The sequence below is a fragment of the Aulonocara stuartgranti genome (assembly GCF_965226115.1).
Source record: "Aulonocara stuartgranti genome assembly, chromosome: 4".
NCBI lineage: Eukaryota > Metazoa > Chordata > Actinopteri > Cichliformes > Cichlidae > Aulonocara > Aulonocara stuartgranti.
In genome coordinates this window covers 13972834-14117012 of record NC_138942.1, presented here as the reverse complement: position 1 = coordinate 14117012, position 144179 = coordinate 13972834, and the positions used below count along the sequence as shown (strand labels likewise).

Below are 144179 nucleotides of genomic sequence, written 5' to 3'. Positions count from 1 at the left end.
TAAGAAACCTCATCACATCATCATCTGGTCCACCGCTCTCTAGAGCAACCAGCCAGTGATCCTCACCTACTCGTGGTATATTGTTTGTTTGCCACCTTTACTGATAATTACTTGGTGATGAAGCATGTGGGCAGGAGATGTGAAACAGAGCTGTTTATTTTCTGTGCTTGATTTGCGGTTGTTGATGGAAAATGAATCCATCAACTTATAAACTTTTTCATATGCAAACCTTTTGCTATAATTTCATTCATTCTCTTAATACCTGCAAGCTTTTAATGTTGTGCTGTGACAAGTGAAGCATTCTAACGGTGCCGGAACGACACTATTAGTAAAAGAAGAATACATCACTGGTCATTATTTTATTTTCTGCTTTTCTAAAGTTTCTATTTGTTCTCCACCCACGCTCTTTTGTTGTGTGTTGCCTTTGGACGCTCTCTCCCATTTTCTCTGCAACCAGCTTGGAACACATCTTGTATAAATTGGATGAACCCTGTCACATTTAGTTTTGCAGTGAGTCTCTCAGTCTTTATAAGAACATTTGAATCTCCTTCAGTAACATTCCTCAGGGACTTACATTTATGCTCATCCAGATGGGTTTTAATGAACTTGGAGTATTCAATTATAGGAGACAAAATGAAAGACTGTGGCTTCCAGCTATGCCCATGACAATCTATGCTGTTTGTTGGTATACGACAGCATAGCAATTACTTATGAACTCAAATGACAGGGAGCACTGAGACCGTACAACAGCAGGTTATTAAAAACGAAATACCAATCATGATGTCCCTGTGTCACTCATTCCTGTCTCTTGTGGTGCAAAACTGCTTAAGTCCCGCTCAGGTCACTGAAACATATCTAAATCTTTTCACCTTGCTATCTTCTTTTTACCGAGCGTAGCCGATATGCTTCTGCAGTTTTAAACCTTTGCATGATTTGCTCACAGTTGTTTCTGTATCTTTAACTCACATCCCCAGATTTTAATTGGCGTGTAACATTTTTATCAATCTTTCAATGCATTTTTGCCATTTTATTTCAAGCAACTAAAGGTTGTTCTAGAGAAATGGTTAGTGGGTTTGCAAAGTCCGCAATTAATCCTGAGTCAGTCACTTATTTCACCAAAACAGATGTGCACTTTTGGGTTGCTTAGATTAAAAGTCACAAGGATTTGTCATCTGTTGATGAATGCCTGCTTGGTTCCTAGCCACTTTGAGCTGAACAGTGCTGTTCAGACCAACTACCCAGCAAATTTCTGTGCTTGCTTTTCCTCCACAGGGTTGTGAAGGCTATAGAGACTACCGTAGGTACATCCCTCATAGACAGCCTATAAACAAATACTTCATGTTGTCTTTTCCAAGAATCTGCTTGAAAATAGAAACAAACGCACTCTACGCAGGAACACAACACATGCCTGTTTTTAAGTTAGTGAAAGATTTTGTGTGAGGTGCTGTTTTGTTGTTGTTGTTTTTTTTTTTATTCCTTCTCACTGACTGCAGCACCGGAGTGATTCAATGAACCAATTGAAGAGTTGAAAAATGAGGCCTGCAAAATGGACCAAGAATTGTGGGGTAATTCGACAGAAGCGACCTCACACAGCAACATCGCTCCCTTGTGTTTCCCCACTTTATTGTTGAAATCAATGAAACAAACAGAAGAAAAAAGAAAGGAATTAGACAGAGAAAGACAGATGGTGGTTTTGGCCAGTGGATACTTGGATCAATTGTCAGAGGAATGCAAAGGCTCAAGCTTACATCAGTTACAGCTTGTTAAAAATGAAGTGTTCCCTTCATTTGGGACTGTTCAGTTTAAATCATGACCCAACATGGAAACTATGTCTTAATATATACACCTAACCCCCTTTTCAAACACCCGCCACGACCTCACAGATTACCATATGCAATTAGAATAAGTGAAGGCACAAGGAGTCCCTGCAGCCTTCTCCATATCTAAGAGGTGTTCTAAGTTTTGCCTTCCAGACATTTCGCTCCTGTGGAGTGCACTTTGGTGATGTGAGAAATCACAGGCCATCGGTGTGTTTTGGCTGCACATGCAGAGGTGTGTGATTAGAGGCCCACACATCAACAGCACTATCTGCACGTCTTTATAATCCACCATCCGGTGCCCAAGCTGTGGCTTTTGATAAACCAGCAAATAAACAGTTACAACCGGCGACAGATGCAACAAATGTCTCCATAAATACTACCACTTTCAGCTGGAGTAACTTATAATAAGGACCATAATATCCCCAGACATGTCTAGATGTATGGTAGTATTGATTCCTTTTTTTTTTTTTTTCTAAATGACATCAGAAACAGCAGTATGCGACATTACGTGATGGCAGAGCTTCAGTTCATCCTTTGTCATTTTTTTTTTTTTTTTTTTTTTTTTTAAATAAATAGGACAGGGGGAATGAATGAGAGAAAGAGGGGGAGAGAAAGAAAGAAAACCAAAGGGGAGAAGAGACGGTGAGAAGGGGGGGAAGAGAGAGAAAAAAAAAAAGAACTCCTGGGTCACCTGTATGGAGAAAAAAAACAAACAAACAAAGAAAAACAAACAGAGGAGACAGCAAACAACAAAGAGCAACATAATAATAGAGAAAACAAAGCACCATCACAATAAACTAGCTAGTCATAGATATCAATATTTACTAAATAATAAACGATATTGTGCAGCACGCAAGATAGACAGCGCACAGTGTGCTTTGAGGCAGCAGCCAAGAAAGCTTTAGTCCGCGTCTGTGAATACCCATGTGTGCATACCTGTGTGGATCAGCATGCTTGCATTCCAAAGGTTTCTCCATGTAATGATCTGCTAGGGAGTGTGGGGGGGCCACAGCCCCGTCCTCCAGGGTGTGAAGCGGGTATGGAGGAGATCAAAACTCCAGACATCCAGAGGCCCCCAGAACACAAGAGACCATGGAAGACCAACAGAGGGGCAGCCGCGCCACTGTTCCAGTAAGAGCTGAGGAGAGTCCCAGATGAGGGCTTGCCCAGCAGCCGCGGAGCAGAAGTCAGGGGGAGTTGCAGTGACGCGCCCGTGAGCTCCGCCGGCCCCCAGCTGTGCCTGAGTGACCGAGCCCCAGGCCGAGAGGCCGGGGGCACCCCACCTCCAAAGGGGCCCGAGCAAGCCCCAGGCCCCAGGCCCCGACAAGCGGCCGCCAAGGAGTGAGCCGGTGTGTACCCGGACGCCCACCCCCAGACACAAAGAACCACCAACACACCGACACCTGAGGGAGTCCGCCACCGGCAGGGGAAGTGGTGGTGGGTGGAGATAGGCCTCCAAACCTTGGAGGGCCTGAGGTGTCCCCAGAGAGGTGGCGTCTGATACCCAACCTGACATATAGACACAGACATACAGGCACACACAGACACAAACATCCATTCCCACCCTCATGCTCTCATATGCACTCACTCCACACTCAACCAACGTGGAGACAGACATAAAGAGACGCTGTACACACAATCACACTCCCCAAGCGTACTCTACAAACCGGGTCTAGGTACCCTTGCCCCTGGAGGGGGGAATTGCACCCAGACCCAGGTGGTGTTATCCTTTTCCCTGCGGTGGGGAGAGGCAGACCACCCCGACTCCGCAGCAGCAGGGAGGCCCCACACCCCAGACCGCAGTCGGACGGCCAACTCCTCCTACTAGCCCTCCCGCTCCAGCAGGCCGCAGAGAATGGGGGTGGGAGAAGACTCCAAACCTCCCTCCACCCGCTCATTGTAGTGTTGATGCATATGTGTTCTAAGGTGCATTTAAAACCCAGGAGGGCTTGGAGCTACCTGCCAAGGAGCAGCAGGTAAGCGCATAGTCCCTCCTGCTAGCCCTCAATGACTAAGTGTATTTAAAATTGAGAGGTGGGCAACGACGTCAGGGGTGAGGTATACACCCTGATGGTAATTTGGACTCCGTGATTGTGCCCACCCCAAGATCCTATATGTATGTGTAATGAGAGTGTGAATAATGTGAATGTCTAAGTTGTGGGATAAAATTGAGGCAGAGGCAGCCAGAAGGGGACGGGGGGGGGGGGGGGGGGTAGCCTCCTCTGCACCCTGGTGACATACCCCCACTCCAAGGCCCTGCATGTGTGGGTGGTTGTGGAGGAGCGGGAAGAGGGAGGCAGCTGGAGATGGGGAGGGAAGGAAGGGAGGGGCAGGTAACCCCTCCCTGGGGCCAGCTCCCCCGCTGACCCCAGTAGGCACTCCCACCCTTCGCGACCCGCCAGGGAAGGGGGGCCCAGGCCCATCAGACCGGGGCCCAGTGCAGTAGCGCCCTCCGGCTCCACAGAGCCCTGGACAGTCCACCCAACCCCACCACAGAGAAAACTGCACCCACCCCACCATCCACACATCTTCCAGACTACATAAGACGGTAAACGCCCAGGCTGAGATCTTCCTCCACCTCTCCTGTATCTCCCCCTCCTGCAGAGAGTTCCTGAAGAGAAGAAAGCTCCTGCAAGATGTGACCATCCCCCCCACCAGTTGAAGAGCCCCCCAGGCGGCTCGACGCACCGGCGGCACCCTGCTCCAGGGCCGGGCCCCCATGCACCCACCCGCCCACAACCCCGGCAACACACCAACCAGGACCCAAGCCCCCGAGGCCCGGCCCGGGCCCCAGCCCAGAGACGGAGCGCCCCCAGAACCTCACGCCCATCCCGGACCCACCCAGGGGCAGCCAGGTTGCCAGGTCAGTAACCCACGTCCGTCAGCACAGACCCTCCCCTAGCCCCGCTGCACGCAGCCGCGAGGAAACAGTCACCTGAGAGCCAACAGAGCCCCTAACCGGACATGACCGCTACCCCGGGTTGAGCCCCCCAAGGAAGATGCCTCCGGGGAACCCCCCGACGCCCTAAGCCTGTCCCTACCCCCTCACCAATCACAACAGTGAAGGCGGGACCAAACTATGACCCCCCACCCCCACTAGGTGATGGAGCTGATAAAAGGGGCCCAGAGCAATTGATCTAATGTGGTGGCAGAGGCTGTATCAAGACTAATGTAATCTAATAGATAATTTCTATATTGGTTAGAATTAAGATTATTTTTATTTTTCCAGTTCATGAGGACTGTTTTCTTGGCTATGCATAGGGCAGTGAAGATCATATGGGCTATATTCTTTTCTGAAGTGACATTATCTAAGCTGCCCAGTAGACACACTAAGGGGGAAGTTGGAATGTTACATTTCAGACACTTTGATAAGTCTTCACATATCTCGTGCCAAAACTTTTGCACTGGTGGACAGAACCAAAGAGCGTGAATGTAATTGTCTGGTGTATTGCCTTGACAGTGTGAGCAGTTGTTGGAAGATGTAAAGCCCATCTTGAACATCCGATGACCTGTATAGTGCACTCTATGAAGTATTTTGTATTGTATTAATTGCAGACTGGGATTTTTAATTAATTTAAAAGTTTTTAAGCAAATCTGAGACCAGAAGTTTTGGTCTAGGTTGACTGATAAATCTGCTTCCCACTTTGCAGTAGGAAGGGATATTGATTCATCTAATTTAGAGAGTGTTCTGTATATTTTAGATAATAATTTGGGGGATTTAAGAGTAAGAAAATGTGCCGCACTTAGTGGTGTTTGTAATTCAACTTGACTGAGGTTAAATTTCTTTTTAACCTCAGTAGTATTGATTCCAAGAGCAAAAGATTTACAAGTAACACTTTTCAGTCCTTTTAGCAGGGTTATTTTTTTTCTGGCAGGCGACTCTTATAGATCTATACATCGCTCTAGGAGATTTGTTCCATCTGGGGCTCAGAACTCACAGCCTATTCTAAAAAGCTTTAGAAGACTAGAAGACTGTCTCTGCTTTTAAGCTCTGTTATCAGATCAGAGAAGAGTAGGGTTTCCTTGCAGGCCTAAATGGACGGCTGTGATCTCCTACCGAGCTGGTGAAACCCTTCGAATGCGAGATGATCTCTCGCCCTATCTTAGCCTGCGCTGGATTTTTGTCGAAAGGCTTGCTATGCACTAAAATGAGATTTAAGGTTCTCATATTTAGACAGTCTTCCCACATTGTTTTTGTTTTGTTACATTTTGTCTTTAAGCAGGAACTGAACAAATATGCAGCGACAAACTTGTAGAGCAATTTGGTGATTTAATCCTTGGCAAACGAGTATGCTGAGAAAAGGCACAGATGGCCTCTGGCGGTGGTGGTGCTGTTTTATCAGGCATCTTTGGAGTCAGTGCAGAGGTGGAGTGTGTTGCTGCAGAAGATGATGAGGTTAGAAAGAAAACTAGTAACTAACAGTAGCTGTGAGGTTTGTGTCATAATTTAAGACGGTTTTCATGTAAGTAAGAGCTTTAGAGATAGTGAAAAACATGTAAATATTAATGAACTCTTCACATCTCTCCTGTACCATGATGCAAGATGCTACAGGATGATAGGCTGAGCCGCAGATGACACATTCAGGAGTTATTTAGCACAGTACAAGAACAGAGTGTCTCTGATGTCACATCTGAAGAATGATTGATTTCACTGTCTGTGAAAGATGGAAACTCTAAAGAGAGATGACTGCATTGTGGGTGAAGGTCAACTCAGCACAGAGATTTAGTGATGAGCAAGTAAAAGGCCGTATTGTTGTGCTCTTAGTTTGTATCCACCTGCACTGGGAAATGTTTGAAAGTCACAACAATTCTGTACAGATGCTGTTTATTTTCCTATCCCACACGTACGCATATCCCAACTTACCAACAAGACTTATCATTTCAGTACAGGCACTCTTGCAAAATCTGTCTGAGTGTTTTGTGTAGACGACCGTTAGTCCCTGTCTACTGTGTAGTAATGCCACCTACTGGATTAACCGTGGCTGCACATTATTTTGTGATCAAAGACTAAACCTAACTTCCCAATTCGACCGTATATTTAGTCAAAATGTGGGTTGCTCCTATCCACAGAATTAAACATTTCTTTCTTGGCATAATTTTCAGCACATGCCCTTTTGCAGCTGTGTCTCGGTGCAGGTTTCACATAAACAGTCGCTGGATTCAGAAAAACTGGAATTCATTCATTGACGTGCAATGTTTTGACTGGACCCGATGAAGTGATTGTCTGCTGTTCCTAGCAGGTGTTGGGTGTCAGTGTCAAAGCCCTACACCTGCCTTGGATTCAAATGCCTAATCAATCCCCCCCCCATGGTAGTTCACCAGCATCTGTGCCCAGTCTGGGATATCCTGTGTTTTTAAGAATAACTAAACATCAGAGGAACAAAGGGCACACTGTGTCTGCTAGAGATATTTGTCATATGTGGTAACACTATGATGTAGTGGAGCTGGGATTACATGAGTTTAGGAATGTGAAGGGTGACAGCTTGGACAAGATGACTATTGTTGAGAGTAACACCTGAACTGGTAGTAGGAGTGAAAACTGATCAGGAGGAGATGGAAACTGGCTCATCTCTGGCCAAGGAACAACTCGTGTAAAAATTTGATCTTTCTTTATTGAACGGAAAGCGCAGGAGAAGTGCGTCAACGCTAAAAACATAGATGTGTATATATTTCATTGTAGCACTATAGCAGGCCGACATAAATTCTTTTTGCAGAATTTATGGCAAGAAAGATTAAGACAGGAGTAGTAAGGTGTGTGATAAAAGCAGTTTCTCTGCTTGCCTTATTTTTTTGGCTTTGTTTTTGCTTGTTTTTTTAGTTCAAAATTCAAAGACAACACTTTTTGTCTTGTGATGAAGACACACAAAGCACCCCTTTTAGACCATGCGATGATAAATCTTCACTAACTGTCAGTAGAACAAAGCTCGTATTGGAACAGCCAAGGTTTCAACATGCTCAAGAGTGCGAGTCCTCTGCAGAGCACCGGTGCAAAGATAACAGCATGTTCGCATTTTTCAAATAACAAACCTCAAAACCTCTCAAAGCCATATCCCACTAGAATCAGCTGTAATGGATCCAGGTGGGAACTTTATGAGCAGTGAATAGTATTACTTTATTTCCAGACCAGATGGGATGCATTAGGGAGTAGGCCTGGTTAAAAATACAAAACTTTAACCCCCTTACACCAAGTTTGTTCCCAAATGCATTAGGTGGCCAGCAGCTGGGTTTTAAATCTTTCACTTTAAAAACAATGTGGAATAACATTTGGTGGGCTGGGGATTTTTTTTTCACACATATGTAAGGTGTGTGTAATGCTGGGTGGTGAGTGGAAGTGTGTAGAGCAAGTGAGAGACTTAAACCGCTGTGCAGATGTGAAAAGGGAAGGCGTTATGTATGGTGATGTAGTGGTGGTGCCTGAGGTGGAACAGCATTTAGGGTTGCATACATGTGCACATACTGCCCAACTTTCAACAGAACAACACATTTTGTGTATTTATTTTCAGCGTTATGATGATTTTCTGTTCCTTCTGTCATTTAACAAGTTAAAGAGATAGACTTTTATTCTCAGGTATTAATTATTAATAAAAGTTTGTAAAGCTGTGCATTGAGTCTGTTCCATAAAGCATATAGTTAGGGCTCAATCAATTGACCCTGAATCCTCCCTTAGTTATGCTGCAACTCAGTTTGTGTTTATACACCACTTTGCATTTAAACATTAGTTATTATTAATCTCTGGCTCTCTTCCACAGTGTGCCTTTTGTCCTTTCGTCCTCCCATCACCTCCAGCTAGTTGCGCCATATGGCTTCCCATCCCTGGTACATGTTCTGCCAGAGGTTTATTCTCGCTAAGAGGGAGTTTTTCCTTTCCACTGTTGCCATGTGCTTGCTCATAGGGGGGCATGTGATAGTTGCGGTTTTCTCTGTATCATTTTAAGGTCTTTACCTTACAATATAAAGCACTGTGAGGCAACGTTGTTGTGAATTGGTGCTAAATGATTAAAACTGACTTAAATTTAGTTGGAATATCAAACAATAAAATCGTGTGTATGCCATTCTTGAGACACATAAATATTTTGTTTATGTAATATTGCATGTAGTTAAAACATTTTTCTGACTGAAATTCTTCCTGGTGCTGCCAATTTCATAAACCCAAAATCTCAGTTTGTTCCTTTTCTTATTTAGAAATATCAGTTCCAGCTCATTGTTGCTTAATGTCGACTTCGTTTTGTATGTTTTTTCGCATTTACACATACACATTTGCTGTAATGGTGATGAATGGGGAGCACAACACTGAGGAGGTTCTATTAAAAATGAATGTATACTCAGGAAAGACACTTTAGTCCCTTATATCATACAGTCCACCGATGAATGGTGACGCACGTGTTGGAAACATTGATACAATCTAATGTTTTGACCTGAGCATATATTTTACACCTCAGAACTTTTATAGATAAATGGAGAAAATGTCCTTTTGTGTTCAGAATCTGGCCAACTGCCTGATGTGATGTCACTTGAGCTAGTGGCAAACTTGGAAAAAAAAAAGAGCTCTGCTCTATTTTAAGACATTTTCAGTTTTTTTGTATGTTCCATTTCTACCAGGGTTTGTCTGTGTAGTCAAGTGAGTTCTGATATATCCAGATAGAGACATTTTCACTGAAAAATGTGAGATAACGAATAGTATGCATTTTCTAGATTGTGTAAACCTTTACAGTCAGCATATCTGACAGGCACGTATTTCTCTTTTATGGTGAAATAATGTTGAGATCGGCGGAAAGATTTTAAATTGGCTGGTGGCTTCTCACATGCCGATCTTTATGAAAATGTGCAGCACATGAAATCTTTTATATTGCCGTGAGCTTTATTGATGGCTTTTCCAATAAAGTCTGCTGTTATTGTAAATATGACAGGCCTACTCTGCACTTCTCAGAGATGTTTTTTAAAAGGGAGTGGCTCATACACACACACATGAACACACACACACACAAACCCTTTTCATTGTAAAGGCAGTGTCGGCTGTCCACATATAATAGATGAAATTCTATAAAGGTTTCTTGTGTGAGTGCGTGGGTGCATCGCCGTGTTGGGGTGTATCCATATTTTCGACAACAAGCAGTTGCTTGTTTGCGGCTCCACGGTGCATTGTACTTATTAAAGTCAGTAAGAAAGGAGTCTTTGTCACAGCCATCATCTAAACCCAGTCACACGGACCATCTTGTGCCAGAGAGCCCAACTCATTTTTACCACTGCATTCCTGGGCTGTTTGGTAAGCCCATGGGGGTCCTTTTCCCTTCTCTCCACCTCCCTCCCTACACCTCTCGTCTACATTCTTCATTCCATCTTCGTTTGAGTCCTAATGGGTACATTAGTTTTACAAACTTGCCTTCACCCTTTAAACTGCCCAGTTTAAAAGGTGGCCAGCAGCTTTCAACAGTTGTCCTGACTTCACTGCCAGCCCTAATCAGAGTGTTGGAGGCAGAAGGTGGCAAAGATCGTTTCTTTCATTTTCTCAAATGAGATCATCTTTGCTGTTTTCGCCACTTATTTACTTTTAAAGTCAGCAGAAGAAACATATTAAGTGAAACAGAACTTCAGCTAATGTAGTGCTTTAGTCATTTATTATTTTTTTTGTGTTGCTCCCCACATCGTTTTAATGGCAGACAAACAAACAATCCATTCACGGGATGCCCAGACTTCCCCAAGAAACTAGACTGTATGTTTATACATTCCTTCTATTTGCGAGGCTATTTGTGGTTGCGTTATTCCAATATTCCATGTTTCACTGTCTCCTGTTGTCTCTCTCAAACATTTTCCAGGTTTTCTCACTCCTAGTCTTCTCCTTCTCTTCCCTGCATCATGTCTGTCTCTTGCCTCAACACTGTTATTTTCTATAATATAAGATTGTTTAGTTAAGAAGTTAGAAGTTTTAATAGTCTTTTCATTACTGCCATCTGCAGCTTTTAGACTTGGAATAAATTCTTTTCTTTAAAGATACAGTCCCTGCTTTTTAGCTTTAAAATGTGGGGAAGTGAAATGCTTCCTTACAAATGAAGTAGACGAGCACTCACACCACAAAAAACAAAACAAAAACAAAAACAAGCACACAAAAGCAAACCAAAGTAGAGATGGGAATCGAAAAGAATTTAGGGATTCTAATTCCCTTATCGATTCTTGCTGGCTCCAGTTTGAGCGTTAGTATCATCGCTAAGCAGCATATCAAAGACATATTTGTGCAAATTAATTGTATACTGTGTGGTCAAATGTTTGTGCATATTGGAGGCATTTCTCCCCTCTCTTTGTTGTGCACACACACACAAATATTAGGGTCAAGAAGTCATACGTTTTTAATGGGCGCAACCCACACACTCAACCATGCTCCTCAACCCACAAATGCATTTTTCTTATAAACGTGGCAAAATGTAAAGGGAAATACACAGGCTCTCCAACAGTATAAGATTTATTGTCAAGAAGCATTTATACAACAAGGAACTAATCTCCCAAACATAAAAGTTTATGTGATTTAACTTAAAATGTATTATTACATTTCAAATTTTACATTGCGTTATTTGCTTTGATTGATCTGTATCATTCAGCCCTCTCGGTTTCCTGAAAGTTGGCCAAATAGTGACTCAGTTGTAGCCTGAGTCATAATACGTCTTTGTATACACACACCCTGCAAATTGCACTTTCTTGAGCTCACACCTTACCAGTAATAGATCTTCATATAATCACATAAGTAGTGTAGTACACCACAAGGCAACTATAGGTCATTTGGTATTTTTGTAGTTTGGGACTTGTGTTGTTATATTAACCAATTTCTGTGTATGTATAATAACAAATGCATCCATTGTGCAGGGACTAATGAGATGAATGCAGCTTTTAAACTGGATAACGTGCATCAGACACCACATATTCTGCAATTTAGCATAAAGAATAACTTCAGCATAAATTACAAAAGGACTATTCTCAATTTTAATCCAGGTTTTTAAGGCCATAATCCTCTCTGAAGTGATGATGAGCTCATTCTGCACTCAGACATGGTAGGATGGTGGCAGGGACACATATTGCTTGTAAAGCATCAGCCTTACACAAAAGGAACATTGTTTTATTTTTCACCCAGCTTTAGTCATTCATAGTCATAATATTTAGTATTTATAATGGCCAGATTTGGCCAAAGATTTAGATAAGTTGATCCTGTTTTTAAGATTACTATCCCAGTTCCTGGATTTCTCTATCATAGACTTTATTAGATTCATCTCCTTTACAGCCAAACCTAGTCATCGGGATTAACTCAATTCTTGAGGCCTAACTCCTGCCTCAGCATGCCAATCATTTGGTCAGGCCTGGACATATATGGCAAGAGGCTTTGTGACTCGATTCTCCCTTGTGTGTCTTGGCAGTGTGTTCTTCTTTGTATTATCTGTTATACCAACCGGCCTTTTCTTCTTTTGCAACTCATCAAAATTTAGGGGCGACCGTGGCTCAGGGGGTTGGGAAGCGCATCTGTAACCGGAAGGTCGCCGGTTCGATCCCTGGGTGATGGCCAGAGGGGCTGATGGCGCGATATGGCAGTCTGCCCCAGGGCAGCTGTGGCTACGACTGTAGCTTGCCTCCACCAGTGTGTGAGAGTGAATGAATAGTGGAATTGTAAAGCGCTATATAAATGCAATCCATCATCAAAATTAGACACCAGAAAAATGGATAAACATTGACTGGACTGATGAGTCTTGGTTTCTGCTGCAGCAGATCGTGTGATCAGAATTTGACATGAACAACATAAAAGGATGGCTCCATCTTTCCCTTTCAGGCAGGTGATGATGTGCAGTGGAGAGTTTTTGGGTCTCTTAATACAAATTTAGTGTAATCTGAATACCACAATCTCCCCGAGTTCTGCTGCTGACCAAGCCCATCTGTTTATGACCAATGAGTAGCACACGCACCATGCCATGAAGCTCAGATCATCTCAAACTGGTCTTTGAACATACTCAAAAAACCTACCGACCACATCACCTTAGGTTATATTATTTCCAGCACCTTGTTGAAATTTAGGGCACTTCTTGTCAGGCAACCTTCTAATGTGTTTTTCATGGCTGAAGATAAAGAAAAAGAAAACATGCCCATTTAATATTGCCATCGTTATTTAAAAAGTACTTACATTACTAAAGAACATATGACTATGTTTGACTTGCGCTCAACTGGGATTGTTGACTTACTGGCCTTTGGTGACGAACCAAATTTTGTTTTATTTGGATAGAAGTGGCATAAAAGTAAACGATATAATCTCAGTGAACTTTAAAGCCAACATCACTGCATCATAACAGCCTCTTTATTTGACAGTTACTATTGTGTTAGTTATCTATTGGCGTTTATTGATAATAAGGGTTTTTTTTTTAACTCAAGAGTCAACGTCCTTTGCCAGGTACATGTTACTATAAAATGTTAACGTTCGGGCTGATTTGTTAAAACAACATGTTTGATTTTCTTAGTTTCGCAGTTTACCTGAAGAAAGTCCCACCCCTTCTTTTCTCGTCACAAAACCTGTTTGCACAGACTACAGAGAAATCTTTCAGAGCTGAACACTCTTGGGATATTGCTTTCTTCGTTATTTTAATAAAGCATTTCAAAGCAGGCCTCCAAGACTGTGAATGCACATTCTGTACTGCAATAAGTGAGTTGTTGTGCTTCTTTGAGTTGCGGAAACACAGAGTCACTTGGTTCCCTTGACTCTGCAGGTGCTCTGAGTACATTTCATAAACACCTGCTGGGAGTGAGAGTGTATGAAACTCTGTGACCGGTCAGAGCTTGAAAGTGTTTGACTGGGTTAGGCCTAAAAAACAGGTTGTGCTGTCTATTAGCCACTTAGGTAACTTTGAGGCAAATAAGTTATATTTAAAACCATTTACCATGACCAGTGGAGCAGTCCTCTGTGGTCCTTGAGAGCCATAATTCTTTACAACACATTTGACATTTCCTTGACCGTATTAGTCAGGGGTGCTTGAAATGTTTCCGAGGACAGGCTAACTATCTGCTTGAGTTCCTGGATTGACTGCAATGACAGCACCAGCCCTAACCTCAGCATCAACCCTTCAACAGTTTACAGAGTGAGAGGAATGAGCGAGCTGACCCAAACTTCCCAGGATGAGAAAACTTTAAATCTAAATGTTATTCTTCTGGGTCCTCAAAGGATACATTGTGTAGGGATCCAGAAGGACATACCAGGCAGTGAAAGAGCCTCTTTCTTGTTTTCTGCCCATTGGCCCCCTCCCAGTCTCTCCGGGGCGGCCTGTCTCTCTCTGACAACAGCTGCTTGCTGCCTGTGGAGGCCGGGGGTGAGCGGCGCAGCTCCAGACATCTGTAGGCCCTGAGTTTGGGCCGCCTAGGTCTCTCTTTCTTTTTCACATACACATACATTGGAGCCCACAGTCTGCCCAGCACAAAGGACCACATTCATCCCTCTCATACAGTCTCTACTGGTGAAGAGGCTGTCTGAAGCTCCCAAGCTCTCACTCTTTTTTTTCTCCTCGCGTCTGTATCTCCTGTCATTTTCTCAGATATTTCACCATTTTCAAACTCTGTCTCCATTCCTTTATTGAGCTGAACTTTCTTCATTTTCTCTATGTGACTTACATAATCACTGAGCATTATGAGCTGTGAATGGCAATGGAGGCTACAGGTTGGCAAGTAGTAAGGCGTATTCTCCATTTTGGGAATTATAGCTACCTGTCTTTTGCTTTCAGTGATGTTAACGTGAGGTGTGTCCGAGAAATATGTTGTGGGAAAACATGCATATGTCTTTGTGCATCTATCTTTGTGAATTTTACCTCCAAGAATAGGCATTCCAGTCAGGAGGACTGCCGACTTAGTTCACAAAAGGATACTGAGAGAGGCCAGGCCGAACAGAGATCCTTTGTACAGAATGAATGTGGCCATGAAAAGTTTGGGAACAGCGTGGTTCGAGAAACATCTAAAAGTTGCTTTCAAAAAGCTCCACTGGTAGGAAACCATCTACGTTTAGGTTTTAGACGTCACGGTTGGCCACATATTGCCTTTGACAAAGTCCGTGACTCTATAAAACACACACATTGTGTTTCCCAGAACATAAATTTTAAAAAAAAGTACAGAATCATTATATAACGATCATAGCGAATCTATATATATATTTGGCAGTTCAACTGAGCACCAAACTAAATGTCAGATTTTAATGGTGTGTCACAATATACTGATATTATAAGATCATACTATGATGGTCATAACACATGTTTGTGTCCATGTTTGTAGTAATATATAAGTCAGCGTTCTCCCAGTACAATCCAAAGTATGTTTGCGGTGGCTCAGCAAATTGTCTGGCAGTGACAGCGATTAGATGACATATTGTTCAATGGCACACTCTGTTTAAACCTCGTGATTATCCCTGCGTCTGTCTTGCTAAGCTGCCCTCAAGCAACACAATGATTTCTGACCACTTCACTGCATACTGTCAGGTGGCTGACAGATTTTGGTTGCAAAATCTGTCAGCCACCTGAACAGGTTGCTTTCTAGGCAGTGTGTTTTGCAGCCTGTCCCAGTTTTGTTAATATATCCCTCTGGACCTAATAAATGAATTCCTTTCATAAAGTTATTTCTCCCGACTTTTCATTTGAACATTTTTTGAGGGTCTAAGCTATTGTATTTTCTGTGTTATTATTGGACTTGCGGAAACATAAAACTTGTTCTCAAAATTCCCGTTTTACTTCCTCATGTCCTCAGTTTTCATTTTTAACAAATGAACCATTGATCTCTTGGGAGCTGCTAATAATACCATGAAGCAAAGGGTAAACTCTGTTATAGTTTTACTATTAAATTATTTGTAAAGGAGACTGAAAGCTAATGTCTTTGTGCCATGTTCCCTCAAACCATTCCCATTAGGTTCAGATGATAAAATGACTTTGCAGTTGTTCTTTAGTTGACCTTTGGGTGGCAGATGATTATCTTTCCTCCAGTCCCTCACTATTGCTGTTTAGCGCTACCTATTTGCATTTGCATTTGATGACACCAGAAACCATCACTTGTTTACAAGTGCATGAGGCACTGACCTGCCTAGATTTCCCATCCTCTGTTTTTATCACTTCCTCACTGGCTAACTACGCATACAGTAAAGTACTTAAATGTGCCAAATGTAAATCTATATTTATGTTTCAGCCCGTGTCATTTTGAATAGAAATGATGATGACATGCAGAAGCCACACACAAATTTGTGAATAATTTGCTGACTGTGGTCGTAAAACACAACACTGACCAGAGTGCATGGTTTACATCAGCATGTTCTGATATCTCCATAAACTTTGTTTTTAACCTCAGTCATATCCCGCAGGTCCACAGTAAAATCCATCTAAGCTCTACACAGTCAACCACACATTCATGCTCGCACTCATACACACAGTTGGTGGAAAGCACAGCTTGTCTGCTCATCTGCTTTTGATTACTGATGACATGAGTAATGCCAAATGGGAGATATGGATCTCATTCGTCTGCAGACAAAGCCTTATTCATTGGCAGAAGGCTCAGATGTGGGAAGACAGTTTCTGTAACTTGGACTCAAGCCGGTCTTGTCCTTCAGGGTCTCATTTTATGTGAACAGCGGGGACGACCACATGTGTAAGAGTACATCAGACGCTATGTTGTATTCTTGTCTGAGGAGAGTAGAAAGTGGATTTGTTTTCCATTAGATAGTGCTGATAATGAAACCAGAGTTAATCTGGCATCTTATTGATCTAAGGGAATAATGTCAGATATTTTTAATCAAGCTGAAAATCAGGCACATTTTGTAAGTGAAAAAAGAAAGAAAGGAGATTCTTCAAAGGCACTGGCCCGTAGATCTTGGAGGCATTAAATAATTGTCTATATTATCTGCTGATGTACTTACAACCATTCTTTGCAGTTAGCGTGCAACAAGCGTGTGTGCTTTGGATCTCCTGCAGCATACCAGTAAGCTTTTTATCCATATTTTTTATCCATTCTTGTTTGCTAATGATCTGTTTGGCCAGCGAGATATGTTCTAACCAAATGTCAGTGCGTGGCTGCAGAGCTGGAAAGGTGATGGCACACCTTGAGAGGTCCGGCAACCTGCTGATGACAGCTTAACCCTTTTTTTTCTAACTGCTTTCTGTGTGACTAAAGAGGAAAAAAAATCAACGAGCGCCAGTGCTTGGATAAAACCTTAGGCTCCACCAACGATGACTAATAATTCAAACAGTCACAAAAAAAAAAAATCAAACATCAGAAGCACACTCCTGGGCACAAACGTACGCTCTTTACAGTTTAAAACAGCAGCTATCAGATCAGTAGAAGAGTTGTTGTAAAGCGCTTTACTGCAGTTATCTCTGGTTCATAGGTTCACATTTGAATTGTGGTACAGTAGCTAAATGATAAATGTTGGTTAATTAAATACAAGAAATGACCGAAGTCTAGCGCATTTTTCAATTTTACTTTTATTCCAAGTAGGGCTGAACGATATATCGCATTTGCGATAATATCGCGACATGATCAAGTGCAATTTTCTAACCGCAAAGGCTGCGATTATACTCTGGACATGTCCAAATTCATGGGCTGCATCCTCCTGAGGCCGCATTTGTAGACCGATTACGTCACAGCGACGCGCCGAAGGCTGTCCAAATTACTACCATATCCCAGAATTCATAGCGCGGCCCAGCCAAACTCCAGTTTCCAACAATGGCGGCCGCTACTAAGTTTTAAAATTACTCATACTAATCTTTCTGGGTCACAAAATAAACTTTTAACATATTTTCAGGCGAGAAAGTAGTTGTGTAAACATCAAATATCTGCTCGGTTTATCAAGATATCCCATATTTGCAAAAGTGCTTCGACGTTTTCAGAGGCGTCTGCTACCCACCAGCTCGACAGCTAGCCGGGAGCTCGAGGGTTACTGATGCGGCCGAGAACGGCACAACTCCCGGCACATCATTTTCAGATCACCGCGGAGTTTCGCTGCTCGGGTTAAACGTAATATATAAGTCACTTAGACAACCTAAAAATGTTATTGTTGGGCTTTTTTCAGTGTTTTGTTTGTTCGTGAGTAAATCGGTTTGGCTGAGATTAAAGTTATTAGATTAGATAAAATAAAACTTTATTAATCCCCCGGGTGGGTTCCTCCTTGGTTTTCACACAGCTGACTAAACGTCAAACAGAAAACTTATTAAACAGAAGTATGAGACAGTCGAGAATTTACGCCAGTGTCTGGTTATATTTTAGATAGCAAGAAGCAGACGGCCGAGTTTATTAAACTCCACCGAGACAGCGGTGACGCTAATCAGAACTAGCCTTCTGATTAGCTAATCAGAAGGCTAGACCGTCCAATTTCACGCCTTTAAACTTTAAAGGCGTGTTTGTGTGTGTGTTTATACAATTGCTATTATGTTTGCACTTTATGTGTAATGTTACTGACTGCAGAGATCAGTAAGATGTGTGTATTTTTTATTTATTAGTTTTATTTATTTAATATTATTTTTTAATTGAATGACTGTCTAGTAGTTCACAGATGTCGAAAAACTGAGTGTGGTAAAGCCACTGATTTTGTTTATGTATATTTCTGCAATCTGCACATTGTACTGACTTTCATTTTAATGTTTACACCAGGGTTCCTTGTCAGCACTTTATGCTCAGATGTTTGTAAGCTAAAAATAAACTATTGTGTATGTTCAAATATACTGTTGTGATTGAAGAAGTTAAATAAAAATGTCAGTCATCAATTCATGCATCACCTCATGTCATCATAACAGAGGTCTGTCTTCCAGGAAAGAACAGTTTAAAATTAATGTAATATAGTATTGGCCATACTATATGATGTATTGCTTGTCTTTGTTTAATAATACAGAAGACAAAGACCTTAAAAAATAATCGCATCGCAATTGCAATATTGGGGCAAAAAAATCGCAATTAGATTATTTTCCATAATCGTTCAGCCCTAATTCCAAGCATCAATTCTGTTTCAATTCTTTAATTTGAGATTGTTTTTACAGTGTGCATTTGTAGTGTAGTTTGCTAAGACTGGAGATGCAGTCATCATTTAGAGGTTGTTGACCTTTAGTCCAACTACAAGCTCATGAAACAAGGCACTCCTGTATGATTGTCCAGTGTCTTTTCACTATATAATCCCCACAGTTAAACTGCATTTGCGCTCTATATTTCTGTCTCTCTCACTATGGCTCCTTTCACCTCATTTCTGCTTTAACCCAGAAAACAGTCAGCTTGCCAGTACATATAATAAAATGTAATGGTGGCAGTTACGATATTACATGCACATTTGTTAGGCGATAAATGGACATTGGCACATTCATTTCAGACCTGTGAGGCATTATTGATTGTAATGTGTAACTCAAAGATATTCCATTCTTTCCCAGAAACATACAAAACAAATTTAAGTAACACATGACTCTGTTTTTACTGGCTTGATAGGTCCTGATCAACAAAGCCAACAAAAGCTATCAGGCGTACTTGTTTACATACAATAGGAAGGGCTTACTTAGTTTTTTCCACTGTAGTATGTTTTCTCATGCAATGCACCATGTCATATCCTTCTAAGGCGTAACAATTTCCGTCTCCCAAACAAAACATGCTAGCGCCTGCATTGTGAAGTAACGTGGGAGCAAGTGATCGTTTGTCTTTGTCACCATTGTAAATGAAAATCTGTTTGTTCTACTTGATGTCACTCAAGCATAATGCTTTCCCTGTGTCAAGCACACTTTGACATTTTGCTATTTAAACATAATGAAAGAGACTAAAGTAACCTTAGCTAGCGCAGTATAATTGCTAACTTCTAATTAAATGAGTTAGGTATCCCTGCAGCTACTTTAGTTTATGCTCCAGTAGCAAATTCAGTTATATAGTAGCCTTAGTTAATGTTAACTGCATCATACAGTTTTTAACTTGTTTTTATATTACACTTCACAATGCACCAGATTTCTATGACATCTAATGCTGATAGTAGGCCCACAGTTGTAAAGGCCTTGTGCTTGCAAATGTGTCTCATCCACAGTTCAGTTGCGAGTAAGACTTTTGCCCATTTCTACTTCTAGTCCTTTAATCACAGCAGATGTATTAGACTACATTCTTTTTCAAAATCGACCTGACTATAATACTTATCCACACAATCAGTTTGACAACAACTATGACAGATAGGCATGTAAAACAAGGATCGCATTGTGCGATGATGACACATTCTAAAACTGAAAGAGACTCGTGAGATGAAAACACCTCACTGTATATATGTGAAAGGTTTCTATTTGAAATATCAAATCTTTGAAAAAACGTGAGGAAGTAGATAAAAAATTATGAAAAAATATTTTGCACTCTTTGTTGCTGGAAAGTCTGTGACTTTCTCTCTTGGCATATATATATGTATATGTGGACTACTTCCACTCCTGTTTCCGTCTTAACCACATAAACCTGTAGTGCATCGATGCAAAAAAGATCGACTACCACGCCACCCGGTTTTTCTGTAATCTCCAAAAACAAGCAAATGTTTCGGGCTTTACTCTCCTGGGCGCTCCCCTCCTTCTGCACCGCATGGAGCAGGGTTCATTTGAAAGCCACTGTTTGTTAAGGCTTTAGCGGTTAGTAAGTGCTTCCTTTGTTTGGTGGGAGCATAGAGACGGGGGTTAATATCTCCCAGAGAGCACATACAAAGAAGGCCTTCAGCTTCCCTGGCCGGAGAGGGGTGGCTAGATGAATGAGGCATGGTCGTGGGGCAAAGGTGCCAGGGAGGGCACGGGAGGGTGGGGAAGTGCAGGGGGCAGGAGGCAGGCAGAGTCCAGCAGGTCACAGGGGTATTAGAACACTGCAGGGGGTCTGAGATGCTGCAGGCTGCTAGAGAATAAAAGGAGCGAAGTCTCAGTTTGGGCAGTGACTCTTGATTCAGACAAGACACTAGGCTGAGATTACCATCAGAGTCCGATTGGTCTAAAACAACCAGACCAGTCAGCAACTTTGTGATTATGACATTTTGACATTCTTCCTCTGTTTGTCTAGATTATAAAAGCTTTATGTACAGTAGTAAAAGTTTGATGACATTATGCATTAGCTCTATTTAAACTATGTTATTTGTGTGATTGCCCTGTCCAAATGCGAAAGGTGGTAGGGCAGTATCTGTGCAGTTGCATCAAAAATGCCTTTGATACCATTTGACTACACTCGGAACAGTGTGTAAGGGCCACATCCCTCTGAGAAACATAGATGTATATGTAAGAAGAGTTGCTAATGAGGAAACTAGGGATTATCACTATTTAGAGCAGGGGTGTGTAATTAATTTTTCCAAGGGGCCACATGAGAAAATGGGGCTGTTGTGGAGGGCCTCATCAATAAGCTTATGAAGTGATTCAATTAAAATTGCACAGAACTGAGTTTCTGGTGCAGCCCCCCACAACAGCCCACCCCTGCTTTAGAGGAAGACAGATAAACTAAAAATGTAAATAAATGCAGTTAAGCCATCATGTGACAACTTATTGAATTAGGAGTTATAATACTGTAATTAATATGTAAGCTTAAAACTTGTCAAGCTCTTGATTTACATGTTCTTGCAATGTTTCCTCTGCTGCCCAGCGCCCCCGCCCATCTTCCCAGAGCTAATCTAGAATCTGTATCCATATGTGTATTTTGGTGCTCCGTTCAACACGAGTGCAGTTTCCCAATAGAGTCTGATTGTGAAGGCTCAGTGTTGCATGATGGAGAACAATGGGATTTCTGTAGTAGTTTTGGATCAGATTCTATTTCATGGGAATTGGTGTGTACTTTGGATTGCTACATGTGTTGGCGTGGGTCATGATACAGATACAAATGGTGGGGGGGGACTTGGCTGTAGGGGATGAGAAGTATTTTGAACTAGGATTTGGCAGAAATAAACTTTTCCAGGTATTGATGTACGAGGAAACACAACTCTAATTATTTCTGTTGTTTGTTCAACAAGAACAGGAAGTCTATCAAATGTGCGTGTTAATAATTACATATAATGTATTCCAGAGTTCCTCAGAACAATCTTTCTTTTTTAGTTTCACTTCCTTGTTAGACGTGTTGCTAGGCTGCATATCTTGTGTTGGTTTGAAATTATGCTCACATTGTGTCAGTGAGGGCTGCTTGTGAGGATCTTTTTTGATGTCTCCTTCTCCTCTTCTCCGTCACAAACTCATTGAGAAGAGAGAGAGGGAGATCTGTCTCACTGAGCTGAGTATTCCCACGGAACTCCGACTGGATTCATGCTGCGTCTCAGCCAAACCAATGGTCCCTTTGTGCCTGTCCATCCTAGATTCTCTCTCCTCTACACACTGCCCTCTCTGTACCCTATAGTCCATGACCAACTATTGCCTCTCTTCCTGCTTCACACCCATAACCACTTCAGCAAATCTCAACAAGTTCACTACCCACCTTTGTCTGCAGGCTGGTTAATCTCAAGCTATGATTTTGAAGTATAGAGGTGTGCTTATTATACAATCAATATTATACTAACTAAAATACAGCTGCAAACACACACTCACTGGCCACTTCATTAAATACACCTTGCTAATACCAGGATGGACCACCTTTTGCCCTCATAATGGACTTAATTCTTAACTCTGATCCTATTAACGTTTTTACCTGTTTACCTGGGTCCCCCAAGAATAATTCAGAAGTAGTCATAAGAGCAGAATAATAACAATAGCAAAACACATTTCTTCTCAAAGTCTTATTAGTTATGTAATTGGTGTCATTTAAAGAAAGAAATTATTGTTGTTACAAGTAATTTGCATAATTTATTAAATAAAACAAAGTTTTCTTTCATATAACTTGCAACTTTTCAAACATGTGCTCCACATTATCACTGTTTAGCATACTTTATTCTGTTATCACTTTGTTTTTCAGTCAGTTCAAGTTAATATTATTTGTGCTGTATATATATATGATGAAGTTGCTAAGAGTCATTTTGATCACTCAATTTGATCCCATGATAAAGTAAGTGAAATAAACAACCTAGAGCTCTAAGGCAGACCAAATGACCGGGCATCTCAAAGGCAGAGCTCAGGCGCACTTTAGAGGAAGCTCATTTCTGTCGCTTGTATCTGTGATCTCACTCTTGTCTGTGACCTGGAGTGGGCACTCTACCCGGTGGATTGCCCACCTTGTTCTGGCTGAGAACTATAGCCTCAGATTAGGAGTTGCTGATTTCCATCACATTCATTTCACACACAGCTGCAAACCAGTGTAAACTGGGGGGGGGCTCAATTAAGCCATGGGACCAAATCTCTCCAAACAGCAGAGATGGGATCCTGAGACCATAGACACCACACTCGAAACTTTGGCTGTCCTTATTAATTCTGTTCATAGATAATAAGAACAAATTGATGAAAAGCACAAAACTATCTCTCCGATCAGAGTTCTTGCTGGCAGTGCAAACCAAGCTCTCACTAAAGCTGTACAGGGACCAGCAACAACTAAAACAAGTAAAGCAAGTCAGGTTTTTACAAGAAACAGAAGTAATTATACTGTAAGTGTACGTAATTTTAAGTGCTGCATTAAACTTTCCTTGTAATTTAGCAGAAAAACAAACAGTATTTCCACATCTTACATTATGGAACCATGCCATAACTTCCAGGGATTGTACAGTAAAGGAGACACAAACTGAGGTTGAGAGTCAACAACGTGCATTCCTCAGAGACCTTGGTCGGTACTGACATGACAGCATCACAGATTTTATGGAGAAACAATTTTGAGCTTTGCGACCTGCTGTGTTATTCTGCTGGACAGAGTTATCAGTACACTGTGGTTATAGAGGAACAGTACTCAGAAAGTCTGTGGTATTTTTAAGATTCTCCTTCTTACTTTGAAGTCTCTCCATATACATCTGATCTTCTGCACATCGCCACTCCCAGTGTACTCTGAGATTCTAGGGGTTGAGGGGTTGAGGTCATTTTTACCTAAAACTCAGCCCTTTCTAAAATGTCATACCTCAAAAATAGATACACTTATTGTGAAGAAAATAAAAGTATCCCATAACCATATAACACATGATGAGTCTGGATATGGAATGTTATGACAACTTCACTCATTGGCAAAGGCGAGGCAGTATTTCTGTTAATGAATTTCTTTTAATTAAAATAGCAGTCTGTAAATGGTCTTTTTGCATCATCAACATCCCTATTAACATAATCACTTTGCCATTTATGGAGTCAGTTGTCAACAAGTGTTCAACTTAAAGAGTGATTTCCACCAGGTGTGGTTACTTGTGTGTTTAGCACATCATGCTGTGTGACAGTATACAATCTAGGACAGCTAATGAGGTCTTAGCTGTAATTTTAAGGCTACCTGAAAAGTAACAAAAGTTGCAAATGGTCATTTAGCATGTTTCATAAGAAGATTTTCCTATTTTTATGTAGTTGCATTGGCTAAATATGCATTCATATTTAGGATCATTGTCCTGCTGAATGAGGAAATGTTTTCAGGGCATTTTTGTGAATTTGTGTACATAGAATATTCTTCAATTGCACTCATGCTATTTAAAAAGGTATGCATCTGGCCAACCATCAAACAAGCTTTCAGCCACAATGTGAAGACGATTGAAACCTGATATTACATTTCCTTATTTCCACAGAGGAATACACCCCAAAAAAGCAATCAGGATTGGAAATTGATCACAGAAACCTTAACTGGAATGCCTCCAAAAGCTATTATTTCATCTAAGAAAGGTAAACATGTTGACTTATGTTTTAATCCTCAGCCAGCTAGTTTTTTTCCTCTCTTTCTTGCTATTTCCTGTTACTGCTAGACATTTTTTCCCATTTTTTTTCCCGGGTCACTACAGCGGCATTTTCCCCCCAATGAGCTCATCCAGTCTTCACAGCTTTATGTGTGGTGTTGAGTTCTGATTCAAAGCAGGTCTGTGAAAGAATAATATTGCTCTGTTTAATCCCCTTCTCCACCTCTGCACATTCTCCATCCTACAGAACCATAGGAGTGTGCCAACAATAGCACCCCTCCCTTCTTCCTTCACTCCCCGCCACCTACTCTGCTCTCTCCCAGATAAAGTCAGCGGAATGGGTGGCAGGTGTTTGGGTAAAACACCATGTCCACGGGATAGGAAGTATGGGCATGACTTGGCTCAAAAGAATTCAAGTATTGTGGACCAAATGGGAATGTGTATGCAGACAGATACATTGCTGTCATCTGCAAATTACTTACTGTTAAGTTTCAATTCTAGAAACAACCATATTAAAATATATCACAAGTGTGAATATTCCATTAGAAAAAAAACGTGTTGAAAGGTATCACTGGGCTTTGACTGTTTTGCTTAGCTAAATTAATTTCCTCCAGGTGCGCTAGTGGAGCTCGGCAAGAGAAGCATGGAGTTCTTTGTTTTCAAAATCTGTTCAACTGCACTTTTACAGCAATAGCAGCACCGCTCCAGGTTCACTTAAGTTTGGCAAAGCCCTAAAAGATCGACTGTGACAAGAGAACAGACCATTTGTCACCTGTTGCTGCTCTAAGTCACGATCCAGTCTGCATCAGTGCTGAGCCCATTACACATGCCGTCTAACAACAGTTACCTGTTGTTTACTTTTGCTTTTAATAGAATGGCATTGAGAATAAGTGACATCTGTGCAACCTCGGTTTCAGATAAAACAATCGCATAAAGATGCTCTTTGGATTAAAAGGCTTTTACAGTTTCCCTTCATTCACATTGTTCGAATGTCCTGGCACTGTGAAACGGAACAGTTTGCTCTTCACTGTCATAGGGAAAACCCAGCATAGCTCGAGAATGAAGTGAACTGTTTTGAAAAAAACAGACTCACACGCTCTTTTCCCCTTTAGTTTGATGAATATTCTTTCTCAGGATCATTTTTCATCTGATACAAATACTCAGGTTTGTCAGAGACTCCAAGGTCTGTGATGTCATTGTTTTTGTGGTAAAGAAAAGAAAGGGGAAATGAGGAGAGTGAGTTCACTATGACCTGTGCTTGTCCTGGAGCCTAATACTTTGGTTGGGGGTTTGGGGCTGGGAGACAGGGAGAGGGGTCAGCCCTGGCAGCGTCATGATCTACTCAGCTCTTGGCTCTTTCATCACAGATTAGTCATGATCCATGTTACCTAAAAGAAGAACTCTTGATGCCTTTCGGTTTTTTCTCCTTACTTCACTTCCAAGTCTGTGCTTTCCCACTTGCGGAGCTTGATCTCTTGATCCATGTTTGCCATTTCAACTACTTTACTACTTTACCCTCCGTCAGATTTGAAGGTGTTGTTTATAAAAAAAAAATAAAAAAAAAAGAACAAAACAGGGCCTTTAAGTTGTGTTTTAAGCCATGCAGTGCTGGTTTCAGTGTGACGCTTGAAGAATCTTACATTTAATATTTTTTCAAGATGTACAGTTAAGTCCATTATTTGTCAGACAAAGACAAAATCTTTGTAATTTTCCCTCTGTTCACCACCCAGTGGATTTTAAATCAAACAGTCTGATTAAGACGCAGACTTTCAGCTTTAATTCAAGGGGTTCAACAGAAGTAATAGATTAACTCTTTAGGAATTACAGACATGTTTATATATACATTTACACATTTTTTAGACACTCAAAATTAATTGGAAAAACTAAAAACAAAAGCTAAATATAAGGACGGGTTTCAACAGTTGTTTAAAAATCCTCTGCTGTCAATGACTTACTGAAGTCTAGAACCAATGAGTGTCACCAGATGCTGTGTTTTCTACTCTGCCAGAGCTTTACTGCATCCGCCTTCTTTTTCAGCTGGTTTGTGGGTCTCTCTTCTTTCAGTTTTGTCTTCACTATCTGAAAAGGATCTTTTATTGGGTTGAGATTATGTGACTGACTTGGCCATTGAATAGTATTCCATTTTTTTGCCTTGAGAAATTCATGAGAGTATTTTTTCATTGTAGATTGTGACAATATTACACCTACCTCCCTGAGAGTGTTTGTGATTTGGTTAGGTATTAACAATGGAAATGATTCTGTCATCATGCACTTTTGTTGTCTTCTGTGGTGTTTCAGTCTGAGCCGTTTTTCCTCGCTCTCTCTGATGTGTTCATTTTGTTTGGAGAGGAAAATATCCCCCCTTTACCAGCCTGTGCATGCAGTCACACAAAATGGGATGAAAATTAAAGGAAGCATGAATGAAAAAAAAAAAAAAAAAAAAAAAGATTTGAAGGTGTTGTGAGAATATGGAGATTGACCACAGCTGGAGAAGTAGGCTAAGGTTTTGGGAGATAACAAGAGTATGTGGACATTAGCTGGATTTACAGAGAGGAAATTTAAGGAGGGCATGGCCTTTTGTCCAGTGATTATATTCATCGTGTTTGTACAACTGTCAGGAATGTTTATGAGGATTCCACTAATCTGCTAAATCTCTTTTAGTATTGTACTCTTACTGATGCACACCCAGGCACAAACACTCACAGAGTCACACACCTTTTACTCATACCTGCTACCATCAACAACATAACAGCCGTTACCTTTTGTTTTACCCCCCATCCCTCCTGTCTTTCCCTTCTCACCCTATTGCTTTCCTTTGCTTTCCTCTGCTCTCTGCCTTTCCGTGACTTGCTGTCATTAATCTTCCCTCACTAGGGGCAGAAACTTGACTGTGTGCCAGGAAGCGTTCATACAAAGCCAAGACAGCAATCCAAAAACAGAGCCGCTTTTCTTGTTTCCAGAGCACCACGAAGCTCACACTCATGCTGCCGCGGCCCTCGGGGCAGCACTTCTCCACACAGCAGCTGTAAGTGCCCTTAAACATTCACACCGAGCTTAACAATATTTCTGTATACACATGCAGGTTGCCACGTATGAGGTGCATACCTTTTTGTCACAGTCACTCATGATTCTTTTAATCCATGTCCATTGTGATGAGTATGATTTTGGTTCTATGCATTTCTCAGTCAAATATTTCAGCAGACTTTGTCCACTGATGCACTTCGATCTATGTCCTTTTTTTTGCTACAATAATAATTAAGCTTTATTCAACATCTCATGTTTAACGCTTGATCCCTGCATATTCGATTGTTTGCATTTATATTTAAGATTAAAATGAGTATGCCTTATTTGTGTTCTGTATTTTTCAGCCAGTGATGACCAGTCTGGGAGGTGAGCCAGAGTTCACCTGGCTGACTGGGGTTTAGTAGGTAAACCAATCCTTGACATCATCCTCAGTGTGTTGGCAGCAGACTCTGGACTTTGTGTCACAGGTGGTAATTGTGCATTGCAATGCTTGGGAGAAGAATGAGTTGTAATTTCAATGTTTGCCCCTAATAAAAATGCAGATCCTTCACCATCATAAAGAGCTACTGTGAGGTTTATAGTCCATTGTAAGCACTATAAATGCCAGCCAGTAGAAAGAGGTGAGACACCCAATGTTTGTTCTGCGTGTGTGTGTCTAATATATATTGTATATCAGTGGCTTACTCTCGCTTATGTATACATCATCCCTTTCTTTATTAATTTATTACAACCCAAACCTCTAAACCTACACCCACTGATTCCTAAATTATTGTGAGTGATGATACTGTGACCTCCACATTGTTGCAGTATCTCATCTTTCAAAAGTAGTGCCCCATTCAGCCCCTATAAACCACACACACACCAAAACACACGCATACTTTACTTCTTAGAATATATCATCCAACCTTTACAACCCACCACCACATACTACTTAACTTGCCCACTTCTCTTTACCCTTAGATCTGTTTTCCCCTCAAACCCACATTATCTCGCAATATGGTTGCGCAGTTAAGTGCTGAGGGTGTATTTCAGATTGTGGGAAATATATACAATGCTGCCACAGATAGGGTTTAGTTGTGCTTTGGCCCTGGTGTTATGTTTCTCTTAAAGTGTCTTTTTCTCTAACACTTTGATAGCTATCTGAAAGACAGGATTTTATAAGTTTAGAGTTCATAAAAACAAAGACGCATTCATTTTATATGCAGATGCACAACATCGCTAAGGTTGATGTAGACAGGGTCTGTTATCTTATGAGTCAGAAGTGTCGCTTTGTTCTTTTGTTGTATTTAAATTTGACGTGCATCGGTGGATTAATTCATTCTTTTTAAACTCTCTCCGGACTTTGAATGTGCTAAAAAACACTTATTTCAAGAACGACTACAGCATAAAATCAATTTCAAGCACGTTGAAAGCTGCCGTGGACTCTTTCTCTGTTGGGGTTCTGAATATAGATTTAAGGGGCATACGTGTTAGAGGCACATAATGGTTTAAACAGAAATCAGGGGACACTGTATCTACCCAGGGGGAGGGAGAGTATGCTTTTACTCGTGGACTGTGATGATCCTCATGTGTGCACTGAGTCGTATACAGTAAGCGTGATATATCACACAAATTATTGCTACTTGACTTCTTAAATGCAAAGATAACACAAACCCTATGTAATTATTTCTTGAAAGGTGGGCTTGCAAATGAAAACCTTCAAATTGTTCAAACAGAACTTCCTTCTCTCTGTGTTTCATCTCTTCTGCCTAAAGCCAACAGTCAGTCACTCATATTTCCCTGTATTTGCCTGCAGGGAGAACACATTAACCTGCCTCTGCTGTCACGCTAGCTTACAGTTGTGTGAGTCAGCGTCAGCAAGTGAAATTGGACCTCGGCATACCATTCTCACACATCAAAGGCGCATGCTAAAGTGACTCCATACGCTGAGCCTCCGTGGCATGGTGTACACAGGACTCAAAAGAACCAGTCGGGAAAGAAAACAAAATGTTCTGAGGTCATTCAGTTTGCGGGAACCAAAAGGGGACAAGGGTGACAAAATAAGAGCTAAAGCTAATTATACTGATACAGTAAATCATAGTAAATGTTTACTTTTATTTTGAAGTGGTTGTTAAGATATATTTACGATTCAGAGCAAGAGGCCATGTTCCTTTTAAATCAGTAATGCGAAATATAGTATGAGAAAGTGGTGATTATGTCATAACAAAAATGAAATATGGCTTTCTAATTTTTGGTAGTTGGAAATCAACTCTTTTTAGGGGTTTTTTTTCTGAAAATATGCACCAATGATGACAATCACAACACACTTTTTGCTTTTTATTGTTGATTATTTTTTTGTATTCAGAGGTGCTTTGCCAATGTGCTTCTTTTCTTCTGCTGGAGCGTGCCAGAAAGCAGTCATTATCGTCCAACACAACCCTGTTATTAGATGACTGGCTTGTGGGGAAGACTGTTTGCAAACAGCTGCCTGACGTGACCAGAGAGAAAGTGACACAGACAAACAAGACAGCAACAGAACACCCTGAAATGTGCCTTTGTGACAGCTTTCTCTATTAATAAAACATTGGAAAAAGTAGAAGTGCAGCACTCACCAAATTTAACAAAAAAAGAGAGAACTTTGATAGCAGCTTTCATTTGCGTGACTTTCTGTCAAAATTGCATTAGCCTTCTAACTTCTCAAAAAAGCACAGTTTGTATTATTGGCTAATTTTATGGATACATACTGAAATATTTCCCACATGATGCGGGTAATGAAAGGGAACAATGGTTCCTTGAGGTGCCATGTGGTACACATTTACAGAGAAAACTTGTTTCACTGTTTAGTTACCACTTTGTTGGTCTCCCTCCAAGCACACCTTGGGGTGTGAAGAAGGACAATACAGCCCTTTCACAGCTCTGATCCAACCATCACACCTATCCAGGACGGGGACAAAAGCAATTGTTCGCAATGAAAGCAGAGAGAGAGACAGAAATGAACTCAATATGAAACAATGGACTCAGATGGCAAAAAATATTACACAGTTTAAGTTACAGGAAAGGTGGTGGATTGTAAAAATGTGTGGGAAATTGAGAATTTCTGATATTTTCCTTTAGAGTGTTTGTGCCGTATTCAGTGGTCCAGTGACAAGCAGCTGTGGCTGTAAGAAATATCTATTTAGTCCCCTGCACCAATTGCTTCATATCCCCTATCAAACAACCCCTTTGTGTCACTGTTTCGTCCAAGCACAGTGAAACAGTGAGCTGCATTGACGAGATGCAGACAGATTATCTTGTTTGAATGGCTTTTCCAGAGCAGCAGAAAGGCCAGAACAACAATAGGTAACTTGTTGTAGGCACAACAAATCTAATATTCATTTAACATAGCTTTGTTGTACGCTACCCGTGGGGGCTGCTCAAGCTGGTACAGTAACTGTTTGTATTTGCATAATACACTTCACCTCTGCAGGGCTACTAATTGGGCTGGTTGGAGGGAGCCAAAAGCCCCTGATGAAAGAGAGCAGCAGGCACAGTGATCACAGGAGACAACAATGAAGGGATTGAAATAATTTATTTTGTGGCTGTATGGGACTGTCTTTTCCTCTCTGACAGTCTGACTTTCCCAAATACAAAAAAGAGCAGACAGGGGTTGCCTCACAGCATGAAGGTCCCGGGATCAAATTCACCTGTTGGCTGCGGCTGTTCTGTGTGAAGCTTGTGGGTTCTTCCTGGATATGTTTGCCTCCTCCCAAAGCCGTAGCCATGCATGGGGTTGTTTAACTGGTCATTCTAAATTGAGCGTAGGTGTCAGTGTGATTGGTTGTGTGGTCCAGGGTGCACCCCACCTTTTACTGCTATGACAGCAGTAAAATGCTGCGATGCTGAATTGGATCAGGAGAAAAAAAACTGATAGATGGAGGCAGGACTCATGTATTACATTTATTTATCAATTAATCTGAGAGAATCCTGAATCTTTGTTCATATATGATCTAAGCATACTGGAGAACAGCGATGTGTATATGCAGTTGTCTCTCATGTGTGAACTTTGCAAGCACTTTTGGGTTTGTTACTACGCAGCATGTGAGTATGTGTACAGACATGCACGTTTGTGTGGGTTTCGCATTGTGTGTGTGTGTGTGTGTGTGTGTGTGTCCTTGACATGATAAAACGATTCTCCTTTTCTCTTGCATTCATTTTCAGTGATTTCAGCTCTATTTGATGCTGCTAACATTGGCACAGAGGTTTTGGTTTTCCCCTGCTTAGCCATGACGGTCATTAATCATCGATCTTCGTGTATCGGAACCTGACAGGACTTTTCATTGCTTCACAGTTTGTGGTGAAGTGCAGCTCAAAGGAAGTGCGTGACTGAGGTTGGCAGTAGTACTAGAGCTTGAGTCTGCAGACCAGATTTCGACTTGTTTTATTACCTTCCCCAGGAGTTTAAGTTTAAGTGTTGGATCATAATCATTCACGCACACACCAATAAATATTTTGGAAGTTATTCACACATATTTTTGTATGTCAGTAAAAGCTGTACCAAAACTATGTACAACACCTGAAACAGAAAATTGAAGGTTACACAAGTTGAAAGCGGTTAAAACAGTATAATCTCTTTCTGATTTAAATCAGTGAGAAATCCTTTTTTTCCCCCCTTTTCTCACATTTTGGATTGTCAAATCATATCACGATGGTGGTGCTCAGTAGCATTGCCACCTCACAGAAAGCAGGCTCTGGGCTGTGTTTTCATTTTCCCCTCACTGACCGTACACACTTTTTAAGTTAATCTAAACTGTCAGTAGATGTGGTTTTCTGTCTCTCTTTTATCCCTATGATGGGCTGGAAACGTATCCAGGGTGTACCCCCACCAATGAAGATTATTTTCTAGTGTGCCAAAGGTAATTTTGTTGGTATCGATATTACCAGAAGTGACAGCAGAGCTGGCATGTTCTCATCTTATGAGTCTGTGACAAAATGCGGTTCTTGGAGCACCGACTATCGTGGAAACTAGCAGAAAGGCAGTTTTGCGTAACCTGGCTGGCAAGCTTTAGCATATGGTGCCAACTCTAAGGGATGCAGTCATGGGATGTGACATGCATGTAGTTGGCAATGAAATATTAAATATTAAGTGCTTGTATATTACTATCTAACCTTAGATAAATTCTTGAAAGCTGCAGGCAGAACCATCTAAGAGCCTAGACTACTCTCAGGAGGATCTTGGGGTTTTGTGTCTTGCCCAAGTAAACTTCAACACACCAACCCCGTGTTTATCGGTCTCCGGTATCTGAGACTTTGTTGTGGCCAGTGTGATTCCAGGAGGAATTCTAGTTTTGATTCTGGCAACATTAACTTGAATTAAAAAAGCAAATTTACTGAAATAAGTCTTGTTGGTTTTGTCCATAACTTTGAATTGAATTGAATCTTAATTTTGAACATGTTAAAAAGAAATACAAGCACATAGAAATAAAAAAGAGACAAACTTCATGTAATGTAACACAATATTGCAGGACAAACTGGTTAAAAAAACAAATACAACAAACAGGAAGGAACAACACAGACAAAGGAGACGAACGTTCAGTAACAAAAAACGTGTGTGTAAAGTGTTTGTGAAACTGAATGTTCAGAGTCAATCAGATATTCAACCAGTTTCTCGAGCAACAGAAGGAAACTTCATGTCCTCTATAGGAAACAGGTGCTGAGTCAGTAAGGAGAGGAATTTCAGAAGAATGGGGAGGGAAAGGTAGCGTGTCAGAGGGTGCATGAGCGAGAGACTGAGAATGAGAGGTGTGTGGTAAGTGTGTGTAAAAGAGAGTGTGAGTAAGCCTTGGAGCTGAGGAAAGAACAAGGGGAGGAGACTCTCCAGGGATTGCGTGCGGACATCAAATGTTTACCTGTAACAAAGAGAAAGGGGAAGGTGTAGAAGGCAAAAAAGGAGAGGAAAAAAAGGCCGTGGTTTACAGGGGTGGGCGGGGACCCAAAGCCTAAAGCATGAGCTTCGCACGCAACTTAACAATACTACCTTTATGAAGACTGTATTTCATTAGTCAGTGAGCACACACACACTCACATGAGATAGCGTTGGTGTTATACATGCCCACAAGCACACACCGACACAAGTCGAGGAATTTAACAGGAATAGATAAGTGGTGGCATTTACACTGCAGCTCTCCTTGTCACACAATGGAAAAGGTTAAGGAAGATCAAAGGCACTTAGATTATTTTAAGGCAAACATGGGCTTTTTTTAACAACAAATGGGACAAAATAACTGATGCCATCTGTGGAACAGCTGGAGTTTCTGTTTGGCAGAGATATTTACTTGCGACTGTCCAAGCTCAACCCAGAACTTCTCAAAGCAGATGTTTAGCATTCCCACACATTCCAGACCCTCCCCATAGTTACCCTGTTCATTTCTTTCCCTCTATAATTGCCCAACAAATCACAACAAAATGAGAGACAGCTTTTGTTGCTGAAAGTACAGAGAGTGTCAGTAATTCACCAATAGGCGACCCCCCTTTTACTTTCTTTGGGGGTCTCTCTCAATCTGCAATCTACAGTATCTGCATGACTCTCTGTGTCAAAATTGCCTTATCTGCAACGAGAATAAAAAGGCTGGAAAAACATGGGTTGGCATAGAACTGATAATAGATTACTATCAACAGTCACGTCATGTATTTACATTGTGTGCTCTCAATTATAGACCCTTAAAGTGACACCTCTGAATAATCTCTCTACGAATAACCTTCACACCTATTAAGACATGTTTTTTTTCTTTTTTTTTTTACCATTTATATTATTATGACAGTGTGTTTTATATTCCCCTTCATAATACTGCACATACAAAATATCCTCAACACAATTAGAACTTTTACAAAATCCAACATTTCAACTTTTTGGATATAATAATATCAGGGGACTTCTCATAATATCAGGGGACTTCAATCATGCCTCACTGGACTCCACACTGCCCACCTTCACCCAGTATGTGACCTGCCCAACCAGAGTCAATAAAACACTGGACTTACTGTATGCCAATGCAGAAGAGGCATACAGTTCATCACCTCTCCCTCCCCTGGGCAGATCTGATCACAACCTGGTGCACCTTGTCCCTGTGTATGAGCCCTTAGTGCGCAGGGAGCCACCAGCCACCCGCACAGTACAGAGATGGTCAGAGGAGAGCGAGGAGGCTCTTAAGGATTGTTTTGAGTCGATTGTGTGGGAGGTGATTTGTGATGACCACGGTGAGGACATCGACAGCCTTACTACATGCATTACTGACTATATAAACTTCTGTGTGGATAACACTGTACCTACCAGGACTGTACGGTGTTTCTCCAACAACAAACCTTGGATTACCCCAGAAATTAAAACCGTCCTCAAGCAGAAGAGGAGGGCCTTCAAATCCAGAGACAAAGAGGAGTTGAAAAGGGTGCAGAGAGAGCGGAGGGGACTGATAAGGAATGGGAAGGAGAGCTACAGGCAGAAGATGGAGAACCAGCTTCAACAAAACAACGTTGGTGAAGTCTGGAGAGGCCTCAGAACCATCTCGGGCCACAAACAGCAGAACTCTCTGCCTGGGAGGGATGTGAGATGGGCAAATGAACTGAATCATTTCTTCAACAGATTTGACTCAGCCATGAGGCAGTCTGCAACATCGGCTGCAGACTCACCCACCCCCACTGCTGCTGTTCCACCTCAGACACTTCACACCTCCTCTATTCACCCTGCTCACTCCCCCCCACCCCCAACAACAGCATCCAATACACACTCAACACAAGGCTCCAGCCTGTCTCTCTCAACCACCCAGGTTAGGAGGGAACTGAGGAGGATTAATGGCAAGAAGGCAGCGGGTCCAGATGGCATCAGCTCGAGGGTCGTCAGGTCCTGCGCGGACCAACTGTGTGGGGTGATGGAGCACCTCTTCAACCTGAGCCTGAGGTTGGGAAGAGTTCCACAGCTCTGGAAAACCTCCTGTGTTGTACCAGTGCCAAAGACTTCACGCCCCAAGGACCTCAACAGCTACAGGCCGGTGGCTCTGACATCCCACCTGATGAAGACCCTGGAGCGGTTGGTCCTGGCTCAGCTTCGGCGCCTAATAAGCTCATCACTGGACCCACTTCAGTTTGCCTACCAGCCTGGCATTGGAGCGGATGATGCCGTCATTCACCTCCTACATCGTTCCCTCGCTCACCTGGAGACCGCTGGAAGCACTGTGAGAATCATGTTCTTTGATTTCTCCAGTGCCTTCAACACCATTCTTCCCTCGGTTCTAAAGGACAAGCTGGTGAACTCTGGAGTGGACCATCACCTCACTACCTGGATCCTGGACTACCTCACCGACCGACCACAGTATGTGAGGACTCAGGGCTGTGTGTCGGACAGGGTCGTCTGCAGTACGGGGGCCCCACAGGGAACGGTTCTGGCTCCGTTCCTCTTCACCATCTACACTGCAGACTTCTCCCACAATTCCACCCAGTGCTTCCTGCAGAAGTTCTCTGATGACTCTGCAATAGTCGGCCTCATCACTGATGGGGACGACAAGGAGTACAGAGGTCTGACCCAAGACTTTGTGGACTGGTGCCAGCTGAACTACCTCCAGATCAACGCCAGTAAAACCAAGGAACTGGTGGTAGACTTCCGCAGGCACAAGCATTCTCCACTGCAACCACTGAACATCCAAGGTATGGACATTGAGGCTGTGGACAGCTACAGGTACCTTGGTGTTCATCTGAACAATAGACTGGACTGGACTCATAACTCAGACGCCCTCTACAGGAAAGGGCAGAGCAGGCTGTACCTGCTGCGGAGACTCAGGTCGTTTGGAGTGGAGGGCCCACTCCTGAAGACCTTCTATGACTCTGTGGTGGCTTCTGCTATCTTTTATGGTGTGGTCTGCTGGGGCGGCAGCATCTCTGCTGGGGACAGGAAGAGACTGAACAGGGTGATCCGAAGGGCCAGCTCTGTTCTAGGATGCCCTCTGGACCCAGTGGAGGTGGTGAGTGACAGGAGAACGGCGGCTAAGCTGTCATCCCTGATGGACAACATCTCCCACCCCATGCAGCAGACTGTGACAGCACTGAGCAGCTCCTTCAGTGGGAGACTGCGGCACCCACGGTGTGGGACGGAGAGATTTCGCAGGTCTTTCCTCCCCACTGCTGTCAGACTCCATAATAAAGACTTTAACTGATCAAGCACACACATCCATACATATGCAATAATACTAAGTGCAATAATCCTTTCTGTCATCGTTGTATTTTTACTCAGTTGTATATAGTATTTGTATTTGTATTCTATTTTTATCTTATTGTATATTTATTTTATTTTATTCTACTGTATATAGTATTTTATTTTATTCTATTCTGTACAGTTGTGTACTGTATTTATTCTTATCGTATTCTAATTTTTGCCTCATAACTTTTGCACTGTCCACTTCCTGCTGTGACAAAACAAATTTCCCACGTGTGGGACTAATAAAGGTTATCTTATCTTATCTTATCTTATAAAAAAATCTGTCAGTCACTGCTCTGATTGGCAACTTGCGTGTAAAAGGCAGAGTTGTTGGGATTTAGCTCAGGGCGCCTGCGGTCAGCGCAATATGTGTACTGTAAATAATTTGGCTGTGTATCTCGTGTGATTGTGTGAGCAGGGAGGGAGAGACGGGCAAGCGAGCTACGCACACACTGGGATCAGGGCTTCCTCTCCTGCGAGTATCAGCAGTCAGAGCGCAAGGTACAATAGGGAGCATTGTTCACCTGGCAGGCCCCTGCTTGCCGACTCCCCCTCCATACCTGAGCACAGAGACAGGTGTATTTCTCCTAGTCACGCATAGCCCTGCCACACTCCCAGCTGCCTACACACTGCTTGCACCAAAATCTACCCCCTGACCCCTCCCCCCACACACAGACATTTAGAAAAGCATCCAGAGGAAAAAAAAAGGCTTCATATGCTTATTCTCCAACTAGAGGTGTAAACTTACTCATAGTATTTCCCCTATTTGAACAATTTTAGCCTCACCTTCATTTTTTCCTGTTTAAAATTTTAAACTTCATGAGGGCTCTTTGTAGAGTCACCAAGCCAGAACTCATGCTCCTTGAAATGCATGCACAGGTATGCAGCTGCATGCTCCTTGGTGCTTAGTGTGTTCATAATTAGAGCTATAAATTTAGGTTTTTATAGACTAAGATTTGCTCTTTGACATAGAAACCCAATAAACCAAGACACCTGCAATGGTCAAACTATGCTACACGCCAGCAAGGGTGTGTTTCTCCGAATAAATTCCGCCTGTGTCCAGTGAAAGACTGAATGAGTCATATAGGCTACATGTCAGTGGTTCTGTAAGCCTAGTCCAGGCCAAAAGTTCATTTAATTTCTCCTCAAGTGAGAAAACTTGGTTGGGTAAACACTGGAACTCCAGTTACAGTTTGACATCTTAATGCAAGATGAGATGGGAAAGGCTTGAGCGAACTGATTTACTAAAATCTTTACGGTTAGCATCAATCAAATGAGGGGGTTTGAGGGGGATTGTGCCATTGATTACATGGTTTTCTTTGAAAGGCTCTCTCTTCCATAGATCTGACTCCCTAAGGTGCTGGAAGGAATCCAGCTCTATCAGTCTCATAGCACAAGAGGATTAGCTCTTTATCCTGGGTGATTCTATAGAAAAGAGGTACATGCCACATTGTGTCTCATTATGTAAAACTGGTGAAAGCCATTTTTAGTTTCACATGAGAAATTTTCACCCACTTCAGTGAGAAACCTTGCCTTGACCTCTGTTTTGCTACACTTTGCCCATTCCCACAGGCGTGCCAAAAAAAAAAAAACAGACGGAAATCTGCATGTTGGCTGTATGTGAAATTACATGAGCTGCCAACATGGAATCTAACCTCATGTTTCCTGGCTGATGTTTACCCAATTAATTCCCAGGCGGATGTAGAAGTAATAACACTCATGAGAAGTGGGAAAGTGAGAAAATAAAGAACGGAAACCTAAGCAGACTAGCAATTTTGTGGTTACCAGAGAAACAGCATATAGTTATTGGGAAATATGTGTCATTGTGCCATCCACCCTGTTATTTCTGTAAGGTCATTACCATCCTTCCCCCTGTCCCCACCTGTGATCCAGCTTATATCCCTCTATAAGAGCAGAGGTATGGCCTTCAGTAATGTCTCTCTTTCAGTCTCATAGGCTCTTCTCTATATCCTGCTGAAGCTTAGGTACTCAGGGTCACATAAGGAAACATTTGTTCCCAGTCTGGTTGAATAGAGCCTTGTGTTGGAAGTAGTCAAAGAGATACAAGGGGATAGGACATCCAAACAGTCCAACACAAGGGCTCTGCTCTGAAGCCCCTCTCTGTCTGAGCTGGGCCAGTAATGAATGTGCTCTAGTCTTAATCACTCTCAGAGCACACACTGGAGATATGACTGACTCAATTGTCCTCGTCTCTATGTTTTCTACGTTGAAAGCAGAAGGTCATGAGGGTCATCGCTTTCAGTAAATATTAGATTTGTTTCACCCACTCCAGGTGATGGCGGCCTCGCTCGGCTCCTTTGCCAGTAGATTTCCACATATCATAAGTTTTACACTTGCACGACTGTCTGTGGGTGTACACTCAGTCTCGTTTCCTCTGGATTTTTTTTTTTAATGCATTCCTCCTTTTTCCTCCCATCTGTGTGAGAAGCATTCAGCATGGGTTTGTGCTCCCTGGATATGATTATCCTTGTCACACCAATGTGGAAAACATTTGTGTGCACATTAGCACATACCTACAGACGCATGCTGGCGTGAGTGGAGACACGGTGTAGGAGGATGCACACAAGTGAGCATAAACACATTTGCAGGCTGTTGCACAAACAACCTGGAAATCCCACCCGCGCATGCTTTAAGGGGATACACTGAGAAGCAATGCATTTTCATTTGATTTAATACTGCTGTTCAGCTGGCTGCTGGCTTAACATGAAAGCTGGCACACTGTGTTTACATTCATCACATTGTTTTGGATAAGGGATAAACACCTCTTAATTACCCCATGGCAGATAATTGCCTCAACTAATACTTTAATTCAGTCTTGATTAATGATTAATGAGCTACGAGAAAAATTGTGGAAGAAGCACAGTGAACCAGATTAAAAAAGTGCAACCCTCCTTTTCTTTCTTTTTTCCTTTCTTCCTTTTTTTTAAAGGAAAGAAAAAAAAACCCTTCACACTGCAGCGGTGGCTTAGGAATGTGAGACAGGAATGCTGTTGAGTTACTATAAAGGGGGTTTGATCACTGAAAACAATGTCTTTGTGTTTTCGTCCCCAGCGCTAGTCACGCAATGCTGTGTGCGCAAACCTCCAGCAACTTTTCAACCCCTGCACACAAGAAAGCCATCAAGTACCTGCAATTGACAGAATCGCGTGCAATTCAGGTACTCCTGGACTGGACTGGATCGCAGCCAAAAGAACAAAGTAAAAAGTGGAATGGAACCGTGCCAGGCCCTGTGTGAATAGGAGTAATGTATGAGGAACGAAAGTATAATAAAGACTGATATAACTTCTACGTGAATATACTTTTTTATTTATTCATGGTTTTTCCCCTTTGGTTTAGGTCAGAGTTTATCAGCTTTACTCCCTTAATCCCAGCTTTGTTGTCACTTATATCCTCTCTGCTGTGTTTTAGTCATAAACACTTCATCCGAGTACTTCTTAAATATGATGAAGTAAAAAACACAACAAAATCACAAATAACAGCAAACATGCATGCAAGCTTTGACTCCACAGTCCACAGTAGAACAGAGAAGAAATGTCCAGCTTTACTTAGCTTCAGCTTATTATAACTAAGTGGGCTCTGTTCTGATTTTGATCTGTGCTCCATTCCCGTGAATCCAGGCCTTGTTTTGAAGTTTGAGAGCGTGATCCCGGCAATACAAGCAAGCCTGGAGGTGGTTAGGACATGAAAGTGAGGTAAGAAAGACAAGAGATTCATTCATGGGAAGGTGATTCAAGGCACCGACATCTCTGTATCTCTGCACAGCTACAGATGATCATTATTACTCACACACACTGCTCACACGCAACCTGGAATGAAACTAACAGGTGATGAACGATTGCAACAGAGATTGTAACAGCTGATATCCATGACAGCTTTACTGATATTTATAGAATAATAATACTAATACTACTACTGCTAATAATAATAATGATAATATGATCTAATTTCTAATGCCTGTAACTGTTTTAAAAGTTATTTTAAAACTTTTAAAAGTTTAAAAGTTATTTCACCTTTACTTTGCTTTCATTATTTTAAGGTTAACCTGTGAAATCATTTCATTGCGTTCCGTGTTTTCTTTCTTTCTTTCTTTTGTCTTTAAAAACTGCTTTTAAGGTTTAAACCTGCTGCTGTTTTCCTATTCCAGTTAACTCCACTTACCGTCATGCATTGCGCATCTACGTTTGGTGAAAGCAGCATGTGCTGAGGCGCTCCGCACAAACTATGGCTCAGTGAAGCTGCGGCTCTTGACGAGAGCGCGTCGTGTCAGCAGAGACTCTGGCTGCAGCTGCCGCAGATACCATCATTGCGCTGGACCCTAAGGAGGAATCAGCATCTTCGAAAATAATCGTTCTGATTGCTTTGCTGGATTTGCCTGGGCGTAAATCGTTTAATGCTGGGGCTCTTTGGACGCATTAACGGGATTAATCGCGACATTGACAAACGTGGAGAAGTTATTATTGTTTTGTGTTTTTGTTTAAACGTGATCACGATGATAGCAGCTGATGGATTGAAAACTCCAGCTATGGATCTTTTCGCGTGTTATAAGGAAATGCTGACTTCAGTCTGGGATGAGTTTCTACTCCTGCCACAGATTCAGCTGCTGGACAAGTCTCTTGGGATATTTGGGATACACGCGTGGTCAAGTGCTGACATTTTCATAGATGGTTAATGTTATATGCTGATTTCGGAAATGAAATCTGTATTTGGTGGATTTCTTTTTTTTTTTTTTTTTGCACAGTTGGATATCTTGGATTATGTTTTGGAAGCTGTGCTCCAGTGGATGTCCAGTGATTTGGATAATATGTGCGCATCTCCTGATTCCGCAGGTATGTGGACAACGTCAATATAAAAACCCCAAAGTATGCTTGACCTATGGAGGTTTGTATTTATGTTATACATTCGCGACGTGACAATGCATTCAGCACTGTCTGCTTTGGCCAAAGGTTCTGTTCTTATCTTCTCAACACACCCACATGGGTGCCCATATCTTCTCTACCAAATTATAATTTATACTGAAATTCTTTTGGAAGTGGACTCATTAGGAACATACTTATACATACAAACACAGAAGGTGTGTTTCTGCTCATTGTCAGTTGGGAGCTGCGTATTTTGACAATGGAAGCCTCGCCAAACTCTCATTAAGTTCACCTGTTCAGTAGGTGAGAACTCTTCTTTATTATTCTCTAACATCACTACATATGCATCTGTAAATGTTAAAGAAGAGGGGAAATGGCTCAATTTAATATTTCACATGCATGTGTTGAGCACAGCCATTGGCTATGCACCTGCACTGCCGGGTGTTCACAGCCTAGAGAGCAATGACCTGTTATAAGTTGTTAAAGACCAGGTGCAGCTGAAATAAATCCACAGTGTGGATACAGTGTTCATAAAAAGGAGCAGGCCCTCCCACCGCTCATACAGTAACTCCATTCAAGGTGAGAGGAAAGTGCTTTGAGCACTATAACGTTGACCTCAGTGGTAGTGGAACACCTGTCAATCATATCTATCTATCTATCTATCTATCTATCTATCTATCTATCTATCTATCTATCTATCTATCTATCTATCTATCTATCTATCTATCTATCTATCTATCTATCTGTATGTATGTATGTATGTATGTATGTATATATATGTATGTATGTATATATATGTATGTATGTGTATATATATATATATATATATATATATATATGGAATGTAATTGGATTATGTTGAACCTACAGGTCCATGTGATCACCCAACTGATAAACATGCTCAAAATAGCGTGAGATAACCTGCTTTGCAAGTTAGCATGTCCATCTTTTACAAGCCTTGTGTGACTTAACGGCATTGCATTCATAATGGGTGCTGTGTGTGTGTGTGTGTGTGTGTGTGTGTGTGTCTTCCTTCATTTGCTGAAGCCTCCACTTTCACCTGTCTTCATCTTTCAGTACCCAGTCCTCTCAATCCCACGCACTTCTGTAGCAATGAAGAATTTCTCCTGTTGTGGTTGTGGGAGGGCACAGAGCTCCACTATATGTCCGTATACAGCTTAGAGCACCGACTGAGCACCCCTCTGTCCACACACACACACACACACACACACACACACACACACACACACACACACACACACACACCACCTCTATTAAAAATCTTCTCCAAACAAGACCCCCTTTCTCCACTGAAGAGCGACCCTCTGTCTAATGCCAAGTGACTCTCATGGCCAGCATTGACGGTGGGACACTTGCTTCACAAAAGGAGCTGAAGTGTCAAATAAACTCGGTCAGAGCCCCCGACACACAAGAATTCCTTTATCTGGCACCCTGGGAGGCAGACAAAGACAGACTTTGTGTCAGTGAGCAGGCCTTGACTAAACACTGGGGCTTTTTTCCCCCTTACTCCTCTTCTCACAACTTCTGCCTCTTCTTCCTCCGCCTCCTTTTGTTATTTAAACGGCAAAGCGGGAGCAATATCTGACCCCGGTTGTCCAGCATCTGTCCTGCGCATGGCCAGCATCACCCCTTTTCCTGTTTAAGCCCATCAAAAAATAAAGATGCTTAAATGGAAGCCCACGAGTGATCGGATAGACATCAAAGCAGCCATGACACTTCAGCAAGTGTATTTCTTTTTCTGATTCTTTTGTTTATGTTTGTCATAGCTAAAAATAGCAGGAATTTGCTTTCTCTCAGTTTTCTGTGCTGTCATATGATATGTTTGTGGTGAACCACAGCAAAGAACCATATACACACACCGGGGCAAGACTTAACAACCCTGTATTTACTCCAATCAACGTTTCAGGAGGACCTTGTCATCACTGGCAATTGAGTTTCAGCTTCAAGTTGATTTGTGTTGTCGGGAATATAATACGCTAATCTAGTTGTTTCTATTTAGTAAGATGCAGCTGATGTTTATTAGACGATTAACACCAGTTTACACTCCCTGAATATAAATGTCACCTAAGCAAATCAGGGAGCGCGTGCACTGTTTCTACACTGCGGTCTGAAGCACATTACATATCTAATTACTAGTGATGGGAAAGGATCTCATGTAGCTCCTCACAGATCCTCATGTAGCTGTGACAGCCATGTGCATCAGACCCCTAAGAGTGCTATCACAGGCAGATAGTCCCGAGCACCATGCGGTTAAGGTAAACGGATAGAGTTCATGTGGTCGAGCGTGTTAATGGTGTGTTTATGAGCTTAAGCTGAGTGGTGATTTATCATGTCTAAACTCAAGGCCTACCTCAGCTCCCTGGCCCCCGATTGAGCTCACAGGGTGACAACACGCACTGAGCAGCATGACCTCCTGGTGAACTATGACTCAATGTCATGACTGCTTTTGACCACTGAAGAGAAATGGAAGGCAATAGGAACAGTTGTTATTCATTATTACACAAACGGCCCTCAGGATTATCTCATCCTGTCCTCAGGTTCAAAGCTTAAGACGCAGGAAGACATCCTTACATCATTAGTGTCAGATAAACACTTAATGAGCTCGAGAAATACCAGTCTTAAAAGAAAATGCTCCTGGTATCTTTTTATGTAGAGCACCATTTGAACTTTTGTGTGTGTGTGTGTGTGTGTGTGTGTGTGTTTGAATGGGCCCTAAAGTTTGTCTGAACAGGAGAACTGTCATTTATTAGTAGTGCGGGAACAATGGGGAGCTTGTCTCCGGGGTGGTGGGGGCCGGAGGGGGGGGGGCAGTGGAGCCAGGGGAGGGTGGCCTGAGATTGGGCAGCAGCCTCTGACCAAGAACAAGCCCCTGTCTGATGGAGAGAACTGCTGACCCTTCCTGAGTAAAATGGCACCTTTGTTTCGAGGTGTATGTGTTTGTGTCTATGTGTTTATGTGTGTGTGTGTGTGTGTGTGTGTGTGTGTGTGTGTGAAAGGGAGAAGGAGAGAGCTTTTGAAAAGCTGGAGCGCTTTATAAAGTGTTTTTCTTCTCAGGGCTTTTGGCAATTGTGTCTCCATATGTGCTGTCTCGTGTTTAAAATTTTGTGGTAGGAAGGTAGGAAGAGAGCGCAAATTGAACTGACACAGCAGCTAAACGGTCCAACATCATGTCATGTTTTTCTGAACGGTCCTCTCGTCTTGCTCACAGTTTCAAATTCGCAGAATATTCTGAAGTTTAGAAATCACGAAACGTCCTTCAAGAGCAGTCACATCAGAATGTGTACATAGCTTTTGTTAATAACACTGATAACACCCTGATGCTCTGACACCAGATCACCGCCTTAGATTTATTAGCTGTTTTTGGCGTCTTTTAACAGTCTGTGTGGTGCTTTCTTCCTGTAATGATCTCTCATAAGGGAGAGAAGTTGTTTGTTTTAAACATTGGGGCAAAGAAAAATTAAAGGGTGCAGAGAGGAGGTGTAAATGCTGGTGGGTAATGGCAGCAGATTGCTGATTTCCTAAAGGGAAACCACAACTTAGAAGGTGGCTCGTGTGTGTATATTTGCCTCAGGGTGGTGTTATCCTGGTGTGGGAGTTACCAGGAAGTGTGAGGCTGAGAGAGGCATCCAGCCTGTGCTTAGGTGAGAATGAAGAAGGTTGTTTTAGAGGAAGTAGCAAACCTGGGTGGAGGGGTTTTCTGGAGCGATGCCTGGGAGGTATGACACGAAACCTGACTTCTTTGGTTAAAAATTCCCAGTGCACTTTGTGTTTACACCTTTTGAAGTTACATAGCTGTCATATAGCCTGTCACTTGCTGTTATGTGATAAAAAACGGTATGTTTCCTGGAACTGTAATTGTGATCCTACTACCCCGTGGGCTTTTTACCTTTTGTGCATAAGAAAAACCACACTGACCTCTGCAGGAGTATAGAAGATAGAGTGTCAGCCCAAATGTTAAGACCAGAGAGCAAACAGTGAAAATGCTCAGCAGGCCACATTACAGGGGCACCTCTGTCAGCACGGGCAGACAGCTCTCCATTCTCACAGGATGCTCTACGTACCTCAAACTTGTCCCAAAGAGGAACGATGCTAAATAAAGACTCTTACTTTAATAGTAAAACTCAAATACAAACAGCCCGCTCTGATAGTTTGCAGTGTAACAATGATGACACTAGTTTAAAATGCATTTCTTTTAAAACAGACTTGGAGTGAACTTTCAGGTGCATTCTTAACCGTCCTTGTATGGAAAAAAAATCTGATCGAGAGTTAGAAATACTTTAAATTCCTGACATTTCTCCTTCAGTTTTCTTGCTCCTGTTTTGGAAGGAAAATTCCTCCCTTTGTGTTTTGCTCTCATAAATGTCACATTCCACTGAACCTGTGACCACGTTCCTCCTTTACTTTGCTGGGTGTGGGTTGCCATGGCTGTGTTTCAGCGAGTCACACCTACATAAGTAAGACAGAGTGGGTTTCCTTTCTTTTCCAGTTCGGTCTTTCATTCCTCTTTTCTTTTCTTTTGTCTCCAGTCGGGAGGATAAAGGAGACATTTTCAGTGTGAAGAGGAGCGTGAAATTTCCTGTGTGACCTCCCTGGGACACAGCAGAACACCAGGCTCCTCAGACCGCTGTTTATGTGTGTGTTAAGTCATGTGCTCGTGTTGGAGATCCGTGCAATTGTGAAAGCTTTTAGTTCCTTTAAAAGAGATTGAATGTCGTCAACTCGCAGTCGTCTCCACATAAAATGCTTGATTAAGGTTGATTGTTTGATACCTTTGGTTTTCTTGACGCATAGAGGCTCATTGCTGAATTCAAATTTTAGGCCTGATAAGTAGGGGGGCAGATGCTGAGCAGACCAGTGTGTTGTGCTGTCAAACTATTACTTTGAGCCCTGACAGACAGGGAAGAATTTGCTTGCCAGTGTCACTGAACAGAGTCACAGACTTACAGCACCAAAGTAGTTAAATTGACTGCAAGCTGTCCTCTACTTGGGCTGTCATCAGAAGGCTTCAGTCAAATAAGCAGAGCCATTCATGTTTCCCAGGGGACTGATTTATTTTGTTATCTTACATTGGCTTAAAATGAAATCTGGGCTTCATAGGTGTGATGTTAGTAGTTGTGTAAAATAACACTGAGAGAATTGCTGTGCTGTAGTGCCATCTGTAGTCAAGCTTTCGGATTATCTTGATGCATGCCTTACATTCTGCTGCACTCTTGTGGTTAATGTGTGCAACAACATAATCCTGGTTTTCTGGCCTGCATTTCTTTCTGTGGCCACTTAAAATGTGTGGCGCTAATTTGGAACTTTACTCCTACCTCCAGCAGCCAGCAGAAGTGGAAGGGTTGCATCAGGGATGGCATCCAGTGAAAAATCTATGACACAACGAACATGCAGATCTGTCTGCATCCCTGTGGAAGAAGAAGGTTTGGCTTACTATGAGTTAGCATGCTAACAAACAACACTTAGAAATTAAACTTAATAAATATTTTCTAGTGGCTAACAACTTGAGAGTCTTTGATGATATCCTCCTACTCTTCTACCCTCTTTGATCACGCTGTGTGCTGAGGGTTCCAGAGTAGTAGGGGAGTACATGTTGAGCTGCTGCCATCAGATATGACACTGGGGTCCAGGTATTACTCATGCTTTGTGGGCCTTATGATTTGGGTGCCCCCTCGGGCACTTTGTGCTGTTTGTACAGCGTGTGATTAATCACCCACCACCACATATATATTTAAATGTGCAGGCTGCACTGAAAAAAGGGGGCATTTACAGATTGTGCGTTCATCTATAACATGTTCTACTTTTCATACTGTTACCTTGGTCTCCCATTGTAATGTACACTGACTACACTGAATCTATCTAATGTTCATCTGTCGTAGTAGTGTAAAAATCCATCTTTGAAATCTGATCTTCTAATTTACAGTGCTTAACAAATTTATATGACAGTCTGTCATAAAAAAAAGGAAATCTGTTAAAATCTTGTTTGAAACTAAAAGTTTTATTGTTTTTATTAAGCAAATGAGACAAACTTAAATTTGTTAAGCATTGCAAATTTAATTTTATGTCACAAGCTAAATAAAATGTAAATAGAGTCTAAAAAAATGATAAAACATAATAAAATAGTTAAAAGAAAATTAAAAAATATCATTTTGGGGACACATTCGCTTGCTCTCTTGTTTTTCTGTGCCTTGTGACGTCCCCCACACACTTCCTTGACTTCACCACTAGAGGTCACAATTGGATCTTTTCTGTGGGGTTTCTCAAGGCCCCACTTTCTATTTGTGTTTTATTGTATTATTAAGTGTAATTAGATTACATATGTCACCTGTCACAGTAGATAAGCATGTTTCATATACAGTTATTACACCTCGCTGACTCTTCTGCCCTCGGTTTAACTGTAAATCACAGCAGAGCTTTCTTTCCTCTACTACAGCACAGTCATTAGTACAATATGTCCTCTACTGCTAGAGGTTGACTTTTTTTTTAATCACTAAAAGTGTTTTTAATATTTTTATACTTTTATACTTACAAATGCTTTGAATAGCATTCATTCACATCCTTCACTTTTCAATTTGTTGCAGTATTTGTAGAATGCAGTGCTGGAAGCTTCTGGTCTTGAATCTCCTGGTTGGCTGGGCCTTTCATTGTGGGTTTACGTGTTCTCCCTGTGGCTGTATGGCTTTCTCTTGGTGCTCTGGTTTCCTCACACAGTCCAGTGACTTGCTGGTGATTTTACATTGGCTTTATATATAGATGGAAGAGTTTATGGTGGTCATGTCTCTGCTTTATCCCTGGGATTGACTGAAAACTTTTCCAGGGTGTAACCTGCAGCTTGCTCTGTGACATCTTAGATGGGCTCGAGTCTGCATCCAGCTGACCTAACCTAAGATGGAGAAGGTTTAGGTTTGCTGTTAAGAAACTGAATGCATGGCTAGATTTGCAGTAGGTTTCCATTGCTGGTCCGGGTACATGCGACCACTAGGTGGCAATGTGGTAACATGAAATGTGGCTCTCTGTCTGGAAAATAAAAGCTAGGAAAGCTACTTTGCATGTTGCAGTGAACCTGTGATCTATGGAGTAATGGATATAGATTGGCGTTATTATCTTCTTATTGCCCCTCATTCTAGCTCATCTCCCTTTGAAGATCAAAGTGGCCGTGTGCCTCTGTGTGTACCGACACCGATAAAATCAGAGTGAAGTTCAATAAAGTTCACTTTGTACATCTGTCTCCCATGACCCTTTTCCAGCCCTGCAAGTTGCTGTCAAATTACAGGAAACTCAAATATGCAGCATTTTTGATTACTGCTATCAAGATAATCTGAACGATTTCAACAAAGTTTTAAATACCTGATAATTTGATAAAGTGCTGAAAAAAACAAAAACAGCCTTCAACGCCCACTCTGTCCTTTAGATTTAACAACTACTGAGCAATCAATTCATTCATGTACTTCAGCTCTGCTATAAACTTCAGACATTAACGAACAGAGAATGAATGAAGCGGAGATAAAACTGGCCTACTTCAGGAACAGGTGGGGCAACTTATGACAAAGTGACAGCACAGTCATTAGTACAATGCAAGTAGAGTTTTCATTCCCACGGGTGTCCCATATGCATGTGTCTGCGCAAATTGTGTGTAGGCCAAAGTCATACTTTGGTCTACACATCTTGCAGCTTTTGCATATTTGTAAAGGTGAAGTTTTCCATGTCCTCTTATTGTGTACATCACATTGTTGTACGTTGACCAATTTGCTTTAAACAAAACAGGTTTGAAACTATGCAGTTTTTCAGGTTAGATAAACCTGAAAAAGTTTGAGATTAGAGATGGAAAAGAGTGTCATGGGAACAGGTTTTAATCACAGGAGGATTTTTATGTGACCTTTTGGCCCTGTAGTGTCTTTGACGTGTCTCAGAATGTCTCTCAAACAGTCTGTGCATTCATTCTCAATGCAGTATGTGCACATGTGCAATTAGACATTTACTGTTGCATGCATTTGTGTATATGTAAAGTGTGTGCATTTTAAATGCAAAGCTGCAAGTCATGCACAAATGCACTATATCAAGTCATCCATAATCTACGGCCTATCAGATTTCTCTTTTTGAGTATGTCAGTCATGGAACTTGGACCTTTGACACTTTAAAAAAAAAGTTGAACACACACACTGAGATATGCAAAGCCTTCTTAGTCATATTTCATGTACTGTAGGTCCTTCTTATCGCCTCATTTCTTTCTCACCAAAGCCTAAATACATTTCCAACCTGCGGGCTTATCAAAGCTGTTGACCATTCATATCTGTTCTTGTTGTATTTTCCATATACTTTCTGTTTATTCTCAGTGAAAGTGCAAACTTGTACTGCCCATATTTTATTTTCAGGTCTTTGTGGAAAGCTCGCTGACAATTGCACCTGAATTAAAACTCATTCATTCTCAGACAGTTGCTGTATACAACATAAGCAAATGATTGCAACACTGCTTTCAGCTGCTTATCTTTCCATCTCTTCTAAGCTCTCCAGAATTACTCATCTCTTCATAATAATCGATCACTGAAATCCTTCAGCAGCTTTTGATAACAGCTACTGCAGGCTAGCAGAGCTCAGAACCTGACCCGGCGTGTTCGAAACTGTCAGGCAGGAATCTTAGGAGCTCACTTGCCTTTACGGTAAAGATCTGTGTTTTTCCCCAAGCTGTTTACTGCAGACAGTTTGTTGAGGCATGGCAGAGCTGCCGAATGAGCAAGTTAGGGTGGAGCTTTGGTAGCGATATGAAGGAGGAAGTCTGTAGTGTATTTTTATGTGCCTGTCTAGTCAATGGCTCAGGTAAACCCCAGTCTACTGTTCAAGTTAATCATTGATGCCGGAGTTCACCATCTTTCTCTACTTTGTAAGAGGCCAAGACTTTAGGAAAACATTTGTTCATTAGCTGCATTTTTTAGATTTCAAACCTCAGAAGGTTGGCTTTTGCATTAACCACATTTTGCAGCTGGGCAGTAAAGAATTACATTTCTCTGTAGCTATTTATTATTGCTCTGTGCCGTGGCTCCTTACAGTTGATTTTAAAAGGGGTGTTAAGAGCAGCAGCTCCTTGACTGGCCTTTTTTGGTGCACATAGCTTCTTTTTTTATTTGTTAAACTTTCCAGCAGGTCACCTCCACACAAGCCCTCCCTGGTATAACACTGGCAATACCTCAGTTTAAAACCAGGGGAAATCCTACCACAGTAAAGTACTACATCTTGCCCGTCTGCTAATGCTCTTAATGGCTTCTGTAAAAGCACGTAACACTATTAACAGAGCGAGAGTCTAGTGCCCAACAGGTAGCATAGGTGAACTAGAGGCAGACATGTACATGCACACAAAGACACCAGCCCCTGCATGCAGACACCAGGTTAGCACTGGTGCATGTCTGTTGTGAGCTTGGCATTCAGTGTGGTGTAAGGAGAAAAGTTGGTGTGAGGTTAACACACGTTTGTGTGTGTTCCTTCATTTGCTTACAAAGCCAGTCCTCCTTCACTGTAAACTCTGCCAGCCTAGCTTCTTCCAGACATCTGTCTCTCTCTCTCGCTCGCTCTCCCTGTCACACACACATTCACATGCCTTCCCACCTTCTCAGTAAATCCCCAAGTCTCAACAAGCTGCAACTTGAAATCCAACCCCCGTGCACCACAATGTGTGCATATAAAAACAGGTAATACGCCTTCCAATATAATTACAAATGTGACAATGCTGTGCTCTATTGTATGTAGATAGCGTGCTTTCTTTGTCTCGTAAAGCAAGGGGAGGTCTGTGGAAGTATTGATCGTGGTCACAGCAGACAATCTTAAAGGCTTTGAAGACAAGGCAGAGGTCATTCAGGTGAGGCTGGCCCTCTCCCAGAACTCTGGCGCCATGCAAAAGATCAACTTCACTGAGCTCTTGAGGGCTGAGTCGTGTACAACCGGGGAGGAGAGGCAGAGTTTAGATTGTGAAAACATTTTGGAAAGTTTGAGTAAGGTGGCCAGGGACCTAGCGGCTACAAATGGCAAGCTTGGCTTCTGCCAGTTGCCAGCTTATCGCTTTTAATGATGTTAGAGAGCGATGGTCAGTCCCCCTGTCTCCTGGGTTTCTGTGTCCTTCATGCCTGCCAAGGCAATAAGAATGGCAGCAGTACACCAATAAAGCTCCACATGGTACTGATTGAGAAGTATTAAAGCTCACATTTCCTAAATCTTTATGATCAAAGAAATTCAGATATGTCCAGCACATTTGGTCATTTTCAGTTGAAAATGGTTGCTTACTTCAAATGCTTTTGTGTAAACTTCTTTAATCATCAGATTTCCGAGAGATTTATGAAAATAATCAAGATTCATGCTAGGACTTTTTTCATTTTCATTGCATTTATTTCATTTCTTTTAGTAAAGCTTTTCGTTTCGGGCACCGCAGGTCAGATTGGTTTGCCTGTAATTTCCAACCTGCCTCCGTTCCTCCCCTGTCCTCTTCTCTTTGGCTGACCTGTTTTGGAGGGAGCTCCAGGGGTAGCATTCATTTAGGAGTCAGATATAAACAGGCATTAAAAAGCAGCGTGGTCTTAATTAGCTGAAGCTGCTCATATGTTTGGTGTGATTGTGTAATGTTTATATTTCAGTGAGTGCATGCTGTGTCAGGCCACAGTGCTAATCACCTATCCTTAGTTTTATTGCCCCGTGCGATGTTGTAACGATGCCGAAGCGAGACAAGCGAAGAACCCTCACACGGAGACAGAAGATCGATGGACGAATAGTGATTTTAATGACTTATAGCAACGAAAAACAGCTGCTGTTGTAGCATCAATGTACGTCATCTTGCTTTGTAGCAGCATCATGATTACGCGATCTCAAAATGTCTTCCATAAGGGTAGGTCCAGTGCGATTATGCAAGTTGGTTTTAAGCATAGATAGGTCGTGTGTGTGTGACAAAACAGCACCAAAAATGCATGAAATAGATTTCTTTGTGCAGCACTGTGTTCTAGTGGAACTCAAGTAGAAGTCTGTGAGAGCAAATGGTACCTTTCTGTGTGGGAGGACCAATCCTCTCCTCATCAACACTTCCTTAGCCTAAACAAAGTTCCAAAACATCATAACTGTCTTGTTTTCTAGAGAAGTATCTGCCCCTTTTGGTGTACAGTGAAGCAATGAGATTTGGCTGGGTCATAAAGGAACTACAAGAGCCATAAAACACCTTACGATGTCTGGCTTTCTGTAGCCAGGTTATTAAGCTGTAAAACCCTATTGTAAAAATCGAGATTGAACCGATTTATTTAAGGAGAGCGCTGCAAAGATGAAAAGGGCCTTACTCAGCCATACTTTCATAGATGTACAGTGGGCTTGGTTTGTGCCGGTAAGCACACAGGAAAATTCTTTGAATTCCCCGGCCTCACACCCTCGCTCTACTTTTGCCGCCCGACAGCCAATACCGCTGGCTACATGTGCTTGTTTGCGGCACATTTGACGTCACGGAGGGTGTAATTAGCTCCTCGGGTTAAAAAGATATTTTGCTTTATAGTTTGTACATTGGACTGAATCTGTAGATAAGAGAAGCGGCATATGGGAATATGCACTTTTAACCTTGTAAACACTTGCACATAGACACATGAATATTCAGCTCCTGTGTAGGTGGGCCATATCACACCATCTGACCATACTGGAAGACGTCCACAAGTCTGAGCACACCGCCTCCCTGCTCTTTTCCTTTGTCCCTCATCTCGTCGATCTATCTTTCTATATTTGTGTCCCAGACCCAGACATGTCCATAAATAAACGGGGTCTCCCTCTCCTCAACCAGACCCAAGCCATGTTTATGTTCGGGCCAGTGTTGGGGGGGACCATCTGGACCACTGGGAGTGTATCACCACCTTTCTCTGAGCTCAGGTGGAATCAAGATGTGCCGCCAGCATAACAGACTAACACAGGCTAAAGACATAGTTGGGCTTTTGAGATGTAACTTTAAAGTTTTCCTCGAGTACTCCCTCCCACTTTTAGTATTTTACGATCATCATCCTACAGTGAATTAACTCATCTGTTAAATACTTTTTCATCAATTATATGAGGACACAGTTTTAATTTCAGAAATAGGCTATTTCCTCCCATTCCTCCTCTACTCTTATGCAAACTTCTTAGAAAAGTCAGGATGATTTTTAAATATTTTTTTCAAATTTCTCTCACAACAGACAGTTGATGAGTTTTTTTTGGTTTATTTGGTTTATTTACATTAGCTGGATGTGGTCTCCTGGTCTTCATTTCATTTGCTCCGGGAGCCAGGCTATTAAAACTAATGAACACTTATTGCCCTGAGTTGGATCCTGAGCGACTTGCTAAACATCCCTTCTGTAGCTGTTTGTTTTACTTGTACCTGATTATTCAAACAGAGCAGTAAAACATGTGCCCGAGCCTTTGCCTCTGGTCTTTACAGGTACTCTCTTAAATAGCCTGATCCACAAAATGTGATTGGATAGCCAGGGTTTTTGTTTGAGTAAACATGGGTGGGCTTCACTTTTCTTCACTAATCATCTTGGAAAGAATCCCAGTGTTTTTAATGCATGCACTGCATGCACTATGGTGTCCTGTGTTTTCAGGTATCTGCGTGTAAAATCGCTTTTTTTCTTCTCTGTTAAAAAGCAGAACTGTTTAATGCAGAACATTTCGTAGTTTTTTATGGTCCTTGTCTTGTTGGAGGGAATGACAGATTTTCTTGGTATGCACTAATCAAGACATCTGCTTTGCAAATGTTGGGGGACATGGAGCCTGTTCTTCAGAGCTTAGCTGAAGCACAGTTTGATGTATTATGATGTTTAATAGTGCTACTTTCAGTTTGTTCAAAAGTAGCATACGGCATTTGTCTTCTTTGTAATATTCTGATAATTTGTTTCAACAGCTTTATTTATTTTTTGGTTTACAGCGCTTGAAAACACTCAACACCTTTTACCTTTAGCTGGTTTCAGCTTTTCATGCTTGATTGCTTTAGAATTGTTTGCTGATCGCCAGGTGTCACACTGAAGTTTCTTGCACTAACCGACAGATGCTCTAGAAAAGTGTGCGTATATGTGTGCCTATGCCCATGTGCTCATGTGTATTTGTGTACACAACAGTTTGAATGTGTCACTGCCAATCATTAGTGGAAGTAGAGAGAGAGAGGGGGACTTGGTGACTGACACATGAAAGTGTGTATTTTTTTTCTCTTCGCCGTGACCTTTGTGCTGCATAAATCAGCCGGAGCAGCTCGGGTAATGTTAAGGGGAGGAAAGGCGCGTTCTTCTGACTCTTCTCCTGACATTTGTGGTTTTTAATATGATATGTGCATACAGAAAGTGTGCTCAAATAAACAGCGTGTAAAGTTTCCCGTGTCTGTACCAATCTGTCAAAAAGAGATGGGGCTTGACTTTCACCCCCCTCCCCAAATCGCCCTCACCCGACCCCTCCCACTACTCTTACAGCCCTTGTCATCCCCCAGGTGGAATTTCCCTGGAGTCAGCACAGGCTATTTCTACTTGTTTTAACCTAATTAAATAATCCGAGAAGGCATGCCGCTTAACAGCTTCGTTTTTTTTTCAAATACAAGATCAAAGGAATGTGCATAAAATGACAAAAAAGAGAGCGTATAGATGTAGATGAAAAGCATAGGAGAGGCAGAGATGGACACACACACTTTTCTAACTTTTTGTTACTCACATTACCCTTAATGATGAAGCATACATTAGCATTTTATGCAGAAACCTTATATGGTGAAATTACAAGGTAGGGCTGCATAAACTGCTACATCTAGGCCAAGGCAATAGTTCTGATGTTCTTGTATTAGATTTCACTTAACATGCTCTCATTGTAAAATCTGTAATTAAATATAGAACACAAGGCGCCACACCTATAAATCTAGCACAATTATAAAAGCCTGTTTTGGCTTGATGCTCGGACTCCACCTACGTCAGCAGTGTGGGTGGCACTTGGCTACTTTGTGTGTGTGTGTGTGCTCACAGGTTATGTACTATATCAGTCCCTGTTGTACTTAGTCATTCTACAGATTTGCTCTAAAGAGTTTGGAGATCTCACAACAGCACGAAACCACCTTTTACAACTCTACTTTCCTTGTTTGTGCTGAAGATCATGAACCACGCTGGCACCTCGGCAAACAATGGAAAGAACAGATTAAAACATTACAGCATAATGTGACGGCAAAATGTTTAGTGCAAGAATGGGCCCTGCAGCTGTGTAAAATGACATAAAGAAACAGAAAGTGGGGCCAAGCATTGTGGGAGAACATCGGAGACAGGCTTTTGGAAAGACCTTTGGGTCCTCGGAGTGTCTTAACTGTAGCTGCTGGTGGAGGAAATACTGAATCCTCGCTGCAGGGGCCTTCCTCTGTTCTTTCCTGGAGAGAAGGTGCCCCCAAAGTGCCTGATAGCGCAGGTTTTTCTTGGATGCCTAACAAAGTCTCTTCACACATCTAAAGATGTATTTTTATCAGAGCACAGATGACAGGGGTAATCCTTTGGTGTGTTGCCACCCCCAACTGTCCGTCTACTTCCTCTTTTTGTTTTGCTTTCACTCTCTTCTTTACCCCCTCTTATCAGCTAATCCCTCCTTGGATAGAACGGTCAATTAAGGGACTTAGTTGATAGAAAACAAGACCATTTTGGATGCATGGAATGTGTGAAAATGTAGTGAAAAGAAGGGTTGTGACTGGTCCTCCAACCAAAGAAAAGAGGGAAATTGAGCTTTTTGCCAGGGTTCATTTACTAAAGCATAGTCTTTGTTGCCTCTGAGAGCTAAGAAACAAACTTCTGAATAGTGGAACAAAAACGGAGTCGAGAAATCTCACATCCTAAGCTCGTTTTGTTACACAAGTGGGTTAGATCGGGAATTTCAGACGTCATTATCAGGCACTTTTATAACTGTAGCATTACATTGACCTTAGCATTCCTGACCTTTGATGCAGAAAAAAAAAGTAGAAAAATTGCCCGGCAATGTCTTTCAAAGCAAAAGCACATGTACACGCATGGTTTCTGATCTGCTTACTAAGATTAGACATAAATGACCGGGATTATGACGCTGTAGAATATTATGGTTTAATACGGTTTTAGAGCTCAGGGCCATCTACTTTTGTCTAATTCAGGAAAACATATTGCACAAGACTGGTTTGATTAGTAGAAGCCGTGAGTTCCCATAAACTTTAAGCTACAACTGCTAACCTTAAGAATGAGATATACCTGTAATTAAAAAACTCTAAAACATTTTTTTAGAGTTACTCGTGTTCTAAACTGACAACTAGCAAACCTTTTTTCTTATTATCCCACACTTATCCCACACTTTTTAGCCGTGCAAACATATCTAATGCGCCCTCTTTTTTTCAGCGAATAGCATCCCATTACAGCTGTGAAGTTTGAGATGCAGCTGGGGGTGAAAGAAATGTTTTCTGTGTACAAAACATAAACGAGATGTGCTTTGAGCACAGACTCTGTGCTGTGCTGCTTGGGGTGGAGAGAAGAGGTGAAGGAGAGGGAAGGGTGGGGGTAATTGGCACATTAAGGAAAAGGAATTCAAAATAAATTTAATCTCCCAATCCCTTTCACCCCCCCCCCCCGAGAGGTTTACAGTGAGCATGCTCTGTCTTGTTGTGAGACACAAGGAGAGCACAGAGCACAGAGAGAGTGAACCAGAGATGAGGAACGTAGAGAATGAGGTTCTGATCGAAGTAATAAGCTGGCTTCCAGTCAGAAGAGGCAACTTTGAATAAAAATGTCTGAGTTGGTTGTGCCATTTTTATGTACGTGTGTGTGAAGTTGGACTTAGCATCTGGCCAAAGATTTGCATTTGTTCTTCTACGCCATTTCTCACACCACCTCACACAGTTGACTACTACCATCAAGCCTACACACTACACAAGCCCACTGCAGTATCTGGCAACATGTCAAGAGCGGTACAAGTTTTGGTATGTAGTTCTTAGGTTGGGAGATTCTGAAATCACAAATAGAGAGAATTAACACTTTTTAAGCACAAATTTTCCCTTTTGATAACTTCTTTTTTTCTTTAAAAAAAAAAAAAACTTCTGGTGAAATGCCCAAAGCGAGGCTGTGTCAGCTTGTGAAGTGCAGAAGCCACGTTAGAAGGCCTGCTGGATTTTATTGTGTGTGGTTTGGGCTCTTACAAGGACATATGGTGTGGCATATTTTTTTATAATGTAATCATTCCTCCTCCTGCAACAACACTATTAAAACTGTCTGCATGCTGAGGCAAGAATTCAGTCAAGGACCCTGCTGACCCAGACACAGCAGAGTATAAACAATGCTGCTAAGGCTTTAGCAGCACACATGAAAGCACACACATTACCACACACATCATACATTGTCAGTACCCAAAAGCTGTTTATTTCTGCAAATTGTGCAGCGGTTCACTGCAGCTGTTTTTTTTTCTGATTTTTAAAATCTTTACTTCAGATTTGGGTCAATGCTGCATACATACAAACTCCTCGCTCCAGTGGTTTTTATTAGTGCTCTGTGTTTATTTTACTCAAATGCAACCCGTGATTTGCGGAGGTTAGTCATCTTCCGCTGCCGAGGAGGGACCGAGAGGTCACCTGGAGTTCTTTCATTCAGAAGCTGTTTGAGTGACACTGATCTGGCTTTCAGGTAGTAAAGTTAGTTGACACGGTTGCACAAGCCTATCATTATGCCTTCTCTCCATTTTGTCAGTATATAGCCCTTTTGTCACACTCACGGTAATTTCTACGTGTCACATGTAGTTCAGAAAATAATAATACTAATAAAAAAAAAAAGCCAACCAAAAAAAGTATATGTATATACAGTATATATCGCGGCTACTCTGTTTAACTTGATGCATTTTAATTTGTTTGAAAGCTACTTCCTGTATAAATGACACAGCTAACAGGCTCCTGTGTGTCACAGGAGACTTGGCGGCATGATTGAATGGGATTGTCTTTGCTCTGTTCCGCCATCTCGTTAGGGGAAATACACCAGCCCGGATTTCAGGGTGCTGACAGCCTGATTTGGTGTGATGGGTTGCCCTGCGCATGAACATGCCATCCCCTCGGCTGCTGCGTGAACACTGTGCTCTGTGTTGATGGTGATGGCAGGCGCGCAGATCATCTTTCCAGCAGAAGCAGGAAGTGAGAATTGGAGGGTTCCTGCTACCAGGCCCCTTCTTTCCTCCCGGTACTACACCAGACCAAACTGAAACCATGTGTGTTCTCACCCCGTGGACCTCCGCATACAGCCAGCCTGGCTGCCCGGCTGGCAAGTGATGTGGTCTTTCTAACAACATGTGATCTCAGGAAGCATTCAGCCCCTCCCCCTTCCACTATTGTTATTTGAATCCCGTCTCTGTTTAGCTCCACTGGGGTCTCTTGGGGAAAGTGGTAAGTGATTCCTCCCTGTGTCCAGACTCCAAAGAAAAACCCCTCCCCTTTTCAGCTTTCATTCAAGGTTAGGCACACGATGGATGTGATTGGGGAAGTACAGTAGTCTGTCACCCGGCCCAAAGGTCATTTCCTGCTGCCACGGGTTAACTAGGAGCAGATTAAGAAAAATGGCTCAGACTCACAATGACAATGGAGGAAGTGAAGCCCTGATAATTACGTACAATTTATTTGTAATCACATAAATTGATCATTTTGTTGGCTTGTATTTGACAGGTGGAAAAAAATGTCAGTTGTAAAATGGAGAGATTTTCAGGATGCACGTAGCAACTTCTGACACACCTCTCATCTAATAAGCACCTACTGTATGCCTTTACACGCTGAAGAACACAATATAAAAATCCCACTTTCAAGCTCAGTATAAAGGTCTTGGATTCAGTCATGTAATTCAGCACAAACATACTGTATTTTTGCTGTGGACTGTGTCTTCATTGAAGCTTTTTTCTAAGCATTCAAATTGTGTACATTGTCATCAATCACAATATTTTAGTCATGGCGACATGCTCGGGCATGGGAATACTCCTGAAGTGAGGTGTTTATGTTGATGGAAAGTGAGGGTGTATGGGGCTGATTACTCGAAACACCCGTCTTTTCTCTCAATCCTTCCAATTCAAACGACTGTTTACTGAAAACATTGGCTGATGAGGGGATAATCTGTCAAAAATATACTGCACAGTGTGCACTCCTTCATTGTTTGCCTCACTTTCTCTCTCTCTCTCACTGACTTCTGTTGCTCTTGCATCTTTAGGAAAGAAAAAAAAGGCAGATTTAATCAATGCATGCAACTGACTCCGTGTGCAAAGCAAAATTAATGGAAACAAAATCTTTTTTGTTGTTATTGTTGTTGCATTAAAAAAAATCATATTCTTGCAGAGTTGCTGCGCTGGCATTCCTGCTACTCCTGGTCTATGAGAGATTGTTCGGGCCTTGCCCCTGCCGCGTTCCACTCCTCTGTCTCATGTGAAAGTCAGCTCTGACCAACCTCCCATCTCTCATTTTTTCCTAATGAGACAGGCATTGTAGGGACACCTGTGGACTGCCATTTCCATTGAGGGGGGTTGAAGGATGGGGGTGTGGTGTGGCAGCTCTGCTAGCTTTTAATCGAGACGCGTTGACTAATCGCCCAAGGATTAGCCTCTTAGACAAGGCCTCTTTCATTCTGATACGCCATGTAGTGCAAAGACTCCACTTGGAGATGCAGAGGGTGGAGGAGAGTACTTTTTTGGGGGGGGGAGGGGGGAAGTGCAGATGGCATACTGTACCTGGGTGTGCTTTGTTTGATCATGCCTGAGCCCTCTGCATTTACACACACACACTCACACATACACATATATACAGACACATACTCGTATCCTGAGGCTGGATCTTTTCTCCGTCCTCTAAATGGAGACAGCTCTGCATATTTCTCACAGCACTCACCTCCTCTGCCTCTACCTTTGGAGAAGTGGAGTATATTTACAGATGTCTGCCCAAAAGCTATAAAGACATTCAAAAAAGTGGAGCGTTATTGATTTGTGAGCAACAAAACCACCTTGCCACGTCATGCTTTGCCGTGTTTTCACGCCTGTTACAAAGAAACATGCACACACATACATATTTGTGCAGTTATGCTCTGACTAACATTAAGTTTAGCATGCCGTGGATTGGTTGTGTAAGTGTTAGTGAGTGTGGACAGTGGACCTGTATATTGTTGCATGTTAATGAAGCAGAGAACGTTTATTGAAGCTCTAAGGGCCAAAATTTGCGACTGATGTTACCCAGATCCATTTGCTGTGTATTCTAGGAGATCATTTATAACACACAGTGTTCTATATACATGTGCATAAGCAGCATGCTCATGCCAAGATATAATGAAGGCAGAGAGAAGAAAGCCTAACCTTGCTGAAGACCATTGCTTCTGTCTGCAAAGAGGTGCAAAATTGGTTGTCCTTTAAGACAGGTAAAAGAAAGCACACGACTCTTTAACCTTCAATGTGCAGCAGCAAATTTCTACTTTTAGCCAATTTGTACTTTATACAAACCTCCAATATCTGTAATATATGGCTAAACAGTATGCTACAATTTCCTACAGAAAGTTTTGTCAGTCTTAAGAACATTGGCACTTGAGATAATTTGCTTTTGGTTTCTGGGATTAGAAACTGGTAAGGTGTGACATGCTGTTTTTCTTGATTTTCCTTCTGCACAGTTTGCCTGTAAAGCTTGTGAGTTTCAGCTTTGACATACCTATCAGAACAGGTTGCTACACACTAAGCCATCTCTGACTAGGACATAGTGCAGAACAAGCGAGGGCCTAACACAACTCTGTTAACGTGACAGAAGATAAAGGGGGGCAAACATTACAGCGATCCGTGTCCTTTGAAAGAGTTTGTTGGGGTAGCGCATCCCAGCAGCCTTCTTTGATTGATCCTCTGATTAACCCTGATTAGATGATGTGTTTGCAGAGAGAACCCATTAAACAGCAGGCTGTGATCTTCAGATATTTGCTTTTTTTTCTTTTCTTTTTTTTTAAGGTGGTATATGTGCACCAGGTGAGCTGAGCCGTGTGTACTGTGTGTATTGTTATCCACGTTTACTTAGTGGGTTTATATGTTCTTTCACCTGTGTACACTCTCAAATAACAATGGCCATCCTGGATGAAGAAATCTACACGAGGAAGGCATCGCATTTAAAATATCAGGTTTAAGGATCCATAATTTGCTATTGAAACTGTATGAGAGAGTTCATTTCTTCCATTGAGTTGAACTGTTCAACTTATCTGATTCCATTTCTCCAAACTGTTTGCTTTAGAGTACATACTGTGGTCTGTTGTTTGTCTAGTCACAGGAGCAGCCTGGATGTGGCTGCCAACTGGGCTCTGCAGGTTGTGTGCTGGTTCACTCACCTTGTGGGGAAATGATAACGAAGGAAATAAATTAAATAGTACTAAAACATTTGCGGTTTGGGAGATAGAAAAGTGAGACAGATTTTACAGCAAATGGGAGGTGCAGGGCAGAAGCTGAGGCTGCAGGATATGAATAGGTGTGTGTGTGTATGTCTGTTTATGTATGTGTGCGTTAAAAGGCTGTTTTTATGAAGGAAAGGGCTGGGAACTAAGTGTTTGGCCCTCCAGGTGTGTGCGCCGGTGGTTGTTAGGACTTGTGAGGCCTTCTGCGGAGGTGGCTACGTGACAGTGGTAATGATAGGTTGTGGCAGGTGAAGACATGAGTGTATATGTGTATCTTGCTGCAGGCAAGTGTTAGCTTGATGACAAACTCATACACACACACACAAGCCTGTGCACACAACAATGTACCTTATATCAGACTTCATATCCCACGCAGTGCAAGCAATTAGATGCATGACATCAGGACGAGTAAGCACTTGCCAAGTGAGGAGGGCCAAGTTCTTCAGTTTGGGGTCAGATAATCCTCAACCAAGCAGCTCTGTCTGATATGCAGGTGCTTAAATCAGGTGACTGAGAGGTCAAGTTCAGGTTGAGGTGTAATTTAGCTGAGAGAGTCAAGTGCTTCCTGTCTGATTGTCTTTGACCCGTTGACTTAACAAGTTGAGTTGTGTTTAATTTTTTAGGCGTTTATACCGAGTAAAGAGTGCCAAGTGTGTGCATATAAACATATAAGTAGTGTTTTGTTCAGTTGAGAATATTTGCATAGTTTTCATGTGCACCAAATGTGCTTTAATCGTGTATCTAATCTATAGTGTGTGCAGGTAAGAGTAAAAGCTATAGGGTTTTTGTTGTTGTTTATTTGGTTTCAAAATGAAGAGTGACCAATATAAATCCATATATTAAGTCTTCAAATATTCAAAGGCAAAACTATGTCTAAAAAACACAAACTTGTATTTATAGGATCATAGTCAGTATGAGAGAGAAGCTCATTGCAGCTTTTGTGCTCGTGGGGTTTGCACCATATCTACTTATCTATTACGTCACCCAAGATGAAGAGTTTTAATTGCGCATCTTCTGCACAGGTGCTTTTAGAAACAATGGTAGTCGGATAACTGAACAGACTGCGTGGACTGTGTAATGCACTCATTTTCTTTGGTATAAGCTTTCTGATCAACACAGTACATCCTCTTAAACACTGAGCTAAGATCTGCAGATGTTTAAATTAGCTTTTTTTTTAACGACAGACACATACCTGGAGCTCATTAAATGTAATATGCACTGTACTACACTCTCCTGTCATTTACAGTAATGTATAAAGATAATAGCGCTGCTTGACAAAGATGCTCATTGTTGCGGCTTTGCACCAAGGCCTTGCATCTTGGGGAAACAGAACTGGCTGCGGCAAGTCCCATCACACAATAAAGCTCTCAGGAGGACCTTTTCATCCCCACGGCGTTCCACAATGGTCTCACCACTTTGGCCGCATCCGTTTGCCCCATTCTGCGCATCTTTCTTCTGTGATGTCGCAATATGTGAAAACACACATATGCGCTCGCAAACACACAGGAAGAAGAGAAAGAGGATAAGCAGAGACAACAGGCGAGCTATTGTCTTGTCGTACATAGGATAGGCTCAGAACTGCTCATGTCTGCATGTCTGTGGTTTAAGACGGTTTAGTTCCTAGTGGTGTTTGCCAAGATGACTCTTCAATGTGTCAGCTACCATTTAGTTTATTGAAAGTGGGAGACGTAAAGATAATGACACGAGTGAGAAATGATTTTAGACACCTCTCGAGTCATCCTCAATGGCAGCTTTCCACATTCCATCCTCAAGATAAAAGTCGTAAAAATAATAGTCTGACAGATAAACTCCGGGGAATCACTGGTTTGTCTCAGAGGGCTTTTGTCCACCAAGATCAGACCCCCTTTGTCAGGTGCATGTGTATAAGTGCTTGTGAGATTATTTTTTCATTAAACTTTCTATTATGAATCAGAGTCTAATGGGTTCAAAGACATCAAGAGGATATTTCCTGCTGTCTTACGGCACAGAGCTACTTCAAAGTAATCCAACTGTTGACGGCAGCTGGTCTTCTCTGGCCCTCCGACTTTGTCCTACTGTATGAAGAAGCTATTGTCATTCACAACTGTACATATCCCCCACGTACCGCAGTAGAAAGTTTTATGCTGTAGACAGTATTAAGCTCCCTGGAAAGATATCAAAGCTTCCTTTTGCCATCATTGACTTCTCATTGTTTCTCTTCAATCCATCTCTTCTCCCGTCCCAAAGACGGCAGTGCCCAAAGGCAGTATCAGTGCTTATATTTGTGATTTTGTTGGCAGAGGAACAATGCTTCAGTTTAAGCAGTGCATTCCTGATTATTGACACACTGTGGTATGGCGAAGGATTAGCGAGTGCCTTGGCTTTCTGATTCTTCAGCTTTGGCCCACGAGCTACACCTGAGTGTATCTATGACAACAGGCTTCACAATGGACAGATATTTCACCACCAACCGGTTCGACAGAGAGTCTGTAGCAAAACTTGTAGAAGGAGTGTCGCTTGAGAGGAGAAGAGGGAAATGTTTGCTTTATATTACTGACTGTGGCTCAAAGTGAGCCTGTTTAAAGATTTCTAGGAAATAGGAATTGAGCTGTCACCACTTTAAAATGATAATCATATAATGTGTTTTCTTTTTTTCTTTCCTTTTTTTTTTTCTTTTTACAATGTTCTATCTTGTGTATACAGTAGAAATAGTTTAGTAGGGTTTAGCTGGTGGTTTATAGTTTTTGCAAGAGGAACTGGTCCTATTCTGACAGCCCTGATTACCTGTGTCCGGCTATCCCACATGTGGTCTGTGGTGAGATGGCCTGATATCTGGAACTAAGGCATTATTGTTAGCTAACACTGAGTTTGCTGAGGGTCTCCTTCTGACTTTCTCTCAGTCTTATTGCTAGGAGGCTCCATAAGCATCCTGGAAAACACTTCCACTGACACCATGGGCTTAGGTGGGAATTGGCTACTTGGTTTTGCAAAGAAACATTAAGACAATGAGAACCTGTGTTGTTTTGCATTATCAAGGGCAGAAACTGTAAATGTAGGGGTGTCGTGAGAATTTTTGCATTTAGAGTAAACACAACAAAAATGACTCCGTTACCCTGGAGACATTGTGTTTTGGGGTTGTATGTCCATTTGTCCAGTTTTCCATCGTGCTGATGTTAATATGTCAGAAAATCCTGAAATGAATGTGATTCAAGCAGGCACAAAACCAAGACATCTTCGGCCATAAATAAATTGTCAACATTTGAATTTCTGCAATATTTCTCACAACTGTTTAATAGATTTAAATTTTAGCAGCATCAGTGCAGTGTGGCATCAAGGCTGTCAGCTTATGGCTCTACTGAGATGTTATTGAAACCCAGGTTGCTTTGATAGCGGGCTTCTGTAAGTTTTGGATTGAGTGTTTCTCATCTTGCTCTCGACAATACTACATACATTCTCTATGGGGTTCAGGTCAAGCATGTTGTGTAGTCAGCCAAAGACAGTAATAATATAGTCAGCAAATCATTTGGTTGTAGTTTTGGTTCTGTGGGCAGATGTTAGAGTGCTGCTTTTAAAGGAAACTGGCATCTCCATAAAGCTTGCTAGCAGATGGAAGCAGGAAGTGCTTTAAAATCCTCTGGCATACATCTACGTTGATTTTGGACTTGAAAAAACAGGGTAAACCAGCAACCAACAGATGACCTTTGTATCTGTTTCTTTCCACACTGTGTTCAGAAGCTAGGATCTTAATTTCCAAATAAAATGCAAAATATAATTTCATATGAAAAGAGGACTTTAGACCAGCAACATAAAATATCTGTGCATGGTGGCTCTTGATGCATTTCCTCAAACTTGAAATGGAATATTCTAAGAATTTGAGATGCACAATTTCAGATTTCTGTGAGCTATAATCATCCAAAAATAATACACAAAACACTTGAAATATAGAATATATTCAAATTCACCTTTGATAATAAAATTCTGAAATAAATTAACTTCTTGTTTAGTTTTGTTTTTTCAAATGAACTAGAGACTAGATTCATTTTACGAACAATTCAGAGTATAAATGTAAACACGGCTTTCCCCCCATCAGTATGGACTACAGATATTTAATCTGACAGCTGTGGTTGCATTCCTGGAAAGAAAAAAATATCTCCATATCATTTTAATAAACAAGTGTGGGAAACATAATGCTCTCAAGCTTTTGAGAAACAGCCACAGTGGTGCCATGCCACCAGATCTATTCCTAAAACTAAAGGTAATAAGATAATTACTTATGGTAGAACTGATAGGACTGAACTTGTCACGGCCGGCGGAGTGAGCCGTGTGGTGTGGAGGAAAGGGAGGACCCAAAATGCAGCAGTGACTGATGATACGAGTGATGTTTATTTACAAAGTGACAATGGCAGAAACAGGCAGTGAGGCATGACAAAACAACTGAAGAAACCTAAACTGGGAGAACTAAATGACAAACCTGAGACCATACAAAAGGGGTGCGGGGCAGAGAGACGCAGAGACAGGAACACCATAGAACGCAGACGAGCCGACAATGAACACAGACCGACACCCACTAAATATACACACACAAGGTAATCACACACAGGAGGGAAGAACAGCTGAACCTAATACACATGAGGACCGGAGGACACAAGCTGAACACAATGACAACAGACACAGACCTTCAAAATAGAATAGGAAATCCAGAACATGAGCCTTCAAAGTAAAGCAGGAACACACAGACTGATTTACAACACAACACGGGGACATGAACAGAGCACCAAGGACAGACACAGGTAGGGCTGAATACACACACCAAACTACAGGTTCAACCCTAAACCAATACAAGATCAGAATAAACACAAAGCACAAAAATGAACTTCAAGGAAACACAAAATGCTGGGCCAAAATGACCCAGGACCATGACAGTACCCCCCCCTCCAAGGGCTGACTCCAGACAGCCCAAAACAAAAACAGATGACCAACCCAGGGCGGGCGGCGGGGGCCCAGGACGGAGGGACCAACACCGAACAAAAACAAGCCCCAGCGAACCAAGTGACCTGTCCAAAACAAACACACATGCCGGAGCACAAGGACAAAACACAGTTCAGGAGGCCGGCCCGGAGGCTGACACAGATCCAAAAGCCGACCGAGCGGAAGGCAGCGGTGGCGGAGTGGAGGCAGTTCAGGGGGCCGACCGTGCACACAGCAACGGCGGCGACGGGCAAACAGTTCTGGGGGCCGACCGTGCACACGGCAATGGCGGCGACGGGCAAACAGTTCTGGGGACCGACCGTGCACACGGCAACGGCGGCGACGGGCAAACAGTTCTGGGGACCGACCGTGCACACGGCAACGGGCAAACAGTTCTGGGGACCGACCGTGCACACGGCAACGGCGGCGACGGGCAAACAATTCTGGAGGCCGACCACTTGGAAGGTAGTGGTGGCCACCGAGCAGGTCCGGAGGACGGCCGCGATGCCAGCGGCGGCGACGAACTCTTTCCGGAGGCCGCCCCCGAAGGCCGTGATGCCATCTTAGAGGCCCGGAAAACGGCCGGCAGAGGCGAGGCAGAACGGGTCGAGCTGGCTCCGACGGCGGTGTGGCAACCGCAGGATCAGACGAAGGCGGAGCCGAGGCCGGACCAGGTGGCGGCGTGGATGACGACACGGAGGCCGGACCAGGCGTGGATGACGACACGGAGGCCGGACCAGGCGTGGACGAGGACGATGCGGAGGCCGGACCAGGCGTGGACGAGGACGATGCGGAGGCCGGACCAGGCGTGGACGAGGATGATGCGGAGGCCGGACCAGGCGTGGACGATGCAGAGGCCGGACCAGGCGTGGACGATGCAGAGGCCGGACCAGACGAGGACGATGCAGAGGCCGGACCAGACGAAGATGATGAGGATGCAGAGGCTGGACCGGATGAAGCCAAAGCAAATGCTGAAACCGGACCAGGCGAGGATGAAGCCAAAGCAGATGCTGAAACCGGACCAGGCGAGGCCGAAGACTCTGAGGCCGCAGCAGGCGAGGGTGATGAGACTGCAGCTGGTGATGAGACTGCAGCTGGTGATGAGACTGCAGCTGGTGATGAGATTGCAGCTGATGGCTGGACGGGCTCCTCGGGCCCCCCAGCTGACGAGGCAGAAGGCTGGACGGGCTCCTCGGGCCCCCCAGAAAAAACAGTCTCAGACCCAGTGGGCACTGGAGCCCCTGGCACACACAGAACAGAACCAGCAGGCACACGGGTCTCTGGCAGGAACGCAACAGAACCAGCAGGCACACGGGCAGGCACACTGGCCTCTGGCAGGGACGCAACAGAACCAGCAGGCACGCGGGCCTCTGGCAGGGACGCAACAGAACCAGCAGGCACGGAGACCTCTGGCAGGGACAGAACGGAACCAGCAGGCGCACGGGCCTCTGGCAGAGACAGAACAGAACCAGCAGGCGCGGAGACCTCTGGCAGAGACAGAACGGAACCAGCAGGCGCACGGGCCTCTGGCAGGGACGGAACAGAACCAGCAGGCGCACGGGCCTCTGGCAGGGACGGAACAGAACCAGCAGGCGCACGGGCCTCTGGCAGGGACAAAACAGACTGCAGCTGCGCGGAGCACCGACCCTGCTCAGGCAGCGACAGCCGGGTGCAGTTCTCAGCTGGGTTCTTAGCCTCCAGGGGTCCAGAGTCAGCTGAGGGCTGTAACTTAACCTCTGGTGAGGCCCTGGAGCAAGTAGCAGTCTCTAAACTAGCCAGCTGTTGAGGAACGATTGCATTTTTAACGTGTTTGTCTCTCTGCAAATAATACGTACTAGAAAAAGAGTCAAAAATGGGAGGCACAAGCGCAGCCTCCCGTACAGAGGGAGTCTGTGAAGACGGAGACGGCATGAATGACTGGGCTAGCGGAGATACCGGAGTCCGAGTTGCTTGTGGCTGTGCAGCTAAACGAGGTAAAGACAGCTCAGCAGGAGAATGAGCAAGCAACACACAGTTCTCCTTGTCGTCTGCTGCACCAAACAAAGTCCCTGGATAAACTGTTCCACAGTCCAAGACAGAAAAAGGGTCCTTCTCACTCACCACGGCCGGCAGTTCTGAAGTTCCAATATCTGGCTGTGGGGTGACGCGCCGACGGCGCGATCGTCGCTTCCTCCCGGGCAAAACCTCCGGCGGACCGGGCAAAACCTCCGGCGGGCCGGGCAAAACCTCCGGCGGGCCGGGCAAAACCTCCGGCGGGAGAAGCTGACGTGGCTGTTCCGGGGTGGCCGTAATCCGCTGCTGCTGGACAAAGTCTGTGGATTCCCGAGCTCGCACCACCCCCCGGGCTTTATGCAGGTTGCAAATTAAGCCTGAAACTCCCTTAAGCTGGCAGAGGTAGGGATTTTCTTCCAGGATTGCTTCGATGGCTTTTAACCCCACCACTTGTGCCCTTGCGTTGGTGGTGTGGGTTACCCAGTCCATCAGGCGTCGGATGCGTGCGAGGTCGCTCTCTCCAGACAAAGCTGCTGGGTCCATGTTTGGTCGGCTCGTACTGTCACGGCCGGCGGAGTGAGCCGTGTGGTGTGGAGGAAAGGGAGGACCCAAAATGCAGCAGTGACTGATGATACGAGTGATGTTTATTTACAAAGTGACAATGGCAGAAACAGGCAGTGAGGCATGACAAAACAACTGAAGAAACCTAAACTGGGAGAACTAAATGACAAACCTGAGACCATACAAAAGGGGTGCGGGGCAGAGAGACGCAGAGACAGGAACACCATAGAACGCAGACGAGCCGACAATGAACACAGACCGACACCCACTAAATATACACACACAAGGTAATCACACACAGGAGGGAAGAACAGCTGAACCTAATACACATGAGGACCGGAGGACACAAGCTGAACACAATGACAACAGACACAGACCTTCAAAATAGAATAGGAAATCCAGAACATGAGCCTTCAAAGTAAAGCAGGAACACACAGACTGATTTACAACACAACACGGGGACATGAACAGAGCACCAAGGACAGACACAGGTAGGGCTGAATACACACACCAAACTACAGGTTCAACCCTAAACCAATACAAAATCAGAATAAACACAAAGCACAAAAATGAACTTCAAGGAAACACAAAACGCTGGGCCAAAATAACCCAGGACCATGACAGAACTTCTGTATCCTCCTCAGTGAAGCACAAACCTTGAGAATAAGCTGATAGATATCATGTAGGAAACAGTATCTTCATGTGGATACACTGTCTATACATCCAAGAAGTGACTGTTATCTACAGCGGAAACTTTATCTCAAACTTTTTAAACTGTGTTTCTAATGTGCACTGATAAGAGAGGTATTTGGGCCATTCCTCAGTCTAGGTAATATTGCTCAGCAGGACCGACACCTGATAATCATGCCAAGTGGGGGAAAACCCAACAACCTGAAGCACATTTGAGTAAAGTTTTTAATTCAGAATATGTTAATCCATGTCAAAAGTCTCCCCTAATAAAATTCATACATGTTTTTCTCCTACAGAAAATATAATGAAAGAGATTATCATGCTGCAACAACAGTGTGATTTTGGCAGTAGATTTAAATAATAATATTAAAAAAGACAGAGACCATAAAAAGGCCATCTGAGAGTAATGTAGGTAACTTCCAAAATTAGCACATAAATTGTGAAAGAAAAAAGTAACCAGAAAAGCTTCTTCCTGATCTGAGATGTCAAAGGGATAAGTTGTAATATGACTGGAAATGAGGCTGAGAGGAGTGTAGTGGAACCGGACTTGATCAGGAGCTCTTTTACTCACAAGTGGTTTTGTTTGGCACTACCCCGTTGTTGACACTGCCAGGTTCTCATACTTATTTGATTGCTGTTGACAGACAGGACTGTGGTGACACTGTTTTACCATCGACTTAACCGGAATAATAGCCGAAATAATTTTAGATGTTCAAGAAAATTTCATCTTTGTCGCATTACAGAAACACATGTTCAGTAGATTATTGTTATTTTTTCTTGTGACACTAAAATACAGTACCTTGATATTTTCTCTAGACTCCACGTGATGGACAGTGTGGGAATGTTTTCCCAGACGTTCTTTTGTGTAATTGATGTGTTAGTCCTGCCACGTGAATGAGGAAATTGAGTATGGTTGTTTTTTGTTTTTTAATTGTTGCTTTTTGTTTCTTCTTTTTCCTTATGGCTCATCCTTGTATGGGCACTGAGGCACTGCCCCTTTGGGAAACAAAATTCTCCTGCCTATAATGAAGTGTCACAGGCTTTAACCATGGTCTTGTGGTGAAAGGCAGCGTGGGAAGTTTGTTGAACTTCCTGACCCCACACACCACCACAGCACATTGACCCTCATCACGTGACAAAGGAATGTTCCTCATCTTTTGTTTTAACATCCATGGCACTCATAGGGTTGAGAGCAATTTTGCATACTATAGAATGATCACTAGCTTGGCATTTTGCCTCCCCATTCTCCTTCAGCGTTATTATCAAACAGGATTTGTGGGCCGCTCTCTCCTGCATCTTTTAAATCACTTCAAGCGCTACTGAAGCCTTTTTCACCCAAAACGGGCACCAATCTAATGGCATCATTTGGGCCTGCACACATCAAGAGAATCAACCCCCCTTTTTTTTCCATGCTTAAGGTTTTGTGAACCAGGGGAAAACAAAAGGCTGGCCCAGTGAAGCGCATCTCGCCTGGCCGGCTGAATAGAGGGGCCCCTTTCATGGCTGTTTATGAGCACCCCTCTTCAAAAACACACATACAAATCACATCCAGTTCTCCCAGTGGCTCCTCTAATATGAGGGTGACAGCAGGAAAGAAAGGGGAAGGGACTGGAATCTAGTTCTGCCTCTTTCCACTTATTCTGTTCCAGTTGGTTAATTCCATCAACCAAAAAAATGTAAAGTTTTTGACATGTCACACATTTGTTAGGCATTGTTTCTCAATAAAAAAGAAAAAAAAACAAGCAAACAAATAAACGAAGAAAATGCTAAAAATTATTTAACAGCTTTTTAGACAAATCAGCTGATTTCATGTGACATAAAGATACCAGAAGAATTCCAACATCCTCTAAAATGTTTGGCAACCAATGAAGAGATGAGTAATATGCACTCTGTTACAGTAACAGTGTTCAGCACAGTCATCTGTAGTTTTGTTAAGAATCAAAATTGCATAATGAAGCTGAGTAATCATCCCCATTTGAAATCGCATAATAAAAATACTAATAGCAGTAATAGCACTTTGGGTACGTCTGCTGAAAACACTGATAACAGACAGAAGAGATAAAAATTCAACATTACAAAATAGCCACTGACGTATCAAATTTCAGTGACATTCAATTTATCCTCTTTGTGGAAGTACAGCAAGTTTCAAACATTATAAATAATGTCCAGAGCAGATACTGTGTTCCTATTACACTTTGCGGATGTGTGCATTGACATGTACGTGGAGGAGGAGTGACCTGTAGTGTCAAACACTTTTAATAAATTGAAGTCCTTCTGCAAGCTACCTTTTCCGCTCCATGTCAAATGTTGTTCAACAGGTAGGGTTTGATGGACAGGAGGAATGCGGGCTGAGGGATTTGTTTTGTAATGGCAGTCCATTCTCTGGGTGTTCTTGAGCAAATAGTGTGGCGCTATGTCCTGTTTTTACGGGTTTCACACGTCACTGTTCAAACTCTCAAACAAACTGATCCCCAAGAGTACATGGAAGAATGGAAGAGAGCAAACAGCGCTCTAATACTTCACCGCTCCGACCTTCTGCTAACTTGACATACACACAGACAAACATGCAGTCACACACACATACAGCGTTTTACCTTTTGCTAAAGGATGTGAGTGTGACCCACCTGATTTTTCAGGACAGTCCCACTCATTCTTAACTTTAGCTGAATCCTTACATTCTCTCTAAACATTAAAACATATTATTTATTCTGTTTTTAGATTCCCCATTGTCTTCATGCAGGGAATTGTTTCTATTCATGCACAACAGGTCGTGCGATCTCTGTTGGTGGCTGCTGTGTGTCATGATTAAGCAGCAAACGAACGCCCCGGTTTGGCTCCGTGTGCCAGCCTAATTGAGTGCTACTTTAATGCGTTTGGGTCAAACGCACGGAAAATGGTGGGAATTCTGTGGGAAAGTTTGAGCACTCATAAAATGATGGATTTTTAAGCACTCCCTTTATTCCAACAAAATGTAATGAAACAGCCCAATGTGTTTTTTTATTAATGGCATGGAAAAAATATATATAGGAAACATGTAGGGCTCCCTGCTTGGTGCTCCGTGCTGTGTGTCTCAGTCTGATTTAGTTTATACAAGCATTTGTTAAGCAGTCAGGCGTGTATGTGTCCGGACTTGTGTGTCACTGTTACACTAATGCCAAGCTCCCTGCCATGTTTTTCTTTTCTACAAACATAAAAGAATCAAACACCTACAGCTTCCATAGTTGCCTCTGCGATCCACTCTTTACTGTTCTTTTCTTTTGTGCTCGTTTTAAGTCTCTCTTTGATATAGCAGGCATTCCTTGGCAGTTGTGTAACATGATTTGGGGCAAAAGGAGAGAAAATGAGATAGAAAGAAGGCGAGAGAGAGGGAGAAAGAGAGAGAGGAGGGAAAATGGTTTGTCTTGCTGCGTTTCATGTCCTGCTGTGCGCTCATATTTCTCAGCCCACTTCACAGTTGTGGGTAGCTGGCTTATCGTGGGGCTCCTCAGCTCTTTCCATCATGCGTGGCCTAACTTAATCTCTCTTGCTAGTAAACTGCACCTAATAACCCTGCACACGATTAAAGCAAACATCTTAATAATGGCCTGTCTCATTATCAGCTCGCATTGGGAAAACGAAAGGTTCACTCTTGCCTCTATAATGTGGCTCACAAATAATCCAGAGAACAAGGCAACCTGCTTAGTTAGTGTCTCAAAGAAAACCAAAAAAATAACCGCAAGCCTGACGTTTTAAACGGAATTATCTGCATTTTAAGTAAAGCAAATGTTGCTGATTAATGCTGTGCTTGAGCAACGTTTTCTGCACGTCATGCAGAGACCAGGAGTGAGATGCAGGATTGAATGAATTGTGTCACTCTAGAGGGTGCTGTTTGCTGAGGAAATGTGCTTTCCTCCCTTTTTTCCTTTCCTGCAGCTCACACTAAATTCTGTTCCTCCTGCTTTTTAAACGTGAAGTCTTAAACTTATCCGACCAGCGTAAAGAAGATCGTAATAGATACAACAACTCACATTTAGTGGATATTTTACGTATTGTATGTTTCAGATCGGACTCGACTCTAAAGGCAAAGGAAGGAAAGGATTTCGGGGGAAATAATAAGTCTTCGAGAGACTGTGTGGTATTGTGCTGCAAGGCATGTTTGACGCGATGTTAGGCCACGGTAATCCTTCTTTGTGTGTGTTCTCCTCACCTGTATGTCCCACACACAAATGCCCACAAGATGTTTACACAGGTTTCAAGCAGCCAACGAACGTGGAGAATGAGCTGCCAATCAGGCCTCCGCTGGCAGAGCGGAGACGGGGAAGAATGCGTCCGCGATGATGGTTACACCTGTGCTGTCAGTGATTTCCTGCGGTGGTATTGCAGGGTGTAATCCCTAACATTGCTTGTGTTTATGCTTGTGTTTTAGTTACAGCCTTGATACACACATGCTTTTGAGCTTAGATGGGACTTCTGCTTCATTTACTCCTCATCTTATCCCCGAGGGCATCCTCTGCAGCTCTGACACACACACAGGCTCATCTCCAGAATGTATACAGCAAACTCATGTATCCTCAGTCTCCTATTCACGTTAGATACACAAAACTAATATGCACAGAAACTGAAGACAGATGATTCTCTTTTTTTTTTTTATATATCTTTTTCTGTAAAGTTATGTAAAAGGCACATTTGTACTTTTACTTTGTTCTAAATATAGAAAGCAGGAAGCTATTTTTTTTTGTTGTTTTTTGGCTTGCCTTATTTAACCGGATAATTTACAGGAAACGCTAAAGTGTGCCTGTTTCCTTATGTACTGAGTATTTGAGGAGGTCTTTTTTTGTTGTTTTATATGGTTTGTGTTTCGTCACGAGTGACGCCGGCTGCACCACTGAGGTCATGAATGGGCAGGACAAACTCTCAGTGCCAGCGACTGAACTCACTTTTTATTTTAGCAAATATGCTAAATTTAGAGCTCAGCCGCAGCCAAAAGTTTGTCCCAAACTCCCTGAATGACACACCTTTCGAGAAGTGACTCTTAACATCTGCTATGTTTATCATAATTACACTTTTTCCTCTTGTTTTCCTTCTATTCTCTCTTTTTTTCCTTCTCACAGACACAGTAAGTGTTGCTCTGTTTTTCATTTATAAGATTTGTTGGCTGCGTTATTACTGAGAGGATTCTAAAGGAAGGGCATGCTTCAGCTGTGTTTTTGAAAACACTGTGCTCTGACGTTAGTAGAAGTGAAGGACCAGTAAAAGGTCTGCTCTGTTAACACACCCTCTAAACACCACTGCCCAGTGAAAGGCCTGTTGTAATAGTGGCATTTCAATCCTTCAAAGTCAAAGACAGCCAATTGGATAATGAATTTTGGTTTGCCATTCTGGGGAACAGACCAAGTTGTGACAGTGCATAAAGTTACATATGAGAACTTCTGCTGAGTGAGACAGAACCCAACACTACGTAAAGTCTAGCCCAAAATAGGTGCAGCATTGAAGTCCTGTGGTTTGTCTGTATGATGTGACATTGATGAAATCCACCCATCGCTCATCTGTTATTTTTTACTCTGATCCATTATGGATGTGAGTCTGCGCCACTGCAGAGTGGGTAATGTTCGAAACCTGTTGAGTATTAGCTACTCTGTCACTGTTAAGGAGAGCGAAGTGTAAGCAATGTAATTGTACCGCATATTATCAAGGTGTGAACTGACATATTTCCTCTTCTGATTTGTCTTTACAGTGAAGGAATCCAAATTCTCGAGATGAGAGTTCGACCTTTAATTGCATGCTAGCGATCTTCTGGTGAGTTTGTGTTTCCAAAGTCACTGCAGACTTTTTTGATGAGCTTGGGATGTTTTAGTTTTAGAGTCTTCTCCTCTAAACCATTGCAAATCAACCTTCCGTGAACTTAAAGTGTGCATGAGTGTTTTATTTGCCGCATTTGTGGCAAAATCTTCTGTAGCAAAGAGGATACATGCCAAAGACTTATGGTGTTACTGTGGTTTAGGCTTATAAAACTGACGTAACTCCTGCTTTTACTGTTGGCACAACAGTATAAGTAGCCAAGTGCTGTTAACCATTTAGCTTAGAATGACGAATAGAAACCAAATTTCCAGGGTGATGTTTGTTGTGGTGTCCTTAAAAGATTGTTCTCATCCTCAAAATGGCATCTTAACACAAGTCGTTTAATTACGCTACTTTAAAAGGGCACAACCATCAGTACCGTTTGTGACTGTACTGTAGCCCCCAGTACTCGGTGTGCCTCGCCACTATCCCACTTCCAATTAGGCCTCTTCACCCCCCCACCCCACACTGGTAGCCCCTATCCCTTACTCCCTCTTTCAGCTGGTCCACCCTCTGTCTGCCTGTCAGTGTGTCACCCCAGGGTAATGCTCCTCTCTCAGCCCCTTGGGGCCCTTTTGCCTCCGGGGCACTCCATGTTTGCCCAATCATTTGCGAGCCGGATACGGGGATGAATTGTTAACTACAGCAGGTCAGCCAGTGCCCTGCAGCCCCCCAGCCCTCTCTGCTCTCCCTCGACCTGCTGTTGACTCATCTCCATGGCAATGGGGCAGGAATTTCTTTTTTTTTTCTCATGTGTCTGCTGCCAGGCAGTTACCCGCCACCCTTTGCCACTACCGCTTCCTCTTCTCTTCAATCCCTTGGTCTCAGAGAAACCAATCAAAAGGCAGCTGGAGAGAGTCACGTGGTCAGGAAGTGTCAAGGGTGCCCACTGTGTAGCGTGGTGCTGTCTCTGGAGCTTGGCTCAACTAGGTTAGAAAGGCCTTAGAGACAAATAAGTGCCATTTGTTTAGTAGGATTTCCTGACACACAAAGCATGCAGATATTTTTTTTAGATTCTTGCACAATAAAATGTACACTGTGCATGTCCTCTTACCAAAGGCATTGTGATGGCCCAAGTTAACACCATTTACCTCTGTTGATACAAATCTTGCATTCTTTCATGATACGGTGAGTTTGTCATTAAAAATGTTACATGTGACTATCACTGAGATGGTCCTTTAAAAGAAAATTCTGATGCTTTTTTCATTTAGTCATTGTGCAATCTAATTCCCATCATTGTCTCAGTATTGACGAGCTTAAGTGTGTGTTTGCCCCCACACATGTTATTAGCTTAGGGCAGGTGAATATTTGCCTAGCAGTCTCCCCGTATGAGATCAGTGTTTGCCTAGGGAATGTACCATGTCCGATTTGTCATGACACATATTGTTTAGCTCATCAAACTGGTCCCTTATGGCTGAGTTGCGTTGTGCCCTTTCAAGTGAGAAATGTCCTTTTTTGTGTTTTTTCCTCTTTGGTTCAGGACATGTTATTGGATTGTGTGACTTGGTGGAAAAGTATTAACGATGGCATATGAGTGAGAGGAGTCCACATCGCCGTTAAGAAAATGAATGCCAGTGTGAACATCACCCATTATCCTCCAGGCACATCCCGTAGATGCAGATGAACTCTGAGAGAAGCTGGCTCTCTCGCTTTGTGGTTGTGAGGAAGGCTCAGCAAACTCATTTCTCCCACTGCACTTGAGTGGTTAACCAGCCATTACCCATGGCATGTGCAGCTTTTCATTTAGTCCCAGAAAGTCTTAATCTACAATATTTACTACATCTTAAACAGCATATGTGTTTGCATTTAAAGTGTCATTGAGTAATGGTTCGGTGTTTTGTGGATGTCTGTTGAACAATGTCCATATTAGTCACTATTAGCCTGCAAGTATATTCGAATAGCTGTGCGCCTTTTGTGAGTCTGTGTGGCTGTTGTCCTGTGCCACTATCTGGGTGGTCCTTATGGCTGATTTGATGGTAATCCGCATGTCCCATAAATCAGTGTCCAGGGTTTGGCCGGGAGCTGATGCTGTGTTCCTCACTGGAGCAAGCAGCTTTAGGCACTAAACCGAGACCCCAGCTCCTGCCCTGCCCTGACCTGGCCACACGTCAGCTCTCCACACCACCTCTAAAATAACTCATCATGCATGGCTGCCTTTGGAAAATGGCCTCACTTCTGAGCACATATTAGCCACCAACATTATAAACTGTGTATCTGTATATTGTGATTTCAGTATTTCAAGTTCTCAAAACTTTTTGATCATGTATATTTTACTTTCTGTGAATTATTATAGAAAGTTTTTTATTTTCTTTACTAACATTACACTTGTTTGTTCTGACTCGTGGCTGACACAAAGTGACTCTGATAGGCTTCTAGAGCCATGCCCTCAGCTGAGATGCCTTATGAAAGAGCTAAGATTAAAGTCAAATCTCAGTCTTTGTAGGGCCTACACTTCTCTCAGAGAATGAGGAGGGAGGGTAAAGGCCCGTCCGGCTGTCTGGCTTGCATACAGCTCTCTACTGAGCTTTTATCTAGGGAGATTGCTTGCAGCTCTGTCCAGACCCGACTCCTAGGGAGTGCACAGTCCTGAGACCTGTGGCATTAATAAAGATAATGCTGTTTGGAATAATAACAGTCAATTCTACTCAAGACAAACAACAGACACAAGTGGGCATAATACAAAAGAAACCTAGATGAAAGGCTGGTAGGTAGGTCCATGCACCTCTCTGGCTCTCTTGTGGGAACTGATGGAGCCTATATCAGTATGCTCAAATACAAACAGCACTGAGTGGGACCCTATATCAATTTTGACGCTTGGTGCCATGAGGCAGAAACACAATTTGTTCTTTTGTCTGCCAAGATCACAGAGGGAGAATGGTGACTTGTCTTTCCTTTCATTTGTTTCCCTCTCGCTCAACTCCTTTTCATTCTCTCTATTCTTGCTTTCAGTGAGTACAATTTAGTTTGATGAGCAGGTGGTCTTTTTTTGAATCTTACAGTGCTTTGGGCTCCCACCTTTGGCGTGTGGGGCTTTCAGTTGGAGTTAGTCATGTAGGCCAGAATTAGAAGGGTGGAGGAGAAGGAGGAGAAATAGGTCCAGTGTCTTGGTATTGGCAACCTTAGCACCCTGCAGTCAGAACCATGCAGTGTGCAGATTGAAAGAGTTATTTTGTTACTTAAGCTTTCAGCCGCACCCCAGATGGCTTTTGTGCTGGCCAGGGACATACTTGGGGACAAGGTTAAAGTGACAGAGTCCTTTAGGCCCGTTGAGTCCCTGGGCACAGCAGGTAAAGCACTGTGGACGAGACAATGAAAGCACCGCCTGCTCTGCACTTTTCCGTCTTGAATCTTAACACTGAACCAAAAGAAAATAGGTGGTTTCGAGCAAAGGGAAACTTTTACTTCTCACCACACCCACAAAAAACACACATGTACACTGCATGAAGGTGAGATTCAGTACTTTCACTGCTTTACCTTTGAGGTCATGTTTCATCACACAGATACTATTTACTCAGCTCTGTTACTACTTAAAGGAATTCATGGTCAGTCACAGTATCTATCAGACATGATTTTGCCATAACCTCCATGGTGACACCTCGACATGCGAACGGTTTTGTGTCAATCATCCTGAACAAAATACAGTGCTCAGCTGTCTACTACTTCTAACTATATTTATTTTTGTTATATTTTAACAAAGAAAAACAAACATGCTCATATTTAAGGAACTTGGAAACTAGTTCAGTCGCTCTTCTGAACCACCGCTTGTGATGTTGAACTCCATGTGGTCGCAGTTACCTATTTAACTGGGACACACGACTTGGGAAAAAAGTCTATTTAATCGCATTGTCTGTGTATCTACTGATTTTTGCATTGCTGATTGCATGCTAACTAATTCAGCCATAATGCTATGACAAACTTGTCATTTAAGTGTCTAAATATGCGACCGTCACTAGAGATGGTCAAGGCTAAATCATATCCCCACAGAATATGGCTATCATGAAGGTAGTGTCAGAGTGAGTAATGAAGTGGTGATAATATGTTGAGAATGTCGTGCTTTGGTCCTTGAAGTCAGAGCTGTAAATCAAACTGAGAGGAGTGATTTGGTCATACTGATCTGTTAGCCATTCTCGGTTTGTCCCCCAAGTGTTTATCATAGAGCTTTCACAAGTGGCCACTTCTGCTTGCACTGATAAACAGCACGGATTGGATCCAGACCCTGCTGGGTTATAGCTGGAGCCCTTGGGCTTGTAACCACACAGACTGAGAATGTTAGTCATTTGTTTATTATTGGCAATATTTGCCTGCTCCTAATCTTTGGCTGGATTAGCCAGATTAGGTGATTCTTATCCTACCTTTTTCCACTTTGGCATTTAGGGACATTTACATTTTGCATGTTTTGCTAATGGCTGCACTGACAACATGCGCATGCATAGACATGCTTTTAGGCTTGTGCACTAATGCGCGAATGTGTGTTTAAGTAAATGCTATTGCACATGTATCGCTGAAGGATGTTTGTAATCAAGAGTTTGACTGATACCCCTCTAACTTCTTCTTTATTGGAGGAATCAGGGTCTGTAGGAAAACTATTGCTGTGGCTGATATTTTATCCCATGCCAGGTCATCTTTGTGGTCAATGCTTGGAGCTGAAGGAGTGTTTGGATCTAGCAATATAGGGCTCCAGAAAATATTTTTTGTCATTTATTTTTTTCAAACAGAAACACTCGCAAGAGCCCTGTAGGAAACAATTAATCAAAGAAGCTGAATGTCAGTGCGGCGTCACTGGAATCGGAAATTAGTGATGTCATGAAGATGGAGAAAGTGGTCAGAATGGCGATTTTATGCCAGTTCTGTGTGCCGTGAAACTACTGGCCGAGAGTCACCTGGATCAGAAAGGGAATAGGGTTTACTGAAATGAGCTAGCTTGTTTAGTATGACCTTTACAGAGCTGATCCCAAACACTACATAAATCTGTTTCCAGTTTCAAAACACAACCACGCACATGCTCATTAACATGCCGTACTGCTTCACCCAAACAGTGTTTTTGTGGGTGAGAAAGTCCTGCAAATCTGCACAAACGCCCAGCACATAATTCACGCTCCTCAAATTCCCCCACAAACATGCACAGAAGCATGCACCACTGCTGCAAGATGGGCAGACATATAGGAAGTTTGTATCTATGCGTACGAGTGTGAATTTTGAGGTCAAAAGTGTAAGAATGATGGTTTGGAGTAGTCAAGTTGGGTGAGAATCTGATCTCACAGGGCGGAGGAGTACAGTAAGTCACTAGATTTATGTTAAAACTGCTGCTTTCTGGATGTTTAAGGCATGTCAGACTTCATTAGTTTCTAAGTACATTATTAGTCTCTTTTTTTATTACTTTTGTCTCTTTAGGTAATTTTCAGGGAAATAATCTCGCATTTAAGGATGTTATGATAGTTCTATATAGCCAGGGCTAAATGCTCTTCTTATAATATAAGAAGATAATTATATAAGGTTATATAAATGTATAAGGTTCTCAAAAAAAATGTTAGTGTGTGATTTGTCATTACTGAGCTCTTGACGTTTCTGTTTAAAGTCTTGTTTAAAGCGAGTTGTATTTTAGAGCCATCAAGTCTATAGTGAGTCACCGCCGCTGAAATTTGGTAAAGTCTCAAAGATTAAAAATCCCTCGGACATTTTAATAGAGATGCTAATATTGGGTGTGATTGACAAAATGAATGTTCAACCCTCCTTCAGCATCCCTTCTGACCCACCACAGAAAAGTCTCTTTACTTGCTGCACATGTAAGCTCTTCAGCTGAAGCAGTCACAGCTGAGCTTCATGGGGTGTTAGTTAATTGGCAGTTTTTGGTATGTGCAGATATGCTTCACTATGCATATCTTCCTTAATGTGCCCACCACTATTTGCTTTTTTTTAAAGTGTCCTTTAATTGGCTGCACAGTCACAGTCTCCTGCTTTAACTCTCCCCTGTGGAACCTAAATGTGGCCTGTTTGACCTCGAGGCCTCGGGGTGAGAACCTTGTATTTGCAAGCTTTAACCATCTGCTACTTACAGTTTTTTCCATCATTTCTCCTCTTTCCCTCTGTTTCTGCTTCCAGTGTGAGTTGGTGATCTCTTTTTCATCGATGCAGCATTGGGTCACTGAAAATAAAATCCGCTCTGTTTCAACGCCTTCCCATAACCCTGAACTATTCTGTTTTTTTTGTGTGTGTGTGTTACTCCATCGGCCATAGTTAGGCCATGCTGTCAACATGGTAACATGTCTGCCTCCTTAGACGCCAGAAAAGGCCCCAATGTTGGACTCTAGAGGATCAGTGCTAGATCTGACCATGCATTCTCCCTACACACCAGTCACTTTTAACTGGCTGTATCAGCAATACTCAAAGACCTGAGAGTACTCTGATCCCACCATGGGGTGTATAGCTGTGGCTCCGGCTGTGCTACACTTTAATCCCCTTTCCTTTCAACCACAATGGGAAACATGTGCTTACTCTGTGTAGGGTACAGGCCCACCATGGGAGAAGCTGTTTACCTTTGCTCCAAAACTAACATTTCATGGATCTTGTGACAATTCTTGGTCACTGCACCTTCTGGTTTAAAAGGGTCGTAGAAGGTGACACTTTCATCTGAGACTAGATGAATCTTTACCGCTGCTGCTTCTGAATAAAACTGTTTCCTCACTTCACACCTTGTAAAACTTGACACACATTTTTGTCCAAGTATGCATGGATAAAGGGAAGAGTTCAAGGCCAGGTTTGGAAAACAAAATGACATAAGGTACATTTGAATGAGCAAGGGGTGCAGCACGTTTGCTTGATTCACACTTTCCCAGTCGTAGGCCTCGATTTCGATCTTTGTCTAACATTCTTCAAGTGCAGTGTATGATGGTTAATTAATGGCACAGCAAGTGGGAGTTCCCACTCAAACCTCCAAAAAGGGGGGTTTTGCACACCCTTAGAACTGAATATGTCTTATTTTAGAACCACCTGAACTTCATTATCCTCCTAAGTTTCCATGTGGGTCAGTAACACCAATATAACACAGATTTTTGTACTTTCTTGCTACTTGGTGAGATAAAAACTATATCCAAACACCAACCTAATCCACCATGTGGACATTTTCATTAACCTAGAGCTAAGGTCATGACCCATGTCACCAAAGTTCGGTCCCAGTTCTGGTGATGAATGGTTTATGTGCTGCCAGAAAACTTCAACAGAAAGATTCAGAGGTGTAAAACAGAAACAAGTAACCATATGTCACGCTGGAGGGCAGGAAATAAACTCCAGATGAAGACACTACATTGTGGTTTATTTTGCTTATGTGTGTGGGTGTGCACATACTGTAATGTAAGTGAACTGTAGGACTGTCTTTTGAGTTGCACAGCACACAGCATCTCCATTTCCACCAATCTATTCTAATTGTAGGATCATAACAGGTTTTTTATTGATCTATTGGTCTATGACTTTATCAAATATCCTAAATATCTAAAATAATGACAGCTATCATCACAAGTTATAATGTGGAACACTGCTCGTTTTCTTATTCTAAATATTACAGATAAAACCATAAGACATGAGAAATTCAACTGGCAACTCAGTGGCTAAGACTGTTTTGATCAATGTCTTGCACCATATTGCAGCTGTTTAGACACTGGACCTCTTACATAGCAGATACTAGATACCCTTCACCTTCATTTGTTCTGTTATAACAAAAATAAGGCATATGGTTGTAGAGAATAATTTCTTGTGTTGTTACCTTGCCTTAGATACAGGGATAAATCAGCTTTTTTGATAAATTACTATTACTATTACTTGATTGACATGATTTGGATTGTTGAAGCTAATAAGGTTTGTGTCATATATTAAATATTTGTATCGTTTATTTTAATTTTTGGGCAACGCAACCAGAGCTTCCAGTTCAATAGCTTTTTGTGGGCATTATGCTATCTCAATTTACATTGACTCTAATCTGAGGCTTTGGTGACCAATTCTAAACTTCTGACTGGTGGCACTGTGTGATTTAGACACTGGCCTCCACAGGTGTGGCAAGTGATCTGAGGGATGAGTGAATTCTTCCTGAGTAATGGTAGCCATGATTTGCTCCCCATGTTGCCCTGCTCAAATCTTCCCCTTCCTGTTGTCTTATCTGAGCATCCAGTGCAACCTAAACCAGGGTGCGGTGCCTCTGTTCCTCCATTCCCTGTGCAGCCGGTCCCCATTGCTGGTTTTCTCAAATGTCACTGTGAAGAGAGAATGACCCAGTTGAGTTGGACTGACTGACAGAGTCCTGACACCCCATTGTAGGCACCCTGTCTCAACCTGCCACCCACAGCTTCCCACCTTCTGACCTTTGTGGCACCAAGGGCAAAACAGGCAAAGGCATTCAGCTATGCAGTAGATCCACGAAGAACTTTCTTTGTTTTTATAATGGAAATTGAAAAGCATTGATTCTTCTTCCAGACTCAAAAGTAATTTAGATTTCCTTAAAACATTTTTAAAGACGTAAATGGTAAGTGGTAGTAGACGGAGAGTAGACTAAAAAAGTAGAGACTTAACATAGATTGTGTAGAGACAATTTATACTTCTCCAACTGTCTGGATTTGATTAAGCCAAACAGTCCACCAGCATCAAGCCAAGCATCCTCTTTAACACTGTAACTTAAAAAAAAACTGCAAATAGTTACGAATCTGACCACTGAAGCTAAAACGCACAAAGATGTTAGATGTGTTCAGCAGCGTATCATAGAACCAAGCAGTCATTAAGGATATGCACACTGTGTATAATAACTTTGCCACACCGTGCTTATTTATGTGCTAACCCAAACTTCATTACTCCATAGAATAATAAGGCTTGTTTAAAGTAAAATCATTGACCAAAGCCAAATTGACACTTACTTAAGCTTGATAAACTGTTATTTTCCTGGCTTAATTCTCTGGTGCATGGTAACTTGAATAGGATTTGAATCATTTGTGAATCATCTATCATTTGCATTCCTGCCAAATACGCTATAAACATGTTTCCGCATGTGTTCATTCCATAGCTGATCTGCCAAACAGCAGTCGAAGGCTGCTGAAAGAAGGCTTATCTCACAGCCTTCTATGAAAATATATATATTTCTTTTTAATGGAATGTGGAATCAAAGGAATCTGCGATAAATTAACTGGATATTGCATTTTTATAAATGATTATTTTGGCCAATGTCCGATGCTGTCAATTTTTTTTGTACATTCACAAAGACAGGAAGTTTTGTGGGGAAAAATCTGATTAACTGAGTGCGTGTGTGTGTGGGTGTTTTTGTGTGTTTGTGTCTGAGTATAGCCACCAAACTTTGAATGTGTGTGTAGACTTGCAGACCTTAGCTCAGCTCGGAGATGTAATCTGATTTGCAGAAAGGAACGGGTCGTTTCACATGACTGGTTTAAAGGACCGCTGGCGCAAGGTTGTGCCAGTGTCCCTGACTGATTTGTGTGTGTGTGTGTGTGTGTGTGTGTGTGTGTGTGTGTGTGTGTATGGATATATGTACTTCAATACTTGTGTGTATACACCTACAAGTATTAATTTGTTTTCACAAAGTGCAACGCAGACATGTGATCATTTGCTACTATAGGCTTGCCTCCACTAGAAAAAGAGAGGTGTTGAAGTTTGCAATGTGGTCAAACACACCAGAGTTTTGCTTTTATTCCGTTGTTCTTCAGTTTAAACACGGTTTATTTGCAGAAATAAAGCCACCACTAATTAACAGTCAATTACACATCTGGAAAAAAGCAAAGCTCTGCTACAGACTCGGATGAAGGTTTTGTTTGCAGCTTTCTGTTTACACATCTCTTATAATCAGAGCTTTATTTTGAACTAATGGACCATCAGAAATTATATCAAATAATTGAAATCATCCTGTAGCCTGAGCCCTTTTTACAAGACTGCTAGGATTAAAATCCCCTTAAAGCTTCCCCTATGAATCTGCTGGGTTGTTTTTTTTTTTTTTTTTACATAAATAGAAAAAAAATGTTTATTGATGTTTTTGTGGTCGAGATTCTCAGATGGGTTTTTTTTTTTGAGCTGGGAGAGGTCCATCATGTGATTTTCATTGGAGAGTGGCCGGAGGAGACGACCACAATAAAAACAAGTGAGCGTGCATGAGCGTGTGTTTGTGTGTCATCTGGCCTTGTTAATAACTGCAGGTTGTTTTCCATCTCGAGGTCGTCAACTGCGGTCATGGCATACACAAATGGAAGAGAGGAGGCCCTAGGAGGTGATATCAATGAGTGCTCCTGGGAGTGTCGTGTAAATGCATGCACAGGTCTTGTGAGTTTCTTAGTAATTGTGCTTCTGAGAGTTTGTGAGAGTTGCAAGTGTGTGTGAAAGTGCTGTTGCTTGAAAGTGTTTTCCTGTGTGTGGAGAACTCATAAGCAGGATGATGTAGCAAGCAGGAAGCTCTGATCCCAATAGGCGTGTCAGCAGGAGTAGTTTTTCATAAGGTAGTAATCTGACCAGACAAAGGGGTGTCCAATATTAAAGAGAGCCCCTACCCCTGAGCTAATCAAGACCTGACCAACCCTTCTGCTGGCTCACCAACTCTCTAAACATTACCTCATCTGGAGGCTTAGCCTAGCCACATGCAGCTCCAGTCTGCTGGTGTACATGATAACTCACTTAGCACAGTATGATAGCTAGAAATATAAGAAAGGATATAAAAGAAATGGGACCAGCACACAACTACCTATGGTGCCTAGTGCCAGGGAAAGGTATTTTAAAAGGCAGAGGAAAGAAAGAATCATTTTACCATGTCCTCCAGAAACTCTGGGAAGCAATTTGCCGGTATTCAGTTTCTCTCCCCACCGTCCTGTTATTGCTGTTTTCCCCTCAACTCTTGGAGCCTTCAACCTGAAAAGGAGAGTTTTTTTAGTTTAGGCTTTGTGTCACTTGGAAACAGTGCCTTTGTTGCCAAGGCAACAGTTCTGGGACAATGAAACTCAGAAGCAGAGAGCGCCTTTGTCTTGGAATGGATGAAGAGTGACCGACGCTGTCTTTGGTCCAGCCTCTTAACGTGTTTGCATGTGCTGTAGAAACCTGCAAGAGTCTTGATTCAGTATCTACCTGAACCTCTTGACCTCATAAAATAAAACCAGCACACCAAATAAATTTTAAATGTTACAATGGAAAAGCTACTTTGGTTACTTAAATTTTCCTGGGATGCCAGGTTTTGCAGAGCTCCCCTGAAACCCTAGATTTACACTAAGCAAAGATGAAACGTAGATCTCAGTTTCTAATCCGGATTTGACTTTTTTTAGTTTCTGCGAAAGTACTGCTTTCACTTATTTTTATATACAGTCATGCATATATGAGTCATTTTCTGCTTTTGTTCTTTTTCATATGGTTAACTTCTACATGTACAACATGCTCACAAATTTCAGTTATTAGAGCTAACAAACGATAGTGCCCATAGACTCCATATAAAAGAGGCTTTGGCTTACCATGTTAAATTTCTTGAGCTTAAAGTTGCTATGTTTAGGCCAGAGAGTAATTCTGAGCTATTAGTTATCAGCTAATGCTAGCAAGCTAGGATAGCAAGCTACATCTGTCAGCTGTATGGGTCCATTTCACAGACAGAGATATCAGAGGTGTACTGGGGTTTCACTCACAGGCAGTGGAGCAAAGAGCAAAACTCTGTGCACAGATTGTGCAAACTCATAGCAGGATATTATTTCTCCCATTCAGTGAATTAGCAGACGTAAAGACTAGAAAACCGGTACTGCCTTTAGCTGCCTATGCCAGCTGCTTAACCCTGAACATGCCATTAAAAAAAAAAAATACTTCTACATACTGCAGCTTTTTTGGCTCTAATTTGAAATATAATTTTGCATGAGTAAGTGGGACTTTCCCTAAATGAGTCAAGTCACTTATGATCTGTATGTCTGTGAGAGACCTGTTGTTTTTACAGACACTGGAGAGGAAGCAAGTTGTCTTATGTACTATTCATTTATTTTAAAAAGATAAAGTGCACATGACCTGTAATTCTTATTGTACTGTTGTTTCCTTCTCTCTGTTTTTTCTTGTTATAATATTTAGAGGCCAAAATGGGAAACCATATAATTAATTATAGGAATATTAACATAATCCAAATCAGTTCAAGCAAGTGTACTAAATGATTTCATTTTAACACCCAACAAGACTCAGAGATTATACAACACTGCGGGTTAATCTTGTGGCATCTGTAAATCAAGGGAACATTTGGCATTACTCATTTACAGTTATCAAAGTTTCTTAATACAAGTTTGGGCAGTGTTGGTCGAGATAAAATATGACTCCAGTTTTTTTTTCTTTTGTCTTATATGTGCACCTCTCTCTGAATCACTTTATTTCGCCATTCTTTATCTTTTTCAGATGATCACCAAGAAGGGGCTGAGTAATGGAAACATGACCTCAAGAGATTCAACAGGTAAGATTCTGTCTTTTGTTTGATCTTAAAGCCTAGGAGTACGTGATTACACAGTGTCGTCTTATGAGGAGCAGCGACCGTTGCTATAAACAACCACAGTATGGTATGTTGACTAAATAAACAGAGGAAGAAGTGGTAGTTCACATATATGAGAGATGTGATCAGGGTGGTGCCACTGGATTCATGCCCGTGTTCTTGCTGTTTTTTTTATTGTGTAACCCAAGTCATGACAGCACAGTAAAGAATGCAGGGACACAGAGATATCACTTCAAACACAACTTCTCTCAGGAGCCTCAGATCCTTTCAGTGGAACTGAATGAAGATATGCTTTGATGGCCCACCACAGAGTCGGTGGCTTTCAAAGAAACCTGTTGATGGGATTGCACAGTGCACCCAGCCAACTGAATGAGTGGTACTGTATTTGTGCCTCTCAGGATACTCCTGGGTGTTCTCATTGGAGGTCAGATCTGCTTGACCTCAACATGAGTAGTCATTTTCTGTAGATTTTTTTTGGCTTGCCTTATCTTTTTTTTTTCTTCCCTTCCATCTTGTTCTCTCACCAAATGGAGAACTGTGTATGGATGGCAGGGTGCCAGCAGACAGGTACAGTAGATGTGCTGATGAGGGATGGTGATAGGGGCAGGCCTCAGTTGCAGCCTCGGGCAGAGAGAGACATACACAGGCAGGCGTAGACTCAGAGGCAGGTTGAAACCTGGTGCTGTATGCTGATGTTTCTCTGCTTGGCTGTGCTCCAGGGTGAGGCATGTGAGAGAAACGTGGGAAGGGAAAATCCAGAATGGAGGCCAGAAGAGATGCACAAAGTCAGGTAAAGGAAATCTGTCCTCCTTTCCCTGATTTTCAAAACTAAAGCCACAATGAAAAAAAGAAGGGTAGCTAAGAATGTGTAGTGGTAACAAAAAGTGAGAGCGGGAATAGGCGCATGAAGAAAGAGTACAAGAATGAGGCTATACTGTACACTGATGGAACGTGACTACTCACAGGTAAACCAACTCAGAGGTGCAGACAAGCAGAAAGAAGATAGGAAACATTGATAGATGACTGCTTATCCTCTGACATGTTCCTTCCCCGGGCAAAGAACAAGCGGGGCAGGCCCGTCCTGCCACTTTTCTGCCATAAAACATGCAGGGTTGAGTGGGTGGTAGACAACGTCATGTCATTTTGTGGAGGGTAAAGCAAAGCCTGGGTTGTCAGGAGAGCACCTCTGTGTATTATGTCATCTTAAAAGCAGATGTTGAAGCCAGATTAGATGAGAATTCAGAAAATAACTCAGCTGTTCAGCTGCTTATTAAGCAATTTGCTTATATTTCTATCTTTAGTCTTAAAGATGGACTTATCTTTCTTTTCTTTTATGAAAAATAGTTAGCTTCATTTGCATGATTACCTGGCCTGGTACGCTGTATCCAACAAAGGCATCTGGAGTTAGCCAACACACCATAATGTGATAATGAGGCTGTGGATAATTCTTCTTCTCAGGCCCATTTCTTTTGTCAGCAGTTTTTTGAAAAGAGCCAGTTCTGTTCTGCTAAAGTAATCAGCTGCGCAGTAGTTGATCAGTTTTGATGTTTTATTAATTTAATAATTATTTGACGTAACTTTAAAAAACGTTGACTCAACATTTTAAGCAAAACATTGTTATAAAGGATCCAATACTTATCTTTTTTTTTCTTAAGCGCGGGTATGAGAAATGTCTCAATATTCAAGTAAGTGGTTTTGGGCTCCAGTCAGTCATTAGTTTCTGTATTATGTTTCCAGGATCATACTAAATCCTGGTTTGGACTGTTGGACCAGCATCCTCTGAAGCAGATGTTTGCTCCTGGCAAGGCTGCCGACAACATGAGCTCCAACACTGGCAATCTAGCTCCCAGGATTCAGTGAGCAGCGTGAGCTTGGAGAAGCTATGACATAAACGCAGCAGGACGGTGAATCGCGTTTTGCTGCTCAGACATCATGGAACAGATCAGTAAGCCCCATCTGGAGAAATGCTCTATAGAAGAGTCATATATTTACCATAGTTACTTTGATGGATACAGCATGTTGTTTGACTTTATTTTTCTAATTGATTTTATGATGATAATTTCCCGGCATCTATGTATCTTCTCTTGTTTTGCAGATTTTATTTACAGTGTCGCTCATTCAGTAACTTCAGCATTTAATGTGTAATTTTTGTCATTTTTGGTAATGTGACTGTTTTCAAAGTGGCTCTTCTAAAACTGCATAAGAACGTTTATCCAGGGAGGAGCACAAAAGATGTCTCCTACTGTGTATAAAGACTTAATGCACATGTGATTGAGATTAATCAGACGAATCACTCAATCAGTGGATATGTGATTTTCATCTTCGACAAAGAAGCCATTGTCATTAATGTAAAACCATGAATTCTCCTTCTTACGCTGCATTTTATTGTGACACATTGGCAGCTTCTGCTAATTTCAGTTAATAATCCTGTCAAGCAGTTTATTCTCATTATGATTTATGACTCCATAGCTTTTGTTGTTTTTGTTAAGCCCTGTTAGCAGAAATTAAAAGGTGTATCCAAGCTGCTGTTTGTTTGTGTTGTCATTCCAGATACATGAGATAAATGGTTGGATGTTTCAGTGGTGTTCATTGTTACGGTTATTCATGCTGGCTTCCTTACTAGTTAGGCCAGTATGTGCTAATCTAGCATTTGAGGAATAAATGGGGTTTTATCTTTTTTTTTTTTTCTTCAAAGGAAGACAAGGTAAAGGTGAACTTTACAGTAAAAATGTAATATGTTACATTTAAACTGAAACAGTGATTTTTAATAGTTTTACTGGCAATCGCAACATACTGAATGTATATTTTTGGTTGATGTTACAATGTAATGTGTAAATGCATCACTTACTATAATCACAAAAAATTGTAGAAGTAACAGTAAAAAGATGACATCATTTTGCTGAGTTTACACTCTACAAACGTGTCACGTATGATGTTGATGGAGAAGTGCTTAATGTCACATAATAGGTCAACGTGTGTCAAAATGCAGGGAGTTTCCAACCATACTGTGGAAGAAATCCCCACAGATCCCTCGTCTTGTCCCAAAAATATTCAACATACGTCGCTAATGCATGCATTGTTTTCATTTAGTCTGAGTGACTTCAGCATTTCAGCAGTGACTTCCCATTCAGCTGTCTTTCGCTGTCATTTCAGTTACGATTCAATAAAGTCTGCGTCAGGGTGGGTGGGAGCTAAGGGCCATGTGGGGAGAGGGAATGGCACATAGGTGAAGGAGTGTATAGTTGCTAAGGGTGTAATTATTCCTCAAGGGGTTACTTATTGTTGTCCTTGCCTCAGTGATAAAACAAAGCTGACTGGGCAAGTTCCATTACAGTTTGTTCAGGCTTTTATTCTAGTGCTTGACAACTTGTCTCGGGCATCATAGGAATCATATTAAGACTCAAATTTGAGGTGGACGAGGTCATAGCCGTCTGAAAAAAAAAAACCGACAAGCGGGATAAAGGCCCCGGTGGTGATGTTTTGGAAGTTGAGCTTTGTGACATCTTTATGGCCCTGCTTATGTTCAACAACATTAGCATGTCCACAATGCACTTCTCTGCTTGTCTGCCTCCCCCCTTTTTTCTCTCCTCCCTTTTCTCACACACATACACATTTACACAACTCAGGGGGGAAAAAATGACCTCTCGGCAGCTCTCAATTCACTGCACTTCTATAGCCTTGAATGGACCGGCTCAACAAAAGGTGACATAATTTTCTCAGGGTTTGATTGGCCCCCTCCATGCCACAAGATGACATCATGCGAGCCTCCCCCTCAAACACTCTACCACCACCTCCAGCACTATCACACAACCCCCCCTCTGTTCTTGGATGCTGTGTTACCAAGACAACAGAGCTAGGCCCAGGCCATGGGGCAGGACTTGGCAACGTGTTGCAGCTTGGCTGTCCATAATAAGCTCAGGCAGCGTTGCTGTTGTGTTTGTGGTAAACAGTCTTGGGAAATGATACGGGGGAGACGGGAAGAAGGGATGGGATAATGATAGGTTGCCTTTTCATTCAACCTCTCCTCTACATGGAGTATTTATGTAGCTATCAGCATCAGGAAGTATTTCAACAAGAAGTGTCAAGTCACAAACCTTTGATGTGAAGATTCTTGTCAACTAGTGAACTCTTACAACTTGAAGCCTCCACATGGTTCTGGTATAAGGTTTACTCTGTCTCCATTTATATTCAAGTTCAAGGAGAGAGTATGTGCCCACAAGGCATGGCTAATTGGCTAATTTGCTTTTATTAATTACAGATTTTTATCCTGTTAAAATACGTGATGATTAAAATACATGATTTTTCAAAGCTGTACTTTGTACTTGTTGCCTTTAAAAATAATAATGTCAGCATATGTATTCCGAATTTGACATAATATGACACTTTTTCTAAAACTGTGGGCAGTGGTGGTATTTGTCATTCCACTGGTCTATGACATCAAATAATACATCCTAGGCTCTCACACAGAATCAGAGCCAGAAAATCTGCTGGCTGCCTATGGCTCAGCTCTGTAAAACCTGTGTCCTTAACTAATGAATGCCACTTTTCATACTGGTATGCATCCAGAAATATTACAGGCCCTGTATACCAGACTATCACACACATACAAATGACCATTTCCCCTTGGAATTGTCATTAATGAGGATAATTTGAAGGTGGTTGACATACAGCTCTGAGCCAAACCTTGTTGGTTCCAAACTCTCCTGCAGCACTGATGCCTTTCAGCACGCTCCAAACCATTTCCTCAAATTGGTGCTGTATCCCAAGAAAAAATGACACAATTACCACTTGGTCTTGGAGAGAGTCCATGCTTCATGTTGAACATTACATATTGCACTAAAGAGTCGTGTGACGCATGTGCCTCTGCTGGTACGTATTGATTTAAATAGTCAATATAAGGTCATTTTTTTCCTTCTTTCCATGCAGGTTTTTGTCTTTATCGTGCCCATCATGTAAAGTCTCTTACCCATTTTAAAGTGCTCCTCTCTCTAGTTTTCATACTTTGCCTTTCGTCTTTCCTGTGGTGTGATGTGATTAACTGTGGTGCACAGGGTTGGCCCCTTTTTGGACTTTGTTGGACGAAAGCAGCTTTAGTGGGTTTTTGAGCTTGGTTGAACACCGACTGGGTATCGGTTACCTCTGGCATGCCGAGGATGCGTGGGCTCCCAATGTCCATGACGTCGATCCGCTCAGCTTTGCTTGCAAAAAAGAAATGGTGGGAATCTGCTATACCCTGCCCTTTCTCCTTATTTTCCACAATTGTTCTTTTATGGAGAGAACCTATTTCCAACAGGTTTTCACGTGTCATGGGATTTACCTTGAGTGTATTTTGGCTGTATTTTCCCAAGTAAGAACTTCATCAATAAAAACGACTTCAAAGTGAGAGTGACATTAAGGTAACAGATACTGCACAACTTATTCACTGTGACAGCCTTGACTGGACTGGAGGGGTGACTCAGATAAGGTGGTTGCATGGCAAACCATCCTTCGGTCTGGGCAAGCACCATCTATCATCCTCTCCATCACTTGCCTCTCTTACTCACTCCTAATCCTCATTGAGTAGGGGAAGGAGAGACTCGGTAAGCAGCAGAGGATGAGGAGGAGGGGAGTGACAGAGCAGGCCAAAGGCTCCACTGACATCCATGGGAATCTGCAGATCCATTCAGTGGTAATTATCAGCATCAATGCAAAGAGGCAGTGGCAAGGCAAGGGGTGGGGGCAAGGGGTGTGGGAGAGTTTTGGGGGTGGGATTGGGGAGAAGGAAGGGGGTTGGGGGAGGGTCGGTCAAGGATAAAAATAATGGTGCAGATCCAAGAGTGAAAATGAGAAGAGGCGGTGAATTAGAAAGAATTGTGGGTTTACTTTCAATTATGGTAAATATGACGTGAGCTTCATGAGAAAGCACATGTTGATTCAAGGCAACATTTCCCTTTAGCTTTCTGGAAAAGTGATTACCATAATATATTTATACGACTATCTGTAACAGACATTTTATTTCTCTGATTAAGTCACTTCTCACTTTGTTTTTGGTCCAGGTCAGTGCTTTTATTTAATTACTGTCAGTGGAGATTATTTAATTTACTTAGACTTAAATTAAACCATTATTCAATTTTAAAAAAAATGCTTTCAACTTCTTGCTAAGGGCACATCTGCAATCTGAAAGTTTTTTGTATGTACAGTATTTTTTTAATTGATGTTTTAGAAAGAAAAAAGGTTGCATGGACATATATGAGCCAGTGTAAAGTGAAGGAGCATGGCAGAAGTTCTCAAGTCCAGGATGCCAACCCTCTTCCCTTCCTACATCATACATCACTCTGACAGGCCATTTCACTCCTGGATTCAGAATCCAGGCTGAGAGACCACCTCAAACACCCTGGGCTTGTCACCGCATGGTGAGAACGTCACTCCCAGGCCACTGAACACCACGTTTGAACTTTGGCCAGCTGGCAGAGCCGAATCTGTTCAGCTAAGAAAATTATGACAAATGATTGTTTTTTTTTTTTAAATTCCCTTTCCTAATTTTACACAGAAAATCTGAAAATTTTCCAGCAGAGGGAGATTCACCGCATCAGCTCTGGGTGACCTTTAACGACTTATAAAGAGGAAGAATCAAATTTAAATGGAAAAGACTAAAATTTTTGGGCGTCAGTTCTCTCAAACAGTGTTGCTCATTCCTTTTCTCTGTGGAGAAAAGGTCAAGTCAAAGGTCAGGTCAGCACTTGTCTTCTTCGTTAGAAAGTCTGGTGATACTCTGGACTTTACCAAAAGAAACATTGTCAGCTAGAGATGTTTCATTATGCCTCTGATGAATTTAGAAGGATGGTGTCAACCTGTCAGCTCCAAGGATAAATGATGTCTTAATGTCAAGCTGTCAGAAAGAGGTATCGTAAAATATGGTGAGAATGCTCAGAAAAAAGGCACTGTGGTCAGACTTCTCCTTAGAGGTGTGTGGTAAGTTAGGGTAAAAGTAAAATTCCCCTAAAAGCACATGTAGCCATGTGTTGTTTATTTACAGTTTATAACGTTTTATAAGTGCTTGAGAAAAAAAAAAGATCACTTCCTTTTTAAATGGAAGAAACATCACGTTTGAATCCCAGGTAAAACACCTTTTTTTGTTTGTTTGCTTGTATGTTAGAAATTTCTATGACGTTTCTTGACTCAACAAGAAACAAAAACAGGTTCATGTTCCTCATCATTAAAGGTGGTTCTTGAAGTCTTTATAATCAACCTTTAAGACTGGATTTTCTGTATACACAAGAAGGAAGCTAATTACTTCCTGAAAATAGTAAATTTACCATTTTTTGTTGCGTAATTAAAAAATATTGTGGGATCTCATTTCGTTGTAAAAACCAGCATGATGGTTTTCTACCTCCCACACACGCCCACCAAAGCAGACCTCTTTGGTCAGGGAAAAAGAGTGACCCTGTGACACACACACACACACCCAAAGTTCCTTTTTACACACAGCACTTGAATTTCATTTCCTGACGTGTAAAGCTAACAGAGTGGCGCGGAGCAGCGAGAATTCAAGTAGTGATCTGTCACAATGATAGCACAAAGATGGTGGCGGTGCCAGCGTGTGCAGTTTGCTTTCTTATTTATTTCTTAAGCTTGCTCTTTGACAGATCTGCATAGAAAAATCCTAAAACACACCGTGAGTTGTTGCACACACACAGACGTACCGTACACAGCCAATCGCGTTGCCAGATAAGACCTGTCACTCCTGTATCTAGACTGGTTGATAGCCATCAGGTCTGAAGCTACCCGGCCCTTGTTTACACAGTCTACACACATGAGTGAGGCCCTCAGTACCAACACACAACTCTGATTCAGCTGCTACACACCGTTTCACATGCATGTACACCAAGGTCGCCATCATATAGCCAATGTTTGCACTTTGCAAGGAAAAAAAAATCACAGCTTGGGAAAATCAAACCATGAACTTGTGCCAGTCCTGTCCTGCATTCAATGTGGAACGCTTAGTGGCTCCTCTGCTCTTACAATGTGCTGAAAAGCAAGAGATATGCTAAAATAAATATTGCAACACTCCTATGTCCCCATTAAGGCTTAACATTCTGGTAACTGTGGGTAAATAAGGTTAAAGCCATGATGCACTCTGCATGTGCAGAAATCATAGGAATCTGACACGAACTTAGATGCGCTTTTATCTTGAAACAGAGGATGTAAAAATACTGCAGACTCAGGGCTTTTCTTCCCTTGTGATTGTATTTCAAAGGCAGCTTTCTCTTGATATTCATCCTGCTTGAAATGTAGCCCAGAAAGTTGATGTTATGTGATCTTATCAGAGAAAACGTCCCTTTTCTTATTAGAAATTCAAAAAGCTTCCCACGTCTCTGAAAACTCTGAATTCCAAACAATAGAAAATTTGTATTTATTTTTCACTTTTAATGCAGTGTCACTGCATTTCATTCTGCACCTTGGACAAGATGTTTTTTTCTGGTTAAATAATATGACGGATAATAGCGTAATAATGCCTGCCCCCTCCCTCCCCAATTAAAAAAACATTGAGTTACACAACCTATCAAATCATGAATCTACATTTTCTAAACATCTGTAAAATGTCTGTCCATGACTGAGCAATTCACTTTACAAAATGCGTTTACTTAGCTGAGCCACTCCCACAGTTTACTTCCCCTGTGTGCAGAATCAAGCATGATTTCACACATTTAAGGGAAATTTATTTGGATGGAGAAACGCGTCGCACTGGCCCTCTTCCAGTCAGTTAGTTCTGGGTGAAATGCAGCAGGAGTAGTAGTCACACAACACTTAAAACAATCTGATTGGGGAAAGTTAAATACTAAAACCCTTTTTTTTTCTCTAAAAAAGCGAGATCCTCTTAATATTGATGTTTTGTGTGATATGTTCCGATGCTGAGACACTTTTTTTCCTGAGGTTTCCAGGAACGTACATCAGTGTCTGACAGTGAGCAGGCTTTTAGGTTGGTTGGGTAATTTTCCCAGCAATTGGCTCCGTATGCCCTCTCTTCGGGAATGTGTTTCTGTAGGGGAGGTGGATTTGCCTCCCAGTGTAAAATGACAGTTGCAAGACTTGCGCCATAAAACTACCTACACTCACTGTTAATTTTGTTTATTACTCAGTTGGAGAGAATTGTATTTGTATTTGTGCATGAGCTTATTTGTTTATGTGATTCTGTCATGTGCTTGTAATCTAATTTCCGGCATTGAATGATTCAGCCCTTTTTGTGAAGCTTCATTGTACTCATGGGAGTACCCATGTTGAATCCTCCTGAGAATGGCTTTTAGAAAACAGTCCCATCTCCACCAGAAGCAGCTTGAATGACACTGTCATCTCTGCAGGTTATTGTTATTTGGCACCTGTTTGGACTAGGCCCAATTTCTCATGGCATACAATGTAATGCAACTAACGTCTAGAATGTACTAGTTTTACTGAACACCTTTCATTATTTGCTTTTTTGCTGTGAGAAAGAAGCACGCTAACCAGTGATTCAACCTTTTTTCACACAGTTACGCTCCCATCTGATCTTTCTCTTAACATCTAAGAAACCAAATGCAAATTCAGTCTGATCCTGGTGCTGAGCTTTTGCTTGACATAGAATAAGAATCACAGCATTAAATTCCCCATAGTGATGTCAAACTCTTTCTTTTCCTGTTTTGATACAGTCTACTCACACTTCACACTATGCCTTTAAAGCACCTGGGAACTCCCCAGAAAGAGGGAAAGCAAGAGATGAACTTAATCAGTAAACAGAGGGAAGTAACAATGACCTTATGGTGTAAGGGGAAAAAAAGTCAGCTTAGCAATCTGAAAAATCCCTCCAGTATAGCAGTGTGCTAAGTGTTTAAATGTTTACAACCGGGGCATGTTGGAGTTATTTAGCAACGGACATGGGAGTTATACTGTGGCTTTACAGCTGGGGCCAAGCGTGATTAGTGTGATGGCCATAATGACAGTGGTGATGGTGTTGAGGTTACCAAGAGGTTATGATGGGCTGAGGAAGAGACAGAGTTTATTGCCACTGGGAGGAATGCATTGTATGTATTTGTTTTTAACACCAGAACCTTTTCAGAAACTGGTATCCCAATTAAATGCATTATTTATAGCTGTGATACTAAAAAAATATTACAACTCAGCTTTTATGAGGGGGAATAGCTTGAAATGAACATAAGAAAATTCTTGGTATGATTGATAACAAATAGTGTGGGATGGATGGGAGTGATCGAGCGTCTTGGGACTGGAGCACATCCTGTCAGCTGAACTTCCTCTTCTTTTCTCCCTCCTTCCATTCTCTTCTAAACAGCTGGCGCTCGCAACTGCATGCAGGGTGATGTGTGGGTTGAAGGGGTCTCTCTTCAGGATTTCCAGCTGAATAGGGGCTCAGCCTCGAAGAGTGCTATGGGGTTAGCTGACCTTTCGGCCCCTGGGTTAACCTATCAGCTTCATCTCTCCCCAGGGTCAAACCCATAGCCATACTGAACACATTAACCCACTGACCCGCTCTGTGCTCCTTAGTACACTCCATTTTCACTCAGTAGCAGCAATGGCTTTTATACACACTGATTTGCAAATAGTGAGATATAATGAATAATAGGTTGAAGACTAAATGGTCCCCTTGCATGTGAGCAAAAGATCATAGCATCATCAGTGGACGGGGCAGTTTAGGACATAGCCGCACCAACTACAAGCTCAAAGTCTGTTCGGCTAGACTTAGCAGGAACTGTTCAGCAGCTCCTGATTAGAGCTGAAGGCTCAATTTCCAGGCCTGCGGGACGCAGGGCTTCCAGGCTGGTCAGGTGGAAGGCTTGAGGCTGGGTGACTATCACAGGGTAGCACTACTCCTCCCTCCCTCGCCACTGATCTGCCCAGCATGCACAGGACTTAGGGCAAAAGCCGGGGATTATCTCCACTGCACTTCCACCTCTACCACCCACTGCCTGCTTGCAATGCAACACCACACTACCCATAACTCACCTCCTTTCTTCCAGCCCTTCTAACTTGACTCCAGGCAGGTCACCCACACGCACACATGCACCGTAGTTTCGTTGTCAGTACTCAACATGTTGAGTACACTTCAGCAGCAGTGAATTTAGAGCCGTGTTCCTCTTTCTCTCACTCTCATAGTCACATTTGTCCAAGCCATATTTCTCCTGAGGGAGACAATAAAGACTAAACTAATCACTGAACAAATGATCTGTGAAATAGATTAATTAATAACAAATTCACAAATGAATTCATAACAAATGTCTTGTCATTGCAGGCTGAACACTTGAGCTTTATTGTTCTTTATTATGTATGGCTCCCAGTGACAGACAGGAAACAATACTTGTTTTTCGTGTTCTGTCTTAATGCCATTTTAGTTACTCATCCACACACTCACACACTCATCACTCACTAATCAACTCAGATAGCATCTGGAAAGAGACATAATGTAAGACTGACATGTGAAGACAAAGTCTGAGCACCTATATTTCTTGTCTCGTTTTAATTGTCGATCCAGCAGCATTAATTCATTCAATTAATTAGCTAATTTATTTATTTGCACCACTTTATTGGTTTATCTGTAACATATCACCCTTCCTACCTACCCTGTGCATCAGTGATGATTTCCAAATCTATCTACCTGCATCTACAAACACTTCTTTAATGTTAGTTTTGCATTAAACGATAGTGCCGCAGCCTTTTAACACAGTTTGAACAATTAGATTGGTCCTTCTGTTTGTTAAGGGTTAAGGATAGGATCGTTTTTTGTGAAAGAGATGACAGAGGGAACTAAAGGCCTCTACCTTACTCTCTGTAGGGCTTCTCTCCACATGGCACTGTTTTAAAGGCAGCTTATGTTTCATTTCCTCATAACTCGTTGCCTACTGTGTGCTCTGCATTTCTCCCCATTTCTTCCATTCTGTCTCTGTGCTTCTCTGTCTGACACGAGATGGTCGTATCCTCCGAGTAACTGACACACTAATGAGCCACCTCTCGCTCATTATGTCATGTGTGAGCGCTGACAAGTGTCTAGCTTCTGTGTGGGTTGAAAAACAAACAGTAGCTGAATAAAGATGACTATTGATAGAGACACTACAACAAATCAGAGCTCACAATCGGAAGACATCAGTTGGCCTGTGGCTGACCCGGCAATGCTGCAACAAACGTTTGGAGAGATAAAAAAAGAAAAGAAAAAGAAAACACTGGTTTTATCAGACATGTAAGAGGAAGTGATAGAGCTCTGTTTAGAAGAGAAAGGATGAAGTAAATGATCTCATTATGTTGGAATAGGGTTGTATCTCTTGCAATGATTCGTTTTTTTCTCCCTCTCTTCTTCTTCTTCTTCTTTTTTTTTTTTTTTGCTGTTGCTTGGGTTTATTTCTTTGGCTGTCTTTGAGGGTTTACATTAGTGATTTGTGTCTATGCTTCCAATGCAGGCCAAAAGCTGCAGTGTTGCAGCTGTGGGGTGGGATCCACTTGGCATGGTGACATGCTTTCTGTGTTAAAGCTTAAGTCAGAGAGATGTGCACTATTCCCAGCCCATTTCTTTGCGTGGTGCTGCTGATGTAAAACGATATGAAAAAGATTTCAGCTGCACTGGAAGACAGGTTCAGAGCAGCTTTGCACTGTTTGTGTTCCGTTTTAGACAAGTTAAACAAGCTAAAATGGCCTCCGAGAAAGTGGATATGTGCTGACATGTTTTCACAAAGTCTGCTTACTGCAGACATTGGCTCATTCTCCATGGCAGAGGTGGCAGCGAGTATGCTTGTGTGTGTGTGTGTGTGTGTGTGTGTATACACTGTATAGGGATGCTTATGTTTCCTACTAGGGAATGGAGTGACAAAGAGCACCATCAACAAATGATTGGCCTGGTGCCAGAGGAGATAACAACACTGTTGAAAAGATTTTTAGGGTAATGTGGTAGCAGTGGAAACAATGATGTCATCGAGGGATTTTGGCTGCTATCTAGAACCGCTGGTCTCCTAGAACTAAAAGAAAAAAAGGAAAAGGAAGAAAAGATAAGAGTGGTTAAAAGGTTGTAGGTGCAGAGGTGGCGAGTTTCTATGACTTTCGGAATATAAGAAGGGCTCTGATGGTGCGAACTATACTATATTGTTTACCTCATTCTTGGTATGCATTTGTGCATAATGTGAATGACATATCTATAGTCAGAGCATGGTGGCAGAGCGTAGTTTATCATGATCTATCCTCTGCTTTTTCTCTTCCTCTGTCCCCTTAACCTGGCCTCTGTAAAACCACTCTGCAAGCACGTAGTCACTGCACCCCTCCCTTCACCTGCTTATGTCTGCAATCACACTGCCCTCACATACTGCTGGCAAATAGCCATTTAAGCAGTGCAGATACCATACTGACTCCAATGCTACCCACACCTGACAAACAGGAGGATTACAAGCATCAAAGTAGCAGCTGCACAGCTCTGGTTTTGCACCGCGCTCAGTTGCTGAAGATTAAAAGTGTGTATCAAATTCAGAGCAGAAACTCAAACAAAAAGTCAAGTTTGTTCTGCTTCTTTTATCACGCAGACACATATATTTCTAAAACAGAAACAGGAAGTATTGTGTGTAATGTAGGAAGTTCAACAAAATGCCTTAACCTTACTGGTTAAACAGGAGCAGGATTTACAAAAGCCAACAAATTTATCTAGAGTGGTTTTGGGTTTGGCATCCTTTAGTTATATTAAACCTGCCCAAGTGATTGGCAGCAAGCACTGAGCACCTCCATTGAACAAGCTTACAGAGGACTTAACGAAACAAAACAGTCCCTGCCCATAAAACATAGAAATGTAACTGAGATTCATAGTAGTTGAAATATAGATGTTATGCATGACAGGGTATGAGTGCACAAAGGTTAGCTCAGTTACTTAGCCCATTACTTTCATGTTATAGTTTGGATGCTTAAGTGAGAGGTGCCTGCAGCTTGAGGTAAAACCAAAGGCCTTACAGTTTAGGTGGGCCTATTGTGTTAGCTTAGCTCTGACAGCACCTGGGACTGTTTAGCATCCTGGCTAGCTGACATTGCTGCTGGATAAATTTCAGCTCTGTGGGAGAGGAGCAAAATCTACAAAGACAGAAGGAGATTTCTGATGTAAGCATAACAGGATTGACACCAAATGTTCTCAATTCACACATGCACAGTCTAATGTCTCACTTACCAAGCATCATGTTCAGAGTGCACTTTGCAGTTGCGTCACACAGGCCCGCTGAACATTGTTTGTGTGTGGACCTGCCCTACAAATAATACAAGAGAAGATACACAATATTTGATGAGAACACAAACAGTAACTGACAGTCATGTATTTCCCAGTTGTGAATCAAAAAATGAGACAGCAATTGTGAGAAAAACCCCTTCCAGTCTCTCTGTCAGTGGAATGAGATTTAGGTTAAAATAAACTGTATATTCAACTTACGTAGCGGTTTTTTTTTTTTTTTTGTAATCATTTTCCCATTTTTGCCTCAGCATGATGTGAGGTTGCCTCACTTTATCCACTAAGAGTACAGTTCCTTAATCCCAAAATGGTCCTTCTACTTGCTCTCACATCCAGCCTTACTTTTCACATTAGTGCGGGGCTTGAGCAGTGGTTCCACCTCAAAAGCTGTTGGCTGTGATTCTTGTTCCAGGTCCAGGGTCTGCACCACTACTGCAGCATGGCAGCTTTGTCCAAAAAGGTTTCAAAGACAAAGGCTCTGGGTCAGAAACAGGGGCTTCTCTTTGTGACGCAGTCATGCCAGAAAACAAGGGTAAGCCTGCTTTACTGGATGGATGGGGCAATGTTCTGCCTTGACCAGTGCTGACCTGACTAGACGACCACAAGCGCTTGGCCGACTTCAGTAAATTTTCGGGCTGCCATCCCACCTCCATGTTCTGTGCTCAATTTGGGCTTTCTTGATCCGTCCCAAACAAAACCACAAAAGCGGAGGGGCTGATGCAGTGAGACTGTTGAGAGGCTCTACCTCGCTGTGAGGTCATAGACTGCGTGCCCCAGCCTAATACTTGGCATGTTGCATGAGAACTGTTTTAAATCCCATACCTCCCATTCCTTTTTCTTCTCCCTCTGCTCCCGCTTCTTTCTCTCTACTATCACCCGGCTTTCTTTCAGGGATCTGGCATCTTAACACTTCATCATCCTTCAACCTCCTGATCTGGGGAAGAAGCAACAGAACATATGTTATCCGTATCATGGTCATGTTACTCATCAAGATCACATCCATCTTCACACAGCAGAAATCATTAGTGTGTCTGCTTCTTGGCATTACAGGATGGTGCTATGACGTGATATGTTAGCATAACACCAGCACTGCCAAAGTGGCTATATGGTAAGGCAGAGGAGCTTTTTATGTTTGGGTACAGTTACATGCCACAGAGGCCTATCAAGTCTCGAGCCAAACCTCTAAGAAAGCACCATATCCCTCATCTCTCTACATGACTGCCTTGCTAAACTGGACATAAAGCTCAGACATTAAGACGGAGATTTAATCATTGGGACGGTGCTGGTGTTTATTTTCAGTGATCAAAAAGAGATTTCTTCCAGGGAAGGAAAGGAGGGAAGCTGATGAGTCGCAACCAGGTACAATTGTATACCTGAATGCAAATTACAATGCATGCTGGATTCAGATCTGTAGCTTTAGTTTGACAGCGTTATCCGATGCAACAAGCAATTATAAACAGGAAAGAGGAGAACTTTAAATTTCCTTCCAGGTCTCCTTTGCAGCGACTTGTACACAGAAGTCTGTTACACTTCCACAGCTCAGTTACTGCCTGGGCAAGCTCCAAGGGCAATTTTCTTGTACCATACCATGTTGAATGGTAATATCGCCACTGCTGCTCAAACTGCGGTGAACTTTTATACACGATGAGACACGCATGGCTTGGGAACATATTGCTTGTCAGTCATACATCACCTTGTTCTAACACCTTAACAGACACAAAGGTGCCAGTATTGTTTCTATAACGCTCCCTCCTTTCAGGGTCTGATTCTTTATTTTACAGTGGGAGAAAAAAAAATCACTTCCTGCATTAGAAAGTGTCATGTTACTGTCTCACACAAACAGCTCCTTGTCTCCCCGTGCAATTTACCTGTCCCATAGCCATAAGGGCTGTTGTTCCCCTTCGCTTCGTCAGGGCACAGAGCTCAGTTCACTTGGAGGACAGGCTTACTGTTGATGTTGTCTCTGTGATACACAACCGCTAGAGAATGAGACGGAACTCAAATTATGGGATGTCATGTATTGGAATAGTCAGCAGTTTGCAGCAGTTATACAAAGTTTTCCCAGGAAACTAAGCAATTATATTTTGTCTTGAATTTCACAAAGGTTTTAAGAAGACTTGACAAGGTTAAATTCAGGCATTTCAAGCAAAACAAACTTTTATCTCATTTAATCAAAAAGAGATCCTCAAATAAAATGCTCAAAAATACTGCTTTTATTATCAGTGGAAAGTTTTGTTGAATTGAAGGACTACTGTTTGCTCACCAGAAGTGTGAATATTTTGTTGTCTTGCCAGGTCTGGTCCAAGACTAATAAGTACGTTAGCCACACCCTTCACTGCCTGCCTAGTATGCTGAAGGCCTTAGGCCAAGGGTTATTAAATAGTGCATGAATATACTCTGCTAAGACTTGTTTTGCCTGTCATTGTAGTTCAAGAGTATCAACCCAGAGGAAGTGTCAGTAGCTCTATATCCAGTGGCTTTGTGCTGGGTGTGTATAAGTTTGCACACTTGCACAAATTGGCATACATTTTTTAGAACCGCATGACTGTGCAAAATTGATTAACAGGAATAAAGTGTGTTTGTGTATTGTCTTCATCGTCATGCTCTCCCAACGCTCATGTATGTGTACAGCGCGATGTGTACTCTTCTGTACTCAGCATATATTGACAGCTGTTTGTGTTAACAGATTGGATCCAGCAGGTTTTATAGCGCTCCCTCATTCTTTGAAATGTGATTATTTTATTGCGCATCACATAAAAAGCTTCTTCCGAAGTTCTGTCATCAGATTGCAGCCATTCCAGTTCTTACTAGCTATTTTATTATCCCGCTGCCTTAAAAATTAAGAGCAAAATTAAGGGTGAAGAGAACGAGATGAAAGAACTTGGCTAGGGGTGCCAAAGTTTTACAGTATTATCCGGCTCATAAAAGCACACTGGTGATGATTACACATTAGTGGAAAATTATTCTTAAGTCATGTAGCTGCACTATGACCAGTCTCTCAGAGGCTCGCTTGCAGGACCGTGACCTGGAAATATGCTGGATTGCCAGAACACATTAAAAAAGAAACAAAGCAAAGCTAAACAGGCTACATGGACGAGATGGGGTATGTCTGAAAAAATATTTTTAAAGCATTTTAATAAATTGTAAACAATTTTAATGCAGCAGTGCTGTATAGATAGAAGGTGTTTAGATGTTTCTTCCTCATTGGCTTGAATATTCTCCAGGTTGGACCAGCAACTTAAATCTTGAAGTTGGTGTGTATATGCATGTGAGTTGTTGCCTGTTTCTTTGTGTCAGTAACAACACGGTGCTCTGTCCAGGTTGTAACCTGCTTCATAATTGATGTATGAACTTTATCCAATGTCTTGTAAGACATGAACAATCAGGTATAGAGAAATAATTTATCTCTTGTGAAGTTTAGCATATATATCGTGCACTATTAAGAAAACAATGCATAAACATTAAAAGAACATATTAAACATGCATACCACAAAATATCTTATTACTTACCCATGATCTGATAGTTACAGCCTATCATAGCCATATAAAATCCAGCCTTTTTGCTGTGTGTTGTCCACCTCAGCTTACTATTCTCCACCTCTCTCTGCTGCTGCTGCTGCTCTCTGCAGCATATTTCATTTCATATGAGAGTGAAAATTAGAGCATGTAATTGTGAAGAATTCGGATACACAGATCACTGTCTTTTTTGTCTGACATCCTGTTGGAAAGAGTTGGAAAGGACTGACACATTTGTTGCTATGCATTCAAAGATGAGCATACACAACATTCAGGAAGTGACCTCACTTTAGCAAGGATGCAAAATGTAGAATATGTAAGATCTTAGGCTAATGGATGCTTGATTGTGAACATCTGCAGCATTTTTCACACACAACCAATTAAACCAGGTCAGTTTAAGAGTCAAAAGCCAAAGGTAAAGTGAACCTTCAGTTGCACAAATCTTTTCCTTTATTGAATACTTTTTTCTTCAGCCACATTTGTTTCTTGTTGCTCAGTATCTATGCAAACAGGCCACTAATCAGAAAATCTGAGTCATGCAGAACACATAAGCTGACAGCTTGTGCCCAGTCAACTGTGCTTGGTGGGTGAAACACATGAACGGGTACTTGTTGCTTTATGCTATACTCACACTCACGTATTTTTAGACAGAATCATTTGCCTTGACGTTAAAGTGAGCGACAGTGTTTATTGTGGGTTGTACTTGCCAGCTAGGAACATGCTTTATTTTATCTGAATAAATTGTATAATCTAAAAACACATTTGTAGTTCACTGAGGATGAAAACTGTGTTTGAGGTGCAAAAAACCCCTGAGTAATGCCAGATAATGAGGCCTTAAGAGGATATTATGGTTGTCCAAGGTGGGAAAACTTGGACAGCCAATGTCCTTCCTTCTTGTGCTGTCTGTCTGTTAAGCTAAAAACTAACAGAGGTGTGTCTCAGAGAGTGTAAGCGTGTTGGCGAATAGAGTTACTGCCAATAAGAAGCTATATGGAAAGAGGAAAATGAAAATGAGTGGAAGGAAAGGGAGAAAAAAGTAATTTTACAGAAAGATTCAGTTGTTTAACAGAATGTGGAGTAGAGGTGAAGAGATGGTGTGATCCTAAATGGCCGAGTGGAAACTCTGCTCTGACAAGGGGCTCTCAGCGCTCCCAGCAGCCATCTCAGAGCGCTGCCATCGCTATGGTGACGGCAGACTGTTTTCTTTAATAATAGGCAACTGTGAGTGCGTAAGCGTTCCCGCGCACGGATACTCAAACATTAAGGACACCTGTCAAAGAAAGCCTGTCCTGTGAAATTTGATGAGCTCAACAACTACTGTGGAAATGCACGGGCTTATGTTTACTGTGCACTCACAGGCACCTCACAGATGAGAATCGTCAGCGCAGTTGATGCGGACATCAAACTGTTCACGAAAGGGCCCTGAAGGAAAAGAGCTTTGACAGAAAATTTGTCTCAGTGTCTCCGCTTGACAAAAAAAAAGAGCTTACGTACGTTCAGTGGAACTCAGGAGAACTGAGAGAGATAAAAAAGAAAAAAAAAGAAAATCAGTGATATTGTTCACGAAGGGATGTTTGGGGCCCGCATGTGATGTTATCACTCTGATGGTATCTCACCTTGAAGAGGTCCTGGGAGATGTGCAGCAGGGAGGGAGACTTGGTCACGTCTCATTGCTCTAAGCTGGATGACATGCAGCTGTTTACAACTTAAGGCAGCCCCCAAACCCAGAGATAGGTGTTCTGTCACATCTGCACTTTTTCCTTCATTTCCGACGGATGTCGCTTCACAATCGCGTTTTGTGCTGTGATGAGATGAGTACGATAGCTGAAAAACATGTTTTACTCACTTCCATATAAACTATATTATCATTATCGCAACATAAATCTGCCACTGGCTGACTGTGCGTTAGTCTTAGAGTAACAGCCGCAATCATAAAATGTGTTTTTTCATGTTCCTGTAAGTATACACAGAGATGATAGCTGGTGACGCTGCTTATTAGGCTTGACTACAGAAGGTGCTCATTAAAGCTGAAATTGATATGGCTCTCTGTGCTCAGTTGCTCAATGCTTTTGTTCAGTATGGGAATAGTCCTGTAACCCAGAGTGCTTGGCAGTAAAGCACTGGGTCGTTTTGGCTCTGTGGTCTGTTGTGTCTTTGTCAATCACCTGGCCCTGAGAGGAAATAGCTGTGTGGGACAGCAACATCCTGGCAAGCACCTAGGACAGCTGATACCATGGGAATGTCTGTCAAATAGAAACATCAGGCACTTGTAGGATTGTATAGTATTATTGTGTATGGAGTACATGGTGTGAAGTGATTTTCTTATGGGAAAAGAAAACTTTTCATAGCTTTTTCTTTAATGGATTGATGAAGATTATTTGCAGGATTTGTAGAACTGCATTGCCCCAACTTTGCTTTTATTTTTGGTGCCGGCTTCCGCAGGCACTGCTATTTAGACGTCAGCAGCTCTTACATCTCAATATCCTCCCAGTTATTGTTTTTTCTTTGTGTCTATGCTTCGATTATGTTAATGTATATAAATATAATAATAATAATAATAATAATAAAGTAAGGTATTGTAAAGTATGGCTTTTCCATGGTTAGTGAATAACACATTTGCCTTTCATGTGAAACTGGCTTACAGTGTGATTCCCGGAGGAGACGAAAATACAGCCTCAGGAGGTCAAAGTCAGTGTACTCTTGGTTCCTGTCCCAAGCCAGGATAATTGGGAGGGTTACATCAGGAAGAGCATCCGGTGCAATATCTGTGCCAAATCAAACCTGCAGGGCAGATCTACTGCTGTGATGACTTCTTGGAAAATAATGGAGTAGTTGAAAGTACCTTTCATATGTGAAGTTGAACCTTTTCTTCTTCTGCCATGAAGAGCAAATTTGCCATAGCTGACAACGTTGGTAATTATAAGTTTGCAATAAATAAAATGTAATCATCCAGTGAAGTTATCTGTACATTTGTGTCTTTCTGTGCAATTGCATGTATCACCACTTGCATATGTTTTAAGGTATCTATAAAGGGTGTGCGTCTGGGTTCAGATGAAGGGTAACATGCATTTGTCAAATAATCTACTTTGGGATTTATAGTGGCTTGGTTAGTAACTAGCAGCAAGTGGCATATTAATAACTTAACAACTTGGCTGAAAAACACTTTCCAAATGATTTTATAATGAAAAACATTTTGCACTCAATTCAAGTGCAGCCAGTACCTGAATGGGATAATGCTTTTGATTATTATGCTTTTTATTCAATCATACAAGCTTTCTAATCTTTCCTTTATGATCCAAAGTCAGCGGAGCTCTTCAACAAGCAACAAGCCAAGAATTTAGCAACATATGGCTGGCTACAGGAGAACACATTACTAGGAGAATCCATGTAGTCTGTCATCATTTGATGCAAAGCCTAGTCTTGATCCTGTAATCACACTGAACCAATATAACAAAGAACAGACCATGCCAGTGAATCTGATTCAAAGCAATTTGTTCAGTTATAGGGAGCTGGAAAGTGGAAACTGATACCCAGTATGAGACTTTAGTTCCACTGCACTCAGGAAAAAGTGCTAAAAAAGACCCAAAAAAATCATTGTACAATATTATGGCTGCAACTACTTCAATTGTTCCATTGGCAATTTGTTGTTTTGAGCAGCGGTACCTGAACGTACAAGATAAATCAAGGACAACAGCATGTACAAGATTTACTTAGTAGCCAAGACAAACTCAGACAAACAGACAAACAAACAGCATCCAAGAGTATAGCTGAGGAAAGAATATTTCACTTCCTCTAAAAGCTATATATGAATTATCTTATAAATATTAAATTAGCAGAGCTGTACCCATATTCTTCTTAAAGTTACCAAAATATGCATTTAAAAAAGAGAATGAAACACCTGATAACTCTGTGAGTTAGATATTAACAAATACACATAAAACACTTAAAGAACTTGGTTTTACTGCAGACTGTCATTTAAAAGTCATGTTCATCATTTAACTTCCTCTTTGAAACTAATAGCGTCTCTTTTAAATCAAAGTCAGATGGTAATAATTTAATTTGGCTGAATCATATTTAAGCTCAGAAGTTGTTGTTTTTCCCCCAAGTCATGTTTCACATGGTGGAGACAATGTCAGAGTGATCAGATTTTTGATCTTCATGAGACGCTTTGACATCATCACTGTGGGCTGAACACAGACATTATGCTCTTTCACTTCTCTTTACTTTCTCATGCCTGTCTGAAATTACTGATATGATTCAAGCACTTTTTATTTTTCACCCTGCTCAAGAGGGGAAGTTTGAGTCTCTCACTGTGCCTAAATGCACTTTTCATTTTTCATTTCCACTGCACAGTGACGTAACATGCATGACAATTTCTTTCTAAGTAGTAATCTAATATAACCTCTGTGGCTTGTGCTTCTCTTTTCTCTGGAGCTGGTTGGGAGTGCCCTGTGGTCTTCAGAGGTGCATCCCCTTTTGTCATGGGTTATACATATTTCACACATTCCCAGCTCCTCCTAAAAATGGGGATTCACAGTTTGTGCCTCAGCATGTTTACTCCCTTGTTCCCATTTCCTACATGCCACTGTGGCTGAATGAATTCCAGACCACACCAAGGGTTAAAAATTTCCACTTGCCTCAATTTAAAGTTAATGTTTGTGTGTCTGCATGAAAAATGTCAGGATTTTGACAAGAACAGAACTGAAAGGCATCAGCAAAAGCTTTCCTGTAAAGTACAACAAGACTTAATCAAACATCAAAGGTCAAATGTTGTTTCGGAAATTCCAGAATCACTTCTTGCATTGCAGCTTTTGCGAGGAATCTCACATGCAAATAAAGCAAATATGATCCTGTGCATTTGTACATAACAACTGTGAGCAGGCGCACATGCGCACAGTCACAAACAAGAAGTACTAGTGAAACTTGTGTAAGTTAGTGTTGTAGGGATCCAAATTCATGGTAAGTATCGAGCACTGAGAAAGCAAACAGAAGTGTAGGATGTTTTTTTTGTTTTTTTTGTACACTACTTATGATGCTATAAGGCTAAAGGGTGCCACACAAGCCAGTTGGACAGCCTGATAGTAGGACTGTCAAATAATGGCTAATTGTTGCTACAGCAACATCACAAACCTGTCAATTTTGTCTAAAATCATTTCTTTTTACTACCAAAATTGGCATGTTACAGAAAATACAGCAGTGTGAAGCTGTCGTGTGAAACGGTGACCCCACTGGCAAGACACCGTTGTGTGTGAATGGAAAATGGGAAGTATGGAAACATGGAAAGGAGCACAAACAGCTAAAACTCAGAGAGCCAGGAACCTTCATCTCAGGTACCCACACCAGCTAGACTAGCTCATTTTGCCAAGCGCTTACTTCACTCTTGCTCTTGAGTGCGTCACAAGAGCTGCAAGAGGTCATCTCTGACAAACACATTCCCTGGTCTCCCCATAAATAATCTGCTCCTTGTTTCCTTTGATTTTTTTAAGTAATCCTATGACCCCGGGGATGTAATGAGTTGGGATTAATTCATAATGGATGTGCTGGATATGCCCAAGGCTTCCATGTTGCAAAGCCAGCCTAACTGGGTCAACTGCCAAGAGGAGGTGATTAGGGTTTGTCTGTTTGACAGGAACCCAAAGCCTGACAAAGAGAGGTAAACTTAACTCTGGCGCCTTATTTTTCATGGAGGTGAAAGATGAAGGCACACACCCAAAAGGCCATACGCATTTAGTGACAGAGAGCACAGTAACTCTGATCATTTATGCACCCATAACCCCCAGCACTGCAGTGAGCCATAGCTATTAATGTCATATTAGCCCTATCAGTTTTACTTTTTTTTTTTTTTTTTTAACAACACAGCATTTTATTCCAAAAAGACACTGAAATATCTGGCTCATAATCAGAGCCAAGCTTAGCTCTGTGATTGAAGTTGATAGGAGTCATTTTTGGCCATTAGTAGGAGATATTATGGGAATTACTTAATTTCAGTGAGTGGCTGATGCTATCTTTCATTGGGTGTGTTAGATCATCAGTGGCATAAATGCTTGTTGGGACTCGCAATATCTCCCAAGTGTAAAAGCATGACTTAATCTGTCCAGTTAATGCCAGCAGGCCCACTGGTGCAACACGCCTGCATAGGCTTGGCCGGGACTTTGCTGGGCTGCAGTGTGCTGAGCTGGCTACAGCTGGCTGCAGCTGGCAGACATCTCTGACTATAGCAGGCAGCAGACCGAAAGATGAGGATAAACAAAGTCAGCCTGCATGGTGTGTTTAAAGTTGAATCTAAAATATGGTGATGTTATAAGAAATTAATGTACACATATTGGTGAAACCAGTAACCAGTGAGCTGTTATTTGTGGTGCACAATGTTAGTGAATTATGTGCCCATAGTTAAACTCTTCAGAGAAAGCACTGAACTGGTACTGGAAGGAAAGGGAGATTAGATAGGTAGTAAAAATGTTCACTATCCTCAGTTGCAGCATTGATTTTTTATATTATCATGCATGCATCAACTTAGGTATATATGACTTTAGATATACCATGTGGTCTGAGGTTTACCATTTCTTTTGCCCTGCCTGTAATGCAAAACAGGTGGAGGCAGTGCCACTGAGGCACAGCATAGGTGGCTCCCCAGTTTGAAAGGTGCAGCTCTTGCCCATATATCATTTGCTAATCTATTGGCTATCACCCTGCCTGCAGTGTCCCTGCCCTCACCCCTTTTTAGCCAGACCTGGTCTATTAATGACATCCATTTTAGGAGGCAGTGAGCTAGATCCTTTTATGTAGAAGCGATAAAATTGCTTTTTGCCTGTGCTTAGCAATGGTGCTGATCTGACCAGTAGACCATTATGTGAAAGTAAACCTAATTATTTTCTGAGCTGCTGTACTGTGGCCCCCAATCCCCAGCTGCAAACTTAGACTCGTGCTCTGGCCTCAGCTCCGGGGCCTAATGAAGCTCAGCCTTCCCCATCTCTGTAAAACTAACCCAAAAAAGAAAGAGTGATTCACTTAGCCAATAACTGTACCAATGCGCTTAACTCTCAAATCATAACCATGATCAGATTCTGTCTACTATAATAATATGTGAAGTGTCCTCTTTCAGTGTATTGACTCCAATCTGATGCAAGATGTTTGTCAAAAAAAGAAAATCAGAGAGAATCTCGTAAATCTTAATCTAATAATTCTCATTTGGGCATGAATGCATATGCAAATGAGCCTGAAGGGGTTCTACAGAAAGGGAAAAATGGTGTAAGTCCTACATGCTACAAACATGAACCACATGTGTTTCTCTCTTTGTCTGTAAATGCAGTCAGATGGCTTTGTTCTTGCAGTACCCCCTAGGAGAGAGTTCTGCTCAGCCCGGGTCCCTTCAAGCAGCCACAAACCTCTCTTGCTTGCTTGAGCCTTGTTTCCCAGAAGATCCTCCTCCCAGTGTCCCCAGCCAGATGAGGATATTGTGGGTAGTGGCGGTGTTGCAAGAATAATCCTGTGAAATATCTGTGACCAAGCCCAAAAAAACTACATTATAAAAGGGAGGTGGACCGGAGGAGCCAGAAGCCATGAGAAGCCACAGTTAGAGAAGAAAATAGATAGGAAATAGATGTAAATCCACTGCAAGATATTTGCATCTACTCCCAGAAGCTGAAGGTTGGCCGGGTGGTCTGCTGCACTGGCCCAACCATGGAGGAAGTTTCCTTCCCAGTGGGAAATAGGGCTCATTGCTTGGCAGCTCATGTGTACTGCTGGGAATGTGACAATGACCAAAAAGGGCATTGCTTATAAGTCTTAATAATGACAATAATAATCGCTTTGCACTCTGTCTAGACGAGGAACGGTTAAATTGGGTGTGTGAGGGTGTTCGGGCCCTGGAAAGTGGGGGTGTAGCGGAGGGGGGCAGCCACTACTGGAATGGGTGAGTAAAGTGAGCATTCTATTGAGGTCTTAGTTTGGCTAATCTCCCCCATGTGACAGCACAGCCAGATTTGCTGCCATGGAATGCCACAGGCTGTTGTGCTGAGGACAAAAAGAGACAGAGGCTTAAGCTGCAGGGGTGCAACACTTCGTGGTCCTGGAGAGCAGCACAGCTATGCCAAGAGAGAAAAAAAAACGTTCTCAGGGTTTCCTCACACACCCCTTCCTATCCCGCCCTCAACCACCTCCAAATATTCACTTTCGACAGTCATGAGCAGCAGCAGCGCTCACTCACCACCAATCATGATGCATACGCACAGTTTTCACCCACCATCTGAGGTGTTTTGGGAGACTTCTTGCACCCATTTGACCCACCGCTCTGTTTCTGTCTCCCTCCCTCTGTCTCCAGTGCCTACAGTTGTTCCTGTCATGCTATGCAGTCACTTTAGGACCACATCTGGTCTACAGCCTTAGAGACTTCCCATGAATACCAGAACCGTGGCAAGGACAAACAGTACAGATCCTTAGGGTGGATGGCTCCTCTACACAACAGTGAATGTTTTTCTACCTTCTTCCTTTGTAATGCACATTATCTGAATGGGTATAAGCCATCAGCAAATGTCTCTTAATTTCCAACCGCACAAGCATTGCAACAATCAGTTGTTTTTATTTATTTGTTTTCATGAACAGCTCCAGTTCAGCTCAAAGCAATCCCCCTTTGGAAATGCATAGAGTGGTATTAATAAAAATAATATACACACGTGTACAAACAGGATACGAAACATAATAAGAAAGATATTACCTCACCCGTAAATGCTCAATAGGCATTGTCAGTGCAGGTTATGCATTCTATGTATTGTTGGATGTGTAGTTAGTCAGCTTTTCTTGTAACTGAGTCAAAGATCTTTTTTGAGGTTCAGAAAAATGTATGCCTTCAGGCATTATAAATATATATGAAAACCCTGGGTCACAGACTGAAAGACTCAGCCTCAATCCCCAGCACTTCACACACCAGCTAAACCCCGCCGCCCCCCAAGCCCCAGATATCCAGTCTGGGCCGGACGTGAGAATTCTTGTCTAGTAGGGGTAAGTACATGCAGTTCTATCAGTGTCAACTCCACCCCTTCTCCCCTCTTGCCCCCCTCCAGTGCTTTAATTAAAGAAATAATCAGCATTTGCATCACAATGGTACGCACAGCTCTTACCATTAGTGGCCTGTTTGCCATCTAGTCTAATGAAAATATAACATCACCTAAGCCCTCCTTCACAGATTCTCAGATTAGCCATTGCAGACTGGAAGAGAAAGCTTGGACCTTGAGTTGGTTTAATTCTTTTGTATGATAAGCACCCCCCCCTCCAAATCCGGCCCAGCCAAATCCTCTCAAGAGGGTCTAAGTGGCAAGGATGAGTGAAGAGAGAAGAGGAAAGAAGAGAAGAGGAGTGGGGCGCACAGGGGAGCAAAGACGAGAGAGAACAGGAGAGGACAGGAGAGGAAAGAGCATGGAAGCAGAGAGGATAGTTGAGGAGGGCAGGAGTGTAGATGGGAGGAGAGAAAAGGTGGGCCGGTAACCAAAACATCTATACCATGCTCAGGTCTGGCTAGACCTCTCTTCCCTCGCCTGCCTTCGCTCCATTGGCCTCCCCCCTCCCTCAGCTGTCCCGGGCCACAATAGGCTGAGCATCTTTTGTGGCATTAACGGTTTGTAGGAACGGGAGAACAATGTATGAGAAGTGAGGAGCGCAGGGTTCCCACACACAGGGCCGACATGTCCACACACCCCCACCCAGCCACAGCTCAAAGACGGCAACCTGCACACAGCTGATCGCGGTCCCCTGCTGCGACACCCCCCCATCCCCACTCACAACACTTGCACAAAAAAATTTTCCTTCACATGCTTGTGTCAACACACACACACACACGCTTACAAACTCAATGCTCACATGCACTCTACATACATTGCTGGTGGGACACAGATATTTGCTCATGTGTAAGTTTTGTAGTTTTATCATCTTAGTGTACAATGGTTTTATGTAATTGAGTCTTCTGTGAATGTAAAGCCCAACAAGGGACAGCAAGAGCTGAAAATTAGCAACAGCTATGCTTCATATTGGATCTATATTAAATTGCGTTGTTCCTTTTAAATAAATGAAATGAAACATTTAATGCATGAATAAAAATTTATGACATGCGATGCCGTTGTTGAATGTTTCATTCATATGTGCACGTACACTCCCACGTGTAATTTATTGCCTGGAGGGGGCCATACAGTGCCAGGGAAAATCTTTTGTTGCATGATGGGTGAGGGTTTGTCTGGGATCGTGATTAATTTGTACTGTCATATGTGGGAGGGGTCCTTCGCCAGGGGTTACGAGGGTGGGAATGCCACTCACCCAACTCACCCAAGTTCTTTTATGTCAAGTTTAAGTTTGCCAGTGCATCAGACTCGTTAAAGAATCACCATTCATCAAAATCAAATGGAAATTTATATACGTGAAAATATTTCGCCTTGTGATTTTTAAGCTGAAGAAGGGAAAGTTCAATTCAAATAGATACTACTCTATTACTCTATGTTACACAATGAGTTTTAATATTGGAGTAATTCAATCATTCAGTAAAAGCTGTTTAAACCACTGGAAAAATAATGGGATGTTTTACAGGGTAAACTTCAATGCACCAGTGTGCATTGCACTGTACACTTACTGGTAATAAATAACATGAACCTCTAGCTTGACTAAATTAAATGTTCTAAAACAGCTTATAATGTGTTAGTAACATTAATTAAGCTTTGAAAACTGTTAAGGTAAGGTTACAAACTTAGTTTAAATCTTTTCTGACAGTGCAAAAATGTTTCCCATTGGGGATGAAGTTTATTAAGTTCTTCAAGTTGCTGAAATGACTCAGTCACATCATTTTTGATAATTCTGTGATTATAAGATGATGTATTTTATGTCTGCTTATGATAGATAATGTTTATTTGTAGTTTTTAAAGACTTGTTGCTGTTGCATCTCTTCTTTCACTGACCTGCATCTCTCTTGGCCTGCAGATCCATCTGGTCACATGATTATGCCAAGCAGCAGTGAAGTGGTCAACGTGACAGTTTTTCATGCACTCAGCTTTGAGTGAAATTTGTGGAATGCCCAACAAGAGTTTGTTTGACAGAAAGTCATTAAGGTTTTGTATGTATGAATACATGAATCCTTGTTATTTGCACTGAACCGGAACATATGCTCAACATATCAGCAGCTGCATTGTTAACTTGAGCAGTGTGATTACTTTGGGAGTGTAATTTATTTACATAAGCTATAGAAATATGCAAAACTTGAATTGCCCAAATGCCAACTGCATCCTTCTTTATTAAGTATACCTTATCGCCCTGTCAGAATGTAATCTATTTAACAAATGAGGGATTCTCTTTTTGAGTGTATGTGCGACACGGTCTCTCTTTTCTATGGTTCACTGTTTGCTTCAGACTTGGCAAGTGGATAACAGGAACTTGCTGAAGTGGACTGTCAGTCATAAAGTTGTTTGAAAATGCTGTCTTCATATTTTGGTTAAAGGTTATTTTCCATTATAATTTCATAACAGTCAGACTCGCAGCCAAAGAGGTAAATTTGTGACTTGTTAGTAGACCATGAGGGCTGACAAATTTTACTCCAGGTTTCAAAATTTACTACTGTGACCACAACCATCTCCATCCCATTCAGCCAACACACAAATTTGCACCTCGGCAGGAAACCTTCGGAGCTCATTTACTCACTAAAGTTTATTTTAAAGTGAGATTGAATGTAGGAAAAGGTATTAGCGCTTGACGTGTGATGTTCTTTAATAACAATCATCCATCCCACCAAGTATTTATCACCTCAAAGGTTATGTCAGAGAAAAGGAGTTTCCTTTAGTTTGTCACGGGGTGATACAGTAGCTGGCACTGTTGCCTCACAGTTAGAAAGTTCCTGATTTGGACCTTCTGGGTGAAGTTGAGTGACATATTTGTCCTACATTAGTTAATCACGTTAGGGTAAATGGCAATTCAAAGTTGGCTGTAGAATGTATGCATGCAGTTTTGTGCCTTCTGTGATGGACTACTGAGCAGTACTTTGCCTCTTGTCCCACAACAGCTAGACTCTGTGGTTGCATAAGCTTCTTAGAAAATGGGTGGCTTGCTTGGTTAGCATTAGCTCTGCTCCAAATGCAACAGACACATGCATTCAACCCCATGAGAGTAACTGTGTCCTCAAAGCTGTCTTTTTCAGAACAGCAATGCCGTGCACATGTGTGTGTGTTAGCTCTGCTCTATAGGCTCACTTCAGCCATTGTTGTTAAATGCTATCCTATGTGTGTGATATCAATCTTGATAATGTCATATATCTGGATTGCAGTTCAAGGCTGATGCTGCTGAATCGTTTCATTGAAATGCATCATTGAAATGCTGTCATTCCAAATCAGTTGTGTATTTTGCTGCCATAACCCATTCTCCCTGCTGCTAATGACTTCAATCATTCACTCATGCTGCAAGACACAGTTTGGAACGAGTATGTTTTAAATGGGACTGCCCTAGTTGCAATAATGTGGAATAATGTTTCTTTTCCCCTCCCTCTCCCCTTGGCTCTTCTTTGCTCTCTTTCCCTCCATCATCCAAATCTGCTGTGTGTGGTACTCAGTGGATTCCCACACTCCACTGCTCTTGTGCTGTCATGCCCAATCAGTGGCCGGATCTGTATTGATTTTCAGCCACCTGTGCCAGGCGCCCTGCTGCTGCGAGGGCTCCCTGCTCCTTTCCTCCTCCTCTGCACTTCTTCGCTACCCTGAGTCTGCCACTGTCTCCTGGGGCAACTGACGCGCAGTGTGCAGTGCAGTCCATTTGTCACCAATTGTCAGCGTTTAGTGGGGCAATGATGTGTGGCAAGATGGGAGGGAGGGAAGGAAGCAGAATAGGAGCTTAGGATGTGGGGGTAGGTTGAAGGGGTGAAAGAGCTCCCTCCTATGGAATGAGAATCACATCCCACCGTGCAGCCCCTTGCACTGAGGCAAATATTTGTGAGGTTGCACATGGTGTCTCCTTCTGGGGTAACAAACTGCAAAGCCTCCATGTGAAATAGACACATTTCATTTACTCCAAATATTATTTGGCATCAAATTCACATTCCTTCATAGACTAAATGGTGGTCACCATTTCTGAACGTTAAAAATTATCATAGCTTCACTTGATTTTTGTGATTAACCCAGGGCAGTATCACACAGAGAGGTGTGTGTCTGATGTCCTTGTTTGTTTTCCTTAATAACCAAAGACTTTTTAAGAATGTCAAGGGTTGGATGTCTGAAGTGAGGTGCGGCTGGTCCCTAGTGAGACTTGGTCTGAGTTCAGCTTACTCATTTCCAGCTCTGAGTCAACAGGGAATGGGCAGTTTTCTGCCATTACATCCCATCCTGTCTAGCCTCTGAAAACAGAAAGGATGGGACACTAACAGAGGTGCCCCAGTAGAAAAGGAGATATCAGTGTAGTCGATCCTCCAGTGGATCTCTTTTCATTACTGAAGAAGTGGTTATTTAAGTAGACTATAGGGAGAGCCCACATTCTCGAAACATCTACGGAGGGGTTTTTAAGCTGATCGTGAAATGATGTATTTCACTAGCTGGGCCCACGTCCTCATTTTAGGCTTGACAGCATTTTAGTAGGTAAAGGTGAATGCTTGGACATTAACTGAGCTGCGGTTTGGGGAAGGCCTCAAAGGGGACTGGCGACAGCTCCTGGGCCTGGCAGATCCCCATGCACTAAATAGGAGCGAAAGAGTTTAAGAATTGGGAACAAGGAGGGAGTGAGGGTGGAGCACGTAAACGAGAATGAACAGCTTGCAGAACTGGGGGAACCTATATAGATGACAACCGGAAGGAGCATGTTTGGAGGCGTGGTCCCGCTCCTGAAATTCAGATACATAATCTCCAGTAAATTAAGGCACCGCTATCAGGAAGACAGAGGAGGAAGGCGTGATAACTGTAGGTTGTCCAAATTGCAGATTTTTTCTGTGACTGTGAGATCCCTCAAGTAGTTTTAATATAAATCCCTCAAGCAGTTTAGTGTACCTTATTTTGTGTCCAACACTAAATTCCCCAAAAGTACTTACTGCTCAAAGTTGACTCCTTTTTTTAAACAGGAAGTTGTAAGTAATTCAGTCAGTCGTACCAGGTCTAATTTCCACACTAGAATTTAGTTTGGCAGCAGAACTTAGGAGACTTTATGGTTACACCTTGTTAACGTGAACTGACACTTTCTTCAGTCCAAGGTTGACAAAGACGCTCATATTCTACCACCTCAATGTGACACCTTCATATTTTCTTCAGTGTTATAAAGCAAACACTGAAGAAAAATTTTTTTGATACACTTCTCCACACAAATGGCTCTCTTCATACGTTGCCAGGTAAAATTTGCTGACTTGGCTTTGACTTAAGTAGCCTCCAACAATTATGAAAATATGAAGCGGGGAATCTTTCATAGTGCTTTGCGTGTTTAAGTGCATGGATCAAAGTGCATAGGTGTTTCTTGGTCTGCTTGGTCTCACTGTGAAGACGGCCTTAATGGATCTCCATTAGGGTGCCCTGATTTGCCAGTTGCAGTGCCAAGTCTCTGGACACATTTTGGGGATCAGCTCATGTAAACACAGACACACTATTCCTGGATCCACATGGAGGAAATCACCCAATAGACAGTAATGTTATGCCTTTTGCAGTGGAACTGTGGGATCACATGCTTTCCATCCCCATTATTTCCCCTAAATATCTACATGGTCCTTTTTCTTGAATAGCTCTTTCAATATGTCAACATGACTTGCAAACTGACAAGAGTACTTCTACATCCCTGAATGAACATCTATCCTCCCTAGATTATATGTTAGATGCAATTAAACTGACTCAAATATACTCAAGATCAAGTACAAAAGGCTGCATACTTGTCCAAATGCTTACAGGTTGGACTGTAAAAAAAGATACCAAAAGACATCCTCCTCTCTCAAGTCCTGAAGCATAGAGGTTAATGACCATCCGTGTAATTACTGTGCAAGGGACCTGTTTCTTCTCATCATGGATGACTGGCTTGCGATTAACTCATTACCCCCTATCCTGACCATGCAATTAGGCCTCGCACCACAATTAAGTCTCTATGTTACGCCTCACTGGTCACTAGACACAGCGATCATTGCCAGGGCACCATTGCTGCTACCTTTTATCTGCGTTCTGTGCATGATTACTGAGTTATGGCTTGTAATTGTAATGACACTTATTGTTTCTACATGTCCTATCTGGTGCATGTTATCGATTAGGGTGGTGTAAGCCACAACTTTTGAAGGTTGTTGACAGACAGGCGCAGTTGCCGGTGTTGTGGGTTGTCTGTGGCTGCTGTCAACAACATTTTGGCTCTCGCCGGGTCCTTCAAATGTCTGTCAGGGTGGCCCAGGAACAATGATGCCCATCTGGAAACAGACCTTCCCAACTCTGGACGATCTGATGGATGGGGAAATTTCTTCAGGATGTCCAGCTGAGCCCACAAACAGAAACTCAATCAATCACCCCACTCTTCTGTCCCTACTGACGAGCACCCACCCAAACCGAGACCCACAGGTCAAGGGTTCTGTCAAGACATCTCCAGTTCCTTACACTCATCCCTTGACCAGAGGCAAATTAATCTGATCACTTTAAGTGTGTCTTCATACACCAAGTGTTCATTATTCATTTTCTTACTGCCGTCTTATTTAGATACTCAAGTCTTACTCACTGATGTATCACTCTTTGTTTCTGATGTGGTTCATTTTCCTAAACCAACTGATTCAGAGTCGCATGTGGAAAATCCAGGAAACGACTATGTACTCGGATAAATGTGGCATTCTTCAGCCTACAAAGTTGACAATTTCCACTACTCTAATGAAAGCCATAAAAGAGATTTTCTCTTAATAGCAGCATTTACAGTAGCTGCAGTCTGGAAAATCTTAGGCTTGCAATCAATATGTGTCTTCAGTCAAGTATTTGTGACAACTTCACAATGTATTATCTTGTCAGGATCTTAAAGTAGTTGATGAAAAGCACTTTTTTCATCCAATCTGCTTTTCTGTGATTGATGAGGTTTCAGGCAGATTTTCCATTGCTCCGGAGACTCCGTATGTCAAGAAGCTTCTCAGGTTCCTGGCAATAGTAATCCGGTGCAGTTTCAGAGATGTTTTCAGACCTAGTTTAAAATATGGGAATGCAAAGATTGAGAGATGATGACAATATTTGTCATATTTTTACATTTGACAGCATTGGTACTGATGCCAGGAAACAGTATTGGAGGCATTTTAGCTTTTTCATTTCTTCTGTCATTGTGCACTTAGGCATTGAGATGGGCAGTGAGGCAGATAAGTGATAGAACTTTGTATTAATAGGCGAAGCTAGTGACACAGCTAGGAGGTCAGAGGGAGACCCTTCCTCCTCCTGGCTGGCCCAGCTCGGCACTTATCAGTCATAATGACAAATGACAGCGTTTGATGAAACAGAGGGGTTACATCATCACTTCCCTAATGAGGGAGCTCACAGCAGGAGGGGAAAAGATGGAACAAGACAAGCAGTATGGAGGGAGAGATGGATAAAAGGAAGATAGACCACTTTATAGTTGCCAAATACCGACGGTTGCCCAGAGATTGTCTATGTTTATCAAGGAATAGATTTTAGGATTGCTCTGGAATACTAGACCTATAAAACTATAATCAGTTACATAAAGGAAGTTTTTCTTAAATGATTGCTTTTGCTTTTGTTTCCAGCTTAATTTGACATTTAAGTGTCCTTTTGATCTCATCGAATAGACGTCTTAGGACAGATACTTGAACCATGCCACTGTACTGAAAGGATTAGAGTTATTTGGAAAGCCATGTGGAAAGAAACAGAGACAGTGTACATTTAAACAGTAGCTCTTAGTTATGAGGCCAGTAGGGACGTAGCTAAAGGAGTTTGCCGAAATATATCCTTTTCATTCATGATATTATCTGTCATAGCATTTGGTGTGACAATAGAATAGCAGCTTCGGAGGCAGCCAGGCCAAAGGACATTCCCTGTATGCCCGTGTCTCTCTGTGTCTTTATGGTTGGCTTTGGACTTGGCGCTGGAGTCCGAGGGGGAGATTATCTGGCCTGTCTGCCTTCAGGAGCTCTCGGGGTTTGTGTCTTTGTGCAGCATTAGAGCAGGCTGGGAGTGCGCCCACCGCGAGAGGGGAAATGTGTTTGACATACGCTCAGCGCACACGGTCGGGGAGACTGGAACAGCAGGATACGATTAATGACCACAGAATCAGATTGTTACAATATGGCTTCCCTCACCCCCACCTTCTTCACCATGGGGCTGTCATATTTCACAGGCTTGCCTGCCTGTGTGTGTCTGTGGCGTGCTTGTGTGTGTGCCTCAGTAAGGAAGGGGCCCTTTTCTCCTCTGTATTTTGTTGTCTCTCCCTCCGTCTTTCATTCTCCCTCCTGCACTCTCACTCTGTCTCTCTCTCGCTCTCTGTCTTTCTGTGTTGTTGTGGGTCATTTATATGCAACAGTGCATTCTTGGATCTTACAGGAGAGTCTGTTCTCATGGGTTTTGTGGTGTAGTTTGGCTGGTTAGACACATGGAAGCAGGTTCCTGGGTCCATGTTATCATATACATATAGCCTGCAGCAGACCCATCAATTTCTATTTGTAAAATTGGACACACTCATACAAATATTTATATAGCTTCTATATATATCTATCCATCTGTTCATTTTCTTAACCACATATCCACCACATATAATACATGCATATACATGTTATTTGTATTTTCATATAATTATTCCCAATCAAATTTGATTTAAAGTCGTAGAAAAACAAGTTTGTTTTCCACTTTTATAGTTTATGCTGATGAGGCTGCGTTTGACATGTATCGTTGTTAGGCTCATAGCTGTAAAAATATGTCCAGCAAAACCATTGTCAAACATAATAAAGAACAGTTTTAGATTAGGGTTCAGGGAAAAACAAAAACAAAAAAAAATCTGGAAGCCAAATGTTCCAAGATTGTTAGGAGGCTCCTTTAAGGGGACTTCAGGGCTTTGAGGTCAGTGACCAAAGATCAAAAGGTCACACTGAGCATGGATGTACAGAGGTAGAGAATGCGCGAGGAAGAAGAGGAAAACCTTGACAAGGTGTTAAACAGGCACGTTGGATCTGCGCACATAAGCACACGCATAACTAGACCTGCGCTGTGATGTTTGTTGACACGTCTGGGAGAGAAATTCGAAGTGTTCACAGGTATCATAAATCAGGAAGGGGCATGATTTTTCCCAGGGCTTCATGTCACTCTCTGGTGGTCAGTGACACCGGGCTGCGTTACCACAGAAGCAAATTATGAGAGCGTCAGAAGAAACAGTGTTCTGTAGTATAGTTTCAATGCCAGGGGTTAAACAACAAGAAATTAAAATTATTCGTTCAATTCATGCATTTTTTTTCTTTTCTGTTCTTGAAAAACAAATGTGTCCCTACTGATTCTCTACTTCCTGACGTCTACTTGGAATTTCACAGCAAGTTACAGAAAGTGAGAAGGGCAGAGAAAGAAAGAGAGAGCTGGATGTACTGTCTGGCACTTTTGGCTCTGTACCTGGGCACAGCACTCACCCATTTATTGAAATCCCACTCTGTGATCCTCCTATAAAGTGAGCGATTCAAATTTCTCCTTCATCTAGCCCACGTCAAAAGAAAAAAAGAAGAAGAAAAAAGAAACACCCAGTCTCTTCTAGTTTTAATTCTTTTCCCACTGTCTGTTTTTTTCCAGATGTACTGGCTACTTTCTTCTACTCTTATAATCTGACAGAGACACAAAAACATGGCTCCCGTTGAGGTTAAGTTATATTTTTCTTTCTCTTTCACTATTGCACTGTTTAAGTTGCCTTTTTGTGTTTTATGCATCTAACTTGCTGCAGACCTCATTACCCTTCACCCTGTGCTCACTACAAACACCTGTTCCCTGCAGCTGCTGCAGCTTCATTGCACTCTAGGACATCCGAATTGCATGTTTTCCAAACCTCTTGTGGGGAAAAAACACTAGAAATGTTTTTTTAGAAACGTTTTCTTTTCTTGGAAATACATTTGACACCTAATGAAGAGTTTTAAATCACAGGGTGCGTTTGTGCCAGACAATCACCAGCAAAGGGAGGGGGCCATCGAAGTATCTGTAAAACAAAAAAGTCGGAGCTGCAGAACAGCTAACATCAGCGTGCTCTCCTGCACCTTGTTTTAAAGTATTCCCTTCTGCTCGCAATGACGCTAAAATTGCTGATCCTTCAGAGGTAGTTGGAAAGCATTAAACTACCTGTGGAGAAAATAATAGAGGCACACAGCTGAATCATACCAAGCCCTTTCCGATCGCCATCCCAGTACTGCTACCAATTAATGCTCTTAAGAGGCTGCCTGCATGGATACATTATTTTTCTTTGACAGACCTATAAAATTATATGATAAAATGTTATAATTACCAGAGCTCTGCTTTTGTCTGTAGACTTTGCTTACACCCTGTTGTCAGCCAGTTTTGTAAAAAGTCAGATTTCCTGCAGCTATAATCTGTCGGCAAACAATGAGCACCAAATCACAAGACACAAGTCAGAGACTAGCTTCTAAACTAAAACCAGGCTACTGATTATTTTGGTCGCAGTGAAATGATAATGATAAAAGTGATTTAAGCAAGTTCTGATGGTTAATATGCTGTTGGCTCTAGTTAGTAATACTCCTGGCCTTCTGCTGATATTCAAAAGCTCCACTCTCAAAGGAAAAGAGACAGCTCATATCTTAACACATGCAGGCCACTGGGTTCAGCAAAAGAAAGAGCTGTACAGAAGGAAAGGAGGAAAAAAGTAGGACACATATAAATGCTAAAAACATGCAAAATTTCTTTCATTTCTTCCTTTAGTACAAACTGGCTGCTGGTTTGGTTGTCACTTTCTGTTGCTGTGACAAAGAGTCTCTCTGTGTTTGATTAATTGGTTTACTGCCAGGTTAGGTACTGGCTGTTTCTCTGGAATCTGCATTTGGCCATGAACTTTACTTTTACATGTTGGTTGAGGTATTAACTTATTTAGACTGGGGATTAAGGCTTACTGGTTGTCCCGTAGATGGAATGGACAAACATAAGGGAGGTATGTTTGAGATACCGGGGTCTGTCAGTAAAGAACAGGCTGCTGAACGGCTAATAATGCTCTGCAGCTTGTGTCACAGCAGTGGCTTTGCAGACAACCAACAAAGATATAAGAAACACAAACAGTGCACTCCCATTTCATGTAAAAATTCTCCCAGCCTGTGCCCCAGGAAGAGAATTAGATAACTCGATAGTTAAGAAGTCGTCGTTTTTATGCAATAACAGAAACGGACAATTATGATCTAAGAAAAAAAGCAACCTAATATTTCTCCTGTTTCTAATTTATGAGCTAAAAAGTCTTATTAAAAAGATGAATGCAATAGTAATTCCACTCTATTTATTTTATAAATAGGTGTGGTTTAACACTGAAACAAAACAGGAACTAGGTTTCATGCCTGACTTACATGCCTCATAGTTTCTCCATGTACATGACAGCTTCGGCTTTGTCTCAAGGATCAGCTAGCAGAGCTTGGCTTATTTCAAGTCCTCATGCCCTGCGAGAATGGCATCAGTTTTACCGACATGTCAGTTTGACTTTTCTCAAACAATCTGTCCCAAATAAGCAAATATGGACAGTTAAATGATATGTTCTGTCAAGACTTGTCAGGTACAGAGTCGCAGTAAGAGACAAATTACTATATCTGTGGCTGGTTCGTCAACAAAACTTTAAGTGTCTTAACTGGAAACAAATGGAAACATGGATGGAAAATCTCATCTCTATTACTGGAGAGAATCCTTCTTTGAACAATGAGGGATAATAGAGATAAGGATGAGAAACCTTGATTAAATAAAGCTTATAGACAAACCCAGTTGATCCATGTTCTTGTTTAGGCCCCTGGATTCAATTATGGAAGACTGTCTTGCTAATACATGTTTTTTTCTGTAATACATGCTTTTTGTTTGTATTTTTGTATTTTTATTTTTTTTTTTGCATTTTACGTACCACATACTCATATAAAACACATGCTTTAGGCATGTTTTTGACTGACACCAAGATTTTACTCATTTATTTATCTTTGACTGATCTTTGACTTCTTAAAAATAAAAAAAAATAAAAAATATATATAAATGCCTAAACTGCCAGTCTCATCTTATTCATTGGCTGTGCACTTTAGCACAAACCACCCACTGCCAGACCTCACCTACCTTCCTCCCAGACTGAGCTGGGGCTCATGAGGCCTCAGACACACTTAATGGGATTATGGTAATATAATTTTGTGCCGCTGACCTCGGGCTGGTGCCAGGTTTCTTCCACATCCTCAGACAAAGGCACAAAACTCACCAAGGGTTCTAGCAGGCTGGCCCGGCTCGGCCTCTTGGCACAGGCCGCTCTCCTCCTAGGGCCTGTGGAAGATGGATGGCTTTGGGGCAAAGTCTTACTTCCTAAGTCTGCTCCAACAGTAACAAAGCAAAACTGAGCAGTGACGGTTGTGAAATTTTATTGTAAATATAATCTCACAATAGAAAGAAGACTATTGTTGCTCGATGTAATCACATTGCGATTTCGGCTATACACCACCTAATGCAGTTCAGGACGGAGGAAATGTGCCCTTTATTTGCTCCCCATTTACTCCCACAGTAGTTCTTCAGCTGAGGGTGTAGCCTCCATGGAAACAGCCTTGTAGTCAGCTTGTCTTGCCATGTGATTTAGTGTAGTTCATCTGGATGTGTCTTAATAGTTTCAGAAGCAACTTTATGGACTGGATGAGCAATTTAAATTCTTTATACAGGACATTGAAACAATCCTGTCATCAATAAACTAAATATCATCCATAATATTTGGTTTCATTGAACATCTGCAGTATTTGTTTTTTAAAATTGATGTTCCAAGCAAAAGAAAGCGCACTCACAAAGTCCATCAGCGTACGGTGTGCTTCCAGTATGTTGTTGAGATCGACTTTTGGTTTGTTTCGTTTTACTTTATTGTGTATCTTATTGTCGTCCACTCACCGTGGGTGTATCACCAGATTTTTTTCAGCTTTTCTTTTCCTCTTCCTTTTGCCTTTAGAAAGACCACCCATAGGGTTCGGAGGGGGCAGACGTCTCTGCGGAATAATAATGGAGTCGTCCTGGGAAAATTGCCCATGGAAAGGCCTGTCTGAAAAAAAAAAGAAAGAAAGAAAGAAAAATTTGGTCTTGTTTCCGATCCTTCTCGGAAACATTCATCAGGGCACTCCTGCTGTTTGGTGGGCAGACCCATTTCAGCCCCAATCCACTCACTAGCTCGGCAGGCTGGGACGCTTAGTTTAGAAAGATGCTTTTCTTTTTTCTTTTTTCTTTTTTTTTGCTGTGCCCAGATTTGTTTTTAATATAGATCCCCAGTAATGATAGGCTGTGACTGTATATGTCGTTTCCTGAATATCTGATGTTGTGCAGTTGCTTTGAATTGTTAACAGAAGTTATAATCAGGGAAAACGTTATTATCATTTCTTGTGGCAATTTTTTGGGATGAATTACATTAAATTTAACATTACTTTTGACTCGCCTCTGGCCAAGACCGCCTGTGCCTGCAGAAAAGCCTGAGAAATGAATCACTGTGGTCTCACACAGGGAAAACCTCAGTACTGATGTCATTTCCTGGCGTGGTGCTACCATTTGACAAAACTACATGACACATCATTCTGATGAAATACGATGAAAGTCACTATCATCTTGTTCTCTATTATCTCTATGTTTTCTTTTTTCTACTGAAGTCAGAGAAATTCAAACATGTCCTATCCAGACTCTCTGTGAATAATAAAAGATAAACATTCAAACACCTTTCCTCTGTAACAGAGTGACTTAGACTCACTTGATTCACCCTGAATCAAGTGAGTGAGTTTAACTCGCATAGAAGGAACAACAGAAACTATACTCAGAGAAAGGATCAATTAAAAGAAATGATCAAAAATATACTTTTTAGAAATATTAAAGCAAAAAAGGCAGGCTAATATTTTACCAGAAGTGTTAATATGATCACCTTATGTGTTCTGAATTGATCTGGATTGATTTTGGGGGGAGCTGGACTTGCAAGTGTAAACACTTAACATTTTCCCATGCACTAACACTGCCAACAACCTGAGAGTGAAACAATTTAGCAAAAATGTTTTGGTCATTTCCTATAACTAGCGAACCTGTGTTTACTAAAGTTGACTTTTTTTCTTTGTTTACTGAACAGAAATGTTGGCCCCAGTTTAACTTTCAGGCAGCAGTTTTCACGAGGAGCCAATCATGTCCTTAGCACTGAGTCACGCCTGCTGGAGCAAGCTCAGGCAGCATCAAGACATTTTAGGTCAGGTAACATTTTATTTTCATTAAGAACTCGTGCTTAACAACTCTTGATGGATTTTTTTCCCTGAGATTTTCTGACAATCAGTGCTTTTAATGATAAAAGGGGCGCTTTTCTTTAATGTTCTTCTGTCCTTTTCTCATGAACGCCCACATCACCGTTCTGCCCTGCTCTGAATCAGCGGTAACTGCCTAAGCCCTGAGGCCCTGCTGCCCTGTTGCCTAGCTCCACGTTTGAGCCACTGGAGGTTCAGTGATGGATGTGCCTCAGGGGCTCTCTGTGGGAGGTAGGTTCAGGGCCTCACATGCCCCGCATGCTCCTCACCTTTAGAGGGGAAGTTTACTACCTTTGTATTTAACCAGAGACACCAAAGTCAAGCCTTAGGACAGTGTTGTGTCCTCAACACAATAAACCTTAAGTGACCGCATATCAGTTTCTGAACGCTTTACCAGAAGCCACAGAAAATCCCAGACCAGATGAACGAAGTAAAGCTGGCGTTATGATGTCACAAAGCATTACTTTTGTATTTTTTTATTACTCTGATCATAAAACTAAATGTTAAACAGCCACTAGACATTTTTCTCTCAGAATAGCAAACAGTTTAGATTATCTAATAAATAAATTAGTCTGATGGACATATTTTTAGAGAAGCAATTTCTCTTTCCCCCTCTTTACATAAGAGTGCAAAATATGGTTAAAAAAGAAAAGAAAAGAAAGAAAAAAAACACATAAAAAAACTTTGGGAGAAAGTCACTCAGACCGATTCCAGTCTGCATTACAATGAGGTGTTGAAATGGTTGATGGGTCTAGTTAATATATCTGGCTCTCTATCCATAATACAGGTTTTGTGTACCTTAGTATGATGTCTAATAAGTAGCTACAGAACAAGGTAAAAAAATGTCCAGTCATCACAGTGAAATGAAGTGCAGCAGTGGATGGCAGGAAAAAGAAAAAAAAGATTTTAGTCCAGTTGACGTGAGGAAAGAGACGTCATCTGTGAATGTGCCTCAAATTTCAACACAAACCTATAGTACCTGATTGTGTTTACACTGTCACTGATTTATTAAGGTCAGCCGTGCTCCAATGTTACGAGGCCAGTAATGACTAAAAAATATTCAGTGTTTAGTTTGTTTCTTTAAGCCGTTGAGTATACAGGCGAGGGGGGCTGGGGGTGGACATACATCTTGGCAGTAGTCCATGGTAATAATGGACCTGTGACCTCACGGTCTGAGAAGGGAGAAGTGTCGATGTGCAGCGTTACCAAACTACTGCTGTTGGTGGATGACAAGCTGGTTCCAAGTAATGCAGAAATTAAATTATCTGTGCAATCTATTATCCCCCCCCCCCCTTTTCTGTTCCAAGGTAATTCAGACTCATCCAGTGGCATCGCCAATCTGCTGATCTCATGTCAGCACCTTTTTGTAACTGGTTTGATGGGGATGTCTCTTCTCACATCAACTGAACTAAATCCTTTTTTAAAAAATACCACCTATTGTTGTTCTCCATCTCCAGTGATGACTAGATGCCTTTTTCCATAACTACTTATTGCACACCGTATTAAGGTACCCGTACTGCCAGAGTGCCCCCGAAACTCTCAGATGTGTTGGTGAGAAATGCTGACAGATGGAAACCACGAGCAGCGCTGTACAAAAACACAGGACGAGACAAGACGTTTTGCTGTTTTGCTTTTATTGCAAACAAATATAATACAAAAGATAAGCTTTTAAGAAAATGCCATGTTTACCTAGGGAAACTGCATTAAGAAGATGACAAAATGGGAACTAATGAGACAGAATATAAAATGGGGAACACAATGTTTTTGATAAACAAACAAACAAACAAAAAACATGTTGATTCCAGCAAATTCTTTACAAAACGGCTGCTTTTATATTCATTTAGACATTTGTTAGAAATAGAGTGACAAAAGGAAAGACTTCCAGTTTTTCTTTTTACTTACTCGTGTAATTATAAGTATTCTGTACATAACTAGATCATGAATAAAAGAAACTTTTATAAGGAAAACATTTACAAATGATAAATAAACAAATTTGTACCACATATGACAGCAACCTATTTCTCCTCAGCTAGCTGCTGCTGAATTAAAACGACAATTGCAAATAGTTATTTTCAAATAAAATTAATGCTAAAGAATAAATTAAGACAAGGGTTAGGAAAAGAAAGTTGAGGCAGAAGGCTTGATAGAAACACACCGGACTCAGACTTGATGGTTGGTGAGAATAATGGGGTCAAAGGTCACTTCTTGTATCTCATCAAGCAGGAAGTCAGAACTATGCTGTAGTTTTCACACTGCAATTCAAAGTGGACGAAGCCTCACTGCCGTAGCTCTTGAGGCACCAATGGTTTCAAGGCAAAAAAACAAAACGAAAACAAAACAAAGCAAGCATTGCTGTTACAGCTAGCAACACAGTAAGGCCCTTAGGAGAATTACATGGCACCTGCTATAGCGTTTCCAACACAATAAACTTGAGCTAAAGCAAACAAGAAGTAGAATATTTGACTAATTCACTGATGACACGGTCATATCATGGCCAAAAATTCTCATCTATTTCAAACGTGCGTCGCTCAATCCTTGCATCTCATTGGAATTACATTAAAATATGTACAGTACAAAAGTTCAAAGCAGAATATAGGCTATTATGAGACGGCAGTGTCAGTAAACGGTTTCTTACTTCCTGTACAAAAATACATTAGTCAGAAGTAAGGCCACTGAAGGGTGTTTTTACCCGGCATTCCTGCTCTGTTACGTTTGTTAAACCTTCAAATCGTGACGACGAGGGTGCTGATGACACTGAATATGATAGTAATGACAAGAGCAGAACACATACACAGTACATACTAATATATTTATAGCCAGTATGTCCTCACAGAGGATTTAACTTTTTTTAAAACATTATATCTAAAAAAATATAATCACAATTCAAACCAATACAAAAGGCACTGTTGTGAGCCAATCCAAAGATGTGTTTTTTCAGAACCTTAAAAAAAAAGTTCTTGTCATGTTTTTCTGTTGGCAATGAAAGGTGTGTGACGTAACGGTGCAAAGGCCACCGAGCAGAAAGAAGTCTGGGATATATGTGTTATATAGTCAGTGCTCAGACTGCCTCCTCAGGGCCTGGAAAGTTGTGTGTAAATGGGCTGCTCCCAGTGCTGCGGACTGTGGGTCTGCGGCACAGAGGGCACCCCGGTGGTGTCAGCAATTGGGGTGTACATCGGCCTCTGAGTGGGGCTCACGTAACTAAAGGTGGAGTACAAGCTTGAGCCTTGGCCAGCTGCGTGGCTGTAGTAGGAGTTGGCACCACTTTGGTGGTCTGAATAGTCATATTGTGATCTGGTGATGGAGGGGTAAGAATTGGTGCTGTAGTGCTGGAGGTTGAAGGACCCATAGGTGACATGCTGTGGGGAGCCCTGCTGCTCACTGTAGTGGCTGGGGCTCAGCTGCTCCGTCTTAATCTGGGTGGTTCTCTGTTGACCCTGCTGGCTTTGCTCTCCTCCTCCACCCAGAGTGGTCAGAGAGAGCTGCTGTTGCTGCTGCTGCTGCTGCTGCTTGGACATCCAGGCGTGGGCTCCAACACTAGCTTGCTGGCTGACAGAGGAGCTGTTGATAGGGTAGCCGCTGCTGTAGCCAGCCTGCGCTGCACCATTCACCCCAGCATGGCTGTGTGGTGGCAGGTACTGATCAAACTCATCAACATCGAAGCTTCCTATATTGGAGATGACATCAGTGCTCAGCTCACCGATGTCCACAGCTCCAAAATCAATGTTGAGCTGGCGGCTAGTGCCCTCCTGCATGGGCCGCCCCTCACGTTTCAGATCAGCTTTGCTGGAGGGAAGGTCTGTCTTCGGGGTGGTTGGGGGTGTTGGTGGACCCTGTGACTGACCTAGTGAGACAAAGGCAAAGTTAGACATTTGTTTAGCATAACATTTTTGTTAAAAAAGTTTGAATTTAAGAACATGTTTCCCACATGAGATATAAAAGCTTAACTGTACATGCCTCCAGGAGAGGTTTATTGTAACTACAGGCAGGTGTATTTGCATGATGGCTTGTAAAACCTAATAATCATTAACTACTAATCATTAACAGTTCTCCAGTTAAGGCCCTGAGGGCTTCTAAAAAATATATTTTTAATCCAAACCGGAACTTTTGAAAAAACATAAACATTACAGAAAATATATTTGCTTTTTATTTCTTGTTCCCTCACCTGAGTGCTCTCCCGGAGAGTGCACCTCGCCCATACTTGAAGCCGGAGAGTCGGCCTGCTGCAACGCCTTGAAAATGGCATTTGGAGAGATATGAGTTTGGTCGTTGTCCTCCGGTTCGCTTTGCCCATTCTTGACAGACTTTCTCCGCCTTGGCTGATATTTGTAGTCGGGGTGATCCTTCTTATGTTGCACTCGCAAACGCTCAGCCTCCTCCACAAACGGGCGCTTCTCTACCTCATTGAGCAATCTGAAAATAGCACACGGAATTGTACAAACTTGTTAAACTGCGCTTGGTAAACAGTTGCAGAAGCTAAGCACACTGATTCAATCTGTGCAGTTGGTAATTAGCATTGATCATTACAAAAAAGAAGAAAAAAAAAGTTAGCATCGTAATTCTTTAGAAGTCATTGTATGCATAACAATGAACTTAAAATACTCATAAAATCAAAAGCATAGGTGAGTAAAAGCATTCAAACCAAAATACTGCAAAGCTAAACTTGAAAGAGCAGGAATCTATACGTTAATAAATAATGTGCCGCGCACAGCGGCGCGTAAAAGTGCATTGTAAAAGTGAACGATAAACTAAAGCGAGCCTACCTCCAAAGTTTGCCCAGGGTTTTGCTGAGTTCTGCGTTGTGCAGGTGTGGGTATTGATCGGCCAACTTTCTCCGTGCAGCTTGAGCCCACACCATGAACGCGTTCATGGGTCTTTTGACGTGGGGTTTGCTTTTACTCGAGCCGTTGACGCGCACCGGCATAGGCACGAGCGTCCAGTCGTAACCCTTCAACACCTGAGACACCGCGTCTCTGATACACACGGGAAACTTTTCCTCTTCGGTTTCCTTCTTATAGTCTTGACCCATGAGGAGGTGGTTGTCGGACGGACGAGTGTTTTCAGTGTCCGAACCCGACCCGGACGGACAAGGCGAGCCCGCGGAATCCTCAGACATGCTTGGGCTGGGAGCGTCAGAGTGACACTTCTCCTGTTCTTCTGTCATCTTCAGGTAAGGGTCGAGGAGATTCATGCGAAAAAATTAAAGAACAGCTTCTCGCAGTTAAAAAAAATAATTAAAAAAATAGGAGGAAAAATCCTTCTTTCTATATCCAGGTGATATGCCCCAAAGCTGCAGTGTCAGCTTGCCGGGGGCAAACTTTAAAATGAAAAAATAAAAATAAACAAAAAAATAAGAAAAAATAAGTAAATATGGAAATATTTCTGTTCCGCTGAATGCTCACAATTTCGCAGAGAAGAAAACCATCTGTAAGTGGTCGCTTTCGAATACTTAGCTTCGAAACTGTGACTTTGAAGACAAACGTGAGAGAACTGCTGTTGCAGGATTGCTGAAGAGTCTATAGACACGGGAGGCGATGCCTGGATTTATGTTTTAACGGCAAGGAAATGATTGGGGGAAACTTTTTTAGTAGGCGGGACGTAATTTGACTCTGCTCCAGAGCAGTCTTGCAGTCAACAACTGAAAACTCAGCTCAAGTTAGGAAAACGTGTTTTTCCCCTCTTATTGTCTTTCATTTCATTTCAACTTTGTAACTTTGTAACTTTTAAAAGAGCATGCTTATGATATAAACTGATTTAGTTACTCGTACATTAAAATCAGATAAGATGAACTTCCTTTTTATGGTAACAGGCACAAAACCCGCCCCATCTTTAATAAAGGTATGATTGTCATTAAAACTCTTGTATTTTTCTTTTTTAAAAACTTGATTATAAAATCAAGTTTGTTTTTGTTTCTTTACTGAAGTCATACTTACAAATCTTCAACTTTTCTTTAACTTCTTCTTCTTAGATTTATTTTAATACATTTGTTGGTGGAATGTAGATTTGGGATGTTGCAGTTTTAATCCTTTGCTCTACCAACTAAGTTTATCCTTGTGTTTCTGCTATTTTTCTATGATAAATATTCAGCGGTGTGAGTAATTTACAGGAAATAAGTAAAACATTTTATTTATTTATATTTTATAAATACAGGGTCAGTTACGTTAAATCAGAGCTGAGGAACCGATGAAGAGTAGAGCTGATGTTTATGGGTCTTTGAATACAGGGAGGCTGTTATTGTCAAAAACTAGTGCTGCACAGAGACAGCTCTGCCAGTGAGTCCCTGCAGAGCTGCTCCGGAGCGGCAGCCTTCAGTCATCTCAGCTCCCTGCACAGTGCACATTGACCAACAGGGGGAGACAGCAGTCCAGAAACTTGAGAGGAAGCCGTGGATTTGTGGCGGTGCTGCAATGATTAAAACAAATCAGGAGGGTATTTAATTTTTCTTTTCTTTTAATAATTTAAATGTAATCGCCAGTTAAAAATTGTAGCTTCCTATCTGTGGACAATTAGTGGTCCAAACAGGTTGACCGCTCACCCTCATGTTTTCCCCTAAACAAACTCAACAAGTGACATCACTGGTGGTTATTTCTAACGTCATTTAGACAGACTTTCAGTATTATTTGAGTGAGGTAGGTTAGCTTTGGATTTAGAATTGGACGGGTGATTTGTCTTAAGAACTTACACGCAGGTTATATTTAAAAAAAAAAGGTTTTGTCACTCTCTACATATTTAGACTCTAACTTCTACTAATAGTAGATGTACTGTCTTTAAAAAAATCAGAATGCATAAAACATTCATTGATTTTGTTTATACATTTCACAGATTCAAAGTGAGGGCAACTTATTTTTTTATAAAAAAGAGTGCATGAAAAACATGTCACAATGGCAAAATCTACTTTTCTGGATTTCCTCCAACACTTGTTTTCCTGTGGACAAAGGACACTTTGTTCAGAGTTCAGTCCCTCTAATCCATGTATTCAATTTTAGAAATGAAATCCAACTGTAAGTTATGAGATCACATGGAGACACAGAAAGGGACTGAAAGCTTCCCATTTTTATCAAAACTTTATGATTTGGATTTCTATTAGTGAACGTTTACAAATGCCACTGTGAGAAGTCTCAAAATCTTTGCTGTTAATACATGTTGATATAGCTTTAATGTTGCTTAAATAGAGAATATTTGTCATGGTATGGTGTAGTCAAAATATGTGTTTTAAACATGTACATAAACTATTTTACACATGTTGATTAATCTCTATATATTTTAAAGAACTCCTTTCCCCCCATTTAAGTGTTCTCTTTTAAAGGTAAAGGTCTATTGTTTCCCGTCTTGTTCCCATGATTTTCATTACATTTATTTTAATTCCCTTCTCATTGTGCTCCTTGCCTTCTTGGTCGACCAGATGTTGTGGCAGACGGCCCTTACAGCTTCCCTTCATATAACTAGATGACATAGATTCAAATGTAAAAAAGGCTGTTGGAGAGAAATACAAGCAGTAGAGGAACATAGTAGAGGTTTGTTGTTTTTCCTTTAATACATAATCTCATTAGAAACTGAATATTTGATCTAATTTACAGAATTTTCAGCTTTTAAACAGACATGGGAAGTGCAAAGAGAGCTGCTGCCTTGTCAGTTTGCGAGGCAGCTCGTCTCGACACACTGAGGAGTAAACCCTGTGATGGCTAACACAGAGGCATCAGAGGAGTGGGACATGTTCGCACCCTCACAGTGCTGACTGCTAAGAGTTTGAGGTGCCCTACACAGTGGCGTACGCTCGGTCAAGGGGACACACATCCTCAGGGGCCGGGCTCAGCGCTTTCGCGGAACACCCACCTGCAGGCTGAGCAGGTCTTGGGAAACTTCTCAGCTTGACTTCGAGCCATGGCGTCAAAATGTTGAGGCAAACACTGGGGGTAAACTGCCAAATCATGTCTTCCACCTCTCCTAGCACTCTCAGATTCCACTGCAACCGTCTGAACAGACCGCCCCTCATTTTTTTCCTTCTTTTTTTTCCCCCTTTCATTTGTGTGTGGATGTGTTAGTTTAGTGGGTGTGCAAATCTTTGTGGTGTTCCCATTGAAGTGTGTGAAAGAAATAGAAATGATAGTTTTTATGAGGAGAATTGGTATTGGCATTGATCTTTTGTTTTCCATATTCTTGTTCTTTAAAAAAAAAAAGATTTTATCCAAATATCTAAAATAAAATAAATAAATAAAAACAAAAAATCCCCCCAGAAGTGGCTTCAAGCACTCACAACTGACATCACATCTGTTTGAGACGTACCACAACTAGCACATAATTCACTAGAAATGCAAAAGACCACAAGAGGGAAAACTAACAAAATCCTTTTTGGCAAAACAAATCAAGTGTCCTTCCGGGTACTTCCTCAGTTTCTCTGTAACTGATTCTTAAACAAGTTATGTCTGAAACAGACCACACTGGTTGCAGTACCCACTGTCAATGGCATTCTCATACGGATGGGCTTCCTCAGTGTTTGCCATTCCAGGTCAGAGTGCTTCGGCACTGCTTTGGCATTTTGCGGTGAGTAAAATTTAAGAGGGACTTTTTAAGAATTTGCCAGCCTTTTACTCCCTGCTCTGACTCTCTTGCACCTCCCTGATATCCCATTCAGAACCACAACAGCTCCACTTCATCAGAAAGACAGAGGAGACAAAAACAGAGCCTAACGGCTTTCCGCCCAAAACACTGCAGATACATTTAGAGGTCAATATTTCAGGAAAATTCTGATTTATAATTAACATAATTTTTAAAAAGCTGATTTAAAATGATACTAAAGTGCACCATGCAGTCACCTCACTCATGAGGTCAAATCAGATTATAGCTTATCTATGTCACTAAGGAAATACCTTCCAACTGAGAAGCAGATGTATTCTGGCCTTCACCCCTGTACAGGTTCAGCTGTGTGTACTAGTCACTGCTGTGCACTTTCTTGCATATTTTCTTCTTGCTTTGACCTCCCCTGGAGATAGTGCAGCAGTAATCTCAGTCTTATCTGCTCTTGGCTTCTAGTAAACTGAAACATTGAAGGTACCTATTGATAGTGTATCTGTAAGGAAGGAAACACACTCTGATTTGGGAAGACAGTGGAACCAATGGTACTTGGTAAACATAAGCTGTTTGGATAGGTGCAACTGCCAAGCATCAGTTTTTAAACAATATTTTAAATTATTTTTTTCCTGGAAGCACACCTGAAAAGAAAATCCAATATTGAACTCAGCTGAGTGACTTTCAGGTACCTTTCATGCCTGCAGGTGAAGTGGCTCAGACTCAGTTTGAATGACAATGAAATGCTAATGAAAGCAGAGTGTGATATCTGTAGGTCACTGGCCTCCATTTCCAATGACAGGCCTTGACCTATAATTATGTCTGAATGACAATAGCTCATTCGGAAGGTGTTGACAAAATGTTATGACATTACCCGAGTCTTTGCAGAGGTCGCTAAGGTGATTGCGCTCTCAACAGGGGACCTCTGGAACGAGAGCAGGTGACAGTCACAAAGCATTACTTGAACAACATTAATGAGCTGCTGCTTTTCTTTTGACGTCTAGAGTTTTATTTTTTAAAGAAACACAGTAGATAAGTTTTGGAAGACTACGTAAAGAAAGTAGAAAGTTGAAAATCATACACAATAAGCTGTACTCTTGTTCAGTGTAATATACAGTCAAACAACCATAAAAAGCCTCATCACCAAGATAAAAATGTCACAGTGACAATTTGCATAACAAACACTAATAAATTGCAGTTTTTCTTTTTTGTTGCCAGTGAAATACTTTACCCCCCAAGGGCCGGGCCTTCTTGTTTAGGTTATTTTGAGCAGAATGCAGGCAGAGTTGTGAAACTCATCTCTGTCATGGATTTTTGCACGTTTGTGTCTAGAGCGTAGCGCTGACTCAGACTGGCTGACAGTGCTAGCAGCTTCCTGGCACCACTACACATAAAAGCTCCCATCCACGACTCCGGGTGATGTCAGACCAGCGCCTACCCACAGAGACGCTTTTCACGTTGAACCTGTATGCGCCTGGGTCTGGTCTACGAAATGGAATATCATACCCCCTCCCTCCACCTGTTTCAGCGATCAGGTGAAATGGAGACTTTTGTTGTCGCCCGTACTGTCGCAACCTAAAAATAAACTTTAATGTGTTTCCCCTACTTCCCCTTCTTGTCTACGTCACCTGCGCCTGTTTAGATCCCCATTTATTTATTTCTCAGTACAGCATTTGTTTATGTGCTGGCTGATATTTGCTTATTCTCAGTGACATTAGAGTGTTTACACTGTTAAACACATGGGTTTAAATACTAAGAAGAAATTACCCACACTGCACCTATTTACTCCTCTGTCAGCTTTCTCCCCCCTTTTCTCTTGTTTCATTATCCTCCCAACTTAACCTGGCTCTTTCAGCACGGCTCATTTTCTGGGAGCACCGATGAAAAGGGGCCATTCTTTCCACACGGTCATGGAGATACTAGAAATACCAAGTTAATGAAAGAGTGATGATATCTAATCACCTTCCAGAGCATAGCACCTGCATCAGAGCCAGTGCCCCAACCTTTGCAGAAATCTCGCAAACGGATGCTCTACAGATGCACTTCCTCTTAGCTGCTCACCATGTGCCTTTGATACCGCTTGTTGCAGGAGAAGCAGGAATATCTTGTGTGGTCAGAAAAAAACTAGTCTTCTTAAGTGTTCAGGGATTTCAGCATTAGACCGTGGCAATAAGATTATTACATTCAGAAAGGGCAGAGGTGAAATGAACAATGACATACTTCAAGGGCTTTAAAACAGTGTCTTATTACAGTGGGGGGGGGGGGGAAGCCAAGTCTATTCTTGTTAAAACTTATTTCAGAGAAAAGGAAAAAGAGAAGGAAGAGAAGGTGAACAAATTGCTTTTAGTGACTGTAACCTGTGGAGTCGGGGTTAAATTTGAATTTTGACAACTGACTGCGAGATTCTGACTCCAGACAGTTTGGATTTTATTTCCACAAAATATGATGCTTTTACTGTTATCATTTATGTGCTGTGGAAAACAAAGACCTCTTAAAATATAGTTAAAACTTGTTATTAATGGTTTACATAGTGGGTTAAGTGTAATAATACAACGTTTTAAAACTCAGTAAGTTACAAATGACCTAATTGGGTTTAAAAAAAGGAGCAATCAATATCACCTTTACTATTTTCTTTACTGTTCCTACACCATGCAGTCCAATAATTTCATACACAGAAAGCATGAAAACTGTTCTTAAATATGAGAGGCTTTCTCCTCACATTAGTCTTTTGAGTTTTCATCTTTTTATTTTGCTAAACCTTTTGGAGTTATCTAATGATCACTTTGCAGCATGACACGCAGCGTATGTAGACTGTGAGAGACATAAGGTGATACGTGCCAAACATAACACAGCTCTCACGCCTGTGTGTATGTATGTCTCCCTTCTCTCATTCCTCCATTTCTTCCTTCCAGCTCCCTTTGGGTGCTTCTGTGTTCTGGCTGGGTCAGACACAGCAGGGAAGCGCCATCTAATTGGAGCAGCCCAGCGGTGCTGGCCCTGAACCTCCGGGAGCCAGGCTCATGCATTCTAATGTTACTCTGAAAGGAAATTGTTCTCCACTATTTCCTGATATCCAATATTTGAGCAGTTTGGTTACCTTTCTTAGTAGGAGTAAGAAAACTCTAACTGATTTACTGGATTTGCTGCACAGTTGAGTACCATCTTGTTTGCTGTAGCTTGCTGTGTCCGGGCATCAGTTTCTGGGCTATCTGATTATTGGCCCTGTATTTTAAAGAGGAGTTTACACTATTAGAAAGAACTACTGGAACTACTGGAGCACAAAGCAAAGCACTGCTCCTGCTCACAAATAATTAACTATAGCAGAATTGGATCATTTATCTTTAACCTTTAAATGAGTGTCTGAACGTGTCAGTTTGGGAAACTGCAAGCATGCATGTAAAAGTGAAAACAAGGAGGCAATAGTCAAATGCATAAATATGTTCTCTATATTAGCTGAAGTAAAAAATAAAGTAACAGGTAAATATAATCCACTGTGGTAAAGCTTCAAAGAAACTCTTGCAAACAAGAGATGGTGAAGTGAGGCGGGTGCAGCAGAGGAGCAGATCAGATGACTCTAATGATGGGGCATGCAGGCAAGAAAGCATCATTAAATTTAGCCACAAACAAGCTTTTTTTTTTATTACTGAATGACTGAATGAATGAAACCCAAAACAAGAGAAGCAAGCAGATGGTGACTCTTGCTTTGATTTTAGAAGAAGTTGAGAGATAACTCCATCTGGACAGAGAAAAGGAACATTTGAATCATGAAAAAGAGTATCGGGAAGCTATGACCCTCTTATTTCACTGCCACGGACACACTGTAATTAACCATCTAGAGTTACACAGCACCTACACCTCAGCGCACTCCTGTGACCTGAAACTGTGGCTCCAGCGCACTTTGGTTTGGTTGAAGTTGCTCACTGAAGCTTAACTCTTTTTTTTTTTAACAATAGTATCTATTTAGAAGAACATGCAGGTGGCAGACCCTGAGAAGGAGCTGATGAAAACCAGTGGATGTATACAGTGTTGATGAGCATGTGGGGAGTGGAAGGTCTGGACGGTAAACCCAATCCACATCTCTTGGGATGGCGCTTAAAATAGTGCACGGAGCAGGGAGAAAATGGAATACCTCCGCACGTTTCCCACCAGCCCAAAGATCACAAGTGCCAGGGAGGGAGAGCTTGCAACAGAGACTGCGTGCAGTCCCACAGGGGGTAAAATGGGCAGTAGTGCTGGCTAACAGCAAGTAAAAAACAACAACATAAGGAAAAAAGGAGAATATGAGGTGAAAGGGAAAGAACGCAACGTTACTTGGCAGTTTTAGTTTAGTTTATATAAGAATTTTGTTTATGAATTTTGCCATCTGGCTTTGACTTAAAGATATAAGAGAGAAAACAGAAAGCATATACATATACAACTATTTGTTTATTTTAAGAAACAGCTGTGAAATCCTTCATTCATATTGCATGGCACACATTTGGCCACTTTCATATTAGTATGAACCAAAAGCCAAATGTGAAAATGGAGATGTAAATCCTCTTTTTAGGCGTGACTAGGAAGAGTTTTGTCCATGGCGGTGACAGGACATACTGTACTCGGGCGCCTCCTCAGCAGGCGCCAGCTGATTTTTATCTGTGTTGAAAACTGTCTCCGCTTCCCCAACTTCTCCGCTCTCTGGGGTTCTGCATACATTTCTCACTGGCATGATTGAAGTCAGGTATTTCTTTATCAGACCGGTCCAAAATCTACCATCTTTTGGCTTGATCATGAAGCAGTTATTACTTCTACTTACTCTACTACTTAACCCATCATTAAGCAAATCTAGCAGAGTAAAATGGATTTTCCAGTCTGTTGATACTATTCTGTTTTGTTTTTGTTTGCATAGCTTGTTTTGCTTTCATCCTCGCATTAAGGCAATCCATTTTTGAACTGTGCCGTGCATCAGCGTTTATGTAAGATACATAGGTCTTTGGTGACTGAATGTTGCTGATATATTTGTTATGGATACTGTTTTGCTTATGAATATTTAGCAGCTGAAGGTTAAAGTAATCCCTTTGTTGCATCTGGGTGAGTGCTGAGTGAAACCTGGATTCCTGTGTATGGAATTAAAGAAAATCCTCTGGGTTTCTTCTTTTTCTTCTTTTGTTTTTGGAGGACTTCTGGTCTTAATTAGCCAGTGAGGTGCTCTTTGCCTGAAGGTTGGCAGGGTGGCTGTCTCAAATACGGTGGATCTCAGTGCTCTGCATTGCCATTACAGTTTCAGTGAAACTATAATGGTGGAGCCAATTGCATAAATAATGTTCTCATCCATCTGTAGTGGAGACTAGAGAGGATTAGCATCCCTCTAATGTAAATTGCTTAATGGGTAGACACAATGCTAACAGAGTTTTGCCTCCATCTGTATTATTTGGATCAGTTTTTTACTATGAACAGCAGAATTATTAATTTATCTTTTTCAGTAAAACATTCTGTGACATCAATGTTATCATCATTATCATCACCACTATCTATAAAATCCACAGTTTGATTACTGAGGCAGCCTGAAAAGTCACATTACTTGGGGAAAAAAGCATCAGCATTGCTGGATTCATCACTTCACTTCGATGCTCAGTGGTATTAAGTTTTTTTTTCTACTCAGGCAGTTTACTATGCAATTGATGAAGCGTCACTCCCAAATCAAAACCATAAAGGAATGTCCTTGCCTGCAATTCCCTAAACCGTCTCTTCCCTGTTCTTCCTCTACTCCTCTCCCAAAAAACCAAAAAATAAAAAATAAAAAATCTCCCTGCTTTACCCTTCAATGAAAATCCAGATTACTAAACCTCACAGCCATTCACTCAGACAGACTAATGGAGGCCAGATATGCCTTACAGTCTGTCATAAGATTTCTGCAACACTCAGAGCCTGATCACCATTTAACAGTTGTCTCACCAATTATTGCTTATGCTCTGCAAAATGTTACCTATTGCATATGAAAAGGTAGAATACGGTGAA

General features: G+C 41.9%; 1 protein-coding gene and 2 long non-coding RNA genes across 3 annotated transcripts; 2 read left to right on the top strand and 1 right to left on the bottom strand.

The window, feature by feature from the left end:
• Positions 1-24441: 24441 nt before the first annotated feature.
• Positions 24442-28052, top strand: LOC309704305. The gene is made up of 4 exons (XR_014276190.1): positions 24442-24523; positions 24640-24713; positions 27409-27559; positions 27903-28052. It is a non-coding gene; the product is annotated as an uncharacterized lncRNA (long non-coding RNA).
• A 12424-nt stretch (positions 28053-40476) lies between these two features.
• On the top strand, positions 40477-91027 carry LOC309704809. Its single transcript, XR_014276381.1, has 6 exons — positions 40477-40602; positions 40923-41604; positions 75931-75992; positions 88416-88470; positions 89226-89296; positions 90244-91027. It is a non-coding gene; the product is annotated as an uncharacterized lncRNA (long non-coding RNA).
• Positions 91028-131239: 40212 nt separating this feature from the next.
• sox9a (SRY-box transcription factor 9a) lies at positions 131240-135154 on the bottom strand. The gene is made up of 3 exons (XM_082530862.1): positions 134384-135154; positions 133786-134033; positions 131240-133464 (listed from the first exon to the last, which is right to left on the bottom strand). The coding sequence occupies exons 1-3, from the start codon at positions 134809-134811 to the stop codon at positions 132692-132694; spliced, it is 1449 nt and encodes a 482-aa protein (XP_082386988.1). The 5' UTR covers positions 134812-135154; the 3' UTR covers positions 131240-132691.
• Positions 135155-144179: the final 9025 nt, after the last annotated feature.

What these genes read in the sequence shown, in the direction of transcription:
- sox9a (XM_082530862.1), bottom strand. Translation starts at nt 134,811, where the DNA reads ATGAATCTCCTCGACCCTTACCTGAAGATGACAGAAGAACAGGAGAAG. An exon ending in ACCCTGGGCAAACTTTGGAG is followed by an intron (nt 134,034 to 134,383) that starts GTAGGCTCGCTT and finishes TGCTATTTTCAG; the next exon opens with ATTGCTCAATGAGGTAGAGA. An exon ending in CTCTCCGGGAGAGCACTCAG is followed by an intron (nt 133,465 to 133,785) that starts GTGAGGGAACAA and finishes TTGTCTCACTAG; the next exon opens with GTCAGTCACAGGGTCCACCA.